Below are 121896 nucleotides of genomic sequence, written 5' to 3'. Positions count from 1 at the left end.
TCCTATTATACCAAAGGATACATATAGACATATTACTCGTTTATCAACGAATTGCATGTCGTTAGCATAAAGTGAAATCTTCCGTCTCAAGAATCATACATCAGATTACTTCAAATCTATGGGTAGTTAATCGTATAATACGTAAGTTGTCAACGGTCTGCGGCGGTCTCGGATGGTTGCAACCGGATGTTGTCGCCGTTATTACAATAGCAATGGTTTCAGTGAATGTGGTCGAAGTTACGACATAAGATTAACAAGGAATCGATTAGATATCTCCATTAATCAGTTTGGTCATGTAACTTGTAGTATTCAGGTAATAAATATAACTTCACTTAACGTTGAAATGTGTAAAGACCTTGAAATTGTTTTAGACTAGGACTCAGAGAATTCCAAAATTGTGAGCCATCATTATCATAATTTCGGGATCTCATTTTAGGGAGGTTGTGTAGATGCGTTTTTCTAGTTGGATATGCATGTATTTGATTTTTTTTTTATTTTTTACTAACCCCATGCGAGCATTCCTTAAGTCAAATGGGGTAATATTGCGATTGCATACAACATTATAAGAATATCTTTGGGTTAAACTGATTTGACTCGATAACTCCTGCACCACTTGATACACGTTTATTTTGACCCAGCATAGTTTGGATGAGTTTACCATGAGTTTAAATGTTTATCTGTATAATTGTCTCGCGTCCATGGCCTGACACAATCATGATTGCCGTGACCGCCGGGACATGGTGTGAACTTAGCACAAAGAAACCTTTTTTTTTTCAGATCTCTTTCCCATCCCAAATGTTAAAACAAGATAATATAAACAAACACACCATCACACACGGACAAAATATAACATCATGCCTCAATGTACATACAAGGTCTCGTAACAGCGAAGATACGATGTGCCTTTATTTTTGACATGGTTTTATGACAAAAACAATTAAAGTTAACAAACGCAGACATAAGGATGAGATCAACATGATTACTGATCTATATAAGAAAATACAAATTTACATGTAACTCAGAGCATTGACTGTTACAAACAAACAAAATATATGTATATATATATTCCTTCATTTTGTGCTTGTAGTCAGTTCCACGATTGGTTATCCTGTGGAAAGACAAAGCTGGAGAAAGAGAGAGAGAGAGAGAGAGAGAGAGAGAGAGAGACAGATCTTGTGCGTGTGAGAGAGAAAGGAACTATTCAACAAAATAGAAAGAAAATTCATCTCTCGAAAACCTGATAAGTAAGTCCAGATTTCAGCATATTCATCATCTATTATTTACAAGTTTTATATGAATTAGAAATACTGTATTTTTTTTTTGCCTTTGTACATACAAGCACATATTTATACATTAGGGTATACGTTCAGTAAAAATTGTGTTTTATGAACGCGTAGATAACATATAACAACACCTTGACAACAACACATTTACAATGTTAAAATCTTCCAAGGTACGAAGAAGATGCACATTGAATGAATTCTTCGAGGAATTCAAACCTTGACAACAACATAGTTACAATGTTAAAATCTTCCAAGGTACGAAGAAGATGCACATTGAATGAATTCTTCGAGGAATTCAAACCTTGACAACAACATAGTTACAATGTTAAAATCTTCCTAGGTACGAAGAAGATGGATATTGAATGAATTCTTCGAGGACTTTATCAAAAATTGAGACTAAGCTGTGTAACTACATGTATGATAATAAGAGGCTCCGTCACCTACCAGAGTCCAGTACACTGACTCGTAAAGAGAAAAACGCTCTGAATTAATGGAGCAAAACCAATTCCTACTATCAAATGAACAATCAATATCTTCCCCTGTTCATTGAATCTAACAAGTTTGTCCATATACAGACCCGACAAAACATTAATTTACTCGTGAATGAAAACCCTGACAGCTGTGCAAGAATGGGTGCAATCTGACGAAGATTATGAGTAGTCGGAATTATTCGCTTCTTGGAATGTTTGCCATCTAGGATGGTGTCCTTCGGGAGTTTATGATCCTTCTCACGTGATCATGGCGTTCCGCATGAAGTATGTTTCAATAGCTCTAGATATCTCTGAAAATAGTACAAGTTATGTTTTATGTTCATCGTACATAAAATATGTTGCTCTCCTCTGTCTTGGAAACGCGCAAGAATAAACTCTCCTTATTTTTATTATTCTTTTTTAGCACAGCTTTCCTATTAATGGATAACAAACGTAATGATCTCAAAACATTTATACAGAGCTGAAACCATGTCATTTGTAACCTTATAACATCATATTCCTCTTTGCTTTTTTCTTTCGTACTATATCACAGCCGGCGGAAGAAAGGAACCGCTTTAAAGTGTCTTAATTTCATAATGAGTTTGTCTTAAGTGTTGGGAAAGTTTTCCTGGAAAGAATTGGTTTGATGTTCGTTCGCCGACTGTCTAAGCCATTGTGTTCTGCTGAGACCACAGACTGCTGGTGCGAGCATAGCCGGGTGCCTCTTGTGAAGGCACAAGAGCTCTTCCTCCGCGCCTTGTTCGACCGGAAGGAGTGGAGGAGCATCTCTCGGTAGCTGCGGCCACTGAATGCATACAGGAAAGGGTTCAGCGCGGAGTTAGAATAGGCCAGGCAAAGCGAAAAGAAAGTAAAATGCGTGAGGTGCTGGCTGCTAAAAGCCTCGGTGTTGATTTGGAACGACGTCGCCAGGTTGATTGCGTGGATAGGACCCCAGCAGACCCCAAAAAGAACGACTACAGTAAGTGTCATCCTTGTGACCTTCCACCTCTTCTTCCGCTGAGCCTCAGAAGCCATGCTGGCAAGGTAAAAGCTGCTCCAGACGGTGCGTAGAATACGGGTATAGCAGTAAGTCATGACGACGAAGGGTAGAATGTAGAGTATCAACTTGGCGTACACTTGGTAGGCACGGAAAGCGAAGAGCCACTTGTGGCTATCCCTTTGGCCACGGACGCCACAAAACTTGGTGTTTCGCCAAGGGTCACTGTGGACCTCCATCAGCAAAGCGGCAGGAATGTGAAGGAGAAATGAAGCTGTGTGTTGTGCAATGACAGAAACAGAAAGGATACAGTTTCTTGTAATTCTGCCTTTGTTATGCGTTTCTTTACTGTCTCCTCAAAGGCGATAGAATGAAATTATTGTTAATAGAATAAGGTAGTAAAAATACTGATACAATAAGTATGTTCACAAGAGGTAAACAAATGACAAAAAAGTGAAAATAGATATTTCAAACATAGTGGGTTCCGATTAAAACTCTCATGACAAGGCTCTCAAAATGTTGAATATAATACCTCTTTCAACGAATAAAGAAACCTTTCATGTCTAGAATTTGCCGTGAAGTTTGTAAAATAACCTAACTTAACTTTACATAATCTAACCACTTTCATTATGACTGATCAAAGTCAAGTCAAAACTAATGTGACAAATTTCAATGTTCCTTTCTAAAAGTTGCCAAATCCACTTTTGATGGTAAGGGGTTTGTTTGTTTGTTTGTTTGTCCGTTTCCATCTGAGAAGATGGCTGGATAGCCCATATTCAGCTACGTTTAGCTGGTCTTCCATGGGGTCCAGTTGGATGTGAGTTGCAGGACCATTTCACCGGGTTAAACACCCTGCTCTTTGCGATGAATGAATGAAGCAGGATCTTTTACGTACATGAGTTGTGACTCTCTCACACACGGGACCTCCATTTTATGTCCTATTCGAGTGTTTTGCCTCTTGCTAGAGGGGACGGTATGCTTACACACAACATTGCTCAGTCCAGACTCGGGTTCGAACCCGGGCCGCGTGGGTAAACCTGGATTTTTATTTCACATTCATCTAAGTATTTTCACGCAATGACTAATGTCCCACAGGAGTTCCTCATGATGGGATAAAGAAAATGTGCCTCTGAAAAATCGACACTAATTTTTGAAGAATTAATAAAACAAACGTCTGGAATGTCACGCAGGAGCTTTGACTCACTTTCTATCAAAATACATGTACGTAATAACGAATAACTGATGTTACATCGTATTAAAGTACAACTATTTCGTCCATCTCGATAAAATGAATAAAAGATAAAAAAAAGTTCCTATCAGAATTTGTGTGACATTCAAAGCATTTCAGTATTTTTGTGTCCACAATCTTTCTCTTGAGGTTTTGAATTTTCTTCAAGTTTGTCTCCCTCTAACAAATGAAATTTGTAAGATCGCAACTGCTGATCTTTAATTTAACAAACATGTCGGATAAAAGGAACCACGGGACTCGAACCTGTCATCTACTGATTTCCGGGCACCGACACTGCCACCAGGCTGTCCCTGGTTGCCGGCAGTGACACGATGAACTTGGAACAATACCTAAGCTCCGAAATTCCGACATTGTTATATTAAGTAGTCCAAGGCGGAGAAGGCATTGATAAATGTAAAAGAATACTAGAGGGGTGAAGGTTGAGGTTTTGAATTTTCAGTTTGTCTCCCTCTAACAAATACCCGCATACGATTGCTATGATATGATATATACGCACACACTTAGGTAAATGGTGATAAATTAAACGAATCAAGTTTAAAAAAAAATGCAAAAAGAAAAATATGGAGGGGGAGGAGAGAGAGAATGAGACAGACACTGACCTATCCATATGACGACGTTGATGGCGTTTGCTCTCGTTACTGTTCTCGAATGAAGAGAGTGAATTGGTCGGAGGATAACACGGTACCTGTCTGCTGTCATGGCAACCAACGTAGCACACGAGGCTTGAACTGTAACCTGTTTGTGACGAGATTAAGGGAACAGAATATATTAGAGTGAATTTTAATGGACGTGTTCTGGTTTATGATTGGATGGGGGGAAACGGATCTAATAGTAGTAGCATAGTCTTCTTTACCCCGGGTAACCCATTCAATGCTGCCACTACTGTGACACAGGGCACTGCCATTATTATCATTATTATAGTATATATATATTATATATGTTATATATACATACATATATATATATATATATATATATATATATATATATATATATAAACACCGTTTCCGTTTGTGTGACTGTACATAATTGTTATTGTCTCCATGTGTACTCTATTTGATAGGATGTGGTTTTTGTGTGTGTGTGGGGGGGGGGGGCGGAGAACACGTGCGTGTATGTTACTTTTAAATGTGGAAAAAGTGAACGGTTGCAGGAAAAATGAAATAACCAAGAAATCACAACAACAACAAAAAAGATATGAGATGAATTTGAAGGAATATTTGACGAAAGCGAAAATAATCACTAATAGACGATAATTATTGCCTTTGCTGTTATGTGTGCAGCGAATGTGACGGACGAATTTGAATTTGAAATGACGAGAATGTGTGACAAATTAATTGAATAGACTTTGTTCGAAAATGATCGACAAAAGACGAATCTAAGACTAGGATTGACATATTCCAGATTTCTCGGGACGAAATCAAACTCTACAAATCTATAAAATTTAATGACAAAAGTTTGAAAATGAACGGGAAACCCTATATTACCCTGGTATTGCCAGGTACCCATCTATACATGGGTGCAAAGTGACTTCGCTTATGAATTTTTTATAAATGTTCCAATAATTGCAAACGGACAAGGAAAAGCTATGTAAAGTGGTAAACTTGTTTTGAGGTCTGATAATGTTAATAGCATTACTGCAGAAAGGGTTCATGACCGGAAGCTTGCAGCCAGGGTGTTGCCGAGAAATTAGACTTTGGGAGAGACAGAGATTCATTATATACTAGCCTAGTAGCATCGTCACCATTAGTGAATCAGTTGGGAGCTCGACGCATCCAGATAATGGACTGGAACATTGTTGTGAAAGATTAGAACAGTCGAAGTGATGCTTTGTCGTGTATCATGTCTGTTTACAGAGAAACCTGTCCCTCGAACAGGACGTAGGATGGAAGTCCCATGTGTAAGAGAGTCACAACCCACGCAAGTAAAAAAATCCCGCTTCATTCATTCATCGCAAAGTGCAGGGTACATAACCCGGCAAGCTAGTCCGCCTCAAGTACACACTATATCAACAACATTATCCCCATGGGAGACCAGCAGCACTATGATAGTACAGCTGAATATGGAATATCCAGTCGTCTTGTCTTGTACAGATGGAAAATGAAAAACAACAAAACTTGTGAACTAATTTCGGTTTCTCACCTACGGCCCTAGAATCATGTTTCTGAAAATGCAATGTTTCAAGTATAATGTGTACAATTTCAACAAATATATCTTGATGGAGGGACAGAAATAGGTCAATGAAAACATTATTGTTTCCTGTCTTCAAGCTCTCTTTTATATTTTGATCGTCAGACATTCTGAATGCATTTTTCGTGTCAAATTTATTAATAAAATACGTATTAGTATTTGCCATTTTGTCATTTTGAGGGGACATTGGGAAATCTAGATCGTTGTCGTGGAATGAAAGGAATCTTTGTTTTGTACTCTGAAATGAAAAAAAAATCATAATTTTCATTTGAGACAATAAACAAGCTATTAACTTCGCTATTAAAAATCATATTCAATACCTTGCAGTATATATGTTGTATAACTGACATTGCCTAATCTGCATGAGACCATGCATTGCGATACATTTTTTTTTTGCCCCAAATTCGGGTGCAGCTTTTCTTAAATAATATGAATCCAGATGTGAATAGTGTAAGACGATGGTCTTGTCTCTTTGTGTTCTCCTCAAGATTATACCCAAGTGCTGCCGCTTATTTCAGCTGAGTTGTATGAAAACCGTTCAAACTAATAATCATTAATATTTTGTCGGGTTTTATTTTGCTTGTTTGTTGCTGACATGTTTTAGCTTTCTCTGCTGAACTCAAAGTGTTCGCGGAGCCATGAGTGAAAACTTTCGTGGCGGTACCCAACAAATGTATTGTGCCACATAATAGTCATTGCTCACTTGTTTACGACAAAAGAATATGTAAAGAAATATGATAAGATAAAAGGGAAAGTACAGATACCTGTTCCGCGTCATACTGGGTTACAGACCAATTGAACAGTAAGTGCAGTGCCGGAGTGTACTAAAAAGATCACTTGATATCACACGAGCTACATGGCTGTTCCATGAACAGCCGGTGCGCCGGGCGCTATGCAGAAGTTAAAGGCCACGTCACACTTTAGCGTATAAATAAGCGAATGCCTAGGCGCAGGCAAAATTTGGCAAAGTCCAGATACGCTCGAATCCGCTCGAGCAAAATGTGGTTTTCGAACGTTCGCCTAACGAATGATGAGCATATGCTAACCGTGTTACGAGCGGATAAAGTAACGAATGAAAGTGAATGCGTACAGGCCATCCAACGGATGCTGAGCGGACAAACGGAATGACCAGCGAATGCCTAGCATATGCAAAGCGATACTGCGGCAATCACGTGACGGATCTCGGCTGACGCACACTTCACCAAATCCTTTTGAGCAGAAGTTATTTTTTTTTCTCTTTTTGTGACAATCATCTTTCTTTTGTTGTCTTTCTGACTCGCTAAGCTAACATATTTCATGAGTGGACAATCAAATGATGTGTTATAGTTTTAGCTTGATGGTGATATTTAGCTCGATTGGGCATATTCGTCAAACTTTTGTGTTGGTTTTGGCTCATACATATTATTATCTGGGATTTCTGGATGTTCATGAAGAGTGATTGGGCGAATCATCAAAGATCATCAAAATAAATACTACACTGAAGAAATATAAGAGTCTCCTCACGACAGTCCTCTCTTCATCTCATCTCTTCCAGCATGCTTGTTCGCGTTCTGTATCATAAATAAAATGTGGGCCCTACTGATCAATTACAGGAAATGAAATTCACCAGCAGCACCAATAACAATGAAAAAAAATCACAGTAACATTGTCGATAGTTGTTATTATGTTGTATTGCACAAAATGTGCGTCGGAGTTTCAATGTTTTAGGCTTAGGGTCAATTTCTCAAAATTTACCTTTGAGATACAATGCACAGTTTTATCAATAACATCGATACACAATGGATACAAGGTGAAGTCCTTTAACCACGGTTAATCATTAAATTCACCAGTTAACATTAATCATCTTAAGATAACGGGAGTCGAACTTTCACAATTCCCAATTTCCGTGCAGAGATACTCATGCCCTACAGGTTGACTTTTATAGGAGCGGTTTATAATAATGTTCTAGATGGCAATCACTACAAGTGCGGATATTATTCATTTATAACTGAATAGAATACATAGTGAAATGACGAAACGACGGACGAATAAGAAACGGTCGCAGAGTGAGCAAAACTTTCGAACAGCGGATGTTAAACGAACACAAAGCGGATTGTCATTCCGTTTGTCATCCGCTCAAGACTTTGGACGTGTCCAAAATCAAAATTTGGTTCCGGCGGATCTCTGCGATTCTCTGCGAACAGCTAGCGGATACAGCGAACGTCAAACGGGTAACGAACGACGAGCAACGGACGTGAGCGTATCTCCAAATTTTCGAATCCGTTGGGCATTCGTTGGCTCGATCCGCTCTAGTGTGACGGGGGCTTTAAAGGGGATGAATGTGTATTGTTATATAAAGAGTTAGCATTAAAATGTAGAGGAATTGAATGCATCCTGTCAAACTTTCTCTTCAGAAGGAGTTAATCATTCTGCGTGCTGCAAGGAAGTAATTTTGAATGATCTAAAACATGTATTTGTTTGTTTGTTTTTTAGACTGTTCGACGTCCAGCCACTCCTGACACAACAGCAGTTGTATTGTCGTAATAATAATCATTGTTCGTCAAGTCCAGGTAGAATGGAACATTTGTGTTACTTTATCACACATAATCTTATCTAAAACCTTTGATTTGATTTGACTGACCTAAATTGATTTCAAAACAAAATTATCTATTTGGAAGAAAACTTGATGGATACTTCATTTCTATATCGGTATAGTGTAATTTTTCATGTCAAAGACACGTTTCCGTGATCTCCAAAGTGATATTTTGTACTGTAACGTGTTAGGTATTATCATCACGAATAGTATAGCATGAATCCACGCAATTTTGATAATTTAATGTTTAATTCAAACATTTCTCGACAGCTTACGAAGCAAACTCAGAAACTTTAAGGTTTTTGGTTTGTTCAGTTTTTTTTTTTTTAAATTCAAGTTCCATATTCCACATTCCATATTCAGGTTTCATATTCCATTTGATTTCGGAGTAAAATATGTATAACAAAACATTCAACTTTAGACATAATTTCACAAATGTATAAGGGCATGTAATATAATGATGTGTAAATATGAGGAACCTACTAAAAAGCAATGCTTGTAGGCCATGGGGTGAGCTGGTTTTTTCGCTTGTTTCGTTCCGACAACTGCGGCACTAAAATTTCTCCACAGCTACGTGTAAACAAATAACCAAAAAGGCTACAGGAAAAAGTTCGACACAAACCCTCCTGCAGTATTTTGGTAATTTAGGGGGAAACAGTGAACTTTTTTGTCACTGAGGAGCTGAATATGTACACTTTGCCGTGTACGATATTCATTCGCGAACGATCATGTGATGTATGTTATCCAATCCGAATCGAGAATTATTGTTTACGAGTCAAAATGGCCGCCCCCTGTGAGCCTGTCGACGCGTCTACGTCGTCTGCTCTGCCGAAAATTAAGATAGACGAAACCTATTTTGTGTGCCAAAGAGTGGATCAAATTGAGTGGGGGAGACCGTGAAATCGCAGACCAGAACGAAGTGATTCAGCTGCTCAGGGGGACTGCTGCAACCTACATGTTCATAGGATAATTTACAGGTTAGTTTACGTGCGTACAGTCGTAGCAGTCGACACTGCAGTGCAGTCTCATATATGCGTAATGACTACAAGTACAGCTGTACATTTATGTTATGAACGTTGCTTGTGTATGTTATAATGGACGCTAATGTTGTACAGTAGCTTAGCCGTTAGCGTGTCTGTTACATTTTAGATAAATTATCTTGAATTTCACCATGGCATGGCATAGCGCCGTTATAATGTAGCCTAGATGAATTTTACATGTTGTTCTATGTACAGCCCAGGTTAGGTTGATGTAGCTGATCGGTGATATTGTTTTGTAAAAATCTTGACACACAGCACAGGACTGGATTGAAAAAGGTATAAACTGCATATAAATTTATATTTTCATAATCATGGCCATGGAGTATTAATATCAAAAATCCGTCCTGTCTCTCTCACCCCGAAATCGGCGAATCCCCCCTCAAAACACACATTTTTAATAGCATCTCATTAAATTAACTTATCAATATTGGATATAAATAGGTCTAAAAAACCAACAATGACAATAATGACATAATTTCAACAATTAAACTCCCTAAAACATATGATTACCATTATGTTGTACCAAATTATAAAGCAGTGGCACTGGGTGGCGGTGATAGTGAAAGGCCAGGGATTACTAGTATTAATGATGATAAGGCAGTTGTATTCATAATTATGATAATTGATATTGCATGTGATCAGGTGATGAAAGCTGTAGATGTCATTTAAAATCAGTAATTGCACTGCAGGTACAAGTTGAAGTAGTTGATGATGACAATGATCATGAGGTGTTAATGATTACCTGGCATAGTACTAGGGCCTATTGGTAATTACAAGATTCAAATATTGGCAGTCAATAGTCTACCGTACATTTAATGATATATTGAGTGTAATGTTCAACCCCTCCCCCTAGCGTTTAGCCTTTTTTCCCCCTAACAAAATCCAACGGCTAATCATTGCTGTTCATTTCTCCATTGTATTAAATAGGATTCCATGAAACTTGCTACAAGAGGTTTATAGATAGCAAACGCCTGAATCTCGCTAGGAAACGAAAGCTGAAGGAGGAGCCTGGTCCGTCAGCAGGAGCATCTGTTTCCTCCCCTAAGACGCTCTCATCAAGATCAAGATTTTCTTCTGGAAGCTCTTCAGGTTCTGCTGTGTTGCCTGTAAAATGCATCATTTGCAACAGAGTCAACCTGCTCATTACTTGCCAAGGGAAATAGGTCAATATGATTAATATTGAAGCATGAAAACATTGTCATGTTACTATAAGTTGTCCTTGATAAAATGGAGCAATATATATACACCACTGAAACATTCACACACATACACAAAGAACTTCAGTGCAAAGTTCAGAAACAACAGAATGTACTGTATATGCACCAATGATTTGGTCAATGTGATTAATGTTCAAGAATTGACATCTTACCAAAGTTGTGCATGATAAAATGTCTTTCTAATACAGATTGCTTCCTGTATTTTGAATGCCAATGTTTATGCAACATGTTTTGACCCCTTGCCTCAGTATGTGATTGTTCGCCCTTTAGCAAACATTTCTGCCCACTATTATGATTTGATTAGGGTTGAATTATTTTAAGAACAAAGATGTTTTCCTAAGTGTGTTTTTTTTTCATAAAACTGAATGACTACGATTAAAATTTGTTTCTCCCACTCTGGGGGAAAAAAATATGTAACTATTATTAATACTGAAACAGAATGTTCATGTAGAAAGGTCAGTACAATGTAGGTGTGAGTACAAAATCAGTTTGCTAAAACTAATACCAGCCAAATGAAAATTGTGCAAATAAGTTGAGTCAGGTTTTCACAGATCCTCTGATATTGGAAGTTAATTGCAATGTTATCATAATTTTTAATGCCAAACCTGTTTTACTCTCTCCAAGATTTTCAGGTACACATTGCCTCCAATACAGAATCCAGCAGTTTTCACTCATGAATGGGTAAACTATAATATTGCCTTTATTTTAAATATTGGCATTTTTCAAAACTTTTACACCCTTTCAAGGATATTTGGACCATGGAATGTTCCAGAAAATTTATTAAAACTAGAAAATTTGACTGATTATCATTTTGAGCTATCTTACATGAAAGGAGGTAGTGTCCCACCAACCTAATGATAGCAATGAAAACTTCAGGAAATCTTATGAAGATTAAATTTTCTAAAGTACTGTAATATTTCATGAACAATGTGATTGCTATGTGATCTAAATATATTAAAGCTTCTTAAGAAGAAGAAAAGAAAAACATATTTACTGATAAACAATATGATCTGTTTAACAGTAATGTCTCATGTGTGTAAATGAGTTTGTATGTGTGCGTGTGAGTGTATATAATATGTCAGCGTTTTTATGCACCTGTGTATGTGTAATGCACTGATCAATACATGTATTATATCATTGTGTGTGTTCATGTTTATGATGATCTTTTTTATGATGCTGATGTGATAAATGGCCAAGGCATGTAGAATAATATTGTAATACACTTGGGTATCTTCATAACTATGTGTGTGCGTATGTGTGTGTGCATGTGAGGGTGTGTGTGTGTGTGTGTGTACAATAAGATTCTCCCTCATGCACGCGGACACACACACAAACAAACGCTCTGATTTTTTTTTTTTTTGCCTTGAATGATTAGTCATTTGATTAATAACATGTCTTTGAACAGAATATAAGGCATTTGCCTTGACCTCTGATACACACCAGGAAAAGCTGAAACATGAGATATAATGCAACTATTAAACCAAAACTTCAGTTTTTTTTTCTAGGTACTATATGGCTAAAAGCAGTGCTTTACAAATGTGTATATGTATTTCAGCTTAGAAACACCAGGGAGGTGGAACCCTGGAAACACTATGGGAACTATACAGCGGCTAGCAGCCCCATACGCATAACTGCGGCCAGCAGCCCCATACGCATAGCGTCATGGGGCTGTGAACTGTAGCATACAGGATCATGACGAATATGTTATTGCGGACAAATATCAACTTAAAATCGGGAAAAAAATCTTCAATTTGAAGACTTATTAATAAATTTGAAGTATTGATAACAGAGTTCGTGCAAGGTTTGCTTCTGCAAATAGTTCCTTTTTGTTCAAATTGATGACTAAATGTGACTCGGTCGAGAGGAAACTGGGAGAGCTACACTGAATTGACGGCCAGCGCATGCGCACACAGACATCATTATCCAGTCAATGGATTCGAAATTTGTGCGCAGTGATGTGTGCGCCTGCGCTGACCGTCAATTCAGCGTAGCTCTCCCAGATTCCTCTCGACCTAGTCATATTAAGTCATCAATTTGAACAGAAAATGACTATTTGTAGAACCAAACCTTGCACGAATCCTGTTGTCAATACTTCAACCTTACTTGTAAGTCTTCAAATTGAAAAATTTTTGTTCGATTTAAGGTTGACGTTTGTCCGCAATACTAGCCTGTCATGATCCTAAATGCTACAATCCGCAGCCCCATTACGATATGTGTATTGGGATGCTGGTCGCAGTTTATAAAATATGGATTTTCGCAAAAACTGCAGGATATTTCGAGGAGAACTTTTTACTGTATATTTAGGATGTACAAAACATCACATTTCCGCATTCAAAAAGTAGTGCCAGTGTTGCTGGAACGAAACCCATTTTCTAAGCCTCTTTTTCCGCTTCACCCCATGGCCTATTGTAAGATGTAGGTTCCAAAGAAATGATATGAGCGTTTAGTACAACATGCTAATTACGAAAGATGACGAAACACAAGCGAAAATCGGTATGTCGAGATTATAATAAACTCTACGGAATGTATACAAAATAGTTTATGATGTTCAAGGTAAAACTCAGGGATTCAATGCTCCATTGCACTATTGGTCAAAGAAATGTGGTCAAATGAAGTCACCCGAGCGGGGCATCATTGCGAATAAGAACAGATATATCAAATGGTCACGACAAGTAACTAAACATAGGATTTAAAAAAACTGGCCTTTAGATTTTGCTTAATTGATTGCAGCCGAACAGAATCCAACTCATTCCAGAAAGAAGGACCGGTAGAAGTAATTGTCTAGGGCTAAAACTGTGCGAACGGGGGAAAAGTGATATGATCCACTGTGTCTTGTAGGGTAATTATGAATTTCACTGTTTTTAACAAACATTGAGGAAAATAAACTAGGAAGATCGCCAATGCTCAACTTATACATAAAAATTCCAACGTGATACAAATATAAATCAGAAACTTTTAGTAATTTACTGGAAACAAACAGTTCATTTGTATGATCCAAAAATTGTGCACGATTTATAATCCGCAAGGCCTTTTTCTGAATCAAAAATAACGAATCGATTTTAGTCTTAGAGCAATTTCCCCAGGCTAATATTCCGTAATTTAAGTAAGGTAATAATAGATTTCAATAGAGGGAATGCAATATTGGCTTAGGGAAGAGGTACTTCAATTTGTGAATAACTCCAACGTTTTTCCACAACAACTTACATACATAATCAACATGAACCTTCCAAGAAATATTACTATCAATATTAATACCTAAAAATTTTGTTGAATCTATTTGATTTAACTGCAAACCATTCACTAATACTGAGCCTGGAAGAAACTTTATTGTATTACTAAAGACCATATTATTAGTCTTGTTTATATTGAGCGATAATTCATTCGCCTGAATCCATTCAAATACCAGTTGCAGTTCGTTATTCACAGAATCAAGCAACACATAAGGATCTGAGTGAGAATAAAAAAGACTTGTGTCATCTGCAAGCAGAAGAAAATTTATGTTGTTTTTCAAGGTTTAAAATCACGATACACTTCTTCAACGTTTTATTTTACCCAGTGTCTTCAGCAGTGTGATTTCGTGTCATCAAATTTATATTATGGTAACATTATCTCTGATATGAGACGTTACGCCTTGCAGATAAGGTGCAATTCCACACAGTGTTCAAGTTGACGTTAGTCATTGGCGCACACTCAGACGGATAATTTCGTCAGAATCGGATATGAAATGAGAATATCATATAATGACTGTTGTCATCCAAATTTGATCATTATCACAAAAATTAGTATACTTGCAATCAATTTTTTTTTTTGCTTTTTATAGAAGCGGTGTCACCAGCAAGCAAAAAAAAAAATGTAACAGAATAAAGAGATGCAATTAAAATTTGAAGAGCTCAAAATTTAATTTGCTTCCACTACCCATAGTTGCTGCTTTTATTTAGAATACACTTTTTTCCTTGAAATTTAACAAAGTCCAGGGTGCATTTTATGAAGTGTTTTCTCGGATATTTTATCTGATATGACAAATTTGCTCTCAGTCAGTCAGATGCAAGGATCTCGGTCGTTTATAACAGATTGCCAGAAAAAGAAAATATCGGGCAAAACGTTTCAAGAAATGCTCCCATATACACAAATTTGCTCGAATTCCTGGCTAAAGTCTAAAACGAAGTCAACTTATGCGCATGTACACCAAAAACATCCAAAAACGTCTGGCACACGCTTGTTTTAATCGCCGTAGTGTGACAGGGCCTTTGCACATTCAAAAACGTCTGGCACACGCTTAGTTCTATCCGCTGTAGTGTGACAGGGCCTTTTGCACATTCAATTCCTTCCTCGTAAAGTAAAATTCTTTATCCTGAATTTTTGTCAATGTAACAAAAATAACATTTCGTTTGAAAGCTCACCCGCAAACATATTATACATGTATAGTACAGAATCACGACACTGCGTTCATGGTAATGAGTTCACTTGTATCTCATTGAAAATTATACAAGATATATAAGAGGCTAAAGAGTCAATAGTAGAGTCATAGCATAAATCATGGACTCTCATTGACAAAATAGGCAATTATTTATTGCTTTTTTTAAAAACTCTAATTCTCGGATAACTTACTCTTGATCTCCTCTTCGATTTTTTTTTATATATTTCGATTGCATGCAGTTCGAATGGAAGACAGTAAAACAGCTTATGATAAGTAAAATACACAATGAATTACAAATAATTAGACTTCTATATCATTATTTCGGGTGCTGTTCGTTATTCCGAAGGTTCGCTATTCCGAAGGTTCGTTATTCCGAAGGGTCGTTAATCCGAAACACGCAAATTCCCTATACCTAGAGGTTCGTTAGTCCGAAAATGAAAAAGGGTTCGTTAATCCGAAAATTTGTGGCGTTATTCCGAAGGTTCGTTACTCCGAAGATTGGTTAATCCGAAAATGAAATTCGGAACAATGAACCTTCGGAATAACGAATCTTAGGAATAAAGAGCCTTCGGAATAACGAACCTTCGGAATAACGAGCTGTAACCATAATTTCTATACGTTGCTATATCATTCAAACATTTTAGATTGACCATGCCCATATCAATAGACAATGTATTCTTCCATGCAAACTATGCCTACAGCACATTACGTGTCATATCCTAAATGTTGTTTTGTTAAAGTCGTCAGGCATGATTACAGCCATGCACTCAGTTTGGTTACAGCTTATATTTCAGGAGAGACTTTATTCTCAATTATGATAAAGACAGGCTGTAAATGTCAAGTTGAATTAGGGAAGAAAGATCAAATGAAAAGGAATGCACGCTCTCACTTTTAGTTGCAGCTTTCTATTTACATTCCGCGTATCACGGTTTCGAAGTTTGGGGTGTCCCACTACTTAAGAGCTGATCATGAATTAGAATTAAAATTGGTTCCAATATAAATAACCTGACAAAGTCTTGTAGACGAACTGTTGCCATACAGTTCGTGCTGCTCATCCGATCAGAACTTATAAAGACATATTGCTAACACAATTAGAGTAAAACGTTAATTGTGTCGAGTCTTCAAAGAACTGATACGGCACTTTGAGCTGTGATCTATAATGATGAGAAATTCAACTTGGTAATTTTTTGTTTGCTTTTAGTATACACTAAAAGAGAATAAAAGTTACTCCACACGCCAGATTGTTAATTGATACACGCAAAAACTGGCACGACACTATTTTAGCTACTGATTCAAATTTTGAAGTAAGATGCGAGAATTTTGCCATGATATAACGACGACACTCCTCATACCACGTAAGTAGCTAACCTCCAACTGGCGTGCCTTTTTCCGGCCTAGGTATCATAAAAAAATCTGGCATGAAAAGTGATAATGAAGGTTTTGCTTTGAATTCTGTCCGGAGGGAAGAAGTGGAGATAAAAATGTCATCTCAGAAGAATATCGATAACAATCCACCATTTGCTTTGGATTATACGATTTTCTCTGCATAGAAGAGCGGAATTCCTTGACTTTCGTTACCACGTGTGTGCATGTATAATTCGCATTTGCATCTTCTTGACTTTTATGGGAGAATTTGTGATATTCGAATTTCAAGGTTTAGTCAGCTGACACCCTTTGGTCGTATTTATTTCCCCAAATTTATTCAGTGAATAGGCGCACAAGATTATGCATGTGGTTTACGGAGTGAGATGAACTCTCTCATTAATGACGACAAGGTGCTCTTATTTTTGACAACCTCCTCACATCATTAATGTAAAAAAAAAAGAAAGATGTGATTGGGGGTTTGTATTACATTTGCATTCGTACACGCAGCAGCAATTAAAAAGCCCAGTATTTAACATGCTTGCAGAGGGTGTAAACATGCAATGGGAGTGGAGTTTATTCTTTCGTAATTCAAAGACTGAATCCCATCTCTATTTTTGCCCAATGCCGCAATGTTTCAGTTGAAATGACCTGCGAACACACTAACGATTGTCATTTGAAGTTCGTGCTATGCTGTGTATTTTTTACTCCTTCCAGTTACTGTCAATCTGTCTCTCCCTCTATTGACCATCTTATTTTTCTGGCTCGACTGATATCTCACTCCTCTCTGAAATGATGACAGAAAAAAAAAATAATCCGCTGGACTGTAAAGTTAAAGGAAGATATCAGCCTGATAAAGCACCCTTATCTTAACCTAAAACACATAACATTAAATTGATACATAATACGTAGACGGAAGATGCCCAATTCATTCAAGACAAACAGAAAACTTTATTTCCACTCAAATATTCTAAATGTGCGCAGACGTGTGTGTTGTGTGTGTGTGGTGTGGATATGGGTGTGAGCCTACTTTCAAAGCACTTACTTTTCTCTAGGTTCCCACACACATTATTTGTATTCCAAATATGAATATGACATGCTAAAGACTGATTTACGAGCATGCACTAACTTAAGTTACTATGCAATGTTCTTTCTCTATATTGTTTGATCTGAACATGTATATTACGAGTGTCATTTGTGGAAAATCCCTTGAAACACTTGTTACTAAAAGATTAATTGAAGTTCTTTTCCGGTGTATAGTCCCTCAATGTAATCACGGGGCTACAACTACATAATGTAATTCCTCCACAATATAATGATGGATTATCAAGTGATTAAAATTGATATAGAAATGAAGTGATAAGACTGTGTGTATGCTGGAGCCATTCCCTTCCTTCCGACGATCACAGTTGAGCCTTACGTGCGTCCAATAACCTCCGGTAGACCAAAAACAAATGAAAGAGCAACCCCACGTTTTATAAAGCGAGGGGCTTTGAAGTCTATGATAAAAACGTGAAGTTAAAATGTAAGTCACTTAACTACAGTAATTAAAAAAAAGTGAAATAAGACGATTTTTACACACCTGTGTCCCGTTCCAAATTCGCTCGTAGAGTCTTTACCATGAACATTAACAAGACATCAAACAACATAACGTTCTGACGAAACAAATGTCTCTACAACAATGAAGAATATGTACTACTCCGAGTACATGTGATACATCGCATCACTTCTCTTTGCGTAAATTAACAAACTTATATATTGGAGAACTGTAACGATATTCAGTCACATGACTTGTATTGCCAATAGAGACATGTGGTGTAGGACTAATTTATTTTGGTCACTTTTCTTTTGATTAATATTATAAAATTTCCATGATACCGTGCTCTCGTCAATGAAACTGTTCTGGGATATCATCACCCGTGAAGAAAACAACGCGTTTGAATGGAAAGAAAAATGCAGCCCTTTCCTCACAATGTTTCCAAAATGTCTGCTATACGGCAAAACCCCGAACCTTAAACAACAACAACAGCAACAAACAATCAAACAACAAACAAACCTGAAGGAGATCGTATGCGTCGATAACCATAATTTTCGTGTCGCAATATGAAAGTAATTCAAGTGTCTCCTTTGCTTTTGAAGAAAGAGTTGAGATAGACGCGTGCGATGAGTAACAGTGTATATCGGGTTAGAATATATATTATGTTCTTATATCAGCCGCTAAAGTTAGAGCATCGACAGAAAAATATGTCTAATAATTCAGTCTTCGTCGGTCAAATCAACACCCCAACCACTGAAGCTTCTGGGAAGAGAAACCACATCCATTTATAATTCATCCAGTCCGGAACAGAGCGATTGAAAATTACTGATCGAGCTCTGCTCTATTTTGCAGAAAGATATAAATAAACGTCTCTTGAAGTATTCCGTTACGAAACATACTTAATCGGCAGCGAATTGAGGAGCGGTTAGACGTATCAAATCCACTAGCAAATAAAAGCGTTTCTCGTTACGCTAAAGGGCATCGACCACTCTGCGAAGGTCGCCTCCCAACTGACTGTATGTAACAAGGGTTGTCATACACAGGCATCAGCAAGACTGAAGACATGAACAAACGAGTATAGAAACATATCGGTAGACTTGTTTCTCACTCGTTCAAACTTCATAGAAACTGCGATTGATTTAGCCGGGAACTAGTTGCAGTGCTCTTTCCAATAAGACAGCAGAAATTTACGCTTCCGAAGTCAGCTACCACCATGTTCAATATGATAACCACATAATCAGGTTGATACGGGGTAGGGAGTTCCGCCCTACAGGCATGTAGGCCTACATCATTTCCATGCTTATCATGCTACTGCCTTACAAAATCAAACAACCTAGGAGAGGAAATGAACTAGAGTGCAGTATCCGTGGCATGAAATTAAATTAGAGGGCACACACTCATGACTAGGTTGGTCAACAAGAAACTGCAATATATATCAACGGCCATGTAAAGTATAATCCATATTATGAATGTCATATAGGCCTACACAGGAAAGGATTCTTCTTGTCTATAATGACTATCCTGTCGTCTGCTGATAACACAAAACAAAACAAAGCAAAGGAAAAACAAAACACGGAAAAGAAGACCAAATGATGACAAATGAAAATACGAACGTCTCTGAATCCGTTATGATCTTTTAGGGATTTTGCTGCTCGAACATTCACCACGAAATACATATCATGTCAGGAATACCAAGAATGACTCAAACATCCTGATATCTAACATGTGCCAAAATATGATTTCATTTTGAACAGAAGAACTCATGTCAGATTTTGATTAAAAGTATATTATGCCGAACATATTTTGCAGACAGTCTCTGACAGCAAAGAACATCCTGAATTGCATCGCCGATCAGAAATAGGTCAGCAAGTAATTGGGAACACATAATTTGATAATCGATATTTACACTGTGGTCGCATCAGGATTGCTGGAGCGGTGCAAACGTGCCTGAGAATACTTAGGCGTTCAAAGGCAAAGTCATCCATGAGCACTGTCTTGCTGTGAGATGCTTCCTTGGATCCTTCTGGGGTTTTGCTCCAGTCTTCAGCGTGGTTACTGTGTTGGGAATTCGTGGTTATGTTCTACGCGTCCGGCCAGGAGCATTGTTCCATTATCGTAAGGCTTTCTGACTCGGGTGCACGTCTTCCAAGAATTCATTCCATTCCCATCAGTCCGTCTCACTTTGGCATTTACGTCTCCATAATCATACAACCGTGGATCTATCCAATATCAATGTTTCATAGTCGTCTCGGTTTGTTGAAACGACAATGACTTTAAATCTTTTGTGCCCTACATCGAAGCGCTGTGTGTCTTACCACGAGAATTTTCCATTCGTGTCAAATTTCCCTTTTCACGGAATGCGGACATCGTAACCTTTTGCAATCCCATTCTTTCACTGCCGTTTTCGAAGTTCACATGACAAGGACCTAAATGCCAATCTGTATTATATAGGCAATGAGAGAAAATCCACTCTCTTGCCGACCGCGACCGGGGAACTCAGAACAAAATCAAATGACCACAAGGACAATTTCGGCGTCGCTGCACATCGGGCATGTCGGGTTTTCTCCGTCTTTGGAGTAATGGGCTTGTAATCATTGGGTCTGTCATACGCTGGCGATTTGAAGAGAGTTTGAGGGGAAGAAATGACTTACAAAGCTCTTCACTGTATATTCTCATATTCAAACAAAGAAGAGGTCGTGAAAGAAAGTAAATCTGAGATCATCTTTTTGGTTTGACCTGATGTTTCCAGTAGTAATATTCCATAGCAACTTCGGATTTTGCGTTCATGTTTCTCATCAGGAATATCTCTATCTTTTCTGGGTATGGTAAACCTGTTTCTAATAAACAATCTTTTGTTTCACTGCAGTGACACAATTTTCACCGAGTTCAACGAAAGGAGAACGCAAGAAAAAAAAACCACAACATGTAGGATTAGAGGGAACATTAATTTTCTCCTATTCTGATTGAAAAGGCTATCATCAAGTCATGTACATCAGCGCTTTTTAGGAAAGTGCTGGTTCCAATGAAGCTAACTACAAGGGGTTAATGTTAAATCACGCATGTCTATTACAGTTCGAGAATTAATTTCTCTCTTCACGAATACCATGACTTGAGAGTGATATTGCACGTAATATGCATCATTGAATAGCCGTAACTTAAACATAAAATAGAAACAGACATTTCTGTCACAAAAAAAAAATAAAAATAATCTGCTCTATCGTTATCATCAGTGTACGCTTCTCCTTATTAGGAGGCTGTTACTCGATGTATCATGCTATGGGTGATGTGGTGGTAGAAACATGGAAACAGAGGATGCATGTTTGAAAAGTGTAACTTTGAACGTGACAAGTCTAGGCATCACTGTATATACCAGAGTTCATTTCTTGTAAACAAGAGAAACGAATCAATCATGTAATTTGTCCATTGCTTTCAACGTTTGTGTATTCTGTATTGATGTTCATTTCCACACGTAAAAGATTCGAACATTTTGAATAGTTGGACAAAATGGCTGGTAACCGTGTAATCTTTTATGTTTTTGTTTTAAAATTATCTTCAATAATAATCATAATGGAAACGTACTTGTGACTCCAAGCCATGTGAAATCAGAAGAAAACACTGTGGGTGATTTCATAACAATCGGATCTGAAGTAGGACAGATATGGGATGTTTCCCACGCTTTAACAAATCAGAGATACTACTCGCAACTACATTTGAATTGACAGAGGTGATGGCCTAAATAATATCACAAGTTTCCAATTGAACTCTACAAAACCGCTAAAAAATCACTACATAACATTTTTTTTTTTGGACATGAAATCAATAAAGATTGCATTGTATCATTGTACTCTTGTAAAAGCTTAGTAACTACATGACCTTTAGGGAGAAAGTGCCTTCAGTTTGATAGACCATGCTCAAAACAAGATTTGAATCATATTATGCGCATAAAACAATGTAACGATGAGAGGAAATAACATTGCTTCTTCAAATTTGTGCAGTGCGACCAATGATACCCTTCGGTGAAACTTTACACTAGGCAGTATAAAGATGTATTATTATGATTTACATCGCACAACTTTCTTGGTTTGTGTTTGAATTCGATTTTAGTATTAAATTTCCTAGGCTGCGAACGGGAGGAGGGGGCCAGGGGGCTGCAAGAAAAAACAAACACCCGATAACAAACACAGACACAGACACACACTTACACACCCAAGAAAACCAAAGAGGGGGTGGGAAAGGAGCTTGTCCCATGACCCAACCATGAATAATACCTATGACAATCCCCCAACCCCCCCCCCCCCCCAACACACACAAACATATACACAAAATAGAGACCGGTGTGCGCCAAAAACAATGACAAGAGCAAACAAATAAAAAACAAAAACAAAAAAAAAATGTTCGGCAGCACCAACGTACTGCAGGGAAATCACGATGTCGTGCCAATAACTCGATGTATTAAAATTGTCGAAATTGCACTCTTTTGGTGTTCTTGTTGTTATTGTTTTACAAAATTAAAAGTAATATCGATTTACAGAGAAATCAATTTTCCCTTTACGAATACAATTCATGAAAGAAAATATGGCAGGGTAATGGCATTATAATCTAACACTATACAAACATAAGACAGCGTTGGATAACAAAATTTTGATATGCCCTTACGCGCAAATTCATGAGGGTAGAAGGAATGAGTTCATGTAGTCTTTTTTTTTCCAGTGGAAACTTCATTATGAAAAAGAAGTTAGATAAACGTCAAACTATTCATTCAGTGACAACAAACATGTATGACATCTAATTTAATTAGATAAAATAATTCATAAACTAGCAATCTTCAATCTGCGTGTGTTCACTGCTTACAGGGAATTATGCTTACTGGCTTCAACTCGTTTTTATAAAGTGGAGTGAGAACGCATTGCAAAATTTATTTGTCGAGTTTGTTCACTTGTACGCGAGCGCTTTAAACAACAGTTTGCGTTGTCAAAAAAAAAACACAAAACAAAACAAAAACGTGTTGAAGGTGAAGTTAATTGTGCCAAACGTACATTTAGATTCAGTGAATGTTTGTTTTTTTTTTTATTCATCCACTTGTACAAATGGAATTATATTCACAAATTACCAACAGCAGCATTCTCACCAACATAAACAAGAGTACATAATTATGTACTTAAAGAGTATTTCAAAGAATGAAAAATAATCACATGTACGCAAGAACGTAAAGATAATTCACGTCGTATTTTAAGATACAGGTGGAAGAGACCGTCATCAGTAAGCAGTTTACTTGTCTGTATAGAGAATGGCGTCCTCGGGCGAATGTAGAACGATTCCTGAGACGATGAGCCAATTAAACCCTCATTTTTTCAACGCATGTAGTGATGTAGGCAAATATTATTCCCTATGCCTTCCAAAAGACCTGTGCTGAATTCTTTCTGTGCTTCATTAATTTTACAAGAAAAATTGTACAGGAGATTGCAGAGGAGTCATAACATATTGTATGCCGTTTAGTGATTGGTGCAATTATCATGGATAATTTATGTATGCATATTTACACGTTTATTGAGTTTTAAATCAAATCAATAACTAATATCATTGGTATGTGACTATGTATGATCATGTTTACACGGAGGGCTCGACTTTGGCGTTAGGCCCGGTGGCCCGGGGACACTAAAATTGGTGTCGAGTCACCAGATTACCAAAAAAGGTTGTGTTTTGATGGTCAGATCGATCAACTTTGATTCAAAATGGATTGCTATGTTTCCTTTTATTTTAGCCAATATATATTTCTCTTCGAAACACCAAACACCAACGGGCCATCAGAAAAAAAAAAAATATTAGAGTCGAGCCTTGATATGATAATAACATATTGATATTTATTTTGACAATGATTTTCATTCAGTATACAATAAGGCTGTTTTCTTTCTTCTTTATTTGATTCTGCATGGTTGCTGTTGTTTAAGGAAAATATAAATGGGCTATACATTGAAAAGTAATTTGCCATAGGCAATACTGAGATCAAATCAAGCGATATTACAAACAGCTTAAACGTTGTTATCATTTAGACTCATGCTAATAACAATGTCTCCACTATGGAGGTATATTATGTGTCCTTATTGGGGAGCTCATAGAAAAAGGAAAAGAAGGTATAGTGACGAAAAAGACAAGAGAGAAAAAAGTGCCTCCATGTGTGGGCTCCTATAACAGAATAAATACGATTATGACCTCCTCATTACATATTCACTATAGACTACCGATATTGATCGGGCTTGTGCCCTAAAGCAAGTGATTATACTTGTTAATCCCACCCTGATATGTTTGCCCACGATTTTTTTTTTTTTTAAATCAGAGTTATAACTCAAATCATACTTATAACTCAAAACTCAAAACACTGAACAGTCGGTGTTTATTTGCGTCGATGAAGGGCAATTTGTCAGTCAGTTGCAATAAAAAAACAAACAAACCAACTCGACGCAAGAAGCATCGATTTGAATGAAGACTATCTTCTCCGTGCAGATCTTAAGTCCCGAGAGCTGTTACATCTTCAGCTTTAAAACAGTCGCAGTATTTCATTTCATTTCATTTATTTCATTCCTTCTTTCTTTTTCGTCAAACATAACACGAAATGTATCAGAAGATATAACATAGGCATGTATTCGACTTTACATGGTAGATAATGGTTAACAAATACGAAATTATACATGCATACCGGCAAAATACAAAGTTATGTTTGGAGGAAAAAAAAGAGAAAGAACTGAGAGGTTCACTGAAAAGCATGCTTGTAAATTGTGAACCACTCAAAGGATTCTTGTGAATACATTAAACTTTTTTTTTTAACAAAGACAGGAGAGAACAAAACAGTAGAAACACAAGGACATTACATGACTTTACAGTAGGGTATACCATGACAGTAATAAAACACAAAAGAATAATGGAAAGAAAGGAGAGAAAGAAAAAGGAAATGAAACGTAAAAAAAGGAAATGAAACGTAAATTAAACGTAATCCCTAGCTGATGTTGACACAATAACATTTTATGTCTGAACTGATATGCAACCACAATGATGATGCATCGACTTCTTATTAAGTATAGATATCATAAATAAATAAATAAATAAATAAATAAATGAATAAATATATATATATATAATATTATATATATACACATATATATATATATATATATATATATATATACAAGCACTTGAAACTTTTGTTGAGTCTGAGTTCAGTATTCATTGAGATTTCACTTTCTACCATACCCCCATACGTATCAGCGCTCTCCTTGACAACGCAGCTCCAGGGCAACGCACTACGCGCATGACGCGCATAGCATTGTTGTTATGATTCATGTTTATCATTGTCCATCATTCAGCGTGTTTCTACAGAACCCCAAATTCCGGGTCTATCGGATTGTATCCGATAGAGGGGGCTGTAGAAACACACCAGTAACGGTTTCTTTCCGATGCAGATTCCGATACCGATTCCGCTTAACTTAACCGTCTAATGAGGTAGTTCTTTCCGGGGCAGTTTCCAGTGTCAGCGCTGTAGAAACACGCCAGGTTCAATAATCCGATACTGACCCGGAAGACAATCACCAGTTTGACATACACGTGTACGGTAATGTGGCCATGACTTTTATGTGCATGCATGTTGCAGCTATTTTATCTAACGTTGAATAGATCTAGTTGGGTGTCTCCAAAACGTCCGAGTATCAGGTTCTAACGTTACTACTACTAGTACTAGTCACAATTTGCCTAAGATTTGACAAACTTGTAAAGAAAATACTCTGAATTTTAACATAAAGAAAAGACACACGAACAGGGGCAGGGGTCTTATTTTTACACAGTTGCGCTGTAATTTTAAAACCAAGGCAACTAACACTAGAAATTTCTAGATCTAGTTACGTGCTAGTATTAATAGTAACCGTTCTCATATAGTTAGGCCTAATACTTTTTAACGTTAGATTCGAGCTACTAGAACCTAGACAATTCTATAGTTCTACGAGTACGACTAACTTGTTACATTCTAATTGACAATACTATACTATTAATAGCGCTAACAATACGTGTGAGATGCACATAGAATCTAGTAGACTAGGGGTCTAGAAGTCTATTAAAAATAGATATTCTCTAGAATCTAGGCCTAATACTTTTTAGTTCGGAAAAGACAAACTCTAAAGTCTAGCATTAGCAACTAGTGTTAGGGTTTGTTTTACGAACTTTTTGTCGTTATTCTTAAGGTTCGTTACTAGGGTCTAGTTTGTTAATCCGACAAAGAATCAAATAGAAATATGGATCTTGGTAGGGCCTATAAAAATACGACGTTTCGTTAGTCCGAAAATGGAAAAGGAAATTCAAACATTCATTTACTGAGTATCGAAACATAATTGAAGCACATTTTGTCAATCCAAAAGTGGAAAAAGTGAGTCCACTTGGGGTGTAACGTTAGAATATGTCTAGACCTAGTTAACGTTAGATTTAGAGGCAAGGTGCCTACCTAACAAACTTTACCGTACGTTAGAATCAACTCTATCTAACGTTAGCCGTTAACTGTTTTGTTAGGCATCCTAACAACAGCTACTTCTGTTCTAAAATCTAACTTAACATTGACTTGGAATATAACTAACAGTTTTTTAATGTTCCATAAACCCGAGTTTGTACCCGAATTAAATCCTACCTGCCCGAAGAAAGAGGTCTAACACAGTTAACAGTAATAACACAAACAGTCAACGTTAGCCCTCATGTTTAATAGGCCTTTGTTCTATTAGTTACTTATAAATCCAATGACACACAGTCGATCCTTTTAGTTGGAACGTTAGGCCGTTTGTGTTTAAGACTCTAACAGTTTAATAGACTATACTGAACGTTTTAACTTGTTAAGTTAGAGTGGTTCTCTAGGTCTAGGGCCTAATTTAAAGGGGCCCTGAAATTCAAATGCATGTTGATTTGTGTTGATTTAAAATACTCTCAAGTTCTCAATACCACTTTTGTGGTGAAACGGATAGATTCTATCTAACGTTAGAAACATTCTAGATCTATTTATTTTTAACGACTTTTTCTTTTTATTCTCCAGATTAACGTTAGACTCTACTTGCGAACGCCCACAAAAAAAAGAAAACACCTTCCAAACTAGAAACACGCTACAAGTTCTAACGTTAGATCTACTTTAAGACATTTCTAATCAATATTTCAGTCATTGGTAAAGACAGTAGTATCTATGTAATGCAGTAACGCTAGTAAAGTACGTCTAGATATCTACTGAAATATTCAACAAAACTATTAAAAAAAAAACACCTTCCACACGAGTTCTAGATTGACTTTAAGCCATTTCTAATCAATATAGAGTCTAATCAAAATAGAGCCTATAATATGGATTTAGAACTAACAGTTAGATCTACCCTTATATTCCCAAAAGTGATGTTTTCAAACAAAATTGGATTTCAGGGCCCCTTTAAGAAACGTTAGTAAAAGTAGGCCTAACGTTAGAATCTAACGTTAGGCCTAATGACAAGTAGAAATGTGGAAATCACTAACATGAATACTAGTAGTCTAACAATAGTAACATTTTAACTTGTAAGCTAGTAGTAACAGCTAGTAAGATAGTATCCAGTCGCAGTACGGTAGGCCCAACGACTCTTTTTTTACGCCTATTTGTTAAAACGTGTAGGTCCCCTAACTGCTGCTAGACAGCTCTAGTGCTAGGCCCTAATCTAATCATTTTTTATCTTAACTTGTTAGCGTTAAATTTCAGACTAACGCTAGAAATATGCCTAACGTTGGGCGTAGCCCAACAGTTGAGTAGGAGGTTCTAGTGTTACTTCTACTCTAGAAACTAGTTAGAATTGATGATAGAACTTACAGAACTCAGTCAGACGCGACAGAAGCTGTGTCTCTGTGAACTGCTGTTGTCTCGTCACATGTGATAATCCAATTATAAAAATCCAACCTTAAGATCCGTGAAAAATTGACGAACCAAAGAATTGGTAGAAAACAAAACTAGTTTCTAATCCATATAAACGTTGGAGCTAACGTTAGAGTAGGAGCCCTAACGTTAAGTTAGATGAAAACAAATTCGTCCAGCAGCCGGTCGTAACTTGTACCCACACTAGGCCGGGCCCGCCGGCCCAGGGCTAGGCTAGCTAGGCAGGCCCTGTGCTCAGTTTCGTTCAATCGGTGATCGCATCCGCATCATAAGCAGGCCTAGATGCTTGACCTTGACCCAGGCCCACAATGCACCAGCCAACTTTCCAGACATCCGGTCACACCTGCATTCAGGTGGAGAATCGGATTCAATCCGATTATGCGCTTTCTGTAGAAACAACCCGGTTCTGCGTTAGCGCACTGTTTGATTACGCGCTTGCAAATGCTAGGTCTATCGGATTCTCTGTAGAAACACGCTGTTTGTCTTTGCACTGACGAAGGTCTGAGGCAGACCGAAAATTTTGTAATAAAATTTTTGTGTAATCGTTGGATCCATGGCGTACTTGAGACTCTTTCTTCTAATATATATATATATATATATATATATTATATATGTGTATATACCCCATTAAAAAAAGGCAAAGTTACTTTATAAATGAAAATTTCATGGAACAGTGCTTTGTTTTGTTGAGGAGCACAACACACCATGCAGGTATCACACCGGGAAGACGCAGAGGGAATTATCAAAGATCTTGTTTACCTTTGGGAGCAGTTATTTAAAAATTTTCAAGATATCACATTTGATGCATATGTGTAGGTTTGTTGTATCACAAAACATCCTACCATATAAGATTTTCGCTATAAACCCTACAATATAAGGAGATATCAGTATCTTTCTCAATAAACCGTAACTGTAGACGGTTTAGTCTGGAAATATTTTTGTTATAACTATTGTTCACATTTTGTGCATTTAACAATACTTAACATCAATTATACAGATTCGACTTTTTACAGTGGTTGTTTCTATCCCTAACTCACATTTCAGAACTATTCTAAAGCACCAATGCTGGGTTTTTGTTTCATCTGCATATGGTAAATTATGCTTCGCTCATACACTCGACATACACATTCTCCTCATCACACACATGCACACTATACCATCCATTGTAATGATTACCGGATACAATCATGTAGTTTAGAAGACAAGAGATGACTCACGCTACCGTAGCCGATATCGTAGAAAAACCATGTCCTACTCATCCCCCATCTCCATCTATAGAAACAAAGTTTAATTGCAACTTCCTCAAATTTACACACAACACAAAACACGTTTTCCGTTTTTCGCAGACCACATGATTACATGCACATAGTCGAATAGACATTGTGTGCAAGAAAATAGCAAAGACATTCTTGTGGTATATTATTTATTGATTTTTAGAGAACGGCATAGAGCTGATGATGGCAATCGTTGTGTTTATTTTCCATTGTAGTCTATCATTTCGCATTGACCGCACAATAGGTATAAAACGGTATGCACTGATACATAAGCAGGCATCGCACTGGCCAGTGCTCTTTTGATACCAAAATTGTCCGCCTTACTTTGATGTAAGCAGGATTTTCGCCTTTTCTCGAATGCATCCATCAATTACTCTCTCCTGTCTTGTCTGGTTATGCGGCCAAAGCGTAGGCGTCGTGCTGCCATTTTCACTGAGAGAGCGGGAAGTATTGTGCAGACCTCAAATGCACTACGAATCATTATATTCAATTTCTACAGAGAAACTCCTCGGCACGAGGAGCAACAAGTTCTTTTTTAAATGCACTTATTCGAAACCCGAAAGCCCAGTGGCTGGTATGAGTAGTCTAAGAGAGGACAGACAAACCTCAGTGGATTGGAATCACAAAGCCTTTTGAACGAAACGTATGTCCATAGTTAAGATATTGACTAAATGGATGAAATCTCGATCACGCGAAAGCCTTATTTGATTAACTGGATTCATGACTCGCACTCTGATACAGTCTGGCATTGCAAACACGACTCATGGGAAATTATGTGCTCCAAACATTGAGCGGTGATTGCATTGACACGAACGACCGACATCAAATGTTTGTTTTGTTTTGTTCTTTATTTGTCACTCTTTGTCACAGTTGCTACTTTGGAAATTTCCCAGCGATACACTTGCCAAAGAAAAACTGCTTTGTCTGGAGACGGGACACAATTAACGTTGGTATTTTACCTGGTTCAGATTTATGCCATGCATCTCAGTAAACCACTCAAAACAAGTGGGACAAAACACGTCGCGCATTGATACATATCCGAAACAGACGGTATAATCTCACCAAAAATGATGCGGCGGAAATAAGTGATACTCCTTTTTAAATTTCATCTCAATCATCCAGGTCCCGAGAAAGTGATTTTGACAATGTCCCGTCTCACAATGATATTGTCGTGTCGGAGTCAGGTTTTGTTCCAGAAGGGTGACAATAAGCAATAGGGGAATGATCTAAAAACGGAAGACCAAGAAGGGATTATGATTGTGGTTGAGGAAGAGGAGAACAATTGCCAGCAGACAATTACAAAAATGAAACCTGCGGTTTAAAATACCGGCCCTGGAACATTATCACTGTCCTCAGTCCATCTAATTCTATCAATTTTGGTCAACTTTAAGTAATTCAAAACGAGTGTTTTGTGGTCATTACCACCGCTCTGTCTACGTAATTATTCATCTCTGTGAGAATCATGAATGTTAGGTTTACAACTTTTACCATCAACATCATCAATCTGGCTATATCATTATAACAATCTCTGTTTTTTTTAATCAACATTAAGTACCAACAGCAACCCTATTAAAAAGTGCAGTCTCATGTTTTGAATTCAATATGACCCTACATATGTTAATCGATGACAGCTCCTTATTCCGAGGGTTCGTTAATCCGAACATAAAATAAGGTTTGTTATTCTAAAGGTTTGTTAAGCCGAAGAAGATAAGAGGATTGTTATTCAAAAGTTTCGTTAATCCGAAAACAAAAAACAAAAAGTTTCGTAAGTCCGAAGGTTCGTTGATAGGCACTTTTCTTTACATTTCCGATTAACGAATATAACCCGTGTTTATCATTATGTAACATCTTGGAAGATACAAAAAGGAGTAAAGTAATTGATGTATGTATGCATTTTATATATGTATATGTATATATATATAAATAAATAAATATATATACATACATATACCTGTATATGTTTATCTTTTCATTGCATTTGGCATTGAACGTCAATAAAGTTTTATCTTTTCCCCCTCGCAGCAATAGCGGGTAATGCGAGAATAATATTAAGAACGTAAGCCACCGAATTACCACACAAGGTCAGACTCATCTAGTTATGACAATCAGTACAATGACCCTGACAATACAGGGAGATATTGCATTTATTGTGATGTTTATGGTGGTTTGTGACTTTATAAAGTTAAAAACGACGAAGGGCCATTTTCTATATACACATACGAGACAATAATAATCTTGCAAATTATGAACGTTCTCATGAATGCGTTTGAAACGGCCAAACAAACAAATAGACACACACCAAAAAAAAAAAAAAAAAAAAAAAAAAAATCTATCACACGAACAAAAGCGGATGAGTATGGCATCGAATACGACTTCAGAAGAACGGCAAACAAATATTCGTTTACAATAAATAAGATGCTCTGAATTGGACGCTGCGGTTGAACTGACCCTTCATGCTATTCTCCAGCTGTTGTTGAAAGGTCTGCATAGATATCATAGGAAGGATCGTACTGTGGGGAGCTCAATACACCGGAGGAAACTGGTGCATGATGTCAAGGTGGAAGTCACTTATTGACGTGCGCGTGGGTTCGCATAATGTGCATTATCGACTGCATTTGATAAAGGTCAATTAAGTGCTGTAACATAACCGAGAACGATGAACTTGAACATCTTCAAACGGGAAGAGGCTTCAAATGGGTTGAACAACTAAACCACCATCCTCCAATGCTAAACTTACGAAATATGACATAACTGTTCAAAGCTTGTCATCATCGAGGGATAAATTGGAGATTACAACATGTTCTTGTTCTTGATCCTTCTGCTCTTTCCTTTTTTGTGTGTGCATATGACGTTTAGATATGAACAAAATTATCTATAAAAGAAAAAATGCACTCGTATAGGCCTATACCGTTTTGAATAAAGTTTCTATATCCGCGTGTGGTTTAATTCTAGCCCACATGAGATAACTTCTATGCTTTCTGGTTATCTTCACTGAATTCATACATTTCATTGGGTTGTAGGACACTTGAAGATTTTTTTTTTTTCATGGTTAACAAGTGAAAACTTATCCTCTCGTTAAATCTTCCATTATTTCCGTCAGTGTGTTTTTCTCTCTCTTTCTTCTCCTCTTTTCCATGAATACGTATCATGTACTGGTAAATAAAGAACTTGTTTAAAAGAAAAAAATGTGTGCAGAAACAATAATGTTAATGGCTGCTTGCTGCAATGAAGCCCTGTCTTTACAGCTCTACAAACTGTATGATTTACCAGTGCACAAAGATCGATAGGTGGTTTCAGGGAATACAAGGTCCCAATCTTTCCCAATAGTTAGATCATTTTTCAAGCGCCTCGCACCATGACATTTAATTGATTAGATGTAGGCTATGCCCTGTGAGACCCTTCTGATTCAAGGATAGACAAACCCAGGCTAACACAATTAAAAAAATATTCAGAGACATTTTATGTTAATACTTAAGACCATTCATGCTTAAGACATAGTTGTTTAAGCTCGTATCAGTTTTCATTATCACTAAAAACACTTCGGGCCATCAACGATTAAGTGTACGTAATACTGTATCTTGGGTTAAAATACAAATTCGCAAAAGCTAGTTTAGTAAGACGTTGCATGCGTGATTACCGACAACTCGGTAATAATGCAAATATTTATTACTCCTATGATTTCATGAAACTTTTTTTTTTACTTTCTTTTACTTTCTTCACCCCATTTCACAGAGATACGCAGGCATTTTTCGTAGGGGGGGGGGGGGGGAAGGGCAGGAATATGTTTGTATTTCTTTTTGTATATATCCAAGGTGGACATTCTGTATTATATTTTGTTTTATCTTATGTATTTTCCATCGAGAAATACGAAAATGAAATTGAAATTGAAAAATTTAAAATTGAATACGTTCAATATTTTTGGAATACTCGTACACGCAAAAGGGAGCGCAGCGAAAGAGCGGTCGGAGGGTGTGTGCCGAGAGGGTACCCCCCCCCCCACCTTCACGATAGCTTTCACATATAGAATTGAAATTCAGTCATCTGGTGCACACTTTGGGTGGAATATTTGGAGAAAAAAAATTAGTCCAAAAAGCGTCTATGAAGGTCCCTTTCCCACACGAGGGTGCTTTTTTTTTTAATAGAGTCGAAATTCCATCTTGGTGCACACTTTTTATAGAATATTCGGATTTTTTTCAGCCCCAAAGTAAACTATAAGTCTATGAAGGTTGACACGGCGTAAATGGATGTGGACATGAGGGAAATTTCGCATTTTAAGAATTCAAATTCATATGTTCCGGTGTACACTGTACCAGAAAAGTTTGAAACTTTCAAATCATGAAAGTGAGAAAACTAAACACTCAAAGAAAATTTAGTGAAAAGCAAATTGCGGAATATGTCTCTCGTTCCGCTTTGCGCTTATCTACATTACTTTTTTTTTTTAATTTATGTTTTATTGAAAAATTATACAAAATCACAATATTTACAACAATCAACTTGATTAGAATTACGTAATCACTGAACAACGTTGAGGAATTGTAAAAAAAGAACAAAAAAGGCAGAACATTAAGTTACCATATACAAATCAGAACTTGTTCAAGAGCGATAATCCGAGATGGGGAAGGAGAATATAACAAACAAACAAGTAAACAAAATAATGGGTGACCAATTAGCAGTTTCATCCTCCCTTCCAACTGAAAAAGGTGTGTGCACTGCCGAGACTGGAGCAAGCCAAATCAGGGGGCGAGAAGATCCACCTCACCCAAACATAACTTGAACTTCCACACAAACTACACCTCCCTCCCTCCCTCCCTCCCTCCCCCCCCCTCCACACACACACCCCACACATACTCATCCCAACACATATACACTCACACCCCCACACACAAACCCTGTACATATAAATATAGATGTAGATCATCCCACCACCCGACCCGGCCCAATCCAGCCACAATGCACTCTGTAAGATGTCATGCAAACCCTACCTCCGATGGTAAAGTTTAAAAACACTCATCAATTCACTGGAGGTCAGGTCACGTCAATGCCAAAGAAGGCTACCATCTCAGAAATCGCCCCTGAAGAGCCAAAATCGACAGCAAATGGCAGTGTTACTAGTACATTACAATGTATATTGTACTACATGCACTACATGCGATTACAAATAGATAACGCAATATGGCTTTCTATGTACAAAAACACACAAACAAACAAAATATGGCACCAATAAGCATTCAATGTACTTGGTCTATTACAATGGCCTGAGAATTGCATGGAGGAGTTAAATCTCAAAACGCCATTTCTTGAAATGGGAAGTTAATTTATTTTTCTTTTTTGCTATATAGTATTCAATTTCCTTCTGTTTTTTAACAAAAGATTTGAATGCTACTGTATTGGGGAGTCTATTACCAAACTTGCAACTGTAGATATGATATTTCATTAACAGAAATAAATATGAAACAAATTTATCATTACAAAATCCAAAAAGTTTCTCAAAATTGGTTACATTATTGATTGAACTGTTATACCGTGAAATTATGTCAAGGAGGTCCTGCCAAATTGGGGTAACCTTTTCACATTCACAGAATAAATGAACAATTGTTTCCTCCTTTTTATCACATAGGGAGCAGTTAGGGGAGTCCTTCCGTTTAATCTTAAAAAGAAAATCATTCAATGCAATAGCTTTGTGGAAAATCTTAAAATAAAAAGATCTTAGTTTGGTATCAATAGTACAAAAAAAAATTAGTATTGTGTACCTTTTCCCAATCCGTAGCTACTGGCACAGACAAAATTTCACTCCAAAATGCATATCTTTTGTTCGGGATGTGGGAACCGAGTAATAAGTTGTACGTACTTTTGGGGACTTTTTTAGTGTTCACTAGTTTATGAACAATTGTTTCATGAACTCCCACTATATCAGGATCGAAATTCTTCATCCATTCTTCTGGTATATTCTTAATCAAAAAATTATATTTCCTCCTGTCTGTAACAGGGATACCAAAATCCAATATAATTTCTTCAAAAAGTTTATGGCCAGAAAGGGGTGGATTAAATAAATCAGATAAAGTAAATATTTTTTTACGGTACCAAGATGGATAAAAAAAGAAAGGTTTAGATTTCGAACGAATGGATCTGTTATACCAAAGACCTTGACATGCACTTAACTCTGAAAATTTATTACCATAAAATTCAATAGTAGCTTCTTCTCTAAATAAGTACCAACTTCGTAATGCTTCAGCTAATTGAGTATTACCAAGAGAATTTAAAACACTCTCGGGAGCATGGGATTTCCACAAAAGTTGAACGTCTTGATTAAAGCTTTCCAAAAAGGATAGCTCAATACATTTCCATGAAGCATCAAAATCATCATCCAATAACCATCTTACCCACATCATCTTTTGGGCAGTTGCAAAAGAAAAGGGGTCCACCATTTTAAGACCTGCCTGAATATAACTATTACACATTACTTTTCTCTTTACTCTGTCTATACCTCCGTTCCAAATAAATTTAAAGAACAATTTATTCAACATTTTAAAAAAGGAAGAAGGCAATTTAATGGAAAGAACGGAGAAGAGATATATTAGTTGGGGCAACACAAGGGTTTTGATTACACAAACTCTGCCAATTAATGAAAGATTTCGTATTTTCCAGCAGTTTATAGTTTGTTCTATTTTTTTCAATTTCGCTTTATAATTCAAATCATAAATTAAAGCAACATTCAAAGAAAAAACAATTCCCAGACACTTGAATTGAGATTTTTTCCATGAAACACCACGATTCATATATGGAAAAACCTGGTTTCCTTTCTTTGAGCCAATCCAAATGGCTTCAGTTTTACTGAAATTGATTTTACACCCAGAAAACTGACCAAATATGAGTAAAGTTTTAAAAAGTTGAGAAAAAGAATTATCTGTACCATCTAGAAAACACACAGAATCGTCCGCAAACAAAGAGATCTTAACTTCTTGATTTTTAACTGGGATACCTTTAATTAAGTTGTTTTGTCTTATGGAAAGGGCCATTATCTCTATTACAAGTAAGAACAAATAAGGGGAGATTGGACATCCCTGAAAAATTCCTCTTTTCATTGGAATGCGGTCTGTAAGAAAACCATTGTTCAACACATATGACTGTCGATCAGTATATAAGGTCTTGATTGAATCAATAAAATCTTTACTAAAATTAAATTTTTCTAGGGTTAGGAATAAAAACTTGTGGGAGACGCTATCGAAAGCTTTTTCAATGTCAAGTAACAAAATAGATCCTGGAAGATCATTTTTTTCAGTGTATTCAATGATGTCCAAAACTAAACGAATGTTGTGGCTAATGCTCCTACCTTTCATAAAACCAGATTGATCAGGATGAATAATATCATGTAAACAGCGCTTAAGACGGTTCGCATAACACTTGGCCACAATTTTATAATCGGTTGTCAACAGTGTAATAGGACGGTAATTTTTAATAAAAAGAGGGTCTTTGTCTTTCTTAGGGAGAAGAGTGATTATGCCATTCCTTTGTGAGGGTGACAAAACTCCATTTTGTAGGGAGAAATTCAAAGAATTTATCAACATGTCACTTATGTCAAGCCAAAATACCATGTAAAACTCTACCGGTAAACCATCAAAGCCAGGGGTTTTGTTCGTATTCATGGATTTAATGACATTAAACAGTTCTTGTTTTGTAAGAGGAGAGTCTAAAGATTGTCTTTGATCTTCAGATAGTTGTGGAATATCAATTTTATCAAAAAGAGATTCATTAATATCATTTTCATTAATTATTTCTTGGACATTATCTCTAATAGAGTATAATTCACCGTAAAAAGATTGAATTTCTCTTAGAATTCCAATTGGGTCTGTTATCAAGTTACCTTCATGGTTTTTCAATCTAGAAATATTTTTCTTTTGCCAGCCCCTGTTCTCTAAATTACAAAAATATTTCGTACTTTTCTCCCCTTCTTCTACCCATCTTATCCTGGATCGAGTAATCAAACCTTTTGTCTCAAAGTCATAAATTTTATTAAGTTTTTCTTCAAATTCTTCTAACTTTGTAAAAAGGGAATTGTCATCTGGAGTTGGGCCCGTATTAGCCATCTGTAATTTTATTTCATCAATATCAAATAATAACTTATTTTTTTCATTATTTCTTTCTTTTTTCTTCCTGGAGGAATATTCCATACTCACACCTGTAATAACACACTTCAAAGAATCCCATAATATGTTAGGATTGCAGTCAGAATTTTTATGGTCTTCCTTAAAATCACTGATTGTACCTTTGATAAGATTAACAAAATCTGAATCATGATGAAGATAGTGACAATTCATTTTCCAAAAACCTCTTCCCCTTTTGGGTTGATTGTCCTTAAATGAAATTTGTACAATAGAATGATCTGATTGAATTCCAGGTAATATTTTAGAGCTTACACAGTTATCTATAAAATTACTAGACACTAAAATAAAATCAAGTCTGGATAAGGCCCTTGGGTTTTTCTGGTGACGAGTATACTGTCTTAAGTTAGGGTGAAAGTGCCTCCACACATCTACAAGTCCAATTTCTTCCATCAAATTACACAGCATTTCACTGGAATTTTTATTTGAATGTTGAGGTTTTATACCTTGATAATCAAGAGGACTGATTACTAAATTAAAATCTCCACCTATAAATAAGATGGGACTGCTTAATTTATCAACTTCAGCAAAGACTTTTAACAAAAAGTCAGGTTCATCCCTGTTTGGGGCATATATGTTAACCAAAGTCATTTGTAATTCATTTAAAATCACCTTTAATATAATAAATCTACCTTCAGGGTCACTAAATAATGAGAGTATCTGAACAGAAACAGTTTTTCTAATAAGGATGGCTACTCCCCTGCTAGCAGAATTAAAGCTTGAAAAAAAAGCTAGTTCACCCCACTGAGTTTTCCATAACATTTCATCTTTTTTATCTGAATGTGTTTCTTGCAAGAAAATAATATCAGTACCAGTGCTTTTCAAATAATGAAAAATCTTCTTTCTTTTAAAAAAGTTTTGCAATCCACGACAGTTAAAAGTATTCAGTTTTAAAGCCATAATGAAGGAGTATCACAGTATAGTGCTAACATTAAACTCCAAATTATTTGATCTCCATCATAAAATCTGTCTGACATGTTGGATGTACAAAGTAGACTACGCATGAGACAAAAATAAAATTATTCTGCCAAAAATAAACAAAACAAAACAAAAAAAGTGGTAATTGAGATAACTTTACAACAAAAAGGCGACAAACGTGCAAGGTGAAAAACAAGGTTTCAAATCAGAAACAACCTTGTCGTAACACGTATTGACTGTGACCTTACATACATACACACACAGGCAGTGCAGTTTTATGCAATACTGCCTGACAGGGTAATAGACTACTGACTTGAACTCTAACACAAACTAAGCAGCTCTCAAAATACTGACTGAATCCCTGCAGTCTTTTGTTGAAACTATACAATTATACCCGGTACTTAATCCACAGTGGAATGTGGTGTTGCAAATCATACACTTCCAGCAGCCTTCAGCTTACGACTCAGAGTCAAAGTCTTTCAGGGTTTTTAGCGGGCCTGCAGAATCCTTCCCTCCATCTTTGTATTTGATGACTCTGGGTACACTCCAAGGGATAAAGGCAAACTTGCCTTCCTTTCTCATTTGCATCACTTTCTGGACCATGCGACGATGTTGCTCACGTGTGGTTTTGTGTATGTCGTCAGAAATGAAGATGCGTTGACCTTGGACCTCCAGGTTCTTTGTCTGTGTGGCTTTCTTCAGTACTGACTCACGATCCCGGTAACGAAGGAATCTAACATGGACTGGTCGAGGCTTTCCGTTGGCGTTGCGGTGTTGGGTGGAAGGTCTAGCCATCGGGGTTCTGTGGGCTCTTTCTATCTCCATACTGGCCTGGATTCCTAGCTTGTCCCGGAGGATGCTGTGTACAAGCCCACAGCAATCTGGTGTACTACCCTCAGCACCTTCAGGAATGTTGTGAATCACAATGTTGTTTCGCTTGTTCCTATTCACTAGATCTACAATCTGCTCATTGACTTTCTTCAACTCTACAGATGATGCCTTCGTGACAAGTACCTCTCGTATCTCCTGCAACTCAGTTTCAATATGCCCAACCCCCTCTTCAAAATCTCTGTTTTGGTTTTCGAGATCTTTGACCTTTGTCTCCAGTGTGTCCATACGGCTACACAGACTATCCAATTGCTTTGAAAGCTTATCGAGAGTAGGCATGCGAAGCCACATGTCTCTGATCATTTCAGTTTCACTCGGCATTTTGTCTTTCGTATCCTTACGACACTTTTTCGGATCTGGGGATCCTGTGGGCGTTGGTGCGGGGGCTGTCGGCACCGGTTTCATCGCCCCGGCACACTCGGGGCCGGGGGCTGGACGGTCTCGTTTCTTTATCATATTCCCGCACACACTTTAACGAACGGAGCCAATAGGCAAGATGGTAATCGGTCACAGGAATAACGAGGAACTTACCGAAGATAAAACGCTCTGGAATATGACTGAAAGTCCCCAAGAGTCAATATGTCATTCTGAATTCATAGTAGCAAGTTCATAATCCACCGGGATTTAAAATGAGTAAAACTCAACAAAAAACTGCAGGAATGGGATTTCACACAGCCATATCCGGCAAAGCCGAACAGCGCCCTCCTTATCTACATTACTTAGTCTATGAAGGTGAATAGTGCTCACCGGAATTGACAAAACGGCAGTGAACAAGGGTATCGAGAAATGTAATTGGCAATACACAAAAAGAATCAAACTAAATTCTTTGATTGTAGCGTGATTTTCTGATTTACTGATCAAATCATTTGCAAATGTACCATCCCAGTCTGAAAAGGGAGGGGGGGGGGGCAGTACCCACCCGCTGCGTACAATTATGATCCATTTATACCTCACACAGAGGATTTGCAGAGAAACCAGTCGTACCTGTAACTTTGAGGAAATGACATTACTATATATTAAATTGATTAGTCAAATACTGGTTCGTGATTGGCTAAACACAGTCACATGATGGAGGCACATTGGTTATGTTCGCCCATGGGCAGAACATTTTTGTAATGTTCTCCCATGGGAAAACATTTCCACGTAACAAATGACAAACGATACCAAACGATTGAACGATCATATTTTTCACGCAATCGATAGGATAAATTTGCCTATTCCATACAATGTGAAAAAGCAGATGACCAATTATTGTAATGCGTACGAAAGTGTGATTTGACTAACCCTATATAATATAACAGATGATGACTTTTGTTGTCGGGAACATGTACCAAACGTTCCACCCTCAGGGTTTGAAATGCTATTTCGGGAGGCTATAAGTCCCAAGACGAAGTCGAGGGACTTATAACCTCCCTCAATAGCATTTCAAACCCTTCGGGTGGAACATTCGGTATGTTCCCTCCCCCGCCAGTCATCATCTATATAATAGGGTCTGACTATTCGCGTTAGAATTCTATAATGTCCCTGCATGCACTCCCACTCTGTCACTATCTTTAAATCTGATGGCGATGGTGATTAAGTGGCGTTTGTGTCACAAATTGAGGGGATAAAGATACCAATAATAGGCAAAAACAAATACTTTGATCCGAGCTTTTAGACACATGCGCACACGCCCACACACGCCCCCCCCCACACACACACACACACAAACACACACACACAGAGAGACAGACAGACAAACACCATAACCCCCATAATAATAGGCTTAATAAGTGTAGCAAATCCACAGCTGATCACGCTCCGGCATCACAGTAAAACAATCAGTACACCTTCAAACACTTTGACCTTAAAATGTTTGGGGAAAAAACCTCATCTTGCCTATTTTCTTTTTTTATCTTGTCTAAGCACAATCTCTTTGATTTAAATAGAAGTTAACACCGGTGCATACACTAAAAAAAAAAAAAAAAAAAACACCAACCATTCTGCAGAACTTTACCGCCGGGAACGGATGAGACATGCATTAACTCTCTGGGAAATATGAAATATCTCGGAGGTAAAGGAGTGACACTGTATCTAGTAAATTGAAGGATGAGTTTCCAACACCTGTCATATCTGCTATGTCAGTTGATCCAGTGAATGTATAATGATGGTGGCATTGATTCGGAACAACACAGCTTGTGAAGGTAGTTAAAACATGAAAACAAGAAACGAAATATAATGTATACTTCAAAACAATTACCCCTTTCATACCAGACGCTGGACAGTGGATGACGTCCTGAGGTCGTCCACTGTTCACCCTAGACCATTGTTGGTATGAAGAGCCCAAATAAGACTCTCGGGTGAACAGTGGATGAACAGTGGACCACGGGCGGATCCAGGAATTTTGTAAAGGGGGGCGCAACTAATATTTCTGGCGCCACTTCCGGGTTTCATTCATTTTTTCTTTTTATTTCTTTTGTTTTTGACGATGAATAAAGGGGGGGGGGGCGTGCGCCTCTTGCGCCCCCCTCTGGATCCGCCACTGGTGGACGAACAGTTGGTGAACACTGGATGTCGTTCTGATATGAAAGGTCTCCGCAAGAACACTGGATGTCGACCGGAACCGGAAATCCTAGAACGTGGTCATAAGCGCGCGCTTTGTATCATTAGACCTACGTAAGTTGAAAAAAAAAAAACAACAAAAAAACGTGTACACAATTCACTGTACAGTATGCATTATACATGCAACGTGCATGCAAGTAATGACGATAAAATCAGTGATGACAATATTGATAATCTGTAATGATGAATAGTTAGGAAGTGTGATTTTGACCTTTTAATCTTAAACGCTGTACTTAATATTTTGACTTGATTTTAAGGTTATGATGAACTGCAGAAGGAAAGAAAGAAACGATTTTAAAAGAAATAGCTGCCTTGGTAACGTGTGCCCGATACGGACGCAAAAAAAAAAAAAAGAAAAGAAAAGACAAGAGCCTTGTCTAGCCTCTGGTATGAAACGGTGCTCTGCCCGCACCTCGTGTACGAATCACACCCCAGACGTTCGTCTAGAGTGCGCTCGGATGACGTCTGGAGGAGTTTGGTATGAAAGGGGTTAATTAGATATATGTTTAATCTTAAGTAAGAGGTCATCATGAATATTCTTTTTTTTTTTGTGTATGGGTCTTACAAGACTTTCTACGTTTTGGCTAAAACAAATAAGAACATTGTAAGTCGCTATATATCACAATGAAAGAAAGCTTAATAAGTGAATTAATGCACACACGCTTTGAGCAAGACGTTTATGGTACATGATATTAAAATTGCTCGATAATGCGGTTTCATAAAACAGATAAGCAAATACTTAGGCAGAAGTATGAGAGACTTGAAAAGATAAAGTTATATGATGCACGACAAGTAAGAGAGATTGCGATAAGCCTTTAAACACATTACTAACAGCATTTACATGTCGCATGATTATCAGAAAATATCATCCTCACAATTCGATGTGAAACGCTCTGCTTCCCTCGCTATGTCTTTTGTTAGTCGCATTCATATCACAGAAACATGCGAGTTATGCTGAGTCGAGGGGAAGGGGCATTCCAATGCCTTTTGTTAAAGATATCAGTACTTAAGCAACGATGGACAGATGAGGTCACAACAGGAATATTGGTTTGGAAAGATATATATATGTATATATATATATATATATTTTTTTTTTGTGTGTGTGGGCGTGCACAAGTAATCTGAAGAAAAATAGAAGAAAAATTAGTTAAATATATATGGAATGTATCAAGATATTCATTTCACCGCAAAAGTGATGTTGAGGGTATCATGAATCAACACAAATCAACATGCATTTGTATTTCCGAAAACCTTTAAGTAAACATGTAGCAACCAGACGCTGTTCACACGGCGTCTTATCAGGCTAGACTACACAATATTTCCTGTCGCGTCCCACGACCACTACCTCTAAGACCCCGTTTACAGTGAGCAAAAAGGCCGGGTTCCGTTTTGTCCACGGTGGCCTGAAACTGCCGTGGCTGCCGGGCACGTGGTGTATACGAAGGATCAAATGGGGACAGGAACAGGTGATCAAAGCGCATCCTGCATTCAGACTAACGGTCACAGTTTCACAACATGCTTGCATGATCTGTTTTTACAAATTAGTCCCCACAATTTCAGATGGAACACTAAGTTGTCAAGAGCTACTTAAGAAGTAGTTTGTTAAGTCAGAAGTCAGTTTGGGTCTGAACAATTATCTATAGGGTTATGTAACACTATCTTAAGGTATACAACATACAACTATAATAAACATGGGCAGACAGGCTAAAGAATTACAATGAATGAAAACACTATGTCACTCACGGTGGTAAGAGAAATCCCGGTCGTTGGTCGCTGGATGGCTACTGTTTCTGTAATTATCAAAAGTCATGTTTTGTGGATCATTTTCTTTTAGTAGGCCTAGAGCAAAAGTAATGCACACATGGAAAACTTGAGGCTATAGAAAACAGAAAAAAAAAAACAGAAAAAAATCTTTATCATAATATTTCATATATGTCTTTGTCAAGTTCAGACCATCAATCACAGGCAGGAAAATAAACTACTCCCGATCTTTTTACCCCTTGCGCAAATTTCAAGACAATGTCAGTAAGTTTATGGCAAAAACAACAAACAATATCTATTGCTGGCCACTCGCCAAATAGTGGCCGGGCATTGCCAGCCACTTGTGAAGTTTTGCATTTGAACTTTATGCCCAAGAGATGCTCAAAGAACTCTTTCAGACAGCTCACATCTACTGTCCAGAGTAACGTTTGCATACTAGAGTCTTATTTGAATACTGACCGGAATACAATCACTTTCAGTTCGACATTCGGTTGGTTTGAAGTCAACGTTGATTGTCTTTGGTCTCGTTGTGTTGTTCATGATAACAGTCAGGAGTGTTAGGTTTAGCTCTTGTCAGTTAAGAGAGTTAATGTGTGATGCCGCTCCACACTCGCTTTGACTCTTAAGGGGTAGTTATACGGAAGAAGTTTAGATGAAATCTATTGTGGTACAGGGTATATCAAACTTTAGTATCTCTGCATTTTCTCATTGTTCAAAATTTACATTTGCCAATTGAATAATGACATGACATTTGAGATACAACATATCCATGAATTCGAACAGAAAGTCTTTACTAACATTCTTTGAAAAGTTCAAATCAAGTAACTTTGCGATGGTAACTCTCAAGGGAGAAAGTTGCCAAATTATTTGGAGAAAATCCATTCATGAATAACTCATTCTTACGTACTAAACGAGTTTGAAAGTTGTGAGGTAATTTGCGTATCTAAATGTGGCCATTGTGATGTGGCAAAACTTAAATAAAACTTAAATACATCATACTTTTTTTCTAATTTGTCCAATTTCAGTGTAACTTTTGCTGTTATGTTGGGCACATGTCATATTCTTTATTCCGAACCGATTTGAAAATGGTACGGAGCTTTTAGTTATAGGTGATCTAATACGCCTGTTGACTGAAAAATTCAATTCGAAAACCAAAGAAAGTGGGATGTGCCACGTGGTACTGCTTTCTCAATATCTTTAACAAGAAGAGAATCCACCCAGAGACAATTTGCAATCAAGGTGCTAGCATCAAAGAAAGAATTTTGCCCTGAAGATTCTGAAAACTCATAGAATTGATTTGCAGATGTTACTTGCACTGAAAACGTATATATACACGACATCTCGCAGAACGCTGCTCTGTCACCTTTAGACGTTGCCAAAAGTATGTCTTTTAGTGGTTACCTGTTCACTATTAGCACCTTCGATGTGAAAATTAAACTGAAAAACGTTAAAGTAGTAGCTACACAGATATCTCCTTTTTTGCGCCACTGTGCTGACAAATATGAAGCATAAAATAGGTGCAGCAATATGAGTAACACTATATCTATTGGCATAATAATTATCCCAGTGATAATTGCAAACAATATTGTTGCATTCATTATCATTATTACAATACAATTACCAGTCATTCATTTTTTCATTCATTCATTTATTTTGCTTATATAAATGAATACATGAATGAATGAATGCAATTACCATTTTCAGTGGTATTATTAGTAACGGTCTACTCTTTGTTATCAGTGTTATTACTATTGTTAACATTGTATTCATAATCTTCGATAGTTTATTTTGTCTGATCATTCTCTTTTCTTCGCTCACTAAGTGTGGCGACATCGACTGTCTGGCAATGTCTGGTGACGAGTTTAATATCATTCCTCCACCAGTGTGTGCAGTTGCCTTAAGGTGGTCATCTGTTCACTCATTTGATTTGTTGACTTGACATCAATATCACCACGAGGGGCGACTGTCTATAATCACATTCACATCAAGGCGAAACACTCCAAAAATAACGAGCTTCGTCTTGTGTGCCTGTGTGGGTATTGTTACCATGCCTTATTGCATCCATCTCTATTGGGGACGGCTGAGTACTGATGCAGTTCTGGTGGCATACGTATTAAAAAATGGGAACAAACAAACAAGCAAACAGACATACAACGCAGTGCATCGATAGAAGAAGCCGGCAGATAATGACTGGCAAGTTATGTTGAAACAGTTTCAGATAACTTTTAGCAAATTGTCATAATAGCAATATGTCCCCATAAGCCTCATCCTGAGGGTAAAATACTTTTTTTTTTAAAATCTTAAGAAGAACTGTAAGGCAAAAACTGCGAAAATTTATACACTTTGCCGAAAAATACTCAATGAGGACTGTTCTAGGTAGTGACAGCAATGTAAAATGAGCTGATTTCTCTCCAGCATATAAAAGATGGGATATGAATCCCACAGGAAAAACCGTAAGTTACCGAACAATTTTAACATGACTTGAAATGCCTTTACCAGCACTCTCTTTATCATCTCTCGTCTAAGATCATCACATACTAACTCCAAAACGAAGAAACAATCTTTGTTATTCTAACAAGTGTTGAATGTTGTATCCTTTAAAAGGAAAGAGCACCACAGAACAAACAATAACAAATAGCCAAATTCAATTCATCTCTTGAGGAGTAGGACAGATGCGTGTTCTCGTGTTTTCGACATTTATTATGAGCTCCCTCGCGGAGACATCTATAATGAGGTCCTTCTTGGAGACATCCATTACTGCATTATGAGCTACCTTGTGGAGACATTACATCAGCATTACACTGTATATCTAATAGTTATGTTTGATTTGTTTATAATGTACTATGGCGTCAGTATTGTCTGGGGAAATTGTTTTTAATAGGGTCCCATTTTTTAAAACAAATTCAACAAGAACATGTAACTCTGAGGGGTCAACAACATATTCCCGTGCGTAATAAATACACCCCAAAAATGCATGCATGAAAATATTGTCATATTAAAAAGTATCAGACGATATTGACCACTCTCCAAAAGAAAAAGAAGACGCAATGTTTCAATAAAAACAAATTATGAGAAATATTATTAGAGAAAAAATATGTTAAAAAACACACGTTTGATACACTTACTCACACACGACAATCCTTTTAAAAGAAAACTCTACATAGTCAGCAGTCAGTACTTCCTTTTTAGATAGGTTGTTCTTCAAATCCTTAAAGACAAAGCTACGCAAATACCAAAAGTTAACATTTTAGTCCGTATTTCCATTTTTTTTAAGTGTGCCCGTTTTTGGTTCGATGTATGCTAATGATCTAAAGGGGCCAATTAAATCTCACGTGTTTGTACTAGTTGCAGTCGATAATAGGTACACTTCTGTGTACAAGAGTGTGCATGATGCATAAATGTGTAGGTAATTCACCGTGAAATAAATACCCATGTGCCAAGCCATGTTCTGTAGCAATCGTCGTGAAAACTGCCCAAAATATTATATCTCTTTACTTATTCACATTTTTTTTTCTCGATATTCCAAATATACGAAAAATATAAATATACGAAATAAAAAAGAAAAGAAAAGACGTGCAATATGACTTCAAAACTTCGATACGACCAAAACGAACATTTGAATATTCGAAGTTACATGTAATTGCGAGGACCACCTCGAGCCTAAAAGTAGACCACCAAGCGATTTGCCTTCCAGCGCAGGAAGTATGGAGACTGCGGACCTAGCCCCTCGACTTTCAGAAAGAAATGTTATGAGAAGGGTAATGAGGTATGATTATAAGCTTATCTGGAATTTTTTGAAGCCTTTTCTTTCAGACGATAGGTCTTACATATCAAAGAAAAGATTTCTATGCCTGTTTGTACATGTCAGTACAGTCTTCTTTTAAAGTAACATAATACCTTCTTACAGGATTTCCTGACGTGGCTACTTCAACTCATTTCACCCAGCTTATGACTTCCAAATCTAATTAATTTTGATGGTAAATAGGCTACGATCTTTTCAATCATTTTGCTGCTTACACGCTGGAAAGAACTTCACCAGCACAAATTCATGACCAATCGTATACGAATAGTGACCGTCAACTGGTTAAACGGGATACCAAACGCCTGCACGCATGAATGATAAGTATACATTGTTATCATTATACACGTATGTAACCTTCTGAAGGAAACAACTGTATGGAATATTGTGCTCGTCATCTTTCTACAGTCCCATCTGTCGATGTCCTTACTTCCCAACCTAAGAGAGAGGGAGAGAGAGGGAAAGAGAGACTAAGATGATAAACTCGATTCGCACCGGATATGACGCAGATGGCTTGAGGCAAACAAATTCCCATTCCCTCCGTCTTAATTTCAAACATTTTTTTTCCGATTATTTCAACACCCAGTGACGATAATTGAAATTATCAATTTGTGATCAACAAATCGATGGGGCTGTGTTTCTTCCAACACGTCCGGTCTATCCTTCACCCATCGCCACTCGCATGTTTGCTGAGTCTACTAAGCTTATTCACATGACACTCCATGAATGACAGCAGTCCAGTCATTCTGAAAGTCTCGTAAAAATAATTTATTTTTAGTATATGGGTTCAAACAGTTTTAACCCTTTCGAAAGAAGTCAGAGTTGCCACATTAAAATGAATATTGTATTAGTCTTACGAGGGTTGAATGCCAATGATGTATATGTTACAATTACAATACCAAGCAGCTGAAATATAAACATGTACATTGTGTGGTCCTGGAGGGCTTGTCCACTGAATTTTCGATAATGGGCAAGTTGTCTTTGTCTGTTTAAGGGCACAATGTCTACCTTGCTTTTGTTTCATTTTAAAGTTATTCTGCATCGAACGATATCATAACTTTGTCTCGAGTAATTTCACAGAAGAAACACTCGTCAAATCAATTTCTCTCAGGAATCCTGCTTGATTACTTGTGTTCCTACCCCAACCTCTTATGATAAGAGAATAATAAACCTGTAACTAGTATTTTGTCATGAAATTGAATACAAGAACAATTTGAATGTTTATAGGAATAAAACTTGCAAGGCTGAGTGAGTGCACGTCATGAGTCCGACACCCATGAGTCATACATCCTACGAGCTCGACACTAAGAAAATAAGGCCCATGAGTCCGACACTAGTAAAGCAAGGCCCATGCGCGAGTCCGACACTCATTACATCTCGGGGTTTAATGTATGCAGTGTCGGTCTTATGGACTTTTTGTTTCTACAGTGGTCCTTGTTTGCCTATTTGTCGAGCTAATGGGCTGTATGACTCGTGGGCTGTATAACCCCCCCCCCCCCTTTTTTTTCAATGTCGAGCTTATGGGCCGTATGACCGTGGTTTCGGACTAGCCCCGGCTGGGTATATGAAGAGCTTGCTTCCAAAAGGCGCTAAATCCATCATTTTTCAATGGATTTAGCACCCTTTGGAAGCAAGCTCTTTATAAATGTGGCCTAGCTTACATGTAATATGTACATGTGGCATGTGGTCATGAGCAACGCATTATGGGTGGAGTGATTCATTGTAGATTGAGCTTCGAGTGGTGTCGAACGATTAACAACATATTTAAGTACTGTCGTTTTCATGTTTATTTGAAGCCGTCAAAACGATGTGTTTTATTCTCTTTCCTCACCATTTGCTCACACTTAAAGCGATTTGCTTTACTTTCATCGTAAATTATGTCAACGTCTCGTAAAAGGAGGTACCTATAAGATCTAGAGCAGAGAATGACTTACTTAGTGACTGTAAATGCTCGTACATCTGCTAATTTTTCACCGTCGTAATATTTACAAGAAAACATACACATATCACCCTATTTTAGAACTGTTGTCTCTTCTCTACTTCATCGCTGCTTTGTCATGTTTTCTATAGTCATTACCACGATTACTCCGATTATTCTTAGGTTACAAACGAACGTCATATATTCAATTACCTTAAAATGTCGCAAATGATTAACATGTATTTTCAGTGTATTTACCCGTACGTTTTATTTTGAAGGACGAACATTGCCAGGAAAGGCGTTAGCTTTCACAAGTGAGCTACATCATGATCCACAATCAGACAGCAGTCTTTCGTCTTGGTTAATACATTTAGTATAGGAAATAGTTGTTGTCTTAACTTGACTAAAGGCAGAGTTTGATATTTAAGTTCCCTAATACCTTCGAGAATGCAAACAAAAAGAAAGAAAACAAACAAATAAACAAATAAACAAAGAGTAATTCTTCCGCTTTGTATTATGACAGCTTCACAACATAGTGAGAAAGCCTCCCTGTTCAAAACCACCGTGAATTATTGATTAAGTTAAAGAGATGTGTGGATGTAAAACTTTGAGCGGCCCCTGTTCTCCTCCACTCCGAGTATAATGTCGCTGGTTTCATGAATGCTTGTTTATGCGACCTACATCCCGCAGGGTGGATTTCAAAACATAAACATGCTGAAAGAAATACACTGATATTCAAAAGGGGCCCAAGCACCACGAGGCATAGTTCACTGATAATGCCCTAGACCCGTCGTAATGCATGTGCTTAAACTCCACCTAATTACCAAGTGATAGCGACATCCCGCAGCGGTTTACCTCCGCCAATCAATACACATGATAACAGTCCTGTCGAGAGAACAGCCTGAAGTGGCAATCGCCTCGGACATCACAGTGAATGTAAAGTGTGAGGAACGCCTACCCAGCAGTGTGAAAGAAACGAATATCCTGTTTTGCTTTTGATTAGGAAATCTTCTGATCTGCTACAAAATATAACTGATCTAAAAAGAGGAGAAAAGTTATGGGATTTCTTTTAGATTCTAACAGAGAGGGATTTTCACAAATCTGTGGGACAAGTAAGAGAAAGAATTGATGATATAAGTCCTATGGCGCAGTGAACTGTAGTCATGTCTCGTACATCTATTATGATACATAGTTCTGATGTTTCGTCCTTTTCTCTGTGGATCTCTCAGGTTTGTGTGTTGGTGGTTTTTATATAACAAAAGTCAGAAAACTAAACAACAAACAACAATGTAAACGTCTCAGCATTTTGTATTTGCCCCTTTTGCCAACAATGTCCATTTACGGGCGTGCCGATATGATGTAAAAAACAGAACCTAGTGGAAGTGTTAAACATGTACATTACTACATAAATTAAACCAACCTTGGTAATTAGTTAGCAAAAAAAAAAAAACAACACAAAAAAAAAAACGCCCCCAAAAAACAAAAACAACAAACAAACAAGCTTTAATCATCAGAAGGATACCATAATGCTTTAAGAATACTTTAAACGAAGTGTTCTATCATTGATTAGTGGATGACCACATTGTTTTTCACATTTTCATTTCAGTTATTGCTCTAAATTTTTAGAAGGTTAAAGTTCTTGTAATAGCCCCAACGGAATTTCAGTCAGAGCGTAGTCGGCACTAATTCTTCTAGCACAAGACAACTCTGTGTTCAATATTACTTTAAACAGAATTGTTGTTTAAACAAGGTCGAACATTATAAATCATGGACTTTTGAATATCTTTTTCATGCATTCACGGATCGGGTGCAACCGTGTTATAATAATATTGTACAAAGATGCAAGGTGTTCGAGTCACTCTTTTACATTTCATGTAAAGAAAGACAATCTTCAGTAAAGATTTATACGTAGACAAATGGTATAGGTGAGGAGTAGACTTACCAGACGATAACTTCTATATGTTATCTAATCTACATACATTGCTTCAACTTCATAAATGATTGAACGTTCTAGATTACATGTTTACTCTGTATCAGATTTGGATGAAACTTTCACCATTCTGTTTATTTGCATTTTTAAAAAACAACATGAACATTGTATGGAAATCGACATTAAGAGTTTGTAAGTACACTTAAAAGGACTGCCTGTACAAGGAGGGAGACAGCAGTATCACGATGCTGGTCGTAACTGACCTTATTTGGCATTCCTCACGTAACTGAAAAATTAGATGTACTCCCGAATATTTCGTACATGCACGCAAAACGCAAGGCAAGGAAATGCGGTCAAGTTGTCCCAGGGGGACTCCCCCTCCCTAGAGTGTGGGAGTGAATTTGTGTGTGTGCCTACATGTAAAATGTGTCTAGGTGTGTGTCGGTCTTTCAGGCCATTGCTAATAAGCTTATAATCTGTTCAATGCGGTACTCCTCTATTGGCTGGAAATACATTAATTTTACACATCAATCGTTTAAATAGAAACAAAAAATAGCATTTGTAATTGTAATAATTATTGTAGAACGTTTAAAAGAACTCTTTTCTAAACGATATCACTGTATGGTACTGAGACGAATGAAGGAGGTACCTTGAAGCATTTTATTTTTTCTTTTCCAGCAAGGCACGCAAAAGCGTGTCATGTTAATCGGAAGTCTAAAGTTCGCGTGGGTTTAAAAAAACAAACAAACTATAAACAAACGAACAGAGAAAGAAGAACTTAAATCGTCTCTTCCCTTCCGGTATGACAGAGCTATTCATATCAATCTTCCTTTCATAAGTCAATACTGAAAATGCGATTTTTATCCTTCCTAATTTTTGAAATGATAGTACCTCTGAATCCTTCCAAAACATCTCCTTTCACTTAATGTTACTTCTGCCATGTCTGCTTACAATAATTTTATAGAACCTTCGTATATACAAATGTCTTTTAATTCACTATAAGATATGCAGTGGAAAAGTGAGCTTTATAAGACAACGGCAGGATAAATGGAGTGCAACATTGGACATCTTTTTATGAGAAATTACAATATCTGCATGGGGGAGAGAGATAAGAGAGGATCCAACAGCTTACCTATACTGCTTATATACAACCGGGGGCAAATTTATATAAGTATATATTTAGAGAGGCAGTAAGAATATATTTAGAGAGGCAGTTGACAGTCTGAAAGACACACTGCACAAATGGCATCCCAAATTTACAATTTCCTCCAATACCTCTTCGTAGACATGAGAAATGAAATCACGTATATTACATCATATCCTTCGATTCAGTTCTGGAAGCGTCTTTGTGGACTGTCAGTGCATCAAATGAATCGTTTACAAGCACCTATACTTGTAAATAAAACATGGCACTTACTAACTATGAATTAGGATTTTTTTTTTGACTGACATTGAAAGTAAAACTTTTTTTTTCATCTGTCTCCTGCGATCAGACCAATGTTTTGTGTGCTTTAATGTTTGCGTAATGCTCCTTCATATTAAAGAGAATCCTTAGAATTGTACACATTCCCTTTGCACATTTTCTAGTCGAGTTGCAAGACATTTCAAAATGATACACATCGATAACACATAAATAATGCAAGAATTTGTATCTTTCTGACAAAAAAAAAATGTTTCCACATCTTAGGTAGACAGTGATAAGATAATAACTTAATATCACGGGAAATTTTGCTCACAATGAACTCTTCTTTATGCCAGGTCAAAGACATCGACTCACGTCAGCAATAATATATTAGCTATACGTGGATGTAATATCATTTTACGAGCCCTGCCAGATGTAATTGGTAGCAGAGGATCTACCTTCGTAAAAGAAATTTACCAGCCAATATAAATACCCACTCTATGGAATTGACATTTTAATTTGATGAAGAGGATAATGCCGAACACGGTGCCACAGTAAAGGGAAAAGCAAAATTATTATATCAAGATCTTATCAGGCGGAATACTGTCGCACTTATTATTAGTGGTAGTATACCAATGATTAAAAAAATATAAATCTAAATGTAGGTGAAGAACAGACTGAAATACATTACAAGTTTCCGCGTGCAAAGCAGCAAACGTGAAAAAGAAATAAAAAGATCTTCCTATGAACAACTGTAAAAGAGTGTAATATTTACAATAAAAGTATAACCTAGCTGAATAAGATTTTCTGTAAGTAAATTTACACAATGATAAGAAAAGACGGCAAATTACGTCATGATGTGACATGAAGTCTTTGTCTTGAAGTATCACGCGAAAACTGGTCAATTAATCTACATTTTGAGCTTCCAGTAGAAACTCAAAAGTTTTTAGAATATCAGGTATGAGCCAGGCAAGCAAACTTGCAATTGTATGCGACAATTTTTCCATCCTTTCAACATTGATATTCCTTTTCTCCATCCCCATCAATTCTACATCTGGAACATAGGTGTAACTTAGTGCTTTTTGGGCGGCCTTGCAGTGTTGATCTGGTTAAAAAGTAACAACCCACACTCACACCTCCCCCAATTTCTACGTTTTGTCTGTACGTTCCCTGTCTGCTACGATCGCTCGTCCTTCACGTTTAGTTGAAGATAATGCCTATCTTTTTTCCCCCTCAAGTGCCGAAACAGCCATTTACTCTGAAGTGGCGATGCGGAATTTGATATGGATTTACGTCATGCAAAAGTAAAGGCCTCAGCACACGATCAACCAAACTCCCGTCCCTTCATAATGCTAGAATTGAATAGACGTCAGTGATTACATTATGATAATTCGAACACCACCACATGCACGTACATAAAAAATAACCCGTGGTGCTTGGACTGCAAACATGCATTCCACATTTCTTTTCTCAAGGAAAAAAAAAAAGAACCCTCTATATCAGATGGCAGTTAAAAATGCTTACAAATAAAGAGCAGAATTGTGTTTCTCTTAATTCGCAATAAATGTTGATACCTCGACGTTGACGTCTGGAGGAGTGTGCGTTTACAGTCATAATATACTAGTAAACCAAATTACTTGTTCGTATACCATTTTCCACTATGTTCGAAATATCATCTACGCTGCTAGGTTGCTGTATAGCACATTGGTAATATTTATACGACAAATGCGATTTGCATAATCTAATCTGTTCTTCCCAAAGTTTTCCTTTTCTCAGATCACTGGTTGGAGATGATGTGCTTCCTGCTTGCATCTCCTATCATCAATCTTAGAATGAAATCTAAACGTCATAATGTTTTATAATGCATATATATGGTATTCCTAGAGTCCGTCAAGGTTTTCTGGGTGATCGAAGAGCCCGCAACCCGCCCCTTTACTATTACGGGCAAACACTGTCGTAATCATATTTCCTACTTCGTATTATTGCAGACAAGAAAAGAACGGTATTTGCTCAATAGGAAGAAAACAAATACGTCTTGGGTCTTCATTGCACAGTGAAAGTGCACGAAGTCTCCTCCAGGAAAACACTTAATCCAAAGAAACCTGTCAGGGATGGGATTTTTTTTCGTGTTTGCTTTTTCCTACATGCATACCAGGGTTTGTCCAACAAAGACAGGAGAACAAGCGAAGAAAAAGAGAAACGTGCGTGCGTGTGTGTACATGCATGCATAACATGTGCATTCATAAGTGTATCACACAGATGCGCGTTATGTTGCGGGAAACTCTTTGGTAGGTTGGAGTCTTTCTTCTCTACCAGTTTTCCCAATACAATCAAAGTTCATTTTTCGAACGATATAGACCATAGGGTTTCTGGGACGAAAAATTAATTAGGGCTTTCTATAGCTCAGTTGGAAGAGCACCGGGATAGCAATCCGGAGGTCTCGGGTTCGAATCCCGATGGAATCCCATTTTCTTTGCTCATTTTCCCACTAAAATATATCTTGTAAGATTGACCATTCTGCCATAGGTGCATTAATCAACGCGGACTGATAATGACAATAATGTTAAATGATATCATGCTGATGACACTTACAATCAATTTCATCCATGTATATTTATTTATTTATTTATTAAAACATCTTTATTCAGGATTACATGATCAGCAAATGTTCTGATTTTCATCAACGTCCCGATATACAAATAATATATAAAATAATTTACAATATATACAGATGTATGCTAAAAAAAGTTCCAAATCAGCTACAGTTTCATCAAAATAAACAAAATGCGAATTTAATACATGATAAAAAATTTCATTTTATTAATTTTCAATTAAAAACATTTTCAAAAATTTTTACATTTGAAAGAAGAAACTCTTTTTCAGTTGAGATCAAGAAATTACCACACATACAAACACACATACACGCACACACACACACACACACAAACACACACACATACACAAACCGATACATGAAAGCCAGAACCCATATGTATACACATCAGTCACATTACATACAAAAAGTTGAAATGGAAAGACATACTACGGCACACCATAACCATGCAAGCACATACTCGCAACATACGAGAAGCATAGGTTACTCACTGAAAAAAGAAGGAAAACCTTTCAAGTAATCACCAGACAATGATTAATAATATAGATAAATAATCATATGTATATGAATTGAAAGCAAAGATCAGAGAGAATAATTTCCTGTAGCTGAAATGTTTACAAATAGAATTACAACTACGCAAAACAATACTATGAGAAAAATATAATGAATCAAAACAAAGATCAAATTATATAATTCAGACCAAACAGAGATGATTAAAATATAATGATCAGCTATACAAAAAAAAGTAAGTGTGATCTAAATCAAACTGTTAGTATACTCCCTCTAATATTCATGAGCAATCATCGGTATCACAAATGCACAAAACAACATTGCAGAGCCCTGTCACAAATAACTGTGCGATAGCTTGGTGGCAATGTCGCTTCCGGCTGCCTATAGTGCCCATGAATCTCAACACGCGATGCAATACAACTATAATGCGTGCATTTTATTAATTACTTTCTTTTTCTACGGTTTGAATTTGTCTGAAGACTTTTGAATTTGACTGAATTGCACTCATCGGAGTGATGGATTGTCACTGTGGAGCAATTTGAATTTAAACAACTTGAAATATGCGTAAATGATTACATATTTTAATTAATTACTTTCTTTTTCTACGGTTTGAATTTGTCTGAAGACTTTTGAATTTGACTGAATTGCACTCATCGGAGTGATGGATTGTCACTGTGGAGCAATTTGAATTTAAACAACTTGAAATATGCGTAAATGATTACATAGATATATCGTAACACACTTAATTAAGGAAATTCATACAATAATGTAGCCCTAGTAATGTAAGAATGTGAGGAATGATCAGTGTAGTTACTGTGTGATATTACGAGATATTTATGTATTTTATGCACAATTAAAAGTATTTGTAATGTATAATTGATTTGTGTTCAGATTAACTTGTTATGATTTCGTTTGTTGTCAAGTCACATGAAGAAGCGAACAAGGCCAAGAAAGGCAAAAAGCTGGGCAATTAAAGTGGGTTTATATATATCTCAAGCAACGTCATTGGATGTACAGCCCTACTTCAGTCGTACACTAATACACACTACATCCAACCTTTAAGTAAAATGAAGTTGAAACACCTTACACTTATACTGTATACGCCCTATTTATGCATATATCAATATACATTTATATATAAATAAATATATATATATATATATATATATATATATATATATGATAAACATAACTGATTATTTTAACTTCCATTGGATCCACTTGTCTCGAAGTCGCAATTCGAACGTCATGATAATGTAGAAAGCTGATATCCTCACCCCAGTTGGAAGAAGGGGCTTCTACGGACCGTTCTCTTACTCATGGACGTCGATAAACCATCGATCGACCATCGATTCATCCCAAATGCACGTCTCCTACATTATTGACCTCGTCTTTGCAGTTTCTCCAAGCTCCTGAACTGCACTCAGTGCTCTTATTCAAGTTTTTTGTTTTTCTATTTCTTTTTATAAAGAAAAAACTAAATTTCAAATCATTTTACTTTCTAAAGAATAAAATACATTATTCATAAAATAATGACACGATTTTTTATAATAGAATTCCTAAGTATACAAGCTCCATGAAAATCAGTCTTTCTCGTTTATTGTTCCTTATCATCAAAGCTTGTTATTGTTATTTTTGTTGTCTGCATCATCTCACATCAAATGCCGTAGCACAGTTTCTCCTCTTGTCTACGGGTGACACAAGTCACTACAACCATCACTGCTTCCATTTGCGGATTGACTGTCATGCTTGTATATGTATGAATGCACGCGCGTATATGAATAGGCGTGTGAGTATGAGTAAGTGTGTATTCTTTCTGATGTATAATGACTATGCACCATCGTGATTGGTCAAGGTTGGAAATGAGGGAGACTATATAGAAGCAATCTATTAACCTAGTTTCAAGCACATTAACATAGGGCTGAAAAACGGTCACCGATATTGATGACAGTTCTCTTTCTCTTAACTACACGTAAAACCTGTTTGAAAGAATACAAATGCTTGATATAAAGTTTTTGAGTGAATCTCGGAAAAAGATACATGATCAAGGAAGACAGAGATTTCGAAAAGCCTTTACTACATGGCAGTCATTCAATACCTTGCCTGTCAAATTTTGTTTGATTTTATCACAAAAAGGTCATACTATCTCATATGATTCAAAAGTGACAGACGCTGCAAATAGTGAATGTTTTTGCTTGCCAAAAGTGGTAAACATTAGGACATTTTTTTTTTTACTTCATTAATGTCAACGTCGATTACTCTGAAAATATAAAGAGTCTATCAAAATGTAAAAGGTAACATCACGGCTGTATTTTCTTGGCGATCCATGTACATATGAATGTGGTTTATCGTTGAATCAGTTAATGAAGGCATAGTAAGATAGGACGCAAATAAACCAAGAGTGTCGATTAACACTAACTGGACATAAGAATACGCATTTAAGGTTAGGTACTAACAGGAAACGGCAGGTGATAAAATCAACAATTCATCTTGTACTATGAATAGTAGATCTTTACAGAGGATTCATGTAAATCGCATAAAATATCAACAACATCATACAATGAATAATGAATGATAATTCATGATCATAAAACCTGAAATCAGTAATATCTCTCTGCTACAGTCTACATTCTTATAATAATGTATCAGTTTTGATATATTTTTTTCTAACTGTATTTTGTACATGAAATTAAAGTAAGCAGAAAAGAGTCATCTCCCATTGCAACACTGTATAGAATATAGTTGTTCTATAGAAATAATGTACCTTCTTCTTTTTCTTCTTGTTATTATTATTATTATTATTATTATTATTATTATTATTATTATTATTATCATTATTATTATCATTGTAATCATTATATCATCTATCTATATTATTAGTTTTATCATTGTTAGTGTTATTGAATGTTGTCGATTACTTCATCTCTCATTCAGCTCTGTACGTATAGATACACAAAACCCCCAAACATATTATCCATGGCGCTTTACCTGTTATCCCGAAATGAAAACAAACAAACAAACAAAAAACACGAACGCAAGCAAACAGTCAACCTCACGATACCTAACTGATGTTTGCTGCAAGGGGGGGGGGGGGGGGGGAGAGGAGGGGAAGCGACATTTATTTGCATGGGGACACTGTAATAGGCAGCATTGTTTATACATTCATGTCACTGTGTATATAGTTGTGTGTCTGTGTGTGCATATTGCAGTTTAATTCACTTTTTAAAATGTCTTTTTCATGAAAAGGGTATCGATATGATGTGTCGAAGGTTCTCAACACTTAAGATAATGTTCGAGGAGGGATGGGGAGGGAATGTCAGATTGGTAGGGACAAAAATTTTGTCAATCAAAGTCGTACGTGAAAGGCACAGTAGATGATTTCACAAGTAATTGAATACCCTGTCCAAATTCCTCTAAAACTCATGACAAGAGAGGGAGATAGGGGAAGAGAAGGGGTTAATGATACATCCTTACATCTCATTCGTCTTCAGAGCACAACGATTGCAGAATGCCAAGAGATCCAAATGTTACACTGAAACCGTAATTGCGTATAGCGTTCCTATATTTTATGGCCACTTAATAAACAGTGGGGAAGAATTTTTTTCGCCTCTTCATCTGTTAGCACACAAGTGAGATTTCAGATGTCCTATTTCCTTGAAGGATTTTCGAATTTGTATCTTCCTAAAATGACTTCCCTGGTAGCATACTATAAGAAATGAAATAAGTAAAATGGACATCACGTTTAGGAACATAAACACAGACGTATGTGGCAAAAGAGACCTTCACTCTGCATGGACATAAATCAGAAAATAGCACTTAAGCTTTGATTGGAATTTTGGGCAGGCACGCTGCAGAATGCGCTAGTTAGGCATTACATTTGCCTATTCGTTAGAAGATCTACCAACATTCTGTCTTCAAAATATGACTACCCTGTGCCGTAAGGACAACATAAATAATTAAAAAAATGAACGATAAAGTAAAAGCAAAATCGTTATTAGTGAAACGTAAAGTATTAATCTACTTTGTAGAGGCACCCCCCCCCAAAAAAAAAAAAAATGTCATGTGAAACTTAGACAAAGAAGCATGTAGAAAACTTGCAGGGGTGCATGACACAAATGTATTAGGCATCGTTTCTTTGTATACCAACGCGCCCTCATATTTATGCAAACATCTCTATCTCCACTTGAGAAAAAAAAAAAACAACTTGAGGTACTGTACGTAACGCAACGCTAACTTTTCACAACAGAAATTCCGATTTAAACCCTACAAATTTAGGTCAAACTTTACAAACTGTAATCCACTGCATCTGTCGGAACATAGTTTTTTTTTTTTTAATTTTGGTTCCTTGTTACACAATATAGATTACAACTCTCTCTCTCCCTATTATACACACACACACACACACACACGCACACACACACACACACACACACACACACACACACAAAAGGGTCTTCGTTTGACGAGAATTCTACGTTACGGTATCGAATAAAGCATTGCTTCAATAACAATAACGATGTCCCTTGGTGGAGGAAGGATCATTGCAACAAACATTGAAGAACTCTCCAGTCTGAAACCAGACAGGGCTATTTTCATGGCTTTGCATTCGACATGAAGTCGGTTTTCACTGAAATTCTGTCCTCCGTGGCTATCATGGGTTTATCAGCTCCATGGTTTGTCTGGGAGTTGATATCAACAAAACTTCAAGAACGAAGTGGAGGTCTTACGTTTCTAATTCAACATGGTATATATTCCGTCCCATGGTCTGCAGAAATAGTCTCTGAGTGGATTCACACAAAGTCAGATTTCACTTAGTTGGCAAATATACGAATCGGTGATGGATATGTATAAGTGTGTATTTGGATGAGTAGTATGAAGGGTGAGATAAGGTTAGTTGGGTTTATGGGTGGAGAAGAATAGAAAAGTGAGGGATGGCATGATAGCATACAAACAGCTTCGATTCCATTAATCGTATACTCCTTTCAATGAATGTAGGACGCTGTCTTCAAATCGTTTTTTAACCCTTTCTCCTCCTCTCCTTTCGAACAAGTCAGCAGCATGTGCTTGGGATATGCCTAATAATAATGACGACAGTAATGATAGTCATAATAATGATGACGATGACGCAAATAATAATAATAATAGTAATGATACTACTACTACTACTACTACTACTACTACGAATAATAATAATAATAATAATAATAATAATAATAATAATAATAATAATAATAATAATAATAATAATAATAATAATAATAATTACAACAAAAAAAAAACAACAACAACAACCACGACAAGAAGGTCATATTTCCCCAAGATTAGGTTCTTTGGTGTTTGCTGCGCTCTTCCAGAGAGCCCTGCCATTATCATTGCCAGGTATTCCCATCTATACATCTGGGTCGAGAAGGATATGGTGGGTAACAATATCTAATCCAAGGACGTAAGCACTCCGCAGGACTCAAACTTATAGGGACCTCCCTTTGAGAGTCAAGAGTTTTACCCCCTGTGCCACAGTGTCCCCGTAGTAAGAAGTAATCTATCAGTTCAAAGGGTTGCTACTTAAAGTACATGGACGGAATCTTACTTAATCTAGCCTGTCTTTATGTTTTGATAGTGTATGGTTCTCATGCTTTCGTTTAGACTCATTATCATTGTCCCCATCAACACATGACTGTATACAAAGTGTTTGATCTCAAAACGAGTTAAAGCCATTGTTGTCAATTTGAGATATTTGTGATTAAGCCCGCTAAAAAAAATAAAAAATAATAATAACCAAATACGGGATATTCTTTATCATAACTTCAAGGGTATTTCCTGTTATTCAACGAGTGATGTATCATTTAAAATTCTTTTCATTATCTGATGATGGATTTACTTTACAATGTGTAAAAATGGCACTTAAGCCCTTTGAGGTTTAACACTTCATACAATGTGTGTATATGCTGTTTGTGTTTCAATTTATTTGCCCTCGTTCCCACCACCCCAAAAAATGATTTAAACAGAAACCAGCGTCCCATGGAGTATGAAATATTGATTTAAGCAAATTCTCTCAATAAATTTTTCCTTTGCCTTAGTGATTTATGATTCACAGATGATTGGAAATTCAAATGAAGCCGCAGTGGGTCATCGCCTTTTCAGAAGCTCAACCTCGTATGGACAAGCAAGGAATGGGTGACAGTAAAAGCATAGGACTTGCACACGTTGCAGGAAAGGTGTGATGTAGGAGTTACGTCATGTGTAAGATATTCTACAGGATAATGTGTACTTTGAAATCCTCAAGCTTTTTGAAGATTCAAAAGTCTATAGAATATTCGTAGCACAACATACTAGCGTGAGTTAAAAAAAATGAGATCTCTTCATCATTTTGAAAAGGTATAAGTTTGATTGAAAGCAATCACAAAATAATACTCGCTTTTGCCTTCTGATTTCTTGTCAGTTACTGCGATGTCTTAAAAGTAGTCAGGTTATTGTTACATAATATGGTTTAGACATGAACAAAGCATTCACTGGCTGAGGCAAACTGTAACGGCCCAGCTCAAACTCACGATACAAATATATATATATATATATATATATATATATATATATATATATATGAAGAGTTTGTTTGCAAAAAACCGATAAGTCCATATTTGCCAAATGGAGATATTTGCGATTAAAGGTCAAGAAAAATAAAGAGAATAATAAGAAATTTTTTTCTTCTTTTGACCATAACTTCAAAAATGTACCTTTATATGTAGTGACCAATATATCATTTAAAAAGTTTTATTTTGTACTTTATGACAGAGACCGTGCTTCAAAATCTTCATAAATGGACTTATCGGTTTTTGCAAACAAACTCTTCAAGTGTAAAAAGCCCTATAGTGTTCTTGTATTGTTTTAAAAGGGGTCGTATTTTTTTTTTTTTAGACTTAACTTCATGTTTCTAACATTTTTGGTTATGTGAGTAGTAGGTCCACCGTTTCATTCAAAACGAATGGCAGGTTAAAACACGTACATGAGATACAAATGAATTTTAGTCAAAATGAATTTCCACTTTGCTTCACAGATTAAGAGGCTAAGCGCTTATAGGTGTAAAATCATGCATAAATCGTTCATATTGAACAATCCTAACCCATTCAAAAGTGTTTAAAATAAGAGAGAGTCAGGAGGTGCAGTATTACAGAAAGGGGAGAAAAGAAGATTTAACGATGAAGGTCACTCAGGTGTGCTGTGTAGGAGAATAAATGACATAACATAAATGCCCCCCCCCCAAAAAAAAAAAAAAAAAAAACGAAAAAAAAAACAACAACAACAACAAACAAACCAACAACAACAACAACAACAACAAACCACTAAATATCTCGATTTTGGTTGTATTTTAAGTATTTTGACAATAGATAGAGAAAGATCACTCTCTTTGGTAAAACACTGTAATTTTCAAGAATAAGTTAATTTGCTAGATCTTATCATTTTCCTTGGTGTAGAGTTTGTTGTTTTTGATAAAAGGTGGAGACCATCGTCGACAGGACAGGTGGAGTGCATACATCAATAAGCCAAGACTCCGTGCAATATCCCTTTCAACTCAGTGCCCTCCTCTCCCTTAATGAATGAAGACATGCCTGCCTCTCTAGGCTGTACTACAGCATCCGAATCGATGTCCGCAAATCTTCATGGGCTCATGAATTATATTTTTGTGTCGTCTGTCTCATGCATTATCAGCCCAGCATGTGACAGACATAACCCCCACGGCTATATCTACATGGTTTTCAAGCAGATTAATGAAGAAAGCTATATTACATGGTAAGTATGGTCTTTGGTTAATGTAAAATTTGTTAAATGATGCTGATTTCAAAACAGAATAAAAAATGTAATTCTCGCCTCACATAACAACATGTATCTTATACTGGTGGAACCCAAGCCAAATCTACACCAGTGGTTGGTAAGTAGACGTTTTACAAGAGGAAGGAAGTGAATCAAGGGTTACACATAATTAAAGGGGAAGCGAGATCGAAACGGCATACCGATGCAACCCCCCCCCCAAAAAAAAAAACAAAAAAACAACAACAACAACAAAACAAAACAAAACAAAACGCACAGTAAGTGCTCCTCTCCGTAAGACACATTGTCCATAGCATGCAATCGCTACTTCAGAAAAACAAAACACAAATAGAACTATGACGTTATCTTTCGCATCACATTTATTAGTATTTTAGCTTTCTGTTGTCACGAGGGGAGTGACAGACGCTCTACTCCACTAAGGTAAATTTGCATGGAATTTGTAAATGAGCATCTAAGTATGTAAATTGATGCAAACTGTTTAACATGTCAATAGAAGAAATTCCAGACCACTCTCGGTAGAGCCACGGTAGTGCTATGTGTGGCAAGGAGCGGCAGTATGACATCAGGCCGTGAAGGGGACATCACGCTGTGGTGCTGTCTCCGTGACACATTGTATGAGAATGGCCACTCGGTAACGGTGACAGGGGCCGCCACCCCAGTCAATATTATTAAGAGATACCCACAGATGGTGGTAAGTCCATTGGTCTTGTAATCTTCATATTTCCAATTATAATATTTTGTTCGTGTAAATGATACCTGAAGTGATATGAATTATGATGAATGCTCCGGTCAATAAGTGATATGGATATAATGGTTATATGAATGGTTATCATTCGTGATTGCATGAGCCTGAATATATTTGTATAATGAGGTAATTTGAATGTCAGTCAGGGTGTGAATGTAATGTGAATGTGCTCCAGTGCTCTGGCTTTAAGTAATTTGATTATTCTAATATTTAAAGGGTTCCAGGGTTTTCTGAAGGGTCAAGGACCCACTGCAAGAGGCAGGTACGGGAAGGTGTCACTGACCCCGTTTACAGTGCGGGGCTGGGCCGAGCCGCGGCCGAGCCCAGCCTCAATTGCGGGGCCGAGCTCCGCAATTTTGTCCGTTTACACTGCCGGGCTCGGCCGCGCTTTTAATTCAAACCTTTCAATATTTTGTCGTAGTGGCGCTCCGCTTGTAAACAAACGCAATTTGGTATAGCCTGGTTTTCAGACCCTTTGCCAACTGGATTCCGTGGCGACAAAGTCGCCGTTCGGGCAAAGGCCTTTGCCGAAGGAAAAATCCTTTGCAGGACAAAACCACCTTAAACCATACTAGTTTTCGACGTTAAGGGGGTTAATATCGTGAATAGCGAAAGAGTACGGGCAGAGGGTCTGGAAGCCAGACTAAAATTGGCCGCGCATTTGGCTCAGTTTGCGTTTACACCAAAGATTGTAGAGATAAGCGTCTTTGGTTTACACCAAGAAGAGGCCGGGTTCGACCGCGGCTCGGCCGCGGCCGAGACCACCTCCATAGCATGGCGAAATGCGCGGCCAATTTTGGCCTCGCATTTGGCCTTTTGCGCGTTTACACTGAAATGAAGGAGGGCTCGGCCGCGGATCGGCCGCAGCCGAGCCTCGCACTGTAAACGGGGTCACTGACTGTCGACCAGCTCCGAGGCAGTAAGGGAGCCTAGACTGTCGACGTATGCCGCTGAACATAATTCCTGGCCCTGGATGCTGAGGAGACATCGCGAAGACGTCCGTCGGAGAGCGACCACGCGAACGGCAATCGCGACGAGTTGCTACGACAGACCACGCGACCGTCTATACCAGCACCAGCATTACGGGGCCCCGTCATCGACCGACATCATCATCGATATAATACATCGTCATAAGCCATCGTCACACAACGTACATCCGTGACTGCCATTTGCATAATCGAGGTGAAATAACTCTAGTTTAAAGGGTGTGTACAGTTCTGGTCGAGGTGAAGATTTAGCTTTTAACGTTTTGTGAGATATTCAGAAACCACTATATGAGATGTCAAAGGGCATGCAGTTTTAAGGGGTATCAAAAGTTTATTCGATGAAAATCGGTTTTGAAATGGCTGAGATATCCAAAAACAAGGTGAAACAAAGAGATACTAATAAAGTTGGGGCATGTCGCCTTTTATTATTAGCACTTTTTTGGATATCTCAACCATTTGAAAACCAATTTTCATTAAGAATTAATAAACGTTGAATCCTTCTTAAAATTATATGCTCTTTCATATTTCATAAGAGGCTTTTCATTATCTCACTTGGGAATGTTCAAAACATGAATCCCTACCTCAACCAGTACTGTACAGTCCCTTTAAGTTAAATGTCATAAATTCCTAAGAGCCAGAAAGCCACTAAGCAAGGAGAATTCACGGTCGTTTTTTCCTTTTTATAATTTGCTGTAAAACCAAAAGTCATAGTTATAGACAATTAAAATATCTGAGTTTACTGAATGCACATTGTTTCCTCCGTTTCGTCTTGTATGAGTTGCCGCCTGCCAACAGTTCTCAGAGGTTATAAAAGTTTCTTTGTTCCGTTTTATTTCTTTATAAAGGATGGAAATCGGGCAAATTCTGTGACATCTGTAATTTCTTTTCTTATCTTCTCTTATCCGTCATGGGATGTTGCAATTTCACCAAAAAAAAAAAAAAAAAAAAAAAAAAAAATATATATATATATATATATATATATATATATATATATAAAATAAAATAAAATAAAATCGAAGATACTGCATGGGTACCTATAAGGAAAGACACAAGCAAACGAAGAAGGACAAAGACAATGACTTTACAATCCGTCAGTCGTGGTTCTTTTGTATAATCAACATGTTTCGCTGGTACTTTGCAATTTCAAGTTGTCGCGTGCGTTAATTGCTCTGTCACGAGTATAGCAACAAAGGAAAGGTTTCACTAATACCCGCCTCAACAAAGCTTTTCGAAACTGAATTATACCGACAAGGTCTGGACAAAATATGTTTACCCTACCTGTTATAACTCTCCACGCCAAGGCCGAGTGTTATCTGCACAGTTGTCAAAGTAACTTTTGTTAAATTTTATCATGGTGATTACTCGGACATTGCCGCAACAACGTACGGACAACCCTTTCATTTACCGGTATGCTCCCAAAGTAAGATGCGGCATTGCGCAATACTCAAATACTAACTAACTAAAGTCGTTGGTCTGCTCAGTGTCAAGTAAAAAAAAAAAAAAAAAAAAAAATCGAGATAAATCTTTTTCCATCTCAGTTTGAGAGGTTCAAAAGATATATCTGTTATGTATGATTATGCTCTATGGAAAACAGTAAATATTCTGAAATCTGAATCATCGTAGAAGCATTCTCACTTTTGATAGCAAAACAATTAAAGCGTTAAAATACCATCATTTTGCGAAGAGTCCTTAAGTGGATGGTTATTCTTCCAAGAGATAGGAATTCAGTATTTCGTTCACGAGAATTAACTAATTTCAGTTTCATATGCCCTTCCCATGAAACTGTTCTCGGAAATCTGGAAAGTAAAATAGGGAGCGATATACCTTTGCGTGTTGCCGGCTCGCCGTTTAGTCTATTCCACTCGCTCCAGATAAAACCATCCCTATTATAAATGCTGTCAAAGGGTCCTTGACGCCGACAGCTAATGGATTCTAGTTCTTTATGTCCTTTGAATAAAACGTGATCTGTCAGTATCTAGGTCAAAACTGAATCAGAACTGGTTTACTTTGAACCTCTTGCTACTTGTTAATGAGAAGGGTGCCCCCTATCCCCATAGATGCCGACATACTGCTTGTCCATCCCGACAAATCTGATATTGAAATTGAATCACGAGACTCCCATTCTCATGTGGCCTCATAACGAGCATCAAGCAAGGTAATGGTACTTTAGACTCCTGTCGGAGCAAAGGCTCACTGATGACCCTCTTTTCGTTTTTCCTCTTCTTAATGCACCCTGTAAATAAATTCCATCATCTCTAAACAGCATTATGATGGCTGAGATGAACGCCAGTGCATGGGATAAATGCATCTCTCATCTTTCAATTTCAATATTTCAGTCTCAACTTGATTTCTACGCAGCTTAAAGAATTACAGATTTTGTTTCTACCCTTGTTAGTAATTTCATTACAGAGGTCATTGGTAGCATAAATTTTGATATAACATAAATAACATAGACCACATTGTCAAAGCACAAGCAAATACAGCCATGTTCCATACGTATAATCACTATGTATCTATAATGTATATATAGTATATAGTATATATAGTTTATATAGTATATATAGTATATAATATATATATATATGATAAAAACCTAAAATGGCATTAAAACGCTTTATCCTGGCAAGGAAAGCGCGTGTTTTAGAAACAAGACACCAAAGAGGTTAGTTATCGCATTCTTCATCAGCGACCAGGATGCGATGTGATGTTGGATTAAAATCCGTTTCTGAAACAGACATACACACAAGGGTATACGTCTGCTCCAAGTCGAGCATATACTATGCATAATTATATATGTACATATATATATACATACATACATATACACACACACACATACACACACACACACGCACACACACACACACACACATATATATATATATATATATATATATATATATATATATATAATATGTATAATTATGTATAAAACACCTTGGCGTACTGACTATAGGCTTATCAAACAAAAGTCTTTACATTCTGGTGTCATAATGGGAATAGATCTCTTTTCACTATAAATAGTGCTTTCATATTATTTCCTTCATAAAACTACAATAAATACTCATCAATTCAGTCAGTTTCTATGTTTGCTACACTTCAGGACAACGGAGGTTTTGATTTTTTAACACAAAGTTTACCTTACTGTACCCCATATAGTGTGTAGAATAGCGTTTGTTTTTTATTTGATGTCTTTTTAAAAGCCTTGCATTGTAATAATGATAATAATAATGATAATAATAATAATAATAATAATAATAATAATAATAATAATAATAATAATAATAGCTACATGGAAAGATGCAATAATTGCTCAACTAGGGGAAGGTGCATTCCAATGTCTTTTGTTAACCATATATTAGTATGACAGAGAGATGAGGTCACAGGAAGAATCTTGATTTGGAAGGGTTTCTTTGTTGTTGTTGTTTTTGTTGTTGCTGTTGTTTTCTTTTGGGGGTATCCAAATAATCTGAAGAAAAATAGTGCAAACGTTATTATGAAATATATGGAACATATTCACACATTCATTTCACCACATAAATGATTTTGAGGGTATCATGAATCAATACAAAACAAAATGTATTTGCACTACATAGGTTCTCTTATATCAAAACATTAAAATTCATACACTTGTTAGGCGTAGATTTTCATAGAATTATCATCGAAAACAACAAAGCAAGACAGGTTTATGTCAGCTGAAGATTTGAACACCAACGTGGTGAAAATGTTCTTCACGTTATTTACGATGGTCATGGGCCATCTTGACAAACACAAATGAGAAATTTGTATCAGACATATTTTCACCTTTAAGTTGTACATTAATTTTTATCAGCATTTTATGACATTATTGTAAATTTGTCAAGGCGACAATAACTGTGAGTTAACGATAGAAGTTCTTCGTTTTTCCAAAACAATTCTAAATACTTGTAGGTATTTCGAAGTCTTTAGATCTTAATCTGTCTTCAACTAAATATTTTCGATTTGTATATATAAAGGGGTTTTCAGTGTCGCATTTGATGAGGATGAAAAAAAAAATATGATTTTGAACTCAATTTTGTATCACTCTTTTTGACTGCATCTTTAAGCATTTTGCATTTTTTTATTTCTGTTTCTGTTTTAAGTCAACATTAGCTACATTATTGTACAGCCCTCGAACAAGGGTCAGTATCAGTATTCATCAGTACTCACACAAATGGAGGTGAATCCTTTTATTGCAAATTGCTGGGAATAAGAAAAAAACCCATCAAAGGTACTCTGCGGCACAACACCGACACAGCACACACACACACACACACACACACACACACACACACACACACACACACACACACACACACACACACACGAACACGAACACACGTACACATACTGGCGAACACCCCAAGGGAACCGCCATCCTATGAGTTTCCTGGAGCACGTATCTCCTCCTTATATCGGCTCGGAATATACTTACAGTTCATTTAACGGGCTTGACAATAAAACATAAAACATTTCAGAGTCACTTTGATGACGTATTCACACTCTGTCCTCTTCTTCGATTCCCAGCTGGTGTTAAATCCTGTCAACCCGATGGCCTAAATGATTGATTTTATCATTTTTTAAAAGACGCTCAGCGCGTCCCTCGAGAAAGAATACCCCACCCCCCAAAAAAAATCCAGTTTCAGTTTCAAGCAAGTAATGCCACACATCTTCTCAGAAGATACAAGATAGAGAACCTTGAATCGCATCTGACAAAAAACAACCCATCACAACCCGAAAGAGATTAAACAAATACAGACAAACAAACAGACAAACAAACAGACATCAATATTATGTCTGTAATTGTCTTCATAACGACAGGAGATGGTCGAAGACATCGAAAGACATGTGAAATTGAAGAAATTCCACCACCGTTGTCCCTTTCCTACTTCTGTTAATTTTGGATTTTAACTTCCACGTCATTAAAAGCATACGTTACACAAAAATTGAGTGACAAGAAAATAAAGTAATTTTTCGTACGACATTAAGGCATTAAATACACCATTACCCACACCCAAACACACACACACACACACACACATACGAATACACTCCGCAAAAAGTTTGGAAACCTGAATATGATTATTTCTCCCTTCTCTTATTAAAAATCGATACATGCATGGTACCATCAAAAAGATTATCTAGTTGTTTTCAGATGTTCCCCTGTTTATCATGATTATGCAATCGGGAAAAGGAGAGTATTTTAAAATATGAGATAAGGTCCGAATTAAAAATTTACAAAATAAACACACCAGTGATCACGAAGACGCAATAGCGAACATGTTCTTTTGTATTGACTATTATGTCCTTTGGTCTCAGCTGGTTAGCCATGAATGCCAATTTCAATAAGATTCTTAATTTAACATTTAATCATATAGAGGTACCATGCCAGGCAAGGCTGATATCTCATTAAGTTATTCATCATACCACGTGTAAGCAATGTTCAAAAGGCCCGTGCAATAAGACAAATCGAAGCAGGGATGTGGCCAAGAGTCTCGGTGTGAGCCCTGTTACCATCACCAATGTAAGCAAAAATTCCAAGTAATAGGACCAATCAAGAAGCAGACGTCCGAAGATCACAATGAAACAACAAGACCGAGAGGGTACTTGCTCTGCAGGATTGCAGGAGAACGTCACAAAGCATCCAACAAAATTGTTGTGATATGGTATAATACAGGGGTATCTGATAAGACTGTCAATTGACTGTGAGAAACCGTCTCTATGCTGCCCATCTCCGAGCGAAAACGACTGCAAAGAAGCCAGCAATGACTGCTATACACGAAGCAGGCCCGTCTTCATTGACACCACGAACATCTCCGCTGGAACATTATCACTGAAATCAATAAACATTGTTAAAATCAAAAATCCCTGTAACTATAGAGATGAAAATTCTTGCAAATCAAGCCCCTGCCACTTCATTTGATTATGACCTTGTTGTGTTAATGTGGTGAAAGTTCTGTGAGATTAAATGGCTTTCAAGAGTACTCTTTGTGCTCATACATGTTTCTTTGCTTGCTTACTTGCTTTTTGTTTGCTTGTGCACATGTTTGTTTGATTACATGGTAATGGTGATGTTAGAATGCATAACAACCAAAGAGACATTGGGAAACTCGCTCGTCAACTAGAAAAAAAAAAAATCAGTGACTTAACAAAACTTGGGTCATTTTGCAACTTTTCGTTTTGAGCTTACCCATTTTCAAAGCACTGCTCCTCAATGTAAGCTATAATAAAAACACGTACGGTATCACTTTACAGAGAATTTGATAATCTTTCTGGAGATACCAAGCAACCAAGCATGCTTTGATTATTACTGGAATAAGAGAGGAATAATCAAACTCAAAACTTTTTTTCTTGCCAAGTTTATAATATAGGTGTTTGAATGTATACGTGAAACTGTGAAGACGCCGATCATGTGTTGAGGTGTGCTGTTGCCGATGTTAGACCCTCCGGCAAGGAGTTGTTTTTATTTAACGTGTTATGCAGTTGTGAACAGAATATTACCCATAATACTAAATTACAATGTATATACTCATAACAAGTAGGAAGGATAGCAAAATTTATGATTGGCCAGATTGATACCACGTGACGCGCATAAGTTTTGTTATTATAGTGCACGATGAATATAACTATCTTGTTTACCTTTGCGCAGGCATGGCGTAGGCCTATAATAGTATTAGGCCAAAAAAAAAAAAAATGTTGCATTGGCGTAACATGAGATTTTCAAATAGGGTCGGTCGGGCGGATTTTTTTTTTTTTTTTTTTTTTTTTTTTTTTGCTACCTGCATTTTACGTGTAAAACTCGTGCTCAGCTCAGTAAACAGTTACAACTGCTGAACCGAATGTGCTGTGTTCATCTATTCTACAAATCATTTATGAGGCCAATATTACTGGAATTATACCCCTTCACAGAATTTAAAGATGTTGAAATCCCTATCTTGAATGTTTTCACTTCATATTTTACTGTTTTGACTTAGATAAGATAGACGCAAATTGACCCATATGTACGATCTTTTCATCGCACACGGCGATCTCTATTACAGTCCCACATATACAGATTCGTGTAAGTTCTCCACACAAGAAACCTATGACAAAACTGTGCACAATACATCGCAGTCTGAATGGTAGATCTCTCCCTCGTACATCCGATATCCCCAGAGCCGTTTCCACTTCCGGGTTTGTGCGATCGCAATCGCAATCGCAATCAACAAGATATTTGATATCGATAGCAAAAAAAAATAATAAAAAAACATGGGGTCGGCGGAATTTTTAGGGTCGGGCGGGTTACGCCAATGCAACAATTTTTTTTTTTTGGCCTTAATAGCGTCCCCGTAGCTACGCATACGGACAAGTAGTACACACTAGTTATGTAATAGGTGCATTGCTACGAGCGTGCTAGCGTATAATAGGCACGGCGTATGAAGCGCTGCAGCTGCATACACCCACGCGCGCTCGCTGGACATAGTCGTTACGCAACTACGTCCCATAAAGGCAGAATCGCAAGCGGCCTGAACTGGAAGCCCCTTCTTAAGTTGTAACGCAACAGCGGAACGTATAGAACCTTCCTTTCTACTTAGATTTGGACGACATGTATTTAGATATTTCATTTTTGAGGGAACACAGGCTTTATTCTCCATGGACCGTGCAGGTCATCGGTATGTCGAACCGCAACATAGTTACAGTTCGTAGTCGTAAACTGGAGTTCTGTTTGTTTACGCAGAATCTAAGAGACTAGGGTCCTGGTTAATCCGAAAATGTGATAAGGTTTCTTATTCCGAAGGTTCATTAATCCGAAAATGACATAAGGTTCGTTATTCCGATGGTTCGTTAATCCGAAAATGAAACAAAGCTCGTTATTCCGAAGGATCGTTACGGACCCTATTTCATTGTCGGATAAACGAACCTTCGGAATAACGAACCCTATATCATTTTCGGATTAACGAGCCTCAGGAATAGCGAACCCTATTTCATTTTCGGATTAACGAAACTTCGGAATAACGAACCTTCGGAATAACGCCACAAATGTTCGGATTGACGAACCCTTTTTCATTTTTGGATTAACGAACCTCTGGGTATAGGGAATTTGTGTGTTTCGGATTAACGAACCTTCGGAATAACGAATCTTCGGAATAAAGAACAGCACCCAAACAAGCATACCATGCATTTAGAGCCTCTATAGTTAAAATCATTGATTCCGAGGTGACAGGAATAGTACCATTTTCCGAGAGGCGCATCCCCGAAGAAAATAGTGCTCGTCCCGTCAACGAGGAATCCATAATTTTACTAGACTCTCAAAATCTAGAGCATAATGTTTCATATCTTCAAACAAATCTTTCAAAATATTACAAAATGTTTTCACCTTACAATAACTGTCACTCTAGTATGGTCGTTTGTCTACATACATAATATATTACAGCACGGATGGATCAGCGTTCCATGCACAGTGGACGTGTTTTTTTGTTTTTTTGTTTTTTGATCAACATCAGCAATGTTATGTTTGGTCACATGTCGCTATGTAGACCAAGCGGGGAACAGGATTCCATTAATGAAGATTAAACTACAGTGCTGATATAGATATCGTCGTAATGATCCAGAACTATTGTTCAAGTCACTGATTTGGCTTCAGGTGACAAAAGGATCGGTTTACGGTGCTTTTGTGTTCGAATCATTGAATGACTGGCCACTACTCTAGATTACTAATTATCTTCAGTTTTATCACCAGAGTAGATCAAATCTCCTGTATAGATTCAAGGCATTTTAGTTATCGAGAGGCTGCAGGGCAGGTGATCGTAGCTCCATTGTATTCTCAGCATTGATAACAATGACAATGACAACGTGAAAAAGACTAAGTGTCCCCCGTTTTCCATCATCATGTCTCTAAGCAGGGGCATCTTATTCCTGAGGTTTCCTGTGGCATTGCACATTAAAGGAATGGGTCTGATTACAATTTGTGGTTTCTAAACTGACCTTTGCAGGCTACTGGTAATACGTTGATCACGACTGGAAAAGGGGTCGTGGTCATTTCAAATGATGTACCTGCCTGTCGATGTTATCAACAGAATTCCATTGATAAACATCCAAAACTTATCCTTTAGGACTACAACATCAACATGATTCTTTGTGGCCTATCTGCTATGAACAATAAATGTCAGTCAGTAGAGTTTGCGATCTTAGAAATACGAGGGCGTCAGTTTAGAAAAAAAAAATACTGCACATCTGCACCTCTAAATATAATCTCTTCAAAAAAGTCATAATATTACTTGTTCAGATTTCAGATGTCGGAAGTTAGATTATCACTCTTCCCTGTCTGAATTTAAAAGTCTGAGAATGTTTTGATATTAGAAACTTTTCTTTGAATGTTATAAGTTTCTCTGAAACATGGAATTGACGTATTGCCTTTGAATCATTCAAATCATTTATGACCGCTCTGTGTGCATTTCATCAAGGGGGCAGACAAGCCTAATGACTGTAGGACTTCAATTATTCACTGTCAAATGCATAGAGTATATACGGAGAGCTGTAACTGAAGGGATAGCAGAGCGGAACGTTTTCGGGGGGGGGGGGGGGAGGGGTCGTCTTTCCGTCATAAGGCTTTTGCTCTGGTCAAGAGCAACATGTACAAAGCGAGGAGCAGAACCGAACCTCTGTGAAATTCTGGGATGAAAGGGCTTGTATTTCTTTTTCTATTTCAAGTTTTCATTTATTTGTTTTCTGCATAAGTGTGTGTGTGTGTGATTTGATCAAACACATAAACCATGAACAGAAAATTGAGCTCTACTCAAGATCTTTTGATCTTGGAGAATGGGTGTTCTTATATATGGCACTTGCCCGGCATATACTCTTAATTTACCCTTCTATAGCCCCATCCTAAATCCTTGTATCACGTTTTCATGTTCATGGTGTAATGGACGCTATCTGAACTATTAATTAAAATAAAACAATTGCATATAACTGAAGAAAGAAAAGATTTATGTGCAATAGGAACATACCCACACAATCAGAACACACATGCACAATACCAGTTGCTAAGGTTGAGACAGGTGAAGAACAATAATACATGTTAGCGGATGCAAATAAGAGAATAATTTTGGTGGTTCAAAGTGTGCAACATAGGTGCACCGGTTCTGTGTAAAGTCTTCTGTCTCAGCAAATAACTGATTCAATACCTAAAGATGTTGTGCCATATCATCCTTCCCCTCCTCAAAATTCCACGGTTTTCAACGAACAGTCAAGTATCACGTGTCACTTCACTTTACGTTTACGTCTTGCAACTTTTCTTGAAACAGATCACTCCAAGTCTAGTACGAAAAACACGTACAAAAGACATGAACAAAAGAAAAAAAAATGAAAATAAAAACAAATAAACCTGGAAAACAAAAGAAAAAAGAGAAAGACAAAGGGAAAACAACTAGTAATGCCAATGATCAAAATTAGAGAAGAAATATGAACAAAAAGAAAATCAAGAGGTAAAGAATAAAAGAATAGAAAAGAATACATGAAATTTTAATGTAAATTATTTGTACTTTTGCATATATAAATAAGATCAAAGTGTTTATTGTGTTCACGCGGATACACATTAATTTTGATTTGACTGAAAAAAGTAGAAAATAAACTTCCTAAAAATGAAAATTTAGTTGTCGAAAACAAGCTTTATTATCATTATTATCATAATTAAAACACTTGAAAGCGCAAAACGAAATCGCGCAAACTAACGGAAATTGATTGCTGCTCGTGTTTAAAAAACTGAGTAATCAATAAAAACTAAATGTATGGTATTGTTGAATGTGAATGGGTATTTTACATATTTGACTGACAAGAGTTTGACACACGTTTCTTATGCAGTGTTTGTTTTAGAGAGAGAGAGAGAGAAAAAAAACACACACACAAAACATCGCCGGCTCTGCAGGCTTACGGTAACTAGGTTTTGCCTCTAATCCTACCAACTGTGCAGTTCAACATTCATCTGTACATGACTGCATTGTGCTCATTTCCGTATCCAGATTTTAAAACCGAAATTTGCATAATTCATGCTTGTTCTGAGAACACCAACTGGAACGTGTAAACATAGCGTAAACATGTACTCATATATTTGTCTGTTTAAACTATTTAAATGAGAAATTGATATGGAATATACACACTGTGCAATGATTTATTCATGATTCAACATAAATACTTGACTTAATCTTCAGTTATGACTTTTACACAATTACTGAGTGATAAAACTTTTGCTCACAAGACAAATCACCTGCTGTAACCGTCTAATGCTGATAGAACTGTATACGTTATTGTTATTGCATGCTTGGCTTCTAGTTTATTTCTTCGGTAAAAGACACCAAATGCTGGTTAAAATATGTGGTAACCTTAGATGTCTAACTATTTTAGGCCTACTCAGCCACTCTTCTGAAGAGACATATCCTCCCATTGACGTGTAGGGAAACCCCTGAACTTGATATAAGTCTATGGTGTTACGGCTACAAAATTCCATCGGAAATGGTGACTTGTGATACATGCAGAAAATCTATTCAATAAAACACTCAACACATAGTTCGTGCTTCTTCAGTCATCGATGTGCAAAATGCACATCAACAGGATTATCCAGATTTCGTCTATAGCTGAAGCATGGCTCTGTATACTGTGTGAGTTGATCGAGAATCTTCATCCCGATTCACGTCGCTACACAGGTCCACACATTTCTTGAGCTAAATTATGTCTTTAACTACACCAGAGTCAACCTTTGATAACAAGATTGCACAAATCTCGGCAGAAGCAGATGACAGATCACACCCCACATTCCCTTAAAAAAATAATTGAAAATTGTACACTGAATTTCCCCTAAATTGTGAAGTTGTCATCACAATAGACATATATGACTTGAACGCAAAACATTCATATATATATATAAAGGATTTGTAGGGATTTTCAGGGTTGGGATAGATATAGGTTAACGTTATGGCGTATCTAAGGTGTTGTGTCTCTATCTCACCGGTACCGACTAAAGAAGGAAGCACAACACAGTCGACTTGCAGTTTGCAGTCAAAGCATAACATGTGTTTATCCTCCCTGAACTGCATGCAACATAATATACTGTAACTATCCGAAGCGAGGAGGTGATTGGGGCCACAGATGGTTGTCCGAGAAGCTCTAATGGGAAAGTGAAAGATGATAAGCACAAGGAGTTAAGTATTGTTTAATGACCACACATAAACTTGCAATCAGGAGATAGATAGGTTCTCTAGATTCATATTCACATCAGTTATGTTGCAGATATTCTAAAAAAGGTACACGCAGTCTAAGAACTGGATTGTTAGCAAACGAAGAAAATTATGTGAACATTTCACAAATATGCCCCTTGATAGAAATTTGAATAAGGCAAAGCACTTTCCTCCTCTTCTATGCAAGGTTCACTCTATATATCTGTACTCTCCTCCCATGTCATGCATGTACAGATCTCCTTCCATTTTTATGGGAATACATTTAATTCAACATTTCATATGGTCACCTAGATAGCATCTATGATACCCTCCATTCTTTCCTGAATATTTTATTTGTGCAAGTAGACTGCTGCTATGGTGCGGACTAACACAACAATCCTTCCGTCACGTTATTGCTGAGAAGCAGCTCTCTCAATCTTCTTTGTTTATATTGCTTCCACAATCATATTGGTTTGTCCAAAACAGCACATAAATCTAGCAACATTATAAACTTCTTGATATATCCTCTCCGCCAAAGAATTTAACCCATTCAGTGTGAAGTGGGAAAAGTAAAATGACGCATCTGCAATATTGTACTTTAAAGGTCCAGTTTTCCTTTGGGAGCAGTGATTAAAAAAACAAACACCAAAATATTCAAGATATCATATTTGATGCATATGCGTAGGTCTGTTGTCCCACAAAATATCCTACCATAAAATGTTTGCAATGGAGCCTAAAATATAAGAAGATATCAGTATTTTTCTTAATAAACCGTAACTGTAGACGGTTTAATCTGGGAATATTTTGATTGTAACTATTGTTCACATTTTGTATACTATATTTAACAATACATACATAGATTTTACTGATTCAAATTTTTTACAGTGGTTGTTTCTATCCCTTACTCACATTTTAGAACTACTGTAAAGCACTATTGTTGGGTTTTTGTTTCATCTGCAAATGGTAAATTATGCCGTTAAAAGAAAAAATTAGCAAGTTTTTGTGGAACTAAAATAACATACTCCTATGCTGGGGAATATTCCATGCCTATTCTCATTCGATAAAACTCTTTTTCACTATTCCTTAAATCGAAAAGAAACATAATCTAAAAGTATACATCATAATTAAATATGTACACATGCAAGTGCAAGGAGGCTTTCCAACAGAGCAGTGGGAACAATACACGGCATTGCAGGTGGGCTTTCAACTTGTACTCTGTATTCTTTTCATTACCCTTGGCTGCGATTTCCACGTCTTATACCTTAATTCAATTCAATCCAATTTCAATTCATTTTTAAATGCACTCCAGAGATTGAAAACCAACAAAGTTGGGTATAGTTTTTTTTTTTCTACTTCTATCTGTACACACCTACGCAATAAGAAAATAAAACGTTTTTCCTACCGAAAACCTTCGTCAAGATAAGTCGACTACTCGTGAAAAGAAAAAGAAAAAGAAAAAACGTCCCGTCATTTCGCCCACCCCAAACACGTTTAGCATGCCAAGAGTTTAGCGGGTCATATAGCGCAGATTGTTGTAATGTTAGGTTTAAGTTTAAGTTTATGGCTGCATATAGTGTGGGCCAGTCCTCATCAATCCTCGTTGTACAGCTGTGTCCATAATTTATAAGATAGATATTCTCAAACAATTTCGTTATTTTTCCCCTATGATTTCCCCTTTTGTCGGCTTTAAACCTGCAGGTGGTCGATCTGGTTCTCTTCCAGTTTGTGTTGTATTTTCGTGCTAGCCGGACTCGGTATATTGAGCAGTCTTCTCAGCAGGGCATTGCCTTGGCGGTTCCAATACTCTTTAGAGATGAAAAAAAAAAAAAATGTCAAAGCAACTTATCCAATAGTCAACATGAAGGTGTGGGGGGAACCACATAATGAATTCAATATCAGTACTACTCTGTTAAATTTTGAGCTTCGTGCAATGTTCTGGTGCAATGAAAAACTTTTAAGAAATGTTAAGAGAGAGAAGGAGAGAGAGAGAGAGAGAGAGAAAGATAGAGAGAGCGCAGTGATGACGTCATAACTAGTCTCAGTAGCAATCTTGAATTTTCACGTCACTGTTTGGTAAACACGATATTACGTGTTTTACAAGCGTGGAAAATAAACGAATAGTATAGCTATGTCTTACGCTTTAAATACGGTCACCTGTTTGATGAAAACTCGCAAACCGTGAACGTGATACGTGACACATGACTGTTCGTTGCGAGTTAAAATCCAGTGAATTGATAAAAACGGCTACATAGGGCCTGTTCATGTACATTGTTTCGTGTATACAGCACCGAAAGTAGTGATTAGAATATTCTCTTCGTACGTAGAATATACAGTTGACAAAAATAACAAAACTCGCCATCATTTCCTCATGTTAACCGAGCAGAGTCACTGGCCTCCACCGAAGCAAGTATTTTCTTTGTGTCATGTCTTCATCCAGAAATACAAGCTGCACTTACTTACCCTATCAAATACAGATCGCATTTTAACATTCCAAATCTTTCGATAGATCGTATTTATAGGCCAACACATGATCAAGAAGTTTGATTATATTCTATCAGTATCGATTTCTCTCAAATGCTCCAAAAAAATCGACAACTAAAACCACAGCAGTCCTGTAAACACTATATCCAGTTTGGAAAGAGACAGAGTTCTATACATGTCGCTTGAGTCGGGATCATTCTAGAATTTCAAGAAAGGTATGTTAAACACCGATGAAGGACTTGGCGGAGGTATGCATTGAAAAAACAACAACATTCAAATCATCTCGACGATAACGAACTCTCCTGGATTTGGCCTTTGCGAGTACTTCTTGAGATGATTCGCATTACCACGGCAGCATGACCAGAGAGTGGTTGAGAGCCCTGGTAAAGTATTCTCAACCTGTTAGGGCGGATATAGTGTGAAACCCTATGCGTAGACGGTCGATCAAGGTCGACGACGCCAGACCACTTTGCGATGCGAAAGCCATCGTCCTCCAGCGTCACGTGGCTTGTGTGAATACATATGTGACAGGTGCGCTGGGATGAAGTAAGATTCTTAAAAAAGTGGTATAGTAGGTGCTCATAAGGAAGACGAAGTTACTGTCGATTCAAGGAAGATAGCTAGTTGAATTCATGATAGACAATGTAGCTTGAGATTTGATATGACCGTGAATTTTCCAATCATATCTACCATCAGCCGACACAAATAAAAATTCCGTCTGTATACGAAAATTTGAACCAAACAAAGATGATAAAAATGTACGCAACCTAATTGCCATGATGCGCAGTGATTTATATTTTTATACATTCGTGAAATTATATTGAATAGAAGTGATCGACAAATGTAAAACTTAATTATGTGGTATAAAATCAGTCACTCCAAGCGATGGAGCACTAATCTAACAACAAATGAATAGGATATCAGCGTCTCTTTACCGTAGAAAAGGATATTATAGATATGGGCTGATTGCACAGCGACAGAGCCAAATTTAGGAACACTAAAAACACTAAAGCTCTTACAGAAGATTTCAAAATATAGGGTTTTATGAATATTTCAGATTAAAAAAAAATCACGATTGCAGTTCGAATTTAAGACGTCTAAAAGGTCAAGAAGTGTCCATACCTTTCCTTTATCTTCGCCCACTTTGGGATTTGCACATTCGATCCCTTATCCTCAGGGTGGAGGTGTACAGGGGATTAGCAGCCGTGCACGTGAGATGAAGCGCCTCAAGCATATATTGAGTAACGTGGACATTGACAAGTGATGAAATTATTGCTTGATAAGAAATAGTGCAGTTAGCTCGAGCAAATATATATAAATACACGTATCTATCTCTCTCGATATATATATATATATATATATATATATATATATATATATATATATATATATATATATATACATACCAGAACCCCTGGGTCGTCGCATCTTTTTGGAGTGTGTATGTAAACGAGAGTAAATTATTCCCTGCCGTCACATTATTATACACTCATTCCCGGTTAAGAACGCTACTTATGTGCTCTTCTTGTGTGTACCTATGTTCCGCTTATTCATACATACACTCCTTGATTTAATTACTATTATGATTTCATTAATTGCCGTTATTGTTTATATTATGGTTGCCTGCTTTGACATGCGCGAGGAGTTTCACATGTGTGATTGTGCGCACACATCCGTACCCATTATGTGTGTGTGCAGATGTTAAGTCATACGTACACTGTATTTGTAAATGTTTATATTTTGTATGCTTGTTTGTGATTGTATATAATCTGCATGTTATTTTATGCAAGATTGATGCATATATTCACCCCCACCTGTGTAATTATTCCCTGCCGTCTCTGCCTCCTTCACTGTACATGTAGTTATCAGTTCCGCTATTGTTTTGATCATCATTATTATTTTCTATTTGTGTATATGATATCCATGTTTTGTATCTTGTCCCCAGTCTTGACAAAGGGCAGAAAGGGCAGGAAGCCCGAAAGCTTGAGTAAACTCACTTGTGAGGATTAAGCAACGTCTACCGCCTCTTTACTCTCGTTTATATATGTATATATATATATATATATATATATATATATATATATATATATATATATATAATATATGATAATAAGCTTGAATATTTTGTGGTGAAAAGAGAACGAAAAAAAACCACACGAAAACTTTTCTGCATAATTAGGAAAACTTACAGTAAGCATGGTAAGGAGTAACCGAGATTCTTTGTGTTTCAGGTTGAGAGTTTAATAAAACTTTCCTCGCAGAAAGACTGAGGGAAATATTACACAAATCAAAAGAGAAATCAGTCCCATACAGCTCTCAGCGTCGTTTCCTAAGACAATCACTGGCTTAGTGAGAAATCACTGTGAGAAATCGCAATGACGGTGCAAAGGAATCTTTGTTTATACAAAAAGAATGGCATTTCATTTTCAGTGAGGAGTTAAAAAAAAAATAATGAAACTTGTACTTCAGACATCATGCTTTTGGAAGTTGCTTCAAAATACGATCAGTTGGTTCATTCTTTAAGTCTAGTCGCAGATTCAATTGTGTTGTAAAGCTAAATCTGAATTATGGCTTGAGCAACGTATAATACTTGATAGATCCTTAATACTCAAATATCTATTATATATTTATCATATCATTATAAGATTCTTTTTTACTATGCGTTCAATTGGATGTTAAGAATATTTTAATAAGACCAAGTTGTATAGGATGTGGACAATGAGCCAAGGAGTATCCATGTGCCTTGTAGTGATGAACCAGGCAATATTGTCGATTTTTCCCACTTGAAAATCTTGTGTATTCCTACTTCTCTCTTTACCCAAAATCAATGAAAAGCCACGTCCATCAGCTCGTGCTTATTTATACAACAACAGTTGTTGCATCCCTCCTTTGCAGGATCCATATCACACCAACTGGGGAGAAAAGGAGAATAATTTAAGTGATTGCCTATGATCCACGCTCCCATTCGGATTGTGAAGGACCATGTGACACTTTGATGAAATGTCTGGTAACATATTTGACGTTTCTGTATTTTTTACGGTGTTTGTGAGCTGTTGGAAAGGTTGCGTGACATCCCTATAGTGTGGCAGATGTGTTGTCATCAAATCGCGTTTGTTATTCGTCTCAAATTAGTTTGAGGCGCAGAAAATTGCATCAGGATAAACACTTTAAGGACGCTATTCAATCTTCCCCCTTTTTTCCTTTCCTATGTCAAATGAACAGGATGGTCTCCAGAAACAGCGGTCAACAATGGGATTGATAATTATAGTTGCGAAAGACGCCCCAAGGGAGGATTCTAAGCTCGAAAGTTCACCAGTCCATGTACTCTGATCTTTGCCATTGATGAATTGGTCAGTATTCAATCACTACATATGCAATGAATCCTTGTTCCAATGGATCTGGGCTCAAAAAGCATGGTCAAAATAAGTGTGAGAACACTTTAAAGTGGTAAACATGCAAAGCAAAGACTTTATCAACCGAAAAGGTAATGAAATAAAATGAAATGAAATGAAATGAAATGAAAAGGTAGAATAAGTGTCACATGGTAACGCAGAAACGCGATAACGCAGTGTTTACTGAACGAGAGTAACAAAGAGAATGGCTTAAGTAAAACACTGATTCCTATGTAATTCTTAGGTAGAAGCCTGGCACGATGCGGACTGCCATTTTCTGTCCCATTTGGGACCAGCGCAACACATATAATCAGTGATATAATTTAACTTTACTTAATGTAATGTTCTACACCTCCCTCATTGATGCGGCCCCCTATGTGTATGAAAAGTCTATATTTCATGTGATGAAAATGAATTCGTTTCTAAAGTGGTATTATACATGATTTATTACATTCATTTACCCGAATGGCTGCTTTTTTTTTAATTATCCGAGCTTTCCCTGGCCACGTCACCACCAGTGACTTCATCCATCCACAAGTAATGATACACTTCACCTCATAATAACAAATAAGCGTTTGTGTCTTACACAAGCTTTTGCATGATTTAATCTCCATATCCCACACTATCAGACACCAAACATAACAAGCAAGTATGCATTTTATAATACAAGATTGCTGCATCCTGACGCAGTGGCACCAGCCGCTCTTTGCTGATAAGCTGGAGGGAAGAATTCTCCAAAACGCCACAACAGCGAAATCTCAAATGACTAATGTTCCGCAAAAGTAAGAGGGCAAACGAGAGAGAAAGAGAGGGGAGAGAGAATTAACACATTTTAAGTTACAGTTTATTTTGCGCCATTGGCAAATTACGGAAGTAGAATAAACAGTAATGCCTGATATGCCTTCGGTTTAAGCAGCTAATATTAACAACAACGAAATCTAACGGCCGCAAAACTATTTGTGTGATCACATGATAACATATCAGTGACGGTTATGAATTTTCTATGAAAAGTCACACACGAATGAATAACTTAAGGGTTGTTTTCACGGGCACAAGAGAGATTTTTGAAGTACAGGTATACGACTGTCGTAACAATGGCAAAACATTCACATTTTAACCAGCTGGGAGGTTTGCGAGCGCCTTCATTTTTTTTTGCTTGTTTGTTTTTTCCCCCTTTTTGGGGATCGTTTTTAGTTCGGAGGGGGTAAAAAAAGATTTCTATTCCTTGCAAACGTTTACAGCATGGCAGGTCGTGATTTTCCCATGTTCAGTTCTTGAGAATGAATTAAAAACCTCGTCATATATGTGCGACCTACTGCGGACTTGGATTTAAGTAAAGACAGCAGTCAACTCCCTTGGAAACATTTTTCCATCATTATTCGAATATTTGCGTTGTTAGGTAGAGTGATTTTCGTATGTGTGAACTGGTTGTATTAATAGCTCCGCAATTGTATATATATTCGCACATAGTCCTGAGAACTACGCGCAAACTGGGCAAGAATGGTTTACGGCTCCATTGTTAGGACAAAGAAAAACTTTTTCGAGTGTTCGCCTTTGTCATTTTCCTTTTTTTGACATTGGCATCCTTCGCAAAACATTCGCTCAGTAAAACAGCCTTTTACGAACTATTATATCGTTCTATATGGAACAACATTTATTTAACAAAATCTGCATTTCATGCGTTGAGTGCGACAGAGGAACACTTTGGAAGAATATTGGTCCAAATAGTTTCGTGATGCAACATTCAAGTTCCTCCCACCAACACACACACACACACACACACACACACACACACACACACACACACACACACACATACACACACACACACACAACACACACACACACACACACACACACACATACACGATGCAATATTACATTAAGCAAAAGGAATCCACTGCCGAATGTCGAGTCTAGTGCGACTACAGACTGCATTTTACTGTACATGTATTATGGACTTTGATACACCCACGTATTTTCAGGGCTTATTATGCAGTCTGCACTGCAGCTCACGCCTCGTAGAAATAACATTCGTCTCATCACAATTTACTCGTTCAGTTCCAGTGCATCAGCCAGGCTGAGACAATATTACAGAGTCTGTCGTAGACCTATACTAACTTCAATGCTTATCACCAGAGAAAGAAAACAGTATATAGCTAAACTGAATAAAATCAACAACCGCAAGCCTGTGAGACTTCCATCCATTTCAAGCTTAATCGCTTATTTTCAAGCTTAATCGCTTATGATGGTGGTCTCCTGCATTCATTGATCTCTGTTGTTTACTGAAAAAAATACTATATATCTTATTTTATGTTTCTGTGTATCTACATTGCACAATGCAATCACCTATGTATATCTATTTACTGTTATCGATTTATTTCACTGCACCTGTTATTCTTTGTTCTTTGTACTTTTTGGAGTTTGTATTCAAATTGCAACTGATTGAATGCAGAAATAAAAACGAACAAACTTCATAGAAGAGTGTGTGTATTATACATATATATATATGGGTTTGCGTGTGCGTGTACCGTATGCCCCCCCCCCCCCAAAAAAAAAATACAACGGGAACTTCCGCAAGGATAACTTTAAATATAGTGAATCAATCCCAATACAATTTCAGGGGATAAAACTGTGATATTATTGCCCACATCTTACAGAAAACCCCATCCGATTTGCTTCAGTTGTCAAGAGAAATGAGAATCTTTGTAGAGCATGTCAGGAATCTCTTCCGTCCAAGTTCTGGTCGTTGTGTTCACACATTGATATGCAGCTGCAAGAGCATCCAAGTGCTACACTTGGAAGAAACAAACCCATGACATGCTTTGCAACGATCCACATTTCTCTCTGACCACTTAATCAAATTGAATATTTTTGGGGTTTTTTTTTTTGTGCAAAATATAGTTAAGATGTTATATTTTTAGACCCTAAAATAGCATTTACACAGTTTAATCATGTTGAAAGTTATCTATGCGAAAATCCGATTGTCATTTTTGTTGGACATACTTTGTAATTATGCAATGATGTCGAATAATCACATATGTATCAAAGTCATTAAGTAGGACACAATTCATATGATTCATTATTTGATATGCAAATAAGACAGCGATTAAATTGGGAGATGAGAGAATGTCGGGAGGGATCTCTATTTGACTGTCTGCGATCTTTAATGCACACTCACGTTTTACATACACCTTGGAGTCTTCTTGAATAGCTCGTCCCCAACAGACAGTGAAGGCGGGCACCGCTCCTGCCTTCGATTGATTTTATTGGTGCACGTTATTCCATTTTGGATTTCCGGCTACAAAGGTGTCATTTGACAGTTGTCATAACTTATCATCTACCGAGCTCGTCCACCTCCAGAACGGAATGAAGTGGACATTGGAATGCCAATCTGCTCATCGCTGTGTTTTATCTTCGAGTTTGTGCGTGTTTGGAAATAGGTATGATTATTATGAGTTGGGATGAGTATCAGTACCTGCCGGTACTTCAGAAATATAGATAAAGACTTATGTTGTTATCATCTCCGGGTTACTACGCTTTTTTTTCTGCGAAACATACAACATACATTGGCATTGTTCTCAAAATCAGATGAAATCCCTCAGATATCAGGTTTGATATTGAATTGATTTGGAAATCAATTAAATGAATGGTTGCTTAAGTGGATAAAGTCGTTCGTAAACACCTTAAAGTTGCTGCAGGCAGATCATCCATTCCTAAACATTACTTTATAACTTATTTCTTGTCAACACAAAGAAAAGGACCATGCGAGATGCCATTACCTTAATGGTGTACGTGCAATCTTTAGTGCAAAGGTGGAGAGACACAAACGTTCCCCAAATGCGCGGAATATGTCTGTGATAGTAACGAATTACTTTCATTTTTCCATCCAACGTGGAGTCATAGGATCGGCAGCCATTGCAGAAATTATTTTATTTGCATGAGATTGCTTTTGTTACAATCCAATAATATACAGTAACACTATATCATGAGTGTGTTAATGAATTCTGCATAATTTTCCTCTCGTTTCTAGTGACGCGGAACTAGACACACTCGATTTGCACATTTCACAGATAAGATTTATATACATTTACTTAAATTCATTAAAAAAAACCTGTGCAATAAAGTTTATTTTCCTTCTTCTGTTATCGCTTTATCATGATCCAATATGCAAGGTATTGTGGTGTGTGATATAAATTTTATTGTCGTTTTATTAATTTTTCACCATAGTGTAAGAACTGACATATCTATGCAGACGGCATGTCTCTGCAATAATTTCCACAACCGTAAAGATGCAGACTGTGAAAAAAAAATAACAACAAAATTCCCTATTGGGATGTAAAAAGATATCACCTGAGATATTTTGTTCCCTCTCGAAGAAGCAGAGAAGAAAAAAAAAAAATCGAATGTGTGACACGAGTGTAGTTGACCCCAGTGTCATGTTACGTACTACAATCTTCTTTTTATTCGTCATATTTTCTCCTCCAAGGTGTCCCTCTGAGGAAATACGCTGGGAAATTGCCTTTTCATAATACCATGTATTGGAATCAATTATCGACCAAGGTAAAGTAGAAGCATACGTTGGTTATCAAATGTGTTTTATTTGTGTTTACCACCCTTGATAGATATTATCTTATTTTAAATTTATTCCTGTTTCTTACATCTGACAGTATTTTACTTCGGAATAATCTAGCGACCTAAAGTTGGGAGAGCAATGAGCTCCTTGGTGTATAAAGGCATTTAGATTTCGGGAAAGAGTGACGGTTTCATCGAAAGTCACACCAGGAGTGCTTGCGTGAATTGAACATTAACAGAAAATGGGATAAAGTACGTATAGGCAAACGAAGGTTAACAGTTTTCCAATGCAGTCTAGATTGTAAAACACAGCACGTCAGAAAGTGAAATAAAAAGAAAAACAAATAAAAAAGTGTATTTTGCAGATGATGAAAAAGTCCCTGTTGTAAAACCGTCGAAACTGACCGCAGATGGAAAATCTGCGACTCGTCTTTCCGTAGTGTACATATTTCCATTACGTGGTGAGTTACATCAAAATATCACTTTACACCACAACATAAAAAATATTGAGTAAAACATTCCCTCTTTCAATTACTTTCACCTGATATTTGACTTTGATAAACAACTTAAAAGGACTGTACAGTACTGGTTGAGGTGGGGATTCATGTTTTGAACATTCCTAAGTGAGATAATGAGAAACCTCTTATGAAATATGGAAGAGCATGTAATTTTAAGAAGGATTCAACGTTTATTTGATGAAAATTGGTTTTCATATGGCTGAGATATCCAAAAAAGTGATGATTATAATAAAAGGCTACAGGCCACGCCTTTTATTAGGATCTCCTTGTTTCACCTTGTTTTTGGATATCTCAACCATTTCAAAACCGATTTTCATCAAATAAACTTTTGATACCCCTTAGAATCGCATGCTCTTTGACATCTCATCGAGTGGTTTCTGAATATCTCGCAAAACGTTAAAAGCTATATCCTCACCTCAACCAGATCTGTACACACCCTTTATTAATCTGCCTTCTGTTTATAGGATTTGTCTTTTAAAGTGCAAGAGACATTTATTAGAATTACTGCAGAGTTATGTAGGAAAAGCCACTTGTTGCTCGTTGGACTATCTCGACGAATCATGTCGAGAACGTGTCAAGAAAAGAAAACAAACAAGACAAAAGGGCACGTCCAGCATACTTGCAGTTCTCAATTTCTGAAACCAGTCATCAATAATCGATTATGAAAGTATTCCTGTGTAGATAAGTTACCGTTCTGATTCTGAAAAAAAAACCCACTTCGAATTACATCAGTTAACTAACAGGTGAGTGTGTTAGATAAAGGAGTCACCTACTTGTCCTTATGAATCATGAGTAGTACTTCTTGGTTCCAAAATAATCCACAATGTACGTACACAGTCATCTGAAAAGCCTTGCATTCAACAGAATATCAAATTGTAGGTGAACATGATAAACAAACTGAATACACGTGATAAGAATAAGTCATCAAAGTCCTACGTCAGATACATTTGATGTGTATCAGGAGTGTCTTTTTTTGTGAGATGTTGAAAAATAACACTAACAGCTTTCATTTGACTTGGCTGACTTTCTTGCTGCTGACTGATTAGTTTAACGTTACAGGAGCCTTTGATGTAAAGTAGCCCCGTACAAATTTTCATAGTATTCCTTGTAATGGAATAATTGATAAACACTTCTGAAAATGAAACAGAAATCTGGTAAATGGTGATGCTCATTTACAAGTGTAACTCCTTCACATGATTGAGTTGTCAGCTGCATAAATGGCTATTCGGCAACGCTCGGGTGATAAAAATGACAGACCATATGGGAAAGCAGTGGTGACCGTGAAGAGGCTAACCTGGGTAAATAGGATAACATTATTATCATCACTGTCTTTATATTACATGATTCTTGGTACACTTATAACAAAGGAAACGTTTAACTGTTGAAAGTTTGGGTAAAGGCATTTCCTGATGTACAGCCTTTGTTGAAAGTGCATGTTAAAAGTTCATGGAAGTGTTAAGTCGAACATGAAGCTTCATTGTGGCTGTTGCATAGACTGATTATTCCTTGATGAAAATTGATATTATCTTTTAGGTCCTCGAAAAGGTTCGCAAAAACAATTCAAGCTCTTTAAGAGTTGCTACTTGGTTGAATGATAAGTTCCTTTCCAACCGGAATACTTTTAATACTGGTAATATAGAAGAAGAAAATATTTAAAGCCGGAAAACTGGCGTGCCACACATACAATCCGATGTGTTCATGTTATGGCTGAAGTAAGTCACACAAAGACACACGCATATACATGCATGCACGCATTTATCAAATCTTCAAAAGCTGAATAAATTAGTTTCAAGATAATTAATGGTTCTGATATTGCGTGTTATTACATGTATATCTAATCAAAACAAAAAAGTTATAAGGTGAATTTGAAGGAAAATTTGACGAAAATGATCGCTAAAAGACGAGATCACTTTTGCTGTATGTGTGCAGCGAGTGTGACGGACGAATCTGAATTTTAAATGACGAGAATGTGTGACAAATTGATTGAATAGACTTTGCTCGAAAATGATCGAAAGACGAATTTGAAACTAGGACTGGCATATTCCAGATTTCTCCGGAAGAAACTGAACTACAAATCAATTAAATTGAAAAAAAAAAAGTTTGAAAATGAACGAAAAAAAAGTATTTAAAGTGAGTGATTTATTTTTGTATAACGTTAGTACATTTATGTAGAGATTTTCCACAGTTGATTTTCCCAGTGTATTTTCAACCATTTCTTTTCTAAAAATAAAATAAAACACAACAAAACAAAACAAAACGACAAAACGACGAATCTATTGTTTACCATACCCGACAAAGCCGTTCCTTTGTGTGTGTGTGTGTGTGTGGGGGGGGGGGGGGGAGGGGGTGGGTTTGGCATTTACCGTTGACATTTTTGCAAAAAAAAAATCAGCAACAACAACAACAATAAACAATCAAGTATCATGGTCCTAAAGTCTGGATGGTCTTCCTAATGATAACACTATTAGCCATTCCCTCCCCATATTCAAAAGCTAATTAAAGTCTTTATTAAAAAAAACACATTACAATGAATCCGTTTTACTCGCTGTATGTTAATGACATGTATGGCGTTTAGGTAGCTTGAGATTCTGTTTGATATTATTATTATTTTTTTTTTTAACCCTAGAATATTAAAAGGTATATTCTAAAGTGAAGTGAACATAATACCTGTTTCTCTCCATTTTCGGTCAATAATTTTTGTTTTTTACTACTAATATCACCAAAAATTGAACATTTCTACTCTCACGGCTAAATTTGTTTTCTATATTGTATTATATGAAAGCATTCAATCTGAGGGACCTAATAGTTACAAGAATTACTTTTAGTTGGTTCCGTCACATTTCACACTCAAATTTGTAATGGACTTAGGCATTGGATTCGTCATTTACTTCCAAGATATAGCCTTGTGTTGTCTATTTGCTCTGATTTCACTGCATTTACTTTTGTAGCTATAAGTTTCTATGTTTTAAATTGTAATCTGACGATTTGATGAATTTTTCCCCAAGTGATATCATACTTATATTATATGTATTTGTCGTGAAATATGAGAAACATATTCCATCTAAAAATTCAAATTATGTATATATATATATATATATATATATATATATATAGAGAGAGAGAGAGAGAGAGAGAGAGAGAGAGAAAGAGAGAGAGACAGACAGACAGACAGAGAGAGATTATATATATATATGCATATATATATATATATATATATATATATATATATATATATACACATATATATACACTGTGGGAAATTGGTCTCGACCTGAACGCGCGCGGTGTCTCATGTTTAAGTGTAGTCTATGTGAAAGAAATGTGGTGTGAGACGGACGTTGGTCTCAAATACTGCTTCTATGAGCTTTGAATGTTGAGGCCTGCGGCCTTCATCAGGGTCTAAATACCAAGCAAACATACATTTGAGAGCAACGTCCTTCTCACATTTTATTTCTTTCGCATATATATATATATATATATATATATATATATATGTATATGTGTGTGTGTGTGTGTGTACAGGGAGAGAGAGAAGAGGGGGGGGGGGGGGGAGTTAGGAGAGAGAGTGCATCAAATCGCAGCCCCCGAATGCTCATCATTCTTGATTGGTGACGAGCCTCATTAAGTATCTTTGAAATAAAAGGCTCAGTCCAGAACATGCAAACACGGCCTGTTCCAGCACGGTGGCACCGCCATCTGAACAGGTGTAAAGCATACAGCATCTTCCCAGGTTCGACATCCGAGTCAGGTTGAGAAGGTGAGAGTATTCTCCAAGGAAGTGGATTTCAACCATTCCTTCCCGACGAGGGGAAGAAAAAAGTATATACTCATACTCAGAAGCAATAATAAAGATCGTGATGGTAAAATGATAAAATGAATATTATGGAAATCATTGTAATTAGAGAAAACAAAACTATAGAATAGACTCAGTAATGAGAGGAAAGGGAGGAAAGTTAGAAGGCGACGAAGAAGAATAAAAGAAGTCTGAGAAAGAGAGTGAAAAGACGTAATTGTTTCATTTTGTGCAATTCGCATGCTCCATACAAGCATAATTCTCAATGCAGAATGAGAACTATATCACGTTATTATAGCTGCATTAGGCACTGTGCCTCGGCGATGATGGAATCTGCACCGAGCTCCACAAATTGAGATAAGGTGTATATCTCCTAGAGCATCAAGGCATTTGATATTGTTTTTTCTTTTTTTATTTCCGAACTGCATTAAGTCAGTTATGGTGCAGACTAATGCCAATCACTTTTCATTTGGTGTTTGCCTCTCCATGAATGCAAACACACCCGACGCCAGGATTCTAGCTGGTCGTGATAGATGGGCAAGTACAAACGTTGTGCGATACGGAACGAATTGTCAGTTATTGTGTTGTCGAATGCTACGTGTTTGTCGATATATTTTCAAAGGAGGCATTTAGAGGTGTTAGTTTTATTCGAGTTCGAATTCAATTTTCAAAGAGAAAATCCTGCTGAAATGATAACGTCATCAAGCAAGCGTTTGAATGATTTTGCCTTGGTGCCCACACTAACTGTGAATACCATTTGCTGTGTAAGGAAAATGAAGAATGTTATCATTTCCCATACGCATACTTTCAGTTGAATCAGCAATCAGTTCAAGCGACAAAAGTTATTATCTCCTCATCTTCAAAAAACAATAATTTTTTCTATAATCCATTTTGCTCATTGTTTTTTTTTTATTTCATTCGATACTATCTAAGCATCCTTTTTAATACATAATCATCTATAAATAAATGGTTAGAGTCTTTCGCCGCCGTTCAATTTCTACCTTACGTTATGATTTACCTATGGTACAGCAACTGCCCAACAATGGTCTCCACAAACTGAAACTAGACGTTACTGTTGCGCTGAATCAACATCGCTCTCCTTGTTATGAAATGATAACAATGATAATTAAAAGATTGAGAGGCCATTTACAACATTAAAGGGGATGGCTAGTAACTGATCAATGGGAATCAGTGGGAATGCTTGGGGATGATTATTCCAATCCTTGTAGGATTTATTTAAGAGCACATTATATATCTATTGTTGTGTGAAAATTATTTGCTTCAGAATGGTCTCATATTCAAGTAATGTGCAGTTTAATGTTTCCAGGTTAGCATGCCTGTACAGTGACGGGGCATTAAACTGCAGATTACTTGAAAATGAGACCGTTCTGAAGCAAATAATTTTCACAGAAAAAGAGATACATTGTATATAATGTACTTTTAAATGAATCCCACAAGAATTGGTACAATGATCATCCCCAAGCATTCCCACTGATTCCCACTCATCAGTTACTAGCCATCCCCTTTAATCACAGCTTTCCCTTCGTTTCATTTCTCGACTCGTGCTTTCTCAGATGTAAGTTACCGAGGAAGAGGATGCAATTATGAATGTATTGAGAATGCATAACTGAAATGCATTTTGATAATAAAGACCCATGCAAGCAACATACACACACACACACCTGCAAAATCACACACACTTGTAATGGACGCACGCAAAAGAGCGTGCATAGAAACAGCCATACTTTCTTTTCTTTTTCTCTCTAACTGCTTTTATTCTCAATTTATGTTTTTTTTTTTCACTCATGTTAAATGTTTCCTATGTTTTGGAGGGGAAGGGGCGGGGAGTGGAGGATGTAAGCATTGGTTGCAAATTGCATAGGAAACTGCTCCTAATACATTTGGTATGTGATATGAAATCTCCGATTGAAAAATACTCAAAAGTGTCATCATATATCAACATATAATTATACTTACATATTGCATGTACACCACCATCTTGCACATAAAGTCGCCAAATATCCAAGAGGGCAGAGCAAAAGATGAGGCAGTGATTGGCGCGCAGGCGAGGAGAAACATCATGTCGCTGATGGCATTGTTCATGATGAAGTAGTTGGTGACGCTCCGCATAGCCTGGTTACGGGCAATAATGAGAATGACGCAGAAGTTGCCCACCAGGCCGACCACGGTGATGATGCCGAATACGATGGGGACTATCAAGTAGCCGGCGCTGCGAGTAGGCAGTGTCTGGTTACCTAAAATGTTACTGATGAACAGTGTACAATCTGCGTAGTCGGCCGAACTTGGCAGAGAATAATCTGAGAAGAAGAAATGGCCACATCCTGGTAACAGGGAAAGTTCCGAATCCTCCATTGTCAAAACGCTTCCTTCCAGATCGGCAGCATCCATTCTGACTGAATGATTGGCGTGAAATCACATAACCATGTGCGGACGAGGGACTCACAACACAAGACGAAAGAAACATCCCAAGCTATTTTATCATAGCATAGTAAAGTAAGGTAGAAAGGAACAAAGAGGAAAAGAGGAACATGCATATAGAGGTGCACGTTTCTAGGCGTCACACAGTCTAGGACCCATTTTTTTTTTCTGAAATAGTTATTGTTCTATGCCTGCAAAGTCAGTCTTGTGTGAGTGCGATAGTCATCCTGAGTGTCAGAGAGAGAAACGGAGAGTGGGGCCTAACGGACACCTGCTCAGTCTCCTGCTTCGATCACTGATACCGTAACTCGTACCTCCCTTTCTCAACGCAAACAGACCTAGGTACCATCACACACCAGCATACACACACACACACACACACACACACACACACACACACACAAACTCTTTCCCTCTCTCCCCCGCTTTCTCTTTCGGATTCTATTTCTCCCTCCATCTTCTCCCCTTCCCCCATCCGTTTGTTGCGGTCTCTCTGAAATCTTCCTCCTTTCTCCCTAATTTGCTGTAATGTGATTTTAATTTAAGGCTGGTCATCAGGATTCTCTGCCATGACGCTGAGTAAGAAGAGGATGGGTCAGTGAAATATTCTGCTTTTTATTACGGTAGTTTGAAAAGAATAGGGGAAAAACACGTTGTACAATAAGATTACGTCTTCATCAACAACCAGGGGCTGGAGCCAGCTGTGCAGGAGAATAATGGTTTTAATTAACATACCTTGTTTGAAAATCAGGACAGCGATTATCATTACCATGAAGGATAGTCGAAATACGGCATGTGCCGTTTTAACAACTCAATGAACAAGCTCTGCTTACTTCAGCAGTGTATACTGCGTACAATACTGCGTACAAGCATTACCTATATCATCAGCTGTTATATTCAGCTAGTGGCTTTCATTTTTCTTTGATTATCATTGTAAGCTGTTTTGTCGTAAGAAAGAGAGTGAATATGGAATGTAAAAGAAAGATCGAGATAGACAAATAAAATCAGGTAATTCAATAATCTAAACTGGTTTTAAAAATCTGCTAATCTTAGTTTTTGATGATGAAATTCAACACGCATCATATTCCGTGCTATCCAACCATATTGTAATTTGACAAAATTGAAAAGGTGGCAACTGAGATCGAAAGAACTTTGATATATATATATATGCTTTTTGGCATGGATGCATAAAAAGGAACATTGTGCTAGAGGTAGACGTTGACGATTTTTTAATCGATTGTTTTAGTTGTTGTCGATCAATTTACTTTCAGATTGAGTCGGTGATACCGAATACTTTATCCATTTATATGTAACAACTGAAAATTATTTTTACTACTTTAGCCGTCATATATCTTTGCGTTTCTGTCACTCTTTCTCATGCCCTCCCTCTCTGTGTATATCATCACGAACACAAGAGCGACTGAACTTAGTTACTTCTGCAAAGGTTACGTAAATGGCGACAAAATCATGTTTCACATTCACAGTGAACTGATAAAAAGACAAAGATTTACACAAACTGTACCAGCAACGATCGATCGATAGAAATGTTCAAATTAAAGAAAGAAATATCCATCTCTAGCTAATGTAGATGTATATTTCTTGCAATACATCCATTCTATGGAAATGTTGCCTTGATCCTAAATGCAAATTTGTCAAATCTGTCAAATTGTGATAATTGGGAAAATGTGATGTATGCTTATCTTTACTTTTCCGTTAAGGAGAACTCCGGATAATTTTCAGACTTTTGCATTTAAAGAACTATAAATTGGTTACATTTGGTAATTTAAATTTAGTTGGGAAAAGTAATAAGAATGTTCTCAAAATGTATAATAAATCACAAGGATGAACAAGGATGATGGCATAGCAGCTTCACTAGAAGAACGCATGAGTGGGGGTTCAATGAAACAAAGCAAATAAAGAAGAAAGCATGCATAAATTCTTCCCCTTTAATCGTATTCTCCTGCGTTTACTCTCTCCGTTTGCAACCCAGCAACTTTTGAGAATTATCAAAAATAAAATTGACAACTTGTAACAGATGGTAGGTGTTGTTTTTTTTTTTAAGGGTATGAAATAAAAAGACAGGTAAACGGCACTTCCGTCTTTCCAGCGTCCTCCCTCACACTAATGAGCCATGTATTGGTAAACCTCCTGATGTTGTTTGAAGATTAGCAAGCACAAATGTCAGAAAAGTCACAAGAGACGAGCTGTGACGCACACGACTTGGATTAGTTGTACCAAAACCTTGGGTAATTTGCAGACTATTCAGATAGCGAAGGACTATTCTGACGTTTTGCCAGGCATAGTTGACTACGCGATCCCTCACAAACATTTTGCTTGGTCTGGAGGAAAACAAACACAACATAGATATTGAGAAATTTAGACACCATTGAAGTATAAATCAGACATATGAACATCTGCTTTCCCCCGTACCAGATTGAGTTTTGATAGTATACTGTACCTGTACAGGTGGCTCATAGTTTTACATTTACTTTAACAATTTTGTACTTTACGTCATATACCATGTCACGCTACCTGTTACCTGTTCTGAATACTTTCCTGTGTCACACTCTTTCATCGTCTTTTATTTCTCACCGATCCCAAGTAAAGAACAAATTGATTTAATTTATGTGGTTTGCTCCTAGACGTTGTTATACTCTGATTGTTCATCTCTAATTGATCACATTTACACTAATATTTCCTCCTATTATATGCTATTCAGGCACGATGCATTGATGTTGATGTTTGTGATAATTTTCTAGTGTACGCTGTCTTCGACAATTTTAAGTGTGTAAAACCGACTATAAAGAAAGTGACATGCAGAAACTTTCGCAGTTTTTTCCTCGAAATCTTCCTGTAATTATTTAATAAATAACGAATGGTTAGGTGTGATTAGATGTTGTAACCCAAACGAAGTTTACAGTAAGTTTTCATATGTATGTCACCAACATGCACCTATCTAAACTAAAACCATCAAAATGAAAAAAAAAATCGATAAACCCTGGATTACATGTGCTGTTAAGCTCTCAATATGAAAACAACAACAACACACAAACTTTTTTTTTCCAGAGTAATTAAGTTTATTAATTTTGATGTTCTAGGAAAGTATAACTGATATAGAAACGCCCTGAACTGCAGTTCTTAGGAAGGAAAAGCAGATCTAATATGGTCAACAATTCGAACGAGATAACATGGAAGCACATTAATAAACTCTTGAATAAACAAGGTTCAGCAAAAACTGATGGGAAAATGCATAAACTCATTAAAAGCAAATCTCATGGATCAACTGCTGAGGTTCCTTCCTCAGTAGATATTGCAAATGTTTTCGACGATTTTTTTTTCTGTTTTTAAAGGTTCGAGATATCACTCTGCTCCTTTATTTTATGACCTTGAAAAGCTAGATATTTTCAAAAAAATACCCTTATGTAATTGGTGTATTTATGCATGATATGATATATAACCACTGCCTCATTACTTATCTGATTACGTCTTAGTACTAGAACACCCTTATTAAAGAAGAAACAAACGGAAATCTAATTTGAGTGTTTCACTGAGTAACACTAATCTAGTGAAACAATCAATTTCGCATTCGGGACCTCATACACGGAATAATGGCCAAAAGAATCACAAAAGTTTTGGAAGGGCATTAGAACAATATTTCATTGAGGAATGATAACTCAAAGTTTAATTTCAGAAAAATTCATGAAAATAATTATTGTTTTTTCACTTTATTCATTTTCAGCTCACTTCATATCGTCGGTTGAGAATGATAAGGGTGTTAACTTGTCACTGCACCCATAGTGTTCAAGACAACTTAACGCCCTTCTCATTCTCAACAGACGATATTTTGCAACTATTATCATTCTTTTTTTTTGTCATGGTTATTGCTGTTTTTTTGTAAACATTGTATGTGTGTTACGATTGTAAAAGATGTGAGAGACGTATATTTTCAGTCAATTTGTTGATATTCATTCTTATAATCAACCTCATGGGGCTAGCCTCGATTAGCATATGCTATTTGTTAGCACCCTTTACCAAGTTATATTTAATGTGTGTTATTGTGATTTATCTAAATGTATGTATCATTGAAACGTGGTAATGAATTCATATTACCCTCTCAGCATTAAAAAGGCTTATGGCTGTAAAAAAAGAACAAACAAGCAAACTAACAAACCTGCGAAACTGTTGCATGTATCAATTTCTTTATCCTGTGTACACGACTTTACGTATATACATGTGTAGATGTAAATTTCAAAATGTAAAGTCTTGCTTTGATCACCTCATTTCTTTTATTCGTTTGAAATACAAAACAGAACACTTCATAGCTTCTAACAACGAGAAGTTAAGCACTGTCTTAAAAAAAAAAAATGTGTTTTCCTGCTCTGATTGTTGACAAGTTATGTATATTCATCATTATGTACATGTACCCTATGTATGTATGGTTACCTCAATAGAAAAACACACACACTTTCTCTCTCGTAGTCAGTATGCGATTCAGATCACTGTTAGTGTATGCAAGCATCAATTAATCGTCACTTAATATGCGTGTATTCATTCGTCCATTTGTTTGTATTCGACAAATTGACACATTCAATTCCTGACATAATTATGATTTATTTGTATTATATGGAATATGGTCCAGTGATAAGATCAAACAAAACTAAACAATACTTACATACAGGCTATAACCTACTATATCAGAACCTCTATGAAGGAGTTCTAAAGATTATTACCCAATCTATCTCCGCTGACACGGAAATACATCCAGTGGTATTCCGGAGGAAGCATAGCATTTAAATGGAATGTATATATCAACATCTTCATTTAATGGCCACTCAAGATATTTTTAAATTCTTCCAAGAAAGATTTTGTTGGAATGACCCCTATAGTCACAACGTGTGACCTCCTAAAAGATAAGACAATGAATACAAATGTTTTGCCTATAGGGGTAATATTAAGGCATTATTTACCATTTGCAGATGAAACAAAAACCCAGCTTTAGTGCTTCAAAATAGTTCTAAAATGTGCGACTTACGGATAGAAACAATCGATGTAAATACGTTTATCACTATAATAAATGCAAAGTACTGTCAATGTACAAAATGTGAACAATAAAATTATTCCTGTAATAAACCGTCTGCATCTCCTTATATTAGGCTTCATTGCAAAATTTGTATATGTTCAAGATGTTTTGTGATACAGCTTACATACGCAAACATCAAATGTGATAATTTGAATATCATGTAAATCTATTGCTCCCAATGGTATAAAATACATCTAATACTACTTGATCCGGGGGCCTCAGCATAAGAGCCATTGAGGAGTGATATCCATTAATTCACATCCACAGGATCTTCTGGACATATTTATATATATATATATATATATATATATATATATATATATATATATATTTATATATATATATATATATATATATATATATATATATATATATATATATACATATATATATATGTATATACATACATACATAGATATGTTAACTCACACTTATATAAGCATATAGTATATATATATATATATATATATATATATATATATATGTATACCCATATGTACTAAGTATGTGTATTCACATATATTGCAGTCTTGAAACACATATTCCCAAGGTGTAACGAACCTGAAAATAAACCGAAGTCATTTCTGTTGGATTACTAGTATATCGAAATTTATCATGTAAAGAAACCGACGGACACGTGATTGTGGAAAAACCAGTCTCAAATGCCAAGGATAAGGTAGACAGACGAACGAGGAGTTTAAATATGAACGGCATTGCTTCTGCTAGAGCATTGTCTTTTCAAAGCTGATATATTTCCAGTTTTGTTGCCTATTTTTCGCTGTTTAATGTAATGTCTCATGATGTCAATTGTGCTTATGCGGTTGTCAATATGAAAGGCTAGAATAAGAACAGATGTAAGTACAAGGAGCAATTTTTGGTTTTGAAGAGCCGTCAAGTATTTTTTTTTTTTTGCATGAATAGCAATGATTGCTTTATCGAGTATTACAAAGTGTATAACACGTCATTTGTAACAAATCGTCTGTTCTCTCAATACAAGATATTCAAAACAAAACGAGAAAAGTTGTTTGTTAGTATCATGCACGTGCAATCACAATTCCACTTTGATGTACGTCATTCCACAATTTCCAAAAATTAATTTTTCGTTCATCACAGTTGGACAACATGAAGTCTGAATAGATAATCCGTCCAGAGTCATAAATATAAAGGAAAGTTCATGTCAGGTCCCTTGAAATGGGTAACTTGTCTTTACCTGTATCCAACGTCTATAAAAATTCCGGGATGATTTTTTTTTTTTTTTTTTTTTTAAAGACAACATGGAAAACGTACCCATTGAATTTCGCATATGATTGAAAATTGATAATCAGTAAATTCATATTTCTTTCTCTCTTTCCTTCATCTATTTAGTGTTTATGCTATGAATGTGAGGAATTGCTCGTGCCCTTTGAGCACTCAGACAGAGTGGGGCATTACAAATACCCTGTATTATTATTATCATCATCATCCACAATTATCCTTTGACACGTTCAAGGTGGTCTAAGAGTTTTGTTTACTCCTTCTAAGAACGTTATTAGCCCACATTACATGTTCGATACCGGTGCAAGAATTTAGAATTTTCTTGATAGTAATGTCAAAGATGCTTGCTTATTGACCAGCTCTAAAACCAAGAGAGAATACTCCCTTTTAACGTCTTTAATATTGTGTTTCCATTAAAATTGATTTCACATTAAACTACATCTTCTAAACATTGCAGGCTTTATAGTGAGTCTCGTCCTTTTGCTCACACCTTTGTCAAAATCATTGGGATGATATCAGGACTGTACGGAAATTCACTCATGTTTCTTTCATTTATGCGGACCATATCATAATGCACTTTATTTATAAGCATTTATAAGTAAATGATATGAAAGTAAAAATAAATTAGAAGGTATTGGCTTTAGGAGAATCAATCATATTATCATGTCGATCACTAAAATCAGCCAGTTTGCCTATTTTCAACATGATAAAGAGGTCATGATGACCATTCATAGACGATAACAAGGATACCAAGGTCGGAGAGCAGCTAAGCATGAGATGGGGAGCGAAGCGAGCAACAGCGGAGGACAGGGGGCGTCCCCGTCCTCCCCCCCCCTTTACCCCACGGTAAAGAGCTTTATCATTAATTATCTAAGTTATCTTATAAGCTCTTGTGCGATCTGCTACATTATATATATATGTATATATATATATATATTTGTAATTCTGACTTATAAAAAGATTGCCCCAAAATGTGACATGTCCAGCGTGAGAAAATCTTCCAGAGGCGTGAGCCTTGTATGAGGCTTGGATATCACGATAAATTCAAATGACCCGCTTTATCATTGATTGTCTCAGTTATCTTATCAGCTCTTGTGCGATCTGCTGCATCATATATATATATATATAATATACATGTATATATATATTTGAAATTCTCATTTATAAAAAGATTGCCCCAAAATGTGACATGTCCAGCGTGAGAAAATCTTCCAGAGGCGTGAGCCTTGTGTTAAGGCCCGGTCCCACTGCACTTACAGATGCAAAGAGGATGTAAAACGTAAAAAAAAAATCTTGCCATCCGTTGGAAAACGCTACGCATCCGCTATGTACTCATCGCATACGTGTTTCATACGCTCTATCCATCGAGCATCCGTCCACTGCGATTTCATTCGCGCAAAAAGTTTTAAGCTGCTTAAAACTTTTAGAACGGATGAACTTTCCGCCGTGTACGATGTAAATCCGCGACATACGAGCAACAAAAGTTGTATGTCCGTTATCATCCCTTAAACGTCCGCTGTATCCTCTCTGCATCCTCTGGGCATCCTCGCAACTCACATCCGCTGCAGCTGAAAACGGAAAGAGGGAGGAAAGATATGGTACATGGAACGTCTATACATCGTTAATAGCACGGAAATAGAAAGGATATAAGCGTATGCATCTCGTATATAAAGTATTTAGAATGGACAAAGCGTTTGTTTCTGTTAGGCGTACATGATGCATCCGCTTCATCCGCTCTGTATCCGCTCTGCATCCGCTCTTTCCGCTATGCCTCCGTTTCGCAATTATCTCCAGTTACCCCTTCGCAGCTGTCATCCCCTTCCATCCGCTTTCATCCGCTCGGCTTCCGATGAACATCCGTTTAACATCCCCGCTACATACTACCCACGTCCGTTCTTTTTCCGTTCTGTTTTCGCCAATTTTCGCCAATCTGTCAATTTCTGGGGCGGATGAAAGCGGATGGAGCCATCCCCGAAATTTTGCTCGTCCGCTGTGTCCTTTCTGCATACGTTTTGTGTCCATCGGCCAGTGGGACCGGGCATTTAGACTTGGACGGTCATGATAAATTTAAATGACCCGCTGTCATCACTGTTAATACGTTATTGAAAAAAAAAAAGCGCAATAACCGTTTGATACCTACCTATAGCTACCCCGTCATATAGCTGCACGAGGCAGTAGATACTGTATGGAAAATTTTGGCATGGCACCCAATCAGAAATAGTAAAATCAAATCCTCATTGCAATCAGCATGGACTAGAATGGGAGATTTCCTGTATGAATAAGAAGCACTCCTCATGATCAGGAATTCGTCAAATGGCTTCACAGAACAATTACTTGCAGAAAATGGAATTAAATCCATGAATGTGTATGTATGGATGTATGCAATTGATAAATCGAGTATATTTCCACTCTACCTATCTTTCGCTTTCACTTATCCGATTTCTTACTGGAAGCAATTACCTATAAAGTTGAAGATAATGCGACAAACGCACCGTCTATAAGTAATATCATTGTAATCAAGATATTCATAGGAAATTGAATCTGACAAATCTAAATTATTCCTTGAAGGACGTTATATCGATTCCAGTGGCAACTGAAATGCAGCAGAGCACCGCAGATTTATCAAGAAACGATTAAAGGAGGGTTTCAGACGATTTTCAGGGATTATCTGTTTGGAAAAAAAGTATACCCTATACCCTATACATCATGATCTTTTACTATTACTTTTATATAGAATTAAGTAAGATATCAGTTCTTGTTCGAATCCAGCGCATTCTCACTTTGCCAAGCTCGTAAATACTAGAATCTCATGCACGTCTGTAGCAAGCAGTGAGTTTGTAAGTAGTGTTATCTTGATATTTTATTTTATTTTTATTTCATTTTCCTAAGCCCTTTTGCACTTTAGATCGCGTCACGGATCACCATGCCTTGATATAGCTACAAGATAAGAGCTTCTGCAGAAAAGAGTTTTACCTTCGTGGTGTCGACAAGCAGAAGTATATGTTCCATAGAATTTCAGGTGTGCTTGCCATACTTAGCTCTGAAGACATGTTGTCGCTCGAGAAGGTTTGATTATGAAATGAGAGCCTACAAGCAAAAGTAATCGATCAACATTTCGGGGATATCCATGTAGACAACGTATATATCCCTTTAAAGACCGTGAAGGGTCCCAGTTTCCTCCGTGTTTTTCCTTGATGTTCGTGTCCACTCGTATCCATGTTCCTATCCACTCCGCTAATAAGAGGAGAATCGTGATGTTGTACGCCGGAACACTGCAATTTACGATCCATGATTACTACTGAGGAAACGCCTTTTACACTTCCATGGATCGCATCAGGAATCATCACTGATCGTCCTTCCGAGATCATCCGTGCTGTTTGCAGCATTACCATGCAGACACCGTGAAGTCATCCGGCATGATCCTTGATGTATAGGCATATCCGTGGATAAAAAATATCTTGCTTATCCCGGAGTTCAAAGATGAAAATCAGTGCGTACTCTTCTTGAAGGCACCTTGTACTCCATGTAGCCTCCGTATTCATTCGGGACACTCCGTGAAGGCGGGACGTACTAATTATTATCGGCTCCACTGAAAATTTGATTGAAATTCTATGTATTTTCCAAATGAGAATGAACAGTTGAGGGTAATATTGGCCGTGTGACGGACACTGATATACGTATAATATTGAAACGAGGATATCATAAAATATGTCAGAGTCCACTTTCATAAAGTTCCTAAACTTGCTCACAACTTCCCACATCAGTAACTTAAGCCATCAACTTCTCATACTGTCCATAAAGTGGTCGCCTTGGAAGCCAAGGATTGACGCACACATTCCGTTTCCTCATGATTTTTTTTGTGATTTTTTTTTTTTTTTTTTTTTTGGGGGGGGGGAGGGTTGCCATGGTATTGCTGTTCATCTGCAACAACGAGTTTTACCTTTATGTTGTCGAAATAAAGTGCTATAGGTTGTCAGGTGGCTCTGAAAACACGTTGTCACCCGAGAAGATTCAATCATCTTTATGAGAGTCTAAAAGCACAAGCCATCTGTCAACATTTCTGGGATATTGATCCGTTTAGACAACGTACATGTCCGCGTGAGGACCGCGAATGGACCCAGTTGCCTCCGTGCTCTTCATTGATGTCCGCGTTAGCCCCGAATACGTTTCTGGTGTAGTCGGCATTGCTACCTTGTCTCCCAGTGTAGACACTGTTCTTTTTTCGTGTAGTCGCCGTACTTTGTCCGTGTAGACACCTAGTTGGGATTGTATTCACACCGGATTACGATCCGTGATGATCCGTGAAGCAATCCGTGAAAGTGTATGAAAGGGGCTTTAGTGTTGTGGTCCGCCTTGCTACTTTGTCTGTACGTGCAGACACCGTTCTTTTCCGTGTAGAAACCCAGATCGGAACGTATCCATTGCAAGGAAATCATGGTGTCGCACGCCAGATCACCCCATATTACAGTTCCGGAATGATCCATGAAAGTATAAAATGGGCTTTAGGCAAATAAAACATAACATGACATAAGTAATGTTGTTACAGTGAAATTATGATCTTGTTATAGTTAAGGTTGATTGGTCCGAACCTTGTTTCGTTTTCGGACCATTGAACCTCCGAAAAAAGCGAACCTTACAATGTATTTCAAGTTTGGATCAACAATTATGCGATTCTCAATTCGAAAGAAGGAACTTTCAGAATAACGAACCATGAGAAAAGTGTCACAAATAGTTGGATTAGATATCCCTATTTCATGTTCGGACTAACGAACATCTATAGGCATACGGAATTAATGTGTTTCGGTGCAACAAACCTGCGGAATAGTAAACATCACATGAAACTGACACTGGGAATTATCGTGTGTGTGTTTGAGTCCATACTCACTCTGTCACTCTATTTAGCTTCAACATGGAGCACTGCTGGCAGTGCTGCTTGACAATGACAATAACAATGACAATGACAATGACAATGACAATGACAATGAATTTTATTTCTTAAAACGGCCCCTCCCGGGGCATGGAAGAAATACAATGAGTATAGAACACACAATAAAAAAAAAAAAGATTAAATCTTTGGGAGTCACAACACATAAATACATGTAATATAATATCGGCAAGAAACAACAAGTAGAGCACACTGTATCAACGGACACACTTCACAGTTTTCGCACTACTAAAAATGATTCTAGTCAAACTTCGACATAATTATCTTACAAAATCTGGACAAATTCTTCAACTTTTTAATACTCCTACTACTAAATAATTGATGGAATTTAATGAATAACGTTAGAACGGCATGAGAAATACCTCTTAATATAATGCCTATTACGTGTTTCACTGAAGAAAGGACAAACCAACAAGTAATGAAATTCATCCCCTTGAACCTGCAAATTACACAAAGCACATAATTCGGGTGCTTGATCAGGTAAATATGGACAATTAGCAATAGGCAGCTTGTGGTTCCCACAACGGAATTTACACAGAATTATTCTATCCACTACATCCAACTTTAATAAATAATTTTCCAAGCCAACCTCCTGTTTAAAAATCCTATAATTAAAACATAAACGGTTTCTATTAACTTCAGAAATCCAATTTTGCATATCCATATCGTCCAACCTAAGATTCAAAGATGATTTCACCCATTTTAGATTCAATGGGTTATCCTCTAACCATAAATTTGACATACCACACTATCTAAAACACCTCTAACTTTCTTGATCCACTCTGATTCAAACTCACCACAATCATGTAACTGGCGTAACAATTTATAAATAATATATGAAAGCTTAGACTTTTTTCCTTGACTAATCCTCTCTTGCTTGTCATAGAGCTACAACGGACTACATGCGATGCAGCCAATTGGTATTTGAGTGGTCGGTGCATGCGTTACATCAAACAGTGAGGAAGAGTGTATATGCTGCCTCGAAATTTAAGCAGTACAATAAAGACAGTGGCATCACTCTGCAGATGGAACATGGTACTCGTTGAAATATTTTCAATCGTGTTGTTTCTCCAAAACTGTGTTTGAAATAGCGCATGGTATATACATCGCCACTCTCGTGGTTTCAATAATAAAGTCTAATTGATGATTATTTTCTTATTCGGAAATATAATGTTAGTGTTGAAAAAAAAATCATAGATAGGGAGGACTCAAGCAATGAAGATGCACATTATATTTGCAAGTGCATCTTCCTTCAAACGTGGCTGTTCGAAATGGTCGCGATGTTCGAGATGATTGAAATATTTCGATATTTATACGTCTTTATGTCGTCTTTATCTGTCCCAATATTGTCAAGACATCTTGCACACCCTTCTCTATCCATCTTTTGAATTGGGATGGCGGAAAACCTTTTCGTGTAAGTATCTTTAAGTTTATTTGCACACCTGTACACATCTACACAAACTTGACACAGTAATTTTGATCTGTAGGCATGTAGGCCTGAAATGCGTGGAAAGAGTACACTGGAGATTGATCTGGAGGTTCTTTTTTCTTTTTCTTTTTTAACCCTTTCCAATGTTTGGTGTATGTATATTCTAATTAATGTAGCGAAAAATCGTCTCCTTCAATATGATAAGAAGATTGAAAGGAAAACTAGTTTCTGGGAGTCAAGTTAATGACAACAAGTAGGTCTAATGAAAGATAATTGAGTCAGTACTTCCTATCGATTTATTGAATATTACTGTTTTTGTAATCTTTTTGGTTTAATAGACAATTTCATAATATCCCTTAAACTGTAACGCAGTATGAACATAACAAGATTTGATATTCATACACGTCTCTGCTCTAGAGTCCCAATTACGTTAATTGCTCAGTTTGGTAGAGAATACGTTCTCTCGTATATAGTTTATTAGATTTAGGTATTGCTATCTTCATGCTCAGAATGCTCTTCATATTCATGTAATTTTCACATTGAAAGTGGAACCGTGTTTACTTGCATCTCATTACACGCGTGCTTATTTGTAAAAAAAAAAAAAAAAATATATATATATATATATATATATATATATATATATATATATATAAGTCAACGGACTCTATGATACTACTTATGCCAATGTGTGCCATCCACACAACCTCTCAATTTCAGCGACGTCACGTTCAGAAATAGTCAAGAGCAATCCGTCTCCATACACTTTGGTACGACGACTCTGTCCCTTTGTTGCCTTACCCCCTCTTGCGATAATAGCTAGGCAGTGTGAGCGCGCTAACTATACCTCGTAGAACTTTACAGGTATCCGAGAGAGAGAGAGAGAGACAAAGAGAGAGAGAAAAAAATAGCAACAATTGATAACTAACTTGTGCTATTGGTTCTATGTTTAACTATAGAGGTAACTTGGATCATAACTGCTAATCATGATGGATGCGCGCAAAAAAAAAAATGATACGAAAATGATTTGAAATTTAATAGATTAACTCCGAGAGCCCTGAGGATGAATGGGAGCAAGAAGACCCCATTTCATGACTCGAATCAAAATTTCTAACGAGAAGGAAGCGCTTCGAATTCTACACCTCCTCTTGCATTTCAGTGACCATAGAACTTCAACTTTGGTCTGTCTGTAAAGTCGTGATTGTTGGTATCTGTTATGAAACTTTAGTCTTCACATGGTAAACAGAATTGACATGAAAAGCTGCTCCTTGAAAGGAAAGGCAAATGATATATCTATCAATACCTAATATATAAATTGTAACTCTGCTTCATTAAACCCTTAAAATGTATGTAGACAAGAGTTTCGAGTTTAGGGTATGGTCACGTTCTAAAATAGGGAATTATCAGTATTCATTATATATAACTTATCAAGACCGGATGTTTATTAACCGACTAAAATAGATAATAGAAAAGGAAATATAGGAATGCTATATATTTTAGAACAACTGGGAATAAGGTCGAATTAAGTACATTGTCTGTACATGTGCTCTGATTCTGGTTTTACTCACTAATCCCAGCTGTAGGTGTTCATTCTCCTGGTATATCTAAGACAAACGATTGCATAACTGCAGTCTTTTCATGATGATCTAGTCCTAGTTAAGGTTACCTTTTCTTTAAAATTCTTTCAATCCCAACAAAAATGGGTATAAAATAAACATGCATCTTAGAATGAGACAATATGAACGTGTGCACACATGCAGGCGAGCGGCATTTTTTTTTTTTTAGTTGTATTTCGTTTTTAGTTTAATCTTTTCGTAAATCAAAGTTGACTTTAGTAATGTATATTTACCTGTACTGTACTCTTTCAAAAGGTTCCTCTTACTAAAGTCTGTAAGTTCTAATTGCATAACCACTTCATGTTCTTTCTTCCCCACAGCATCAAGGGCGGTACGTTGGCTCAGTCGGTAGCGCGTCTGCCTCACGATCACGCGGCCCGGGTTCGAATCCGAGTCTGCACTAAGCAATGTTGTGTGTAAGCATACCGTCCCCTCTAGCAAGAGGCATAACACTCTGTCCCTCGGATGGGACATTTAAAATGGAGGTCCCGTGTATGAGAGAGTAACAACTCATGCACGTAAAAGATCCCACTTCATTCATTCATCGCAAAGAGCAGGGTGTTTAACCCGGTGAAGTGGTCCCACCTCACATCTTACTGGACCCCATGGAAGACCAGCTTAATGTAGCTGAATATGGGCTATCCAGCCATCTCTCAGATGGAAATGAACAAACAAACGAACAATCGTCACTATAGACATTCATGTGTCTTTAGATAGTTTATATTCATAAGGTCGTATAATCGCCTCCTTTAAAACTGACGATATTTACTTGTAAATTGTCTTGAGATATCGTTTGCGTGTGTGTGTGTGTGTTAGTCGTTATGTTCAGACTGTGTCATTTTAAAATGTGAAAGCAGAAATCTTTGCTAATCAAATTAAACTGGATGGAATCGTGTGCGAGAGAAGGAGGTGACAAAATAGTGACAACCGCTGCGAAGTGATCGTCAGATCAAACAAAACCTTTGTACACTATTGATTACGTTTCACGTCTGATCATGTCAAAGTATGAAATTAGCTGCTGGTGACTGAGTTTTTTTTTTTTTTTTTTTTTTTTGGGGGGGGGGTATTTTTTTTAAATAAATATCTGGACGATTTCATACAAACAATAACAGACCTTGTGGACAATTAAAGGAGAAAACAAATAAGAGAGAAAATGGGGATTCCGTTTATTGTAATAGATAACACGAAAAGCCAAATTCCAATTGAGTTGACCATATTTTTGTAAGGCTGATCCTTGAAAAGCAATCCTTGCGACTTCCTAAGAGCTTTTAGGTGTATCCTGTAAGGTCACAATTGATTATGTATCAGCAGAGATATGCTATCTCTACTATCGTGATTAAGATTTTAATCTTCACTTTTAGATTCTGAAACTTTTTTTTTAAAATATAAAATGATTCATTCAAAGCCTGCTGGTACCGTAGTTGTATTAAAGAAATATCCTTTACATGTCATTGACAATAATGCAGGTTGATTGTTTGCAGTTTGAAGGTACAAAGTTTCACAGTGCTATTGACTGGTCAAAAAAAAGAAAAAAAGAAATGAATCTAAAAAGCTGACTGAAAAGTCACATATGTTGGAGTAGTGATGAATCCTGATGTTGAATTTGTTCCATTAAATAAGAAATGATGACCTCTTGCACATAAATGTATATATTTGAAAGACTTATTCTCAAGCTAGTGTTAAACGCTTTAAATGGTTTATGAAGATTTTTCCGACCTATTTTTTTTTTTTTGTGTGTGTGTCAGTGTGTTCTCTGTGGTGTGGATGTATGGATGTGTGTATGTGTATTTGTGCGTTTATAATCTTCATTTTCCATGAAGTTTTCTTTTTTTCAATTGAATATACAGTATATTTGTCTTGATAGACTTGCCATTGTATTTAATGAGTGAACTTGGATGGCATTTTGGTCTGCAGTCGGTGGTCTCGGCGACTTATTTGATTGATACATAATATGACACATGGGTTACTTCACATTATGGTGGAAATTCTCAAATGATGGGGAGAGGCTGAAACTGACTGCCTTCAAGTATAGAAAAAAAAGGAAAGAAAATAAAATAAGCAAGAAGATAACAGTTCCGTGCATTTCATCAGACTAAAGAAAAACCAGACAAAACTAACTTCTCGATTCGTAGAAATAGAGAATATACTGCCACCTAGCGATGATAAAGAGACGCAAATCTTCACCTGCATCAATATGTATGTCGATATCTAACCTGTCTTACGTGTTGGCCTTGTACACAGGCACAGATCGCTGCACGAACTTGTTTACAAGCAAAATGTGAGACGAAATCCAGTGGGATCTTGATTTAGTTTCCAGCAGACTTGTGAAATGTCACACGTCCTATATTCCTGACTAACAACCTCCTCTTTTGAAGTCTCATCGCTTTTCCTTTCCCGTTTTTTTTTTTTTAAAGAAGAACAGAAGAAAGATAGATAAAGAAAAGATTAAAACCAAGAGAGCTAAAATCACCCATGTCTTTTATTTACATCTTTGTAGTTAATGCACTATTAAAAGTTGAGCATATGTCTTTGCTAACAGTTTTGTTGTAGCTGTATGTTGTATTGTGTTTGTGTGTATGCTTGCTTATATTTTGGTGATTTGATGTTGTATTTACTGGAAAGGAAAAGATAATGTGTGCTATATACAGTGTATATGTATTACTTTTATTCAAGCTATATGACATTGTGCACTGCAACGTGGGAAAGCAGAGAACCATATCAACATACAGAACAACGGGAACGGAAAAGAATACATTGTATTTTTTTTTTGAACACTTTTTCAAAGAATATTGTGAGCAGTTATGCCTAGTATGCCCCACTTTATTTCTTAAAATCCCTTCACATACTTTTCCCTTTCAGCTCTATTATTTTTGAAATGATGATTCTACTGCTAGAAAGTTGGTATAAGTCATGGATAGAATGTGTTGATAGAGCAGTTTTAATTTCGGCTTAATCTGATAATCCCTTCATTGCTGTTGCTACAGCGCTTTGTCCCATTCATTTTTTTTTTTTGTCCCATTCATTACACAGAGCATGGCTTGGAAAGATTAAGAGCTTGAATAGACCTGATATTTCGAAGCCTCTTTTCTCAGTACACACTTTCCCAGAGTATGTGGTTTCTTTTCAATATCTAGATAGGTTTGGAGAGCCAATTTGAATTCAATTTGTTCATTAATCATGTTAAAGCATATGGTCTGCTCGTTTAGAATCTACCCTAACTGAAAATCCATTTCTGGCAACTTTTTGTTGGTTTTGTGATGCAGGATTACATATTATTTTAATTGGCATGAAAAAAAAAAATCCCTTCTTGCTGTGAAATACCTTGCAGCTGGGATTCATGTAGAAATTACAATTATTTTTTTTTTCTTCACGGGGATATCTAAACCTGAGCTGGTATAAGAGACCTCCAAAGCAGTCATTTTTGTTTCGTTTTGATGTTAGAATTTTCCAAAAGAGTATAGTCATTCCGTAATCAATGTTCTCATATCTAATGTGAAACACATGCACACTTCAAAAACAAGACTGAACATATTCCTTAAAAACGTGCATTTTCTCTACAATATTTATATATAAATCACATTGAACGAACAGATTCTACGGAATTCCTCAGACAAACACACTCTGTCTGATTTAAATCTTATGGGGTCAATTCATTTTTGCTGAAAAAAAGATATGAAACAGATTTATGAATTTTCATTAGACATACCACAGAGTATGCAAATGGGGGGGGGGGGGTGTCTAATAAAACAAAGTTATCGTAAAGGACATGTGATTCGCTTACAGGCTTTGAAGTGACTGTTCTAAGTGTATTGTTTGTTGTCGATCCTCCACAACCCAGAGAGGGCGCACATGCATTCAGGTTGGTGTGCGCTGAAACAGAATTAATGTGTTCAGGAAAGTAACAAACGTTTTGCAATCTTTACTTACCAAGTTATCTTTTATCCCAATAAAAACAGTTAAAGATGGCGAAGAGACAATCTCAAGCACACTGATTATCTACGAACACACATGCACACACCCACATATTATGTTCTTATATATATATATATATATATATATATATATATCTATATATATATATATATATATATATATATGTATATAAATATATATACATATATTTGTATATGAATATATCGCTGTAAGAATTTCCGTATTTTCGTATGGATTTCTGCATGGATTCCGCATATGCTTATATGCACACTAATGGATAATCTAAGTTACTCATAATGGATGATCAATTTTTGTTTTGAACCCCTCTTAGTATGCTTCCCTTTGTCGAAAAACCACATACAGCCGTACACAAGCCCGGGAAAGGCCGAAAGCTTTGGAATTGAATTGCGATGGAAAGCTACGTCAATGGAGGTGCAATCTACTTTATTCGTACACTTATATGCTTTCACCACAATTCAAACCTTGTTTGGGAGTGGAATCATATATACTTTGCACATTTTAGAATCCCCCGTAATTAATTCAGTGCAATATATTTCAATAGGCATTCATTGTGCATATGTCCCGAGAAGAATCTCATTGATCAGTATAGGCTTTGATGATCAGGTGCACGAGAGTGATCACTGGGGTGTAACGAGAATGGGAAATCAGCAGGTCTGATAATGTACTAATTCATTGTGTGAGCGTATGTGCGTATGCAAAACATGAGAGAAAGAGCTAGTGAAAGTGACAAAGAGCGAAAGGGCGTGTGATAGTGTGTGAGGCAGGTGTCGAAAGAGAGTGTGTGAATACCGAACCCTGATCATCTGTGTTTTTGTTATGAGGTTATGTTTACGGCTTGCCCAGTCTGTAGGTCTACATGTCCTGTCGTATGACCTCGTTTCTTGATGTCAGTATTTTACGTGTTTCATTTGTATGAATATCTTTTTTGTAATATCTATTGTCTCTTTTACGATGTAATTCTATGTGCAATTCAGTCGTATGACTGCGAGACATGAATACTTCAATAAAATACCATTTATCTAAATTTATATCTACGAAAGATGCTGAATCACCTTCCACTCATATTCATGAAGTATATGTATATATATATATATATATAATACAATATATATATATATATCACTGTATATATACACTGTATATATATATATATATATATATATATATATATATATATATATACATATATATATATATATATTTGAGATGCAAGTTGCATTTATTTTAAATGCAGAATCAGACAAAGATGTATGTTTACCCATGATCCAGTTACTAAATGTTAGGAAAATATCACATAGCCAAAGACGAATTCGCAAATTCAGAAACGCGATCTTCGCCATTCTAATGCAAACGATAGGTATTCTTTGGAAAATAAATAGAGCTAAGCAGTAAAACGAGTATTGGACAATTTCATTAACTTAAGTGGCCATGAAGCTTCGGAAACTTAATTGTCAAGCATTGCAAACCCAGCAGATTGAATGAACCTCGCATTTGATGAAAGAGTCAGAGATGCAGACTGTATTTTTCAAAGCAGACAAAAAGTTCAACAAAAACAATGGCAATAAAGAAGATGAAGTTATCACTACTTCATATCATGTCACAAGCAACGTACAATTGTAGAGCAAGATAAAAACCACCAACCGACCAGCGGGGAACTATAAACCGAAGTTCAAGACAATAGTGAGAAGGAGGGTAAAGATGACATCAGGAATACTTGTCTCCATGAATATATTGTCAAGGTTTGTCAAGAAACATACTTAAGATAAAGACCGGATTTTAAAGGAATGAGGAATTCCAGGACTTTGACTACATCGATTTACACCTTGTGACTGCCATATTCAGATATCGAAATATGAGTATCTATAAAAGACTATTTCCAATATTGTCACACACACACCAACACACACGTATGTATATATAATATATAATATATATATAATATATATATATATATATATATATATATATATATATATATATATATATATATATATATATATGATCACTGCAAAAAAAAAAATTGAGCGCATTCCCTATCAAAGCTGTGGTTCATTACATTCGTCTGGTGATCTTCGTAATCGATACATAATGTAGGTCTATTCATATTTCACTGTCAGGTGTAACTCAGGTAAAGAAAGGAGGTGTCCCGGCCGCTTTGATTCATAATTAACAAAAAAAAAAAAATGGATTTCAGTACAGGACCAACAATGTAGTAGGTAGATCAATAGCAAAATATTTTGTGCGATTACATAGATACATAGACAGACAGTTACATACATAGGTAGATGAATGGATGGAGAGATAAAAAAAAGAGAGAAATAGAGCAATAGCTAAACTGACTGGTAATCAGAGAAAGAGTCTTTACACAGAGGCAAAGAAACGAAGAGAATACTAGGAAAGAGAAAATCAATGAGTAACATAAAAAAAAAAACCTATACAAGCCCAGCAGTGAATACAAGTGATTTGAAAAGCTGTATTAAGAAAAGGCTTCTGGCTCCACTTTTTCTCACCAAATAATGTGGGTTTTTTTTATTCTCGCATATCCTTTATTCTTTGCTAACAACGTATTCTTTTTCTCTTTCTTTGCCAGTCTTTCCCATCTCTTTCCTTCCCGCTCTATACTAAAGTCTACAATTATACAACTAATGTGGCCCCCTCTTTCCCTTTCTCACATTGGTCCTTCCCCTCTTTCTCTCCCCTCCCCTATTCTTTCCTTTTCTTCCTCTCTCACTCAACCCCCTCCCATCTCTCCCTCTCTTTCCCGTAGACATACGGTCATCTATGGGAACGGAGATTTCAGGCCAGTGATAGATAAGTAAGTATACAGTGATCCACGGGTGGGTTGACGTATTAGTGCTGGTCATACGAGCTCGATAGACGGTCTCAGGGGCCAATGGTCGTCCTCACACTGCCTATCTCCTATCATCGTTTCATCTTCACAACGGAGCGCTGATCATGGCACGCGAATGTGAAGTCACGCGTCCAGACGAACTCTTCCATCTTATTCTTTCCCCTTGTAAATCCCTTTCCATGCGTGCGCCCAATGCGGCTGTTCTTGGGTGCGGCCAGCGATTAACGCGAGTGAATGATCATCAGCATACATCTGGCGAGTGCGTCGAGTTTCCCTGAACTCTGATCTATCGCAGCGAGTACTGGAAAGGGCAAAAAAGAAATAGAATACCTTATGAATAGGTTCCGAATATAAACAGAAACTGATGTAGACAGTATGATAATGATAGAATGGCGGTGAATATACTGCCGCGTTTATGGGCAGTTTGATTTGATTTCAAGAAAAAGGAATCTATTTACAAATAAACAGACAAACAAATCAAACATAACGAAAGAAAATGAAAAAAAAAAACTCTGTTGGTACCTTGATATAAATAGTTCTTGTGTACACGTTGGTGTTGCCCTCAAACCAGAAAGTTGTTCATTACTGTTATTTTGTCCCATTATTTGTCACGGTTTTTCTTTTGTTTTCTTTTTCTTTTTTTTTGGGGGGGGGGGGGGAGATCTGAGACCTGACAGTGGTCACTGTAGAAGTCTTTACTCAACACTCTATGATACAGTTTAACATCATAATTATGTTACTTTTCACATGTCAACAAATCAAAATCTCTAAAAGATCAAATCTCTTAAAGATCTATAATGTTTGTTTTATGTTATAAGTGCTGTCTGGGGCAAATTATTTGTATAGGGCCCCATTTCTCTCTCTCTCTCTTCTTTCGATCTTTAAAATAACAACATAACAACAAATCAAAATATGATGATACAAATTTAACGTAATATTGACAACATCTTTATCAAAGTAAATTTAAGTAATTTTCAGAGGTTATATATAGAATTTGCTAATATGTTAGGAAGGAAGCATTCGGCATAAGGTGACAATATTTTTCATCTATGAAGAAAAAATGGTTAAAACCCAATCTCGAAGTTGTGTTGATAGTATATTTGTTGTTGTTGGTACGAAATGACAATTTTTTATTGCAGACAAACTCGATATCAAGATACAGGTTGAGGGCCATTGTTAAAGACCTATATACTAAAACAGTACATCTTTTTTTTTTTCTCAATAATCTGATCATATGAAATGTGAAGTCTGAGCAATTGTTAGTTTGTGTGAATCTCTTGCCTTTGGGACTTTTGTTCTATTTTGTAAATAATAAGCTGAGATGTGATTTCCCCGATTTCGAAAAAAAAAAATGTCTATACTTTCACCGCCTGTGGCGCACTTTGTGATGACGTATAAGCATGGAATCGAACTCAGGCTCAGCGTCTGCTATCGATTCAATCCAGCGATGTAGTGAAGTTTTTGTTTTACCCCAGATGCAAAAGTTAGATTGGCAATCTGTTCATGTTGGTATTAAAACGCAGGATATTGGAAAAGGGCAACTCATAAACCATTTGATATTATTGATAAAATGGATGATATTTGTATTTTCGAAGGAAAAGAGCAGGCCCCCATTGATAAGAGAAATTAGAGAAAGAATGTTAGAAAGTCGAGAAGAAGAAAGGAAATTAGCAATGAAACGAGGGACGCTGGCCTTGCACAGCAGGAAATGGAATCAATTAATGACACGGTGATTCGTACTCCGCATCTATTGCTACCTCTTTGTGCTTTTTGTTGTTGATTGTTTGGTGAACAGGTTCGGTGTTTGTGGGCGTGTGTGTGTGTATGTGTGTGTGTGTGTATGTGTGTGTGTGTGTGTGTGCATCTGTGCTGGAGGAGGTATACCTGGAGTATGCCTATCTAGAGGAGGAAGTGTTGATGAGGTTATACGGGTGAGCGATGAAGGGGTAATGTTTTATAGGTATGGATTATGTACAGACACTGATCATGTAGATTTGTAAAGCTTTTGTATGTGTGTGTGTGCATAGGTATGTAGGCTTTTTGTTGACCCCTGATACATAGGTATGCAGGCCTTTTGTCTGACCCCTCAACAATATTTGATTTCATTATCTAATAATTACTGCTGTGACGAGTATACAGGACGCAGTCAATGGATATATTTTGTAATGTGTATTGTACATACATATTGGTATTGCTGACCCATTAGGCATTATCAAAAAATGATCTTATAATTATTGCGGGGATGACTATATTTGTGAAGCAGTTGCTGTGTATTGTATAGTAGAATAATCAGAAATTGACACAATGACAGTCCTAAGAATTATTTTGTAATATTTTGATATACGTTTGAAATGTCACGCAGCAAGCAACACAACTAAATGTTGAATTGTAATCAACGATGGATGATGGAATCGAAATAAAATATTGTTTGAAACAAAAAAAGATCAGAGTGCAGCCGCAGCACGAGCAGCGGTGCGAGAGGCTAGAGGCCCTGCTGTCCGCCTGCAACCGGCTTTATGTGACTAGTGAAAACTGCACTTTTCAGACAGTCCAATTATCACAATAACACGTAAAAATGTCACTCATTCCAACGAAGTTACAATAAGACAATACAATGGGATTTCCGGAAGTCACCCGAGAAGAAATATATTATGCTTCATTACCTCAAAATTGAAAGCTGCAATGAAAAAAAAAAGATTACAAAAAAGTTGCTGAAAACTGCATAGCCAATAATGGCGAGCCAGTGAGGTAAAGTGGAGTCAGAAGTCGCCTAAGCTTTCGATTCTAGCAGAATATTCGTCAGAGGTAAGCAAACACACACACACACACACACACATGTGTATATACATGTATATGTATGTATATATATATATATATATATATATATATATATGAGATTAAAACCTAAAATGGCATTAAAACGCTTTATCCTGGCTTTATCCATGTTTTAGAAACAAGACACCAAACAGGTTAGTCATCGCATTCTTCATCAGCGACCAGGATGCGATGTGATGTTAGATTAAAAATCCGTTTCTGAAGCAGAACATACACACAAGGGTATACGTCTATGCTCCTGTTCGGACGGATTGCAAAACTAACCTGCTTGTGATAGAATGCGTCTAGACTGGTGGTAGTTGCTGCCACAGTGCATGGTAACCGCGCATATATATATGGGTGAAAACGTTGAACGATGTACAATTGGCCATTTTCGGGCTTTGCGATATTCAAACCCTTGTAAAATTGTCACCTGTGGGTGTTTTTCATAGTTTTATGTATCATTTGGTAGGGGGAGGGTTGTGCCTTTCAGAAAATATACACTTTGTATTGTTGTTACCGCATTTCCTTAAAGAATAATGCCTTAAAGCTGAAAAAAATTGACAACAATACATATTTTATGAAAAATCCCAGAATCAGAAGTCGCAATTTTTGTTCTTATCCAATTCTACAGCTTTGTTTTTCCTTGTGAGTAAGCCCACATACTCCAACTATTTAATCAAGTACTTCTGCCATGAACGTGTTTATTATTTATCTTATCAGGAACTTTTGAATTCACTCATGTCTGAAAAAGAGCGTCTCTGAATGAATTATCTTTTCCTTGACGCAAAAACTCAAGGATGAATATGAAAACGTGTAAGGCCATATTTATTTAGCGTCTTATCCATACTACTATTCCATCAAAATTTGTGAGTGAGCTGTATAAAATAATCGCGTGGTGGCTCATTAAAGAAAATTATACTGAATAACCATCAGAGATGTTCGATTGGTTAATGGTGTCATTAATGAAAGTTGATTATGCTTGAGATAAAAACTGGTGATCAGTACGTCAGTGTGAGCCAGGCGATTATGATGATTGGCAACAAGAGCTACATACTGTCCATACAAATGAGTTCTGGTTGAAAATCCAAATTGGCAAACGTCTCTGATCAAAGCGAATGTCTCTGATTGAAAATCTCTAAAGGGATATTCCCTCATCTGACACTTACACACTGCATGATACTTTATTTGCGCGCTGACGCGCCATCCTGGAATCGAGTCGGCATAATTCAACAACGGAAATGCCCACAAATCCTGAAAATGTGAGTAATAACAAAAACTTTCTTGGTGTTTGTGCCGATTTATAACAGTTATCATTCCGTAGATTTGCCAATAAGTATCATCTGGGAAATTATGTATTTTAACCTTTGGATTAGAAATAAATTAAAGAAGGATAGACAGTAAATATGTAAGATTCTACATGAAGATTCTACATGAAGATCATACACGTCTCTGAGCAAAATGAAAAACGTCTCTGATAATTACTGTTTCATGAAATAAAGACATCCATTCTACAAATTATGTTTTTTTCTTACAGCAAGATGGGAAGACCGGATGGATTGTAAACACTCCGAATATCCTGTTTACAGTGTGGTTTAGGATCTTTAGTCTCAGTCATGTTCATGGAGCCTACAAGTTCCGGACCACGGCCGTGGTACTGGCAAGACCGGATGGATATCTTGGAGGTGCCATCTGTTTACACAATAATGACTTTCCCAAACCCGGTTTCAGGTGTCGCAAGCGACACAGTCGATACTATGCACTGATTGAGGACATTGAATACCAAATGAAGGAGAAATTCAGTTCAATGTTATAATGCCGACTCCGTTTTTAATGCACGTCACTACGTTTGCTTTTGAGCCTGTGAAATTTGAGGCTTATACGCTAAGAAGTAAAGGTTCAAATAATTTGCACCCAATTTGAAACAATGGCAGGACACACTTGAACCCTTAATTATGTTTAATTGCACCCTTACTTAACTGCCTTTTTGAATTTTTGCCAATTTCTGCAAATAAGGTTTTTGTACAGTGGATAAGAATATGCAAATGAGTGAGCTAACCATGTCATAACCTCTCCATTTTCCATTGATCGTGTACAAAATATAACGAAAATTTAATGTTTCTGGCATTGAAATCTGAAACATAATGCTATTCCTGGTTGATTACCTTCGCAATAGTGATCAGTTACATATATACCCGGATTTAAGCCTGGGGCATAATTATGTTTGAATGAAAAACTGGAAATTTCAAAATATTATGTTCAAATGTTATGGCAAGTTGTGAGGGGATGACATGCTCATTTTGCCATTTGCAGATTCATAATGACCATTCAAAACTGTTTACTGAAGAACTAGCGAAACTTCAAAATGTCACAACCTTCTCATTTTTTTGTGGAGCCCGTATGATTTTCTTTCTTATCAGCGAATAACTTTATACATTTGGGCTGAATTTCCCCTTTAATGAAGCTTTTTCCTTTGGAAGTAAGGTGAAATATTCTAGTGATATTTTTAAGGTTTGTAAGCCAAATACATGAAAAAAGTAAAAATACTAACGTCTGTGATGAAACAAGAAAACGTCTATTAAGAATGTCCCTTACCTAGTTTACACTATGAACACTATAATGCATCGCCTTTGAGTTGAAGGAAGAAGGATTAATAATCCCCTAACGATGTGACAGATAAAATGTGATATTGTTATGTTATCATTGTCAACCTCTTGAAAGAGGTTTTCAGTTCACTTTTGGTCAACAAACAGTTGCTATACCATACTGTCGATATTCTTTTGAGTTTGGTGTTGTGGCAAGTGCATTACATTGTTTACAATTTATATCTGCCATATAGTATGAAAAAAAAGCGCAGCGAAATTTGATGCTTCTAGGATAAGCAAAGGTTAATTACAGCTTTCTGAGACGACATCATAACAGTGGCCCAGGTACGGTCCCTAATGAAAAGCCAAACTGGCTTATACTCATACAATCATATTT

General features: G+C 36.8%; 1 protein-coding gene across 1 annotated transcript; it reads right to left on the bottom strand.

Moving 5' to 3' along the window:
* Window positions 1-1590: 1590 nt before the first annotated feature.
* On the bottom strand, window positions 1591-94944 carry LOC140231081 (G-protein coupled receptor 54-like). Its single transcript, XM_072311233.1, has 3 exons — window positions 94513-94944; window positions 4599-4734; window positions 1591-3024 (listed from the first exon to the last, which is right to left on the bottom strand). Exons 1-3 carry the CDS (start codon window positions 94942-94944, stop codon window positions 2345-2347), a joined length of 1248 nt encoding a protein of 415 aa, XP_072167334.1. The 3' UTR covers window positions 1591-2344.
* Between the last annotated feature and the right edge of the window lie 26952 nt (window positions 94945-121896).

Source organism: Diadema setosum, chromosome 7 (assembly GCF_964275005.1).
Source record: "Diadema setosum chromosome 7, eeDiaSeto1, whole genome shotgun sequence".
Lineage (NCBI taxonomy): Eukaryota > Metazoa > Echinodermata > Echinoidea > Diadematoida > Diadematidae > Diadema > Diadema setosum.
This window is presented reverse-complemented; position numbering and strand designations above follow the sequence as displayed.

What these genes read in the sequence shown, in the direction of transcription:
- LOC140231081 (XM_072311233.1), bottom strand. Translation starts at nt 94,944, where the DNA reads ATGGATGCTGCCGATCTGGAAGGAAGCGTTTTGACAATGGAGGATTCG. An exon ending in TGGTGGTGTACATGCAATAT is followed by an intron (nt 4,735 to 94,512) that starts GTAAGTATAATT and finishes CGTCACAAACAG; the next exon opens with GTTACAGTTCAAGCCTCGTG. An exon ending in CAACGTCGTCATATGGATAG is followed by an intron (nt 3,025 to 4,598) that starts GTCAGTGTCTGT and finishes CACAACACACAG; the next exon opens with CTTCATTTCTCCTTCACATT.